The sequence below is a fragment of the Ictalurus punctatus genome, chromosome 13, assembly GCF_001660625.3.
Source record: "Ictalurus punctatus breed USDA103 chromosome 13, Coco_2.0, whole genome shotgun sequence".
Taxonomy (NCBI): domain Eukaryota; kingdom Metazoa; phylum Chordata; class Actinopteri; order Siluriformes; family Ictaluridae; genus Ictalurus; species Ictalurus punctatus.
This window is the reverse complement of record NC_030428.2, coordinates 17,559,936-17,704,114: the sequence shown is the minus strand read 5'-3', so window position 1 is coordinate 17,704,114 and position 144,179 is coordinate 17,559,936. Positions and strand designations below refer to the sequence as shown.

The 144,179-nt window shown below is 39.1% G+C and overlaps 6 protein-coding genes across 14 annotated transcripts in view; 1 reads left to right on the top strand and 5 right to left on the bottom strand.

Moving 5' to 3' along the window:
- Nucleotides 1-34,497: 34,497 nt before the first annotated feature.
- bambia (BMP and activin membrane-bound inhibitor (Xenopus laevis) homolog a) lies at nucleotides 34,498-38,041 on the bottom strand. Its single transcript, XM_017484453.3, has 3 exons — nucleotides 37,516-38,041; nucleotides 35,789-36,067; nucleotides 34,498-35,400 (listed from the first exon to the last, which is right to left on the bottom strand). Exons 1-3 carry the CDS (start codon nucleotides 37,589-37,591, stop codon nucleotides 34,985-34,987), a joined length of 771 nt encoding a protein of 256 aa, XP_017339942.1. The 5' UTR covers nucleotides 37,592-38,041; the 3' UTR covers nucleotides 34,498-34,984.
- A 3,500-nt stretch (nucleotides 38,042-41,541) lies between these two features.
- Nucleotides 41,542-68,739, bottom strand: waca (WW domain containing adaptor with coiled-coil a). Of its 2 annotated transcripts, none has more exons than XM_017484048.2 (13): nucleotides 68,476-68,739; nucleotides 68,240-68,273; nucleotides 67,264-67,456; nucleotides 61,993-62,081; nucleotides 54,995-55,110; nucleotides 53,946-54,070; nucleotides 48,966-49,211; nucleotides 47,727-47,849; nucleotides 46,689-46,837; nucleotides 46,459-46,574; nucleotides 45,742-45,988; nucleotides 43,294-43,421; nucleotides 41,542-43,056 (listed from the first exon to the last, which is right to left on the bottom strand). In XM_017484048.2, the coding sequence occupies exons 1-13, from the start codon at nucleotides 68,514-68,516 to the stop codon at nucleotides 42,987-42,989; spliced, it is 1,677 nt and encodes a 558-aa protein (XP_017339537.1). In that variant the 5' UTR covers nucleotides 68,517-68,739; the 3' UTR covers nucleotides 41,542-42,986. The 2 variants fall into 2 exon arrangements, with proteins under 2 accessions (XP_017339537.1, XP_017339538.1); XM_017484049.3 differs by having other exon boundaries at nucleotides 45,742-45,985; nucleotides 68,476-68,738.
- Nucleotides 68,740-70,430: 1,691 nt separating this feature from the next.
- Nucleotides 70,431-94,865, bottom strand: fasn (fatty acid synthase). Of its 2 annotated transcripts, none has more exons than XM_017483746.3 (42): nucleotides 94,644-94,865; nucleotides 91,011-91,153; nucleotides 90,015-90,167; nucleotides 89,714-89,887; nucleotides 88,808-89,008; nucleotides 88,500-88,622; nucleotides 87,776-87,891; nucleotides 87,559-87,693; nucleotides 84,957-85,419; nucleotides 84,655-84,842; nucleotides 83,875-84,064; nucleotides 83,692-83,786; nucleotides 83,452-83,586; nucleotides 82,715-82,918; nucleotides 82,497-82,612; nucleotides 82,238-82,413; nucleotides 81,934-82,125; nucleotides 81,453-81,533; nucleotides 81,149-81,334; nucleotides 80,854-81,033; nucleotides 80,523-80,726; nucleotides 80,100-80,413; nucleotides 79,511-79,897; nucleotides 79,145-79,309; nucleotides 78,800-78,915; nucleotides 78,465-78,619; nucleotides 78,141-78,344; nucleotides 77,693-77,843; nucleotides 77,401-77,579; nucleotides 77,197-77,316; nucleotides 76,957-77,079; nucleotides 76,131-76,354; nucleotides 75,745-75,943; nucleotides 75,487-75,638; nucleotides 75,282-75,373; nucleotides 74,772-75,169; nucleotides 74,213-74,401; nucleotides 73,876-74,100; nucleotides 73,109-73,320; nucleotides 72,892-72,990; nucleotides 72,083-72,334; nucleotides 70,431-71,976 (listed from the first exon to the last, which is right to left on the bottom strand). In XM_017483746.3, exons 2-42 carry the CDS (start codon nucleotides 91,135-91,137, stop codon nucleotides 71,839-71,841), a joined length of 7,533 nt encoding a protein of 2,510 aa, XP_017339235.1. In that variant the 5' UTR covers nucleotides 91,138-91,153; nucleotides 94,644-94,865; the 3' UTR covers nucleotides 70,431-71,838. The 2 variants fall into 2 exon arrangements, with proteins under 2 accessions (XP_017339235.1, XP_017339234.1); XM_017483745.3 differs by having other exon boundaries at nucleotides 73,876-74,103; nucleotides 94,644-94,864.
- A 1,407-nt stretch (nucleotides 94,866-96,272) lies between these two features.
- On the bottom strand, nucleotides 96,273-118,519 carry ccdc57 (coiled-coil domain containing 57). Of its 4 annotated transcripts, none has more exons than XM_017484252.3 (22): nucleotides 118,035-118,519; nucleotides 117,475-117,539; nucleotides 117,086-117,175; nucleotides 116,216-116,675; nucleotides 115,868-115,976; nucleotides 114,251-114,352; nucleotides 113,987-114,144; nucleotides 113,828-113,902; nucleotides 113,358-113,558; nucleotides 112,674-112,832; nucleotides 110,157-110,319; nucleotides 109,796-109,915; nucleotides 106,138-106,324; nucleotides 104,519-104,710; nucleotides 104,190-104,290; nucleotides 103,817-104,017; nucleotides 103,652-103,708; nucleotides 103,292-103,511; nucleotides 102,580-102,710; nucleotides 102,178-102,297; nucleotides 101,884-102,070; nucleotides 96,273-96,815 (listed from the first exon to the last, which is right to left on the bottom strand). In XM_017484252.3, exons 4-22 carry the CDS (start codon nucleotides 116,611-116,613, stop codon nucleotides 96,640-96,642), a joined length of 3,057 nt encoding a protein of 1,018 aa, XP_017339741.1. In that variant the 5' UTR covers nucleotides 116,614-116,675; nucleotides 117,086-117,175; nucleotides 117,475-117,539; nucleotides 118,035-118,519; the 3' UTR covers nucleotides 96,273-96,639. The 4 variants fall into 4 exon arrangements, with proteins under 4 accessions (XP_017339741.1, XP_017339740.1, XP_017339742.1 ...); XM_017484251.3 differs by having other exon boundaries at nucleotides 118,089-118,519; XM_017484254.3 differs by lacking the exons at nucleotides 96,273-96,815; nucleotides 101,884-102,070 and adding an exon at nucleotides 102,398-102,426 and having other exon boundaries at nucleotides 118,089-118,519.
- A 2,365-nt stretch (nucleotides 118,520-120,884) lies between these two features.
- slc16a3b (solute carrier family 16 member 3b) lies at nucleotides 120,885-131,219 on the top strand. 3 transcript variants are annotated; one of them, XM_017483784.3, is made up of 5 exons: nucleotides 120,885-121,054; nucleotides 127,595-127,842; nucleotides 128,086-128,229; nucleotides 128,378-129,160; nucleotides 129,266-131,219. In XM_017483784.3, the coding sequence occupies exons 2-5, from the start codon at nucleotides 127,620-127,622 to the stop codon at nucleotides 129,676-129,678; spliced, it is 1,563 nt and encodes a 520-aa protein (XP_017339273.1). In that variant the 5' UTR covers nucleotides 120,885-121,054; nucleotides 127,595-127,619; the 3' UTR covers nucleotides 129,679-131,219. The 3 variants fall into 3 exon arrangements, with proteins under 3 accessions (XP_017339273.1, XP_017339271.1, XP_017339272.1); XM_017483782.3 differs by having other exon boundaries at nucleotides 127,592-127,842; XM_017483783.3 differs by lacking the exon at nucleotides 120,885-121,054 and adding an exon at nucleotides 122,413-122,560 and having other exon boundaries at nucleotides 127,592-127,842.
- A 7,314-nt stretch (nucleotides 131,220-138,533) lies between these two features.
- The window catches only part of csnk1db (casein kinase 1, delta b), a 10,092-nt gene continuing 4,446 nt past the window's right edge, over nucleotides 138,534-144,179 (bottom strand). Inside the window, exons 5-11 of one of the 2 annotated variants that reach the window (XR_001814400.3) lie at nucleotides 144,035-144,179; nucleotides 143,453-143,601; nucleotides 143,127-143,295; nucleotides 142,346-142,488; nucleotides 141,542-141,618; nucleotides 140,307-140,377; nucleotides 138,534-140,185 (exon numbers count right to left, since the gene is read on the bottom strand). The exon at nucleotides 144,035-144,179 is cut by the window's right edge and continues 26 nt beyond it. Coding sequence is in view for 1 of the 2 variants with exons in the window: in XM_017483786.2 (XP_017339275.1) it covers nucleotides 140,345-140,377; nucleotides 142,346-142,488; nucleotides 143,127-143,295; nucleotides 143,453-143,601; nucleotides 144,035-144,179 (639 nt within the window). In the remaining variant the exon portion in view is untranslated. The remainder of the gene's footprint in view (nucleotides 140,186-140,306; nucleotides 140,378-141,541; nucleotides 141,619-142,345; nucleotides 142,489-143,126; nucleotides 143,296-143,452; nucleotides 143,602-144,034) is intronic. The other variant, XM_017483786.2, reaches the window with a different exon arrangement.

The window sequence follows — 144,179 nt, the reverse complement described above, 5'->3', positions numbered from 1 at the left end:
TCAGTTTGGCCGGGCGGCCAGCTCTAGGAAGAGTCCTGCTGGTTCCAAAATTCTTCCATTTATGGATGATGGAGGCCACTGTGCTCATTTGGACCTTCAATGCTGCAGAAATGTTTCTGTACCCTTCACCAGATCTGTGCCTCGATACAATCCTGTCTCGGAGGTCTACAGACAATTCCTTGGACTTCATGGCTTGTTTTGTGCTCTGACATGCATTGTTAACTGTGGGACCTTATATAGACAGGTGTGTGCCTTTCCAAATCATGTCCAATCAACTGAATTTATCACAGGTGTACTCCAATCAAGTTGTAGAAACATCTCAAGGATGATCAGTGGAAACAGGATGCACCTGAGCTCAATTGTGAGTGTCATGGCAAAGACTGTGAATACTTATGTACATGTGCTTTTTTTGTTTTTTATTTTTAATAAATTTGCAAAGATTTCAAACAAACTCCTTTCACATTGTCATTATGGGTATTGTTTGTAGAATTTTGAGGAAAATAATGAATTTAATCCATTTTGGAATAAGGCTGTAACATTAAATGTGGAAAAAGTTAAGCACTGTGAATACTTTCCAGATGCACTGTATGTGTGTGTGTGTGTGTGTGTGTGTGTGTGTGTGTGTGTGTGTGTGTGTGTGTGTGTGTGTGTGTGTTTGTTTGTGTGATTTGTAATGAGTTATTAATCAACATTTATTTTTCAGAATATCAAATGCTTTGAATGGCTTCTTCAAGCTTATGAGATTTACTGTTCTTATTTAAAGCATTTCCTTTCATTTTCATCTTCAATCACTAGAGAATAATGACGAATGCTGTCTGAAATTTTTACTCAGAGAAAGTATATCTAATCAGTATGTTTTGGGAAAGCTTCCTGGTCAGAGCTATAGCTTGACCAAATCCAACCTTGAGGAAACTGTGTAGCTGTGTAGCCGTATGTGTGTGTGTGTGTGTGTGTGTGTGTGTGTGTGTGTGTGTGTGTGTGTGTGTGTGTGTGTGTGTGTTTGTGTGTGCACTCTGTTGTCACAGGACGTTTGGAGGTAAACTGATCATCTGACGAGACAACTGGAGCCTAAAATTTCAGAATGATGACCTCAGTGATTTACGTCATGCCTCAATCAGGATGTGACTGACGTCAAAACATTTTCTACATTTATCTATGCCTTAACCAATCAGAATCATTCAACCTGACGTAATGACTAGCTTAGTGATTGTGTGAAAGTATAATTGTTGAAGTAATGAGTGTGTACACAGAGCGGCCTATGAACTCCTTGCTGCGTATTGAAGCTAACTTCTGCTGATGAAACGGCAAACTATTCTTCATTAAAATCTCTTGATTCCTGGACTTCATTCATTATATCTGGTCCTTGGGTCTTTAACTGTAAATTCCCCTACAGTGTATTGACATGGCACTTGCAGCCATCCAATTAAACATCATGGGGATTGAAGGATGCAGAAGAACCCAGGGTACAACATTCTCTGCAATAGCATTTTTCTTCTAAAGAGGGCAGAACACCATCTTACATCCAGCAGTTTAAAAAAAAACTGTGAAAGAGTGATGAGAATTTTGTCATCTTTACATTTGTTGTTGTTCTTGTTGTGCTAACTTAATCCAGATCTGTTATATCCAGGTCTTCCATTTAATGATAATCATTTTTAGAGGGAATGTACTGTGTAGAAGATCTGATATTTCTCTCTTATGTTCCAGTAAAAGTAAAACAATTACAGGAGTTAGTTTAATGATTAAAGCAGCCAAAAATGTTTTTGGATTTTATCTAACATGGATCATCAGGTTTTATACAAGTATGTGGAGGCCATGCCAGCTCAAGCGGTTTCAGTTATTTAAAGCAAAGGGGGACAAACCATATACTAAGTTCAAAATTCAAAACAGAACCATGGTCACTGATGCTCTCAGACTTTTAGACCTCACCATAACACTGAAATGACTGCAGTGTTAAGGTTAGAGATGCATAAAGTCACTAACACACAACATGCCACACTCAAAGACATACCTAATTCACCAGTAAAACACACAGTGATAAAAGTGGCCTGGTAAAAGAACTGCAGTCAGAAGTCTAGTCTCTACCTTCAGTCATTTCCAATTTGATATGAGCAAAGCCAGTAGTCAGACACATACACTAGTCAGTTCTCTGCTCTTTCATCTGACCTTCTGCAGCACAGATCTATACCTATACCTAAATTTCAGCAGCATACCCTCATCACAAACTCAATCAGTGTGATCTATAGCATGTCCTCTCTTCTGGAAAGATGTAGAGAATTGTGGGAGGAAGGAAGAGAGGAAAGAAAGGGGGGGTTGGTGAAAAGGGGGTATTCTTATTCCTTTAATTATGTAATTCTGTCTCCACCACAGCTTATTCTCTTTTTTTCTACCTCAGTTTCCAGTGACATCTTTAAACTGTAGAGTGAGTTCTCTAAATGAGGGGTCAGGCTGCTGCCTGCTTCTGATTTAAAACATAAAGAGCTCAAGAACAGAGAGACCGACTGCTGCTACCACCGAGATGCTAACTGTTACCATCTGTGTGTGCGTGTGTGCTAGTGTGTGCTAGTGTGTGTGTGTGTGTGTGTGTGTGTGTGTCTTTGAATTTTCTTCCCTCCCCTCTCCTGCCTCTCTCTCCATCCGCATCCCGCTGATTCTTACCCTCTCTGAAGGCACCATAAAGCACATGCATGTAAGAGGAAGTGACTTAACAAGGTGTGAGGCCCAGGCTTGACCAATAAGAGGTCACATTTTGTGGGTCCCCTCCCACCCTGTTCACTCTGAGTGGCTGTCTGTGTTGCCCAGATGTTCTGTCTTTAATGATTTTTTAGCCATTAGGTTGATTGTTGTTTATGGCTGTGAAATGCTGGAATGTGGAACTCAGAGGAAGGGGCTGAGAAAGAGAGTGTGGGTGAGAGAGTGAGAGAGAGAAGGGGGGCATATGTGGTGTGGAGTAAGGAAGCTGGTAGCCTTTCCTTTTGCTTTTCCACAATTTAACATTAAAAAGGAGTCTAAACACTCAAACCAAGACACTAACAAGTAACTAAAAGTACATGTTTGACATTTGTATCTACAGTATTGTCCCAAAAGTCTGCATACTTTGGGGAAATTAACTCTTTTTAGCAAAATGTCTTCCAAAAATATGTCTTTTTTTTTCAGATAGACTTTAAGAATGCCTTTGACAAAAGAAGAACATATTGAAATCATTCTCATGGCTGGATCAGGGAGCTGTCACAAGGTTGTGATGGACACTAACAGGAGACACGGCGATCACATCACACACGACATTGCTGATAAACTTATTAACAAATTCAAAAAGACTGGAAGGGTTGCGGACCGACCGAGAGGTGGACATCCACCAACATCCACTGACGAAGACACATCCGACGTGGTGCTGGAAAACATAGTCCCCTATCCAAAGACTTTTGGGACACCCTCTATATGTCTTCCTGGTCATATTGCATATTTACCCTTACATAGCTGAAGGTAGGCACACAAAAAAATCACAGAGCCAAAGAAAATGATTTTTGTAAACTGTATTTTTGAACACAAAATTTAGTAGTGCAGGAGAGCCAGTACAATGACCTAGAAATCACGGCAAGGAAGCAAAAGTGATGATTGTAGACTGAATTCTAGATATTCTCTCAAAACCTGTGACAATCATCGAGATAAACTGAATTAGATTCACTCATTACCTGCGTTCTCATTTCTATGCATGTCTCCTGAATTTTCTCCTTCATTTCTTCTGAAAACAGAGCAGATAGTCATACCATTAAACTCGCACTGAATAATGACAATCTCTACCATTACTGTGCTAAGAAATTAAAAATTGCCTGATTGTCCATTGAGGTAAACATTTTAAACTCATTATGTAAACTATTCTACAAACAATGAGGCAGATACTAATCAGATAACTCTTTCAGTAAATAGGCCATGGTTTACTCACTACACCACTGCAATAATCAGACATAAACTCACATGTCCTTAGAGGATTGGAGAAGCCATTAAAACCTCATCAGCTATTTGGACAATAAGGCATTGATATAGACAAATCCACTGTGGTCTACGCTCCACACAGCAACATCAAGGTTGTGCATTCATTACACAAAAAAGAACAAACATAATCCAATCTTCCTTCATTAATCCGTTTGATAGCTATTATACTATTACTATATGATTAAAAACAATTAAGAGATAGTCTTCTAGATATACGTAGCAGATGTGGAGCTCATAACATTTGAGTTAAAACCATAGTTTGACCATGTAGTTTTAACTATCATGGTGTACACAAAGTTCCCGAAATGATCCCAAGGTAGGTTCTGGATCCATGTGACCAAGGCCAATATAAAGCAGTTACTGTAGATTAAAACAGTTACATGCATTTCAGTACAGAGTTTGATGCTTCTTTTTACTTTAAAAGGCTAACAGTATATGATGCTACAATGAATCTCCCAGGTAAAAGTCCATATACTTATTAATAACTATACATGAATGTTAAACTAAGCATATGAATCTAAGTAGAAATGCCTGTCAATATAGTAACTGTGTTTGCCAGCTTGCCTATTACACTTAACTCTGCACACTGGGCTAGTCACAAACTCTATTACACTAATCGTGTGTGCTGCTTGCTCACAAACACGCTAAACTGAAACCACCTGCTATAGCAATGAAAACCAGCCCTGCCTTTCACAAGCCTGGCTTTACTATACAGAAGCTACTTCACATGCAGACACACGACATGCAGCTTATGAAACTTTGTGCTGTGGGTAGGCCATAATTCTCTAATGAACAAACATCAGGTTAAAAATAAGCTTGTAATTAATTATACAACATATATCACAAATCAGAAATCTTTGTAAATATATTTCTAGGGGATGGCAGGGCTGGCAAAAACAATGTCTCTGTTTAGCACATTGCTGATGCACTACAGAACATCTGCCTGGTTGTATAGAAAGTTAACATTCTCTTCTGTTATCTAGTGTTTTGTATGATGGGATAGTGACACAGAACTGAAAATGATTGCTGATCTTTTTCATGAAGGTCTGTTTTATACAAAACATAGAAATGTAAACACTATCAGACCAGTCGCAATTAGCACAAATACAGTTTTACCAGATGTTAATGAGACAAATATATTTCAGCCACAGTTAAAGCTTTTGATTGTCATTTCAGGTGTATTTAAATCGATGATTAATAATGTCTGGAGTAGCACTGTCATGAACACTCTGAACTAGCTAAAGCTAGACTATGAGAATTCAGAGAGCATATACTGTACTTTTTTTAAGTTCAAATTTGGTAGTTTAATTTCTCACATTTTATCATGCTAAATATCTAACCCTATTAATAGCCACTGTCTACCAGCAGCTAGCAATATCTCTACACTGGCTATAGAGATCAGTTGTGTTTACACTGGTAATACTGCCTTTATTGCTTTATTGATCATTTTCCATGTCTGTATTTACTACCATTAAAACCTTTAAAGACATTTCAATGTTTCTATCACTTAAATGGTGCTGTGTCAATTAATGCGTATTTGGTGGCTATTAGCTGACTAACTTTTTAACCAATTTTTAGTCATCTAATGTAAGCATCCACCTTAAAAGCATATTTGAGGGGGGTTTTTTGGTTTTCAAATGAGTCAACAATCTAATGTAACTTCACAGAAGAAGCTCACAGAGGAATTGTAACTAATGTAAACAAGTCAAATTTTTGTTTCTTAGTTGCTATGGGAAAATCCTACTAATGGTCAGTGTGTTTTATACAATATTTATTCTTCTACATGCATGTTAATGGGAATCCTTGTGTTTGATAGTAACCCATAGCGCTAATAGCGCTGTTAAAGTACTGACCTACTAATGCTTCTGAATGTATACAGAAATGTGATATCCATTACACAAACTAATTCATTTGTCTTGGCAAGGGCTACAGAATTATTTGGTATACGCTTACAGAATACAAAAAAATGTGGTTATCTTTGATGCAAAATGTTCATTTATGAGCAATGCTTCCTATTGTACAGCCAAGTTATTCTCTCAAGCCTGGCTGAAAAGTGTCTTGCTTTTAAATGCTTTTTCATTCAAATAAATTACACATGCATTTACATTACTGCAATTCAGCCCATACCCTTTTCACAGAGAAGATTTTTACTGTCTCTTATTTACCATTAAAAGATCATGTGTGGCCCAGAACATGGAAAGAGGCCAGGAGAGTGATGGGTCTGTCTGTCGTGCTTGTGTGTGGGGGTGTACATGTGTGTGGTTCTGATCCTTTCCTATCCATCTCTGTCTTCCTGTATGTAGTGGAGCTGTATCCTGTGACTGAGGCATTGGCCATCTGGTCTGGCTCAAACTGATCACCCACATTACTGTGCTGCATTTGGCCAGGCACTCACTTATACATATACATCACCATGAACACACATTAGGGCTATAACGTTAAACATTAATTTCTCTTAAACCATTCTAAACAAATGTACATTGTTGCTATTTTACATGCTTGTATTCTTATAAACCAACCATGTGAACATACGTATACTGCTCAATGTATTAATCTGAACACATACACACACATACACACACAAGATTGTCTTACTATCCTTGTGAGGACTTTCCACTGATTTCATCATTAGTGCAGCCAATTATTACTATGCATACACTTAAATTAATCAAAACCACTGAATAACTTCTTTTTCCTGTCTATATCTCCTTATTATTACAATCAAGACTTTCCTTTCTTCCCCACCCTCCATGACTATTCACTTCCTCCCCATCCCTTTCCTCTTCTCCACTGCACTTCACTATCTGTTGCTAGTGTTTATTTACAGGCTAGTCCATGATATACACAACTAATTAATGTTGGAAGCCTAGTTTCCTTCACCATCCTGCCATATGTAGGTGTGATAGATGCCACCGGCGGGCTAAAGGGAAAAATGGCCACCACTGTGGCTAGAGGTGGCTACCTCGCACTCCATAAATTGCTCAACAACTCTGCCGCTAGCATTTAATCAGCACCACCCCTGTGATCTTAAGCAGTATTAGCGCTTTACTGCTAAATGGCAGTTTAAAATAGGTTTTCCAAAGCAGTTCGATTCAGTGTACTGTCAGTGCTCTTCATGTCACACTTCTGCTGTGCCTTAACCTGGGCTAAGTTTAGCTATGACTCATCAGCTCATACCAAGTTGAATATGCATGTTATCGGGTGACATTTCATGGGAAAATCCAGTCAGATTAACCCTTGATATTATTCACAGACTACAGATGCTTTTTCTTTCTGAAACACTATCAGGTGTTTTCACGTTTCACACAATAGTCTTTAAAATTATGTTAAAATCATGCCTCATGTGAGTGACTCAGGTAGGTGTGGGAGTGTCTGGGTGAGAGTGAGACGTAGATGCACTATTCTGTCAGCTAAGTGCGAGTGAGCTCATCAAAACAATGACCAGTAGACACACAGGCGTCAAACCCTTCTCTAGATAAGGTGTTGTAAGCCTACTATTATCTAAACTCTTGGTGCATGGGGAGGTGTGTGGGGAGGTGTTTTCAGGGGAATTCCCTCTAGCACTCTTTCTCTCTCTCTCTCTCTCTCTCTCTCTCTCTCTCTCTCTCTCGCTCTCTTTCTTTCTCACCTAAGAGGTGAATATTACATTCTGTGTGAGGAAGAAGTTCAGTATGTATTTCAAATTATTGTGCAATGAGTAAAATAATCATTATCTGTTGTTGTGACAAGTCAAAGTTTTGTAGATGGCCGTAAAAACCCTACACAGACAACATAGAATACAGTACAGTTCGATCCAAACTGCCTACCAGGTCATTACTGCAGTTTATTTAAGGAGTGTTTCTGTAAAGCTTCTAAAAGTGGCCCACAATATATGCTCTTTCTAGCTGCCTGTATACATGTTAGTCCCTTTCTCTGTCTCGTTCCTTCTGTATCATATGCGCCCCAAACCCTGTAATCTTTTTTAGCCATAATATGGTCCAAATGACACACCCTGCCCTTACTCCATTTTTTTCCTCATTAAATGAGGTACTAGCAGAGCTGCATTTAAGCCTAGTGTGAAGGGAAAATTATAGTTCTCTGCACAGTACACTTTGATATCAAAGGCAGTATCTTATATACACATACTTTCAAATGGTAGTCTATAAAAACTATTATTACTTTGTGTAACTTGAATATGGAAAGAATATTTTTCCATACAGTTTTTTATTGCATTTGTTTGTTATACTATATGAAAATATAAGGACATTGGTCTAATATAATTCTGTGGTCTAAAATATTTTATTTATAGGTGTTGTTTTTTGTAGTTGTTGGTGAGCAGTACATGTTGGCTTGCCCATCTTTATCTCAGATTATTGAAGAATAATCTGTTGGACCTGGAGGAGTACAGTTCAGATGAACAATGCTAGGTCAGTTCAATTACTATATTGCACCCTATACTAAAAGCAAGCGTTTTATGATCATTTGTACGTGAACCACCCTGTGCTTCACTAAAGAGTTGTTCTGAGGGGTGGGGAGACACCCTAACACTGAATGACTTCCCTGGTCTATTGATCATCTAATCCACCTACACACACCTCTTTGTAATCTCAGCTCATCAAAGGTCACTATAAAGGGATTTCAGTATCAGAGTCGTTGCTAAACCCTGCCTGTCATTGTTGTTAGTGTGTTTATGAGCTGTTTCTCCTGTTAATTTCTCTGGGGTCATGTTTGCTTTCTGCCTCACTCTTTAAATTGTGTTTTGAATTCTGCGCTTTTTGTCACCGTGCATGCCCCTGTTTCTGCCATCTTTGGTTCGTAGGAGCTTACTTCCTGGGAACTTCATTCTCATACACACATTCACACACTCATTTACACCTAGCAACAATCCAGGTCATCAAACCACCTACTAATATGCTCTCATGCAAATAGAAAACCCACACAGACAGAAGGAGAAAATGAGAAACTCCACATAAACAGTAACCCAAGTTCAGAATCAAATCAGGGTCCCTGGAGCTGTGACACGGCAGCGATGCCCACTGTGCCACCATGATGCCAACTTTGTTTCAACTGATTATTGTTCTTTTAGACATATTACATACAATATAGTATGAACAGTGTGTGGCAATGAAATGCAAACCCACGAAACACACTTTTTGTCTCGCACTTCTGTTTACATTCTCCACAGCTTGCTAGGACGTTTAGCATCGTAGTAGCCTATATTAACACAGAACTCAAATTTGCAAGCTTTTGTTTGCAGGATTTAGGATATCTGCAGTATAAACTGCCAGTCTTCATTTATTTCCTGAATTGTCCAGCATAAACATCTAACAAGGGGAAAAAAAGTATTGCCTTGTGCTTTCAGCAGCATGCTTATGAAGTATACAGTATCAAAGCATAAGTAGGTCTAAAACTTTAATGTTACGTCTTGTCTTCATCTTTTGTGAGCAGAACTGTACAATGGCATTTAGAAGATCAGTGTAATCAGTAGGAGTTTAATAGCAGGTGGTGTAGGGCTGTTTGGGTCACTTAGAGACAGTTTCCAGCAGGAGTAAATAAAAAGGGCCTGTCATGGCTGCCTGCCGTGCTCTGTCCTGTAATTTAGAGTGTGTCTCTGCAGCCTAATCACTGTCTGACTGCTCACTGTTATTACCTGTGCTCACGAGAGGGAGAGGCTCACTGTGTGTGTGTGTGTGTGTGTGTGTGTGTGTGTGTGTGTGTGTGTGTGTGTGTGTGTGTGTGTGTGTGTGTGTGTGTGTGTGTGTATACTGGTGCCAGTGAGACAGACTGACCTAAGGGCACTCATTATAGACGTGAAGGACACTAACCTACAGCCTGAACAGCTCACATGTTTCACTCTTTAGTGCTCTCTTTACCCAATGAACAAAAACTTTGATCAAAAAACACTGCCCTACTTAACCCTGCTGGCTTTTTTCCCTCCCCAGCTTTTCAGGATTCTTAGGGACATATATTCCACAAGAGCCTTTAGAATGTATTTCACTGTTTGAATACAATTAGAATTTTCCTAATATTTACATATTCAAACATTTACATATTTAAATATTCAAAGGTGAAATATCCGCATTTGATTGTTTAAGAGCCCATGTTGAACTTACCTGTCAAATGTAAGGATATTGAAACAAATTTCCTAAACATTTTTAAATGACCCTTTGTTTCAAATGGCTCTCAAAAATGGGGAATCGGCTCTGAAAAAGTGTGGCGTTCATCTTTTGCATTTTATGTGCATTTTCATGTCACTGAATCTAAAATGGTATTCTGTTGGGCTCACAATTTAGTGCACTGGGTCTGTGATGTCATTATGTTATACACTAGGTCGTGAGTATAAACAATGCTGGAAGCCATTTGGGATTCAGCCTGAGTTGGAGTGTCATTTTAAAAAGCATCTTGTGTGAAGATGGCATGTTTTAACATGAGTCTTAAGAAAGTAACACATTTTCGAATAAATTTAAATACTTAAATACTTAACATTTTAATGCAAAATTTGCTACATTTCAACCCGACTGCAGAACTGTAGAAAAGTTTGTATTTCACATTGGCAATGTCCTAATGACCTCCAAACAGCTGTTAGTCATTTCAGTGACAACATTCCCTACATTTTATATTTACTGTTTTTACCACTTAAATGTTTGACTTTTTATTTTTATTTTTGTCAGTTATTCATCTTAAAGCATTATACTGTTTGTACAATGAACGTAATAGGAAAGGTACAGTATGTAGTTATGAGAGTGAGAAAGGTAGAGTACCGTGCAAAAGTTTTAGGCCCATGCAAAGAAATGCTGTAGAGCAAAGATGCCTTCAAAATAATGAAATTAAATGTTTCTACATGTTTTTGTTTTTTTTAATGCAGTAAAGAGCAGTAAACATTAGTAAATGTAATAAAGTCAATATTTGCTGTAACAAAAAAAAATAATAAAATAAAGCTGTAAGTTTTACCGAGCATCTTGCAGACACAGCCACAGTTCTCATGGAGACTTTCATTTTGACGTTCTTATTATTTTTGCAGCAAAACCCAGCAGACTTCATTGTGTTTTTTGTCTGAAAAGTGGTCTCTTGCATAATATGTTGCTTTCTTTACTGACATACAAACATTTTTTGTAACGTTTAATTTTGTGCTGGAAAACTAATTAATCTAAAATGTTTTTTTTTGTATTGACTCGATAATGTAAAAGTCATAAAATAAAATTTAAAAATTCTATAACAAAGTTTGTACTAAAAAAAAATAGGTTGCCTAAACTTTTGCACAGTACTGTATGTCTGGACCCTAAGACTAGTCTTGGGAGTTTAAAATGTTAATGCAATCTGTTAATGCAAACTGTGATTTTTTTTTAACAATCTGTCATTAAACGTGCTGCATGCTCAGCATGGCCACCTGTGTCCATAGCAGAGAATGTTTCTGCTCTGTCATTTACCTACCAAATTTACCTTTACCCAGACAGCCAGAGACATCAGAGCCCAAAGCAGAAGCCGGCCTATCATTTCAACTGCCACATCAGATGAGTGCAGTGTTTGCACACAGTGTAACAGAAAATATGTCTGTCTTCTGAACAAAGATACAGCATTAAAATGATTCAAAGTAGGACATAACTAGTTGCATAAACATTCAATGGCTCTTTAAGGTCCCTTAGTGTTGGCACTCTTCAGTTCAGTTTGAAACTGAGATTTACATGGTAGAACGTGCTCTGGAATTGAATAATGAGAGGAAGACAGCATGGACTCTTCAGCTTTAGACTGGTCTAGTATAAAACCATCATCACTCTCATTCCTCTGACAGTGAAGTTGGAAACAGAACTTTGGAGAAGAAAAGAATGCCATGCAGTCCATGCATGAAATATTTAGATTTATGTCCCAACAGTGTGTAGCTTGGGCACAAGAAGCTGTCTCCTTCTGACCCTTCTGTACTTTTTTTTTAAATAAAAAACATGAAAGGAGTGCCCAGCTCTTAATGCATTGTTCATTACAACATTACAACCAGATGTTCCAAGCTATAAGTATGTAAGATGAAGGATTTAGCTTTAGTAGGCCTATTTAGTAAAAGAGAGGGGGGAAATGAATTGAATCAGGATATTTCTTTTAAAATGATTCACTGGATGGCTTTCAAAGGCCCTGCCTACATGGGGAAGTTCCAAGAGCTGAGAGTAAAAGAGAGGAAATGATAGTCTTTAAAATACCAAATGGCATGAATGCAATGGTTTGCAGAAAGAGAGATATTACTTATATATTTTTTTCCTCTTTACAATTACATAGTGTGCCTAACAGAGACCATGTAGGACAGAATGACTGTGCAATGATGTAATGAGATGGTTTTATTAGTGGCATAAGACTAAACTGCTTAACAGATCTGTTTCTGATGATATTTTCCTTTTCTTCTTATTTTTTTACATTATTGTTTGAGTTCTTGAATGTCAAAACTTTTTAAAGTATTCCATATTTACTGCTTTTAATAGAATTATGAATAGGAGATTAAATATTTCATGTACTTTGTAATTTGGCTGTAGGAATCAATAGGATACATAGAAATCATTAAAGTATGAAGTTGTCAGAAAAATTATCTATGTGTATGTATGTATGTATGTATGTATGTATGTATGTGTTGTAAATCTAATAGAGGACAGTGTGAAGAATGTAAAAAGACTGGCGATCTTATTAGTATGGTAAGTAACTTATACTTTGTGAGTGTGTTGTTTCATGTGAAATTGTTGTCCCTCAATCTTCCAGTATCTAGACTAAACATTAAGATTAAAAAAATAAATAAATACTACTACTGATTATGCATGACACTGTTTGTTTGGAAACACATGTATACCTCTACTGTACAATCAGAGTGGTGCATTGGTGCATTAAATAATTAAAAGCACTGAATTAATCATGGAGCTGTGCTTTATACATATATGAAATCAAACTCAGGTTAAAGTCAATAGAGCACAATAGCTAAGCAATTTGGAAATATGGATGCTGAGCCTAAGACAGTTATGACTGAGTCAAACAATTAACTAGCTATCACCTACCTGGCCATTCAAGACTGTTATATGGACAGTGTAAAGCCATAGTGAAAGTGGAGACTAGACAATACTATCAGCGATGTCAACATTTCCCCCAGATGTATTGCTATAGTACTAAGATAATATTTTTGAAGATTATACTCTGCAATTACACTTTGCACTAACAACAAACTGAACTTCTGCAGGTTCCATTATATTGAGGAACATCAATGCACAAATTCAAAACTCTAAATTAGCAACATCACAAGAGTGAGCAGATTGTATGGTGTCTTTAGCACAGTTAGCAGATATCCCCATTTAAACATAACAGTCTCTGATGATTAAGAGTCTCATACTTTGTTAACCCACACTTCTCACTCTCTCCAAAAATAGAACAGATGGAGTCCTTCAGACTCGTACTTCCCTCCTCTACCCAACAGTATGCGCAGGTTACAGATAGTGCTGCTTCACAGATAGACATGGCACCAGACAGAGTGATAACTGCACATACTCGTCTGGGATTTAGTTTCCAAGAGATTGGCAAATTGTTGCACAATTGTGCACACACACATGTATGATAAATAACTGGTGGTCTGTTGAAGTTGTCGGTCTGTGTCTGTTATTCAAGGACACAAAGATAAAAGTTCCAGGATAGTTCATTTGGTTTTCTCTCACATACTGTATCTGTTGCTCCTTTTCTACTGACAAGGTGCTGGTTCTCCAACCATTCTGCATGTTTCCACTACAAAAGAACCAGGTCTTTCCTGGTACTAGCCCCAAAATGGTACTTGTCTGGAACCCTGAATTGGTGATGTCATGGGTAACAAAAAAATATATAGATTAATTAGAGCATATAACTAAATGCAACAAACTAACTAAACAGGAGCTAAGTTGCTAAGCTTGAGTAGTTACATACTAAAAGTAGTTGAAGAATGTATCTGTCATCTGGAACTTAACCATTGCCTAAAACCTTCCACAGTTGAAATATATTTCTGCTACATTTTATATTAATATATTAGTACATTTCTTCTATGTTTAATTATGTAATGGGACATAATGGTTTGTTAACCAGTGAAACATGAGTGTGTGTGCATTGTTATGCCTTGTGTTTTGCAGCTTAATATGTCTCCTCAAAAAGATTCCAATAAAATGGAGTAAATCTGACTCAATATGGCTCAAAATAAACAAAATCACATACAAATATTATCTTCACTTGATTAGTGAAACATTATGTACAATGGATATTACAAATGTCATATATGTGGTATTGAGAACAATCCAAAAAGCACCCTATTCACACCATTTTTGCACCAAAACTATGATTTTGACTTCTGATTCATCTCTTCCCATTTGTCAGTCAAACTGTCTTCCTATCTGTCTATCTTCTTCAAACATGCATCTCAGCATCCAATCTCTGGTGACCAACGACAAACACAATGGGTTCATTGAGAAGCAAAAAGCGAGGGATAGATATTTTCTCAGAAGGAGGACAATGGGCACTCTCCTCCATTCGCCTTCCCCCTTTCATCCCTGGAGGTCCACAAGGGAGCCGATTGTTGGGACTCAATGCAATATGTGGAAACTTTTGAGAAGACACATCATGTTTAATTAACTGGTGGTAATGATCTCATTATTGGAACCAGGGTTCACACACATAGTAGAGAGGTGAGACTGAGGTCAGTGGAGCAGAACAGGGCAGAAGAGAGGAGAGGAAAGAAGAGGAGAGGAGAGAACATAGGACTTTTGGACAGCCATCCTAAGTCTAAAATCATTTCCCTGAATTATAAGTCTTCATAATATTTTCTTTAGTAGATAAATGGACCTTAATGGAGAACAGAATGTCATGAATTCCTGTGAAGCCAAAGGCTTTATTCATGTAACCGTTTTTCTTTCAAGAGATGAGAGTTAATCTCTTGATATCACTAAAACAAACATTCTTTTCTCCATTCTGCAAAGTTAACCTTGTCTGGGAGTGTTTTTGTTTGGTCTGCCAGTTACTCAATGGCCTCTTACACTTTTCTCTTCAAGGCAACTACATTTATATACCAGAGGAGGATGTTGCAACATAAACACAAAATGGACTGCATTAACAAGACAGGGATGAGATATAGTCAGACAAAGCATCTTCTGACTGCGGCCCAAATGTGTTTGACAAACTGGAAGGATGAATAAGTGATTAAAGACAAATGAACAAGGACTGCTAATATGGATGTGTTTTACTAAATACTACAATCCACTGATGGAATGCTAACACAGTAAGTGGCAAATGATATAAGGAGACATGAGACATGTAGTAACTGCAAAAGACAAGCTACAGAGGGTCAGAGAACGGGAAAGGGGAAGGGAAAGAAGGGATACAGACAGACACAGACTGAGCTGGAGGAAAATAGTAAGAGGGAAGCGGGGGAATTTCAGAGCTTGTTCTTATCTCCAGATAGGCAGGGCCAGAGTGATAATAGGCTCTGGAGACAATGTCCACTCCCATCCCACACCATGACCTGCCAGCCATGAGCGTGTATATACAGGGTGGAGCACTTGACTTTACAAATAAAGTGCACTGCACATACTGACCAGTAATTCTTCCTAATGACTATAAATATTATATTTATTCATCTAGTTTTATAGTTTTTCACTTTGTGAACTTATTATCAAGAATCCAACATCAAGTTCACTGTGAAGGCATATTAAATAAATGTATTAATGCGCCTTCTTGTAAGACAGCAGGAGCTCTGGTATTTGTCCTTTTGTTATGTCTGGTGTTAAAGTGACTTCTGGCACACTGGCCCATCCAAAATAAACAAACCAGCAGACAGTATGGCATGCTTCAGTCACTCTGAACTCCAACTGCTACCTCAAACTGAAAATGGTTTCAATGGTACATACAACATACATCTGGACTCACATACAAGTGATCACATGAAAGAGTGATAATTAATGATTAGTAAAACGATTCTAACACTGTAATTGTGCTCTTAATACACTTGGACATAGCAGTGCTCTTAAACAACAAAAAAAACTCTAAGTAACAAGACAGTCAACTACATTACAATAAAAATGCCCGACATATTTTGGGTATTGCTTTACCAGCTTGCCAAAAATAAATCTTGAAAAATAAAACAATATATTCGCATATGTATCAGTTTAATATGAGTATTTCTCAATTACCGCTTATGGTAACACTTTTCATTATGCAATAGTAGTTATAACAAGAAGCAGGTAGCACCTACAATGTATGGTTAAAAATATGAATCATAGAAGAATGAATCACTAAGAAGCAGACAATTTTACCCAAAAGTATAACTGTTAAGTATTCATAATATATTATTATTCATTTATTTGAATTCATTTGAATTAATGTCTAGACGCTAATGTGAATTCATTCTAACTAAATTGGGAAGCATTTCCATCACACAGCCCTGAGGTCACATGTTCAAACCTGAGCTTGGGTTACTGTCTGTTTTTGTGCATGTTCTTCCCAAGTCAGCATGGGGTTCCTCCAGGTTCTTCAGTTTCTTCCGTACCAGTACAAAGACTGGCTAAGATAAATTGTCCCTAGGTGTCCCATGCACATGTATGTGCATGGTGCGCTGTGATGGACTGGCATCCCATACAGTGTGTATTCCCACCTAACGACCAAGTGTTTCCGGGATATGCTCCGGATCCACTTCAACCCTGACCAGGATAAGCAGTTACTGAATATGAGTCAGTGAGTGAAGGTAACTTCTCATTTTGGGGGCCTTCAAAGCAGCTCTTAAATTCCTACCATTAAATAATATTAACTATTTTTCATTTATTCAGTGATGTGCCAAGCAGTGATTGTTAAATTTATGGCCCACACATAGAAAACATTATGTTTAACAAATGACTTGGCAGGGGCTCAACTGCTCAATGAGTTTAATTGAATCTCACACCAGACTCTCTATATCAACAGATTATGGTTTAAAGACGAAGGTAACAGAATCAGTCTAGTTCTTCCGAATATTAAGTAAACATGACTGTGTTGGATGTGTAATAAGCATTTAAAAGATTTCAGACAATCGATCATTTATTAGTACTATTTCGTTTTTCATTATACTTTTCACTAGTGGGCTGGAATCTAGCGAGCAGGTAAAGGTGATGTGATCTTGTAGTTTTAAGCGCTTACCAACACACAGAAGACAAATAGAACAGCAGATTTATATTCACAACGTAGTGCACTGATTGATTTAGTCCATACCCTTAATATTCTTTCCAGCATTTGAGGTATTTTGTATTATTTATTGAAATAAATTTCGATGTAGGTAATTGTGCTGATGACCGGCTATGCCCACTCATTAACTGTCAAATGACTGTAAGTGAGTTAACACTCTTACCTTAGTTAAACATCTGATATAGAAGGTGGGTCTTTGAACTTGCATCCTGATATAGCCAGATGCACACTGACGTATACAGATGTACAGTGGATATCTGGCCTTTCCTAACTAATCTTGATGTTGAGGCACAAAGTGTGTATTCTTTTTAATACTTCTTTTTTGCCCATGTTGATCTAAGTCTTTCTTATTGCTGATACAAGCCTCTGCTTCCATTATGCTGTTTGCTTTGGGCAGTTTTTTGGGCTGGGAGCCACAAGGCCTTTTTACAGCTAATATAGGGTGAAATTACTAATTCTTATGTAAACATCATGCACAATAAGCTGGTAAAACAGCAGCTAAAAAGCTCTATATATGCATACATACACACGAAGGCCAGATATTTCATAGCTTATGATGAAAGCTGGGAAAGGGTCGATATAAAGCACCATACTCACAGCAATAAAATACCAAAACAAATATATACTGCACATAAGCACATCACCCTTATAGGAAGCAATATGCTATAAAGTCTGAACCTATGGACGTACCTGTGTGTGTGTGTGTGTGTGTGTGTGTGTGTGTGTGTGTGTGTGTGTGTGTGTGTAGGGGGTAGATGGGTTTGAGGACTTTCTGCTTGCTTGCTAAAGGCTGTCTTTGGTGGTCTCCCTCATCACTCCCTCAGGGATATTCTCTCTGGCCAATGTAAACAGAGATTAAATAATGGCCTCGACCCATGTAACTCCCTATCATCCTCTGTCACTAGTACAAACACACACACACATACACACAAAATCAGGGTGTGTTTTGAGTTTCTAGTAATCTCTGACTAGCCCTTGTTTGTGGATAGTGATTACATGGCAGTGTGCTCTTTGAGACACACACACGCACAAGGTAAGCACCTTCTGACAGTACACTGACTGTGACAGATAAACAAAAAATATTTGCTCTGGATTTGGCTCAGCTACTTCAGTTCAGTTTAGCTCAATTGATAAAATTGTCAAATTACAAGACCTAAATATTTGAGATACCAAAGCAACATTATCATAAGATCACACGAAATGTGCTCTAAGTCACGATTGTTGCCTAATTACTACCTATACCGGTCTGTGACTGTTCTGCTTTGCTGGATTTTATCTGAGTGGCCTGTTTGCAGGTTAAGTCCGATTAGCAAGAGACTAAAAGCAAAATTGATCTTGTATAAAATGTAATTTTAGATTATAGGTGAGATCACTGTAATGAGCGTGAGCCCACTAACAGCAACTTTGAGAGAAACCAAATTACCTGGATCAATAAGCCAAATATTATAATGCAATTTGAAAGCACTATCTGTTAAATTGCCACTTTCTAAGGGTGCATTTGCTAGGGGTTTCATTATCCCAGGCTACTGTTGAAGTTGTGTCTGTGTGGACAGTCTACTTACGCTAGATGAGGAAAAGGTAAGTATGCAATCCTTCAATTCCTGAGTGACAAAACACAGCACACATTTTCTATGTGTAACATCAGCTATTTGAGTGCAGAATTACTGATATGAAAAATCCTTGCAGCAATCATATCTTTGATATATCTTAAATCTCATATTTTTTAATACTATTTCTAAGTATTTATGCAGATATACAAGCTAATAAATATACTATATTCATATTAAGTTAGCTGTCTTTGCTTTATAGGCATAATATATAGGCATAAATGTGAGATTTAAGTTACATTATGGCTTATTCTGAAAATTATTTTCTAGTTGATTTGAAGTTAAATGCCACATCAGACCAATGCAATATTGCAACACTGTTTTTTAAGTCCTGTTTAGGAACCAATAATTTTGCATCGTGGTTAGAACACACAGGTTTCACCTTCCTACAGAATGGGATTCTGGGACCAAAAACACTAAAGTATCACAAACATAACACTTAACTTTTTAATAACCCTAACATTTTTAAGAATAACATTTTTAAAAACACTAGAGTAGCACAAACATAGCACTTAACTTTATATAATTCCTGGGATGGTTGTTATGGCAGAAAGCATCACTGCTAACTAAACTAAGACAAAAAAATACATTTATATATTTGTTAAATCACTCATGTGCTACCATCTTCAATGTCAAACCATGTCAAACTGAACATGGCTGCTGATAAAAACCTGGTTGTGCATTTGTTTGTTTGTTTGTTTGTTTGTCTGTCTGTTTTATATTAGTTGTTATATGTGACATTGTGGAGTTCCTGGCTAGCTTCCTAGGAATGCTAGCTTTAAGTAACACTTATGGGACTTTATATGTACACTATCCTTACAAAAAAATCACATACAATTCATGCATGATCATAAGCTGTTTTGCATGTGATTACGTGAGTAATATGTGACCATGGGAAAATTGTCCATGTAAAAAACCACAACTGAAAAATGTAAACACATGCCCTACATGTGGATCATTATTGAAGTTCATATGAAGTTCATGTGATGGTGTTACAGTCAGGCCAAAGTGGTTCCATGGTGGACCATGCTGGACTCAATCTTAGTGGAACCTATAAGCTGTTTATTCATGAATGACAATCATCACAGCGAGTTTGAAGATTATCTTAATGAGTTTGCTCAGGGTGGGAAGTTATTATGGCTCCGAGCTAATAATTACACATTTGTGAGCTGCTTGCAGCTGCTTCACTTGTGTTCTCTTTTGAAATTGAGAAATGTATTAAATTCACTGTAATTGAAGTCTGTCTGTCTTTCTTTTTGATGTGGGTAACATCAATTTGGATAATGATTTAATAAGATTAAGATGTACTCAAATACAATTTAGGAAAGAACACTCATACTCATGTTCAGTCCGTTCTATCCTTACCTAACCTCAGACTGGCCTTATATAGCCTGTACCAGACAATCACTATCAAAATGCTGTGCTTTGGTTTTGTGCCACTATTTATTACATTTTATCTCTTGGCAGAAAATGCACCTTTGAAAAATATATCAAAAATAGTTTACAAGTTTCCATTAACTATCATTGATTGTGATTTTCCTTAAAATTAACAAACAACATTCAGAATGAATAAACCATTAGAAATGTTAACAAAATAACAGACTGAGTTAACATGTATCGAATAGTAATGTTCAATGCTGATTAGTCAGAAGGTGGTGATTCATTTTCTGTTACAGCATGACTATGAGAGTAGTTCCAGCTTTTCACTTAGGGACTTGTGTGGCAGAAGCTCTACATAAATGGAGATCTTCTGTGAAGAGATGTTTATTTAGCATTTTTTTGGAAGGAGTCTCCAGTATCAGCACTTTGTTACAGCTGTACATCTGACTGTTACAAAGTCTTCAGGACAGAGCGCTTTTCAGTTTCTTGGTAACATGACAAGCTACATTTTTTTTATATAATTACCTGGAGGCTGGTGAGGGAACTATTGTTTATACTGTTATAATATGAGTGATAAGCAGAACTAACTTTTTCATGGATTTTCCAAGATATTAAACATGACTATAAATGAATAAAAAAAATATGATGTGTTATTCTTTCATTCATAGGAAAAATTGAATAATCGGAATAAACTTTGTGGCAGCACCAGTAACTCAGCTTTGTGTCACAGCTGCATTACACTGCCTCATCATTTATTATTTTCCTATAACAGCACACCCCATCATGTTTTATAACTTACCTAAAATCAGTTGAACACCTTCGATCACATATTAGGCTCATTTATGATTTTTCCCAATTAACCACTCGAAATATATCAATTAAGGCACCAGTTCATATTGGTCAATGTGCAAGTATACTTTTTGGTTTATTTAAAAAAAATAATAAAAACAATATAAACATTAATTACTTGGGTAATATTACTTATGGTGTGTTTATGCATAATGTTAGATATAGTACTTTGCTATTGTGAATGAAAGATGTGAGGGGATTGTAATATAAAGCATTACAGGTATATATATATATATATATATATATATATATATATATATATATATATATATATATATATATATATATATATATATATATATATATATGAAGTGACTCAGTGAAAAGGCACTAAACATGTATCATGTCCTATGTGAAGGAGTTTCAACAATTTAGACAAAGGCTCAATAGAAACTCATGGTAGAGAGAAAAAGAGAATAAAAATAGCAGGAGAGTGCCTCACTCACTATAAAACATTCACACTGTGTGGTCTGTCTGCCTGGTTAAGGGCTGCGGTTGTGCTAAGAAAGCAGTTATACTTTTCTCCACCTCGTCTCATCAGCGTGTAACTTTGTGTGAGTCTGGATGGAACTATCGCCCCATGTTGCTGCTGAGTCTGGATGGTGAAGTGGGCGATTAGAAGGCGCTCAGCCTAGCTTATTAAAGTTTGGTTTCTTTGAGGGGGTGGGGGTCTTTTGGAGTGAAAAGGGAGCTAATTTACCTGTCACTCAAAATACATGACGCCAGCTCCCTACTGCTCAGCACTTACGTTGGTGTAATAGTGCAGCATTAAGCTGAAACCACTTCCCAAGTTCATGGCTTGGGTAATGAAACATGCCATTCTGTTCATGCCTGTTGCCTTAATCCATCCACTTAGACATTGTAAACTTATGGATTATGTTGAGGCCTACATGCTCTAGATGACTCAAATATAAACAATGAAAAATAAAATAAGTTCACCAGACACTGAAAATCTAGATTTAACTAAACGTCGTCTTTATCAAGTATAATAAGAGTTATTGCTTACAGTAAATGTGTGATGTTAAAAACTGTACAAGGAGAATGACTACAGACGGAAGTTTGGAAAATGAATGGCAAGTGGAACAGCAGGAGACAAGAGGAAGTGTGAGAAGCACGGGGAGAGACAGGGAGTGAATGACCAGACGCAGAGAGGGAGAAAGAGAAAAGTTTGTTTCTCATGCAGCCTCCCCCACTTGTAACCTGATAGCATAATGAGCTTTGACTCCTGCCAACGACTTCCCTTTCCTTCAATCTCACATTCACACACACACTCTCACATCATACACACATATACATAAACATGCATGCATACTGTACATACACATACACACCCATACATATTCACACAACTACCATTAGTTAAATGTTTGCTGCTTGTTACATGTGTCGCTTTTATTAAACAATATGAAGTAATAGAAATATCACTTGTGGTGTATTTTAATCTTCTTGTTTTTAATAGAGGAAGAAAGGTGGCACCAAGTACCAGAGGAATGACAGCCATTGTGTTGGTGTAATTTAGAAATCACAGCCCAAGGCGGGGCTGGTGGGTGTACAATACAGTGTATGCCAATCAAAGAGAAAGAGAAGAAAGTTTATATGAAAGGCGAGTGATGTCTGTTAAGAAACATTATTATTATCACCCTGAACTTCCGATTTACCTTAACCTAACAGGAAGGCACGCAGGAAGGGAGTGGATGATTGCCTGTAAGTTGAACAATCGTCAAGGACACTGTTTATGTTTGTGTTCTGTTTGTTCAGGTGAGTCTTGCCTGTACATTTTACCTACACGAAGAGAGTGTGTAGCAGCAGTGTGTCGTATTATGCGAAGGAGCACATGGTTTTTTTCTGCTGTAGAAAATTTGAGGCTTGCACAGAAGGAAAGACATTTCTATTTTGAGCAAGTGCATTATTTTGTTCACAAAGATCTGACATCACCAGGGAAGATGCAGAAAAGGGCAAAGATGGAAATGTGAAAACATACAAGTGCCATGAGCAAAGACACACACACACACACACACACACACACACACACACACACACACACACTCTCTCTCTCTCTCTCACACACACACACACACACACACATACATAAAGGTTTGCTTTATTTGGGGAAACCTATTCGATTTCCCATTATTAAAAATATGCCATTGTTTATGATCATCACATTTAATACTTGCCTGGGCTGAAAACTGAGATGGTGTTGGTTAGATGGGGATGGCTTGCCATCGGGAGCAAGTTGGGGTTCCGTGTCTTGCACAAGGACACGTCGGCATGTGGAATCATGTTGTCTAGGAATCTAATTGCCAACCCTACTATTAGTGGACAACCTGCTCTACCACCTGAGTAACAGCCGCCCATTAATTTAGTAATTCAGCTTGAAAGTTTAAAGTTTTTAGTCAGGAACACAAGAGCTAGACTAGAACTAGAAACTAAATGTATATCAACCTTCAGTCTAATGTGCCTAATAAAGTAAAAGTAGCTCTTGTGATCTTAGAATTATGTGAGGAATAAGGACGTTGTTGTATGATGATATAGTGTGATGTGATACCACCCCTGAGTTGATTATTTTGTTATAACAGCCCATGCTGAAGTATTTTCTTCCTCTTATACCACAGTAATTTGCTTACAATGACATTTTCTTATTAATTAAGAATAGCATGTCATACATTTTACATGCCTTTAGCTATGATTAATGTTGTGGAACAGCTGCAAGACAAGTTCCTGTTATCACTTACATTATAGCAGCTATAAACAGTCGTTTCCTCACCAGTCTCTTTTGAAGCCTCTCTTCTCTTCCTTGAAGTTAAAAAGAAAAAAGAAAAAAAAGACAAAATGCAATTGTTACAACAAAAATTAAAGCACAAAGTTCTCTGACCTGAAGACCTCTTGTGGAGAGAAACTTACTGACCACTGCAAAGTGTTGACACCGGAGACTCAAATAAATATATGAATAAAAGTCTTGTAGAAAACTTCCATACTGATTGATATAACTTTTTCTTTGGATTTTTTTTACACACTTGTGGCAGTGACATCAACACTTATTTGGTGTCTGAAGTTTGCTTCTTTAGTTTTGTACTACATCTACACTGTAAAACTGGATAAGTTCATTTAACTCAATGTTAATGTAGTTATTGAGCAATCAAACTGCATGTCTAAATCATCAGAGACATAACTTAAGCCTAGACATGCAGTTTAGCTAACTTTATATATCACTATATAAAAATCTATTTTTTTGTAATTGACTGTGCATAGTTAAAACTGCAGAAGCTGTCTTGAAGTACTTGGTGAAAAAGTTTCCAACTAGGCAATTTAAAATGGACTGGTCACTGAAAATGGAATTTCCGGTTGAAAACTTCAGCAAGGTCGATCTTGTTGTGAAATAAACACGCATGACATAACTGTCAAAATTGAAGCCTAGCATTTCTCTGTTTGGATCAGTTTTACACTTTTACTATGCATATATATATATATATATATATATACGCAGTATCTCACAAAAGTGAGTACACCCCTCACATCTTTGTAAATATTTGATTATATCTTTTCATGTGACAACACTGAAGGAATGACACTTTGCTACAATGTAAAGTAGTGAGTGTACAGCTTGTGTAACAGTGTAAATTTGCCGTCCCCTCAAATTAACTCAACACGCGGCCATTAATGTCTAAACCGCTGGCAACAAAAGTGAGTACACTCCTAAGTGAAAATGTCCAAATTGGGCCCAATTAGCCATTTTCCCTCCCCTGTGTCATGTGACTTGTTAGTGTTACAAGGTCTCAGGTGTGAATGGGGAGCAGGTGTGTTAAATTTGGTGTCATCGCTCTCACACTCCCTCATACTGGTCACTGGAAGTTCAACATGGCACCTCGTGGCAAAGAACTCTCTGAGGATCTGAAAAAAAGAATTGTTGCTCTACATAAAGATGGCCTAGGCTGTAAGAAGATTGCCAAGACCCTGACACTGAGCTGCAGCACGGTGGCCAAGACCATACAGCAGTTTAACAGGACAGTACAGGACAGCACAGATGCCGCACACTGCATCAAATTGGTCTCCATGGCTGTTGTCCCAGAAGGAAGCCTCTTCTAAGATGATGCACAAGAAAGCCTGTATACAGTTTGCTGGAGACAAGCAGACTAAGGACATGGATTACTGCCATGTCCTGTGGTCTGATGAGACCAAGATAAACTTATTTGGTTCAGATGGTGTCAAGCGTGTGTTGCCGCAACCAGGTGAGGAGTACAAAGACAAGTGTGCCTTGTCTACAGTCAAGCATGGTGGTGGGAGTGTCATGGTCTGAGGCTACATGAGTGCTGCCGGCACTGGGGAGCTACAGTTCATTGAGGGAACCATGAATGCCATCATGTACTGTGACATACTGAAGCAGAGCATGATCCTCTCCCTTTGGAGACTTGGCCGCAGGGCAGAATTCCAGCATGATAAAGATCCCAAACACACCTCCAAGACTGAGGGTGAAGGTGATGGACTGGCCAAGCATGTCTCTAGACCTAAACCCTATTGAGCATCTGTGGGGCATCCTCAAACGGAAGGTGGAGGAGCACAAGGTCTCTAACATCCACCAGCTCAGTGATGTCATCATGGAGGAGTGGAAGAGGACTCCAGTGGCAACCTGTGAAGCTCTGGTGAACTCCATGCCCAAAAGGGTTAAGGCAGTGCTGGAAAATAATGGTGGCCACACAAAAGTATTGACATTTTGGGCCCAATTTGGACATTTTCACTTAGGGGTGTACTCACTTTTGTTGCCAGCAGTTTAGACATTAATGGCTGTGTGTTGAGTTATTCTGAGGGGACAGTAAATTTACACTGTTATACAAGTTGTACACTCACTACTTTACATTGTAGCAAAGTGTAATTTCTTCCGTGTTGTCACATGAAAAGATATAATCAAATATTAAATTTATATGGTTAGTCCAAAATAGCATATAAGTGAAGCAGATAATGATCATTATAAGCATGTAAGCCTCTAGCTGTGCATATAAAGGTTAAAATCAACACTGGGATTTGTACTGATAACACTAATTGCTGAACTACCAATGCCTTCTTACTCGTTAAGCAGTCAGATAATGGGTTAAGGCCACATGAGATGCCACGTATAAATATTCAGCAAGCAGAAATGTCCTTTCACTTGAATAACAAATGTTCAGAAAAAGAAAGTATACATCCTACTAATCATTGAGGATGTCATCAGACACAAGATGTGGGAATTAAGTAAACACTTTCCCAAATCAAAATGTCTATTGTAGGAGCACATTCTCTCAGAACTAAAAGAATCTGGTTTCAATTATGAAAATCAGCTGTAGATATAGATTACTTTAAAATGTGACGGAATGTGTGGAAAAGAAAAGGAAGGTCTTTATAGACGATGTGTTCAGTTTTTCACGAAGAGGAACTAGGTACTTGAAGGTAGTGGCTTGATTAACCTAATTACGTACAATGTGCACACTGATCAATTAAATAACGAAATATAATCTTTGTTGTAGTACAACCGTTAATATATCTTAAATAATATTTGATTAGCTGCAAACATGAAAAGGATTTGGGGATGTTGACTGTTAAATGGTGTAATGATTTGGGGCAGTTATACACAAACCTTCCAGACAAACTCAGGTTATTCTCAGACTATAACATGATGAATCACAAAATGTTTCTAAATTATTGTATATGCACAAAATAAATCTCATGCACCGTTTCCCCTTTACAGCTGTGACATCTGTTTTATATTTGAGTAGACAATCTTTATGTTCTTTACACTCTTAATACTGACAAATTTTCTTGAGGAGAGGAAAAGAGAGACATATTCCCTGGTCAGTGGTCTTCAGTCTGAACCTTTTGAGAGAGACATATACCCTGCTCAGCAGTCTTCAATCTGAACCTTTTCAGATGAGTTTGTGTATGAGTGTGTGTGGTGAATGTGTGAGGTATAAGCTGTACGTTTAACAGCAAAGGTTGCTCTGAGAGAACTCATAAACGTGCCACTGAGAGCTTGACCCTGCAGTAAACAGCTCCACTTTCTATAGTCACTCTGACTTCCTCTACATCACTCTCCTGTATGAACTTGCACCATTTATCCCGCCTTACTTTTGCCTGTTCTGTTTTTGGAGGGTATTACACCATTTTCATATTCTGTTAACACTGTTAACACATAGCTGCACACCCTATGGTACATAACGACGTGTGAGGTGTGGTTAGTGTACACTTTTTCTAGTGCCCTTATTTGTATGAAATCAAAGTCCAACTACATTGCTTCACTTGTCCATTTTAATACTTTTTTTTTTTAATGAAATCCATTTTCTTGCTTCTTTTAATGCCTAAATGTCCCAAATTATTATTCAGTTATTCATTATTCTATGAGTTTATTTAGTAACCATATAGTGAAACCAATAAGGATTAAAAGGGTTTGAGGGGTTAAGAGGTTAACTTGGACCTTGGTAATCTGTTGAAAAACTAAAAGAGATGTGCTACTACATGATTCATATTAAACAGCGATCATTATAACTTCATATTGTATAATCTGATAGCAAGTATATTTCTCTCAGCTACTAGAATTTCTGAAAGTAAATTGCACTGGTTCTGCTTGGTTACACTTATTAGGCATAATTATGTGTTATTTGTGTATACTGCTGTTATTCCTGCACAGGTTTTCTTCACTGTCATTTTACCCAGATGAGGACCGGTTCCCTTCTGAGTCTGGTTCCTCTCAAGGTTTCTTCCTCATATCATCTTAGGGAGTTTTTCCTTGACACCGTCGCCACCAGCTTGCTCAATAGGGATTAATCAACACACTTAAAATCTGTATCCTATGTTTATATATTTCTGTAAAGCTGCTTTGAAACAATGCCCATTGTAAAAAGCGCTATACAAATAAAACTGAATTGAATTGAATTGAATACAGTAGTTTACAAATACCAGTTGGCTACATTATTTTGCAATTACATTATCTGCCTGGTGGTGGCCAGTGTCCACTTTACCAACATATTCTCCATCTGGATAGTTTATGAATTCTACTAATATTCCACATTGACTTATTATATAAAGCAAATATGATTAAAAATCCCTGCAATGATATATGTACACAAGTCAATTTTTTGTTATCAGAAAAGGTTTAAATAGTTCACGTCTTCTGACCTACATATTATGCTTCTGTTGTGCAACATTTGTCTCAATTACTCATTCACTATCCCAGTACATCTGTCGCTGTCCTCTTAAAGCTGACACTCGCTCCAAACAATCCTTGTGCTTTAACGTTCACCAGGGAAGCACCGTAAACCATCTGAGGAGATTAATTCCTGTGCATTTAGCCACATGGTTTGGAACAGCAAAGAGCAACTGTCATTATTCACTCCCCCAGCAGCAAATTATACCTCACGTGTGGTGTCAGTGCCAATCCCTGCAATGAACAAACAGATAAATTCACTTCATCAGATGGTTTTATGACAACATTTGATTTTATTAGTGGGAGGATCCTCCTGCGTGCGAAGTAACATTTCAATTAGCCTGATTTCCCACAAAACTAACAGTTAAGACTACCTTTGTGGAAGTTATTGCTGTACTCCTGAGCAGTTCATGTGCTCTTTTCCGATTCTATAAAAAGACACTGTTTTGTGTGAGAACCAGCCTGATCATGCAGAAACTGGCACAAGAGTACAGAAAGTAGTCAGAGAGAATGACTTCAGTGTCTCTCCCATGATAATGATGTGAAAATCTTCTTTATTTTTTTTCAGTTATGTGGCCACTCCAGGCAACCCCATTGTACTAAGGCTCTACTCCACCCTGTACATAATTATTGAGAGAGGTGTGGCCTTTGGCATTCAACAGCAATCACAAGCTCTCCTGAAAGAGCTTTGCATTTACAACCTGCAGTATGCAGCCTCGGTCCCAGCAGAGAGAAACGTGATAAGATACAGACTACAAGGCAAAGTAAACTGAGTGCCTTGTACTTGAGCACTACTGAAAATAACCAGTAGTTGCTATGTCACTTGGCTGGTTTCATGTGATGATTGTCTGCAAAGTGACTGTCGATTTCAACATAGAAATACAAGACAGACTAATCATTTTTAACAAAGGAGGATTAAAAAAGATTGTTTATCTGACCTTAAACAACCCTTCCATGCTTCCTTATAGTTTTCTGAAGAATGACATTTCCATCTACCGTTCTAAGAAAGTGAATCATCACAACATTACTGGCTATTCAAAACTAAACCACAGTCTAACTATACAAATGTTGTGTTAAAAACCAATCCCAGATCTGCACAGGTTGTACAAGTAAGCAAGACTAAGCAGAAGTGGAGGTGATATTTTTTAGAAGTCGGGTAGTAGGGAGAGACACAGGCTTCTCTCCTTTCAATACTGTAATCCAGGGGCTCTGCGCTCACAATGCAAATACATTATATCACGGCAGGAGGCCTGAGGCTACGGCTGCCAAGCCAGGGTGTGTGTCACAGTTTAAAAAGGAGCGAAGAAAAAAAAAAGATAAGAAGCTTCTCAGGCAAGGAGCCAAATCTGCTTCTGTGAAATCCAGTATTAGTCTCAAGCAGTATGCACGCAACCTTTTATAGTTTTCCACTCCTTTTCCCTCTGTCTCTGTCCTGCTTTATCTACTCCTTTGTGTTGATGGTTTGTTTGTACCTAAACTCTTCATAGAAAATTCATTAGAGGGAAATGGATTTTTGACATTTTAACGTTTGTTAACATTCATGACAGTGAAAATTTATTCTCGTTTTGAATCAAATTAACAAGAATGCAAACTTTGGCCCCGAGTCTGTGTAGACGTTTGATACATTAGTATGCTCGAGCTATTTTGGTTCCAGTACTGGGGATTTGCATGTCAATGGTGACCAGATTAAAGTTCAACTTTCAGCTAAAGTCCACCAAAAATGTCATTATAGCTGGAAGAAAGTAAGACTGCCATTTCAGGATAAAAGGCTTATTGGCAGGGGCAGCAGTAAATTCCTGCTGAAGTTCACATCCACGTCTAGGAATATGCTACAAATTCATTAAAAATATTGTCTCCAAATGTTTACCCAGCTAGATAGATTGTATTTAATGTTAGCTAAAAAAAATGTTAAGGTTGATTTGATTGATTTATTTAGGCACGTCAAGGTCAGTTGGCTTCAACCTGAGAGCAAATACCTTCTTGAACATGCATGTTTATCGATCCATCACAGAGCCCTCACTGTAATTCTTACAACCGTATCTGCACTTCCGTACACACTTCAGCAGATCAGTCACACTCAATCACAAGTGCCAGAGGCTCCTGGTCAGGCCTGGCCTTGTTTGGTGGTTTAGATAAACGTGTGTCCATTAGAGCTGTAGAGTGGAATGGGTTTTAGCAACTAGGGGTCAGTGGCTGAAGCCTTGTTCTTAAGAGCCCAACATTGTTCTGCCATCTATGGACGGGTTCCTCAGGGAAGGATCCTGCTGTCTACCACACAGTGAAGGCTTTTAAGTGCTTGTAGCCATGCTGTGTCTACAGATTAGAGTGTCTTTACTTGATGAGTGTATGCTGGAAAGTTTTTTTTTTTAAATTATGGTATTGTTAACACACAATCGCTATGGTTGGCTGAATGTAAAACCCACAATCTCTGAGCATACAAGTTAGGCGGCACTTCTGACTAGCGTTAGAACAGAAATACTGCCACTCCAGAAAGAGTTGGCCACATAAATATTCCCTGACCTTTTCTTCCCCACTTCAGAGCACTCAGCAGCTCAGAAAATGCTACCAAAGTAAACAAAAAATTAAATGCCAATGTAAAGAGGTTGACATTCAGTGTTTAAGAGGTATAGCCAGTCTTTTAAACATTGCAAGCATTATAATTTCTCTGTTGGTGCAGATTTATATCTAAATGTTAGCCTGACATTAGATTAAATGTTTGGAGAGCAGAGGACTATGAGGATGTGTTTCCGGTTAGTGTTTTGCTGTCTTCAAAGCAAGGAGCTTTGCTTGTCCCTTCCTCTCAGGCAAATATTTACATATCCAAGCTATTAAGTGGACACTTGTCAGGAGGCCATCACTTGAGTTTCCAAGGCGAGGTCGTTCAGTGTTTTACTCTGGGCATTACACATAAATAGCTGCTGTGGAATGATGGATTATGTATGTTTGTTGGGAGTGCCTGGGTTTATTTCATTAGCAAGGCTAATAAATAATCATCTGTGACAGGGAAGACATTTTTTCGCAAATTTAAATCGGAAGGCCATCTTCCTGCATCTATCTATCTATCTATCTATCTATCTATCTAACTAACTAACTATCTATAGGGGGTTTCAGCTTCTTGGGGTTGCATCACTGCCAGTTGAAAAATTTTAGTGAAATGTTTATGATTAAAAGTGGTTAATGGACATCAAACATTTTTTTGCACTTTTGACTTAAAACAAACTTGAATCGATGCTAGTCTGGCCTGGCATAAGCTAAGAAAACAGGATAAGATGCTTAAATATTGCCAGTTAGTGTTACTCCACATTTGCTGAGGTAGACTAACACTGCTCATCCTCAAGTTCCACACTGTAGTTCAGTGCCTTATTGATATTCAAACACACTACAAGGTGTAGCATGTGAAGGTAAGAGCACGATTCCTGAAAGTGTTTTTTCTACATTGATGAACGTGATTGATTACTAAGGAAATGATAGGATGCTAAACTGACTGTAGCATACAGTCACTGTTTGAGTGCGAGAACAAAAGACTTTTGAGATCTGTAATGATTACTTTGAAGGACAAAATAAAAATGGAAGGAGTACAAAGGAAGTTTACAAGTAAGAGCACAAGTATTACATTTCCATAACAGTATATAGTAACGTAGTACAATTACTCAAATATTGTCCACGGCTGAAAACAAAGCATAATTTATAATAAACTGTATGTATTTATCTCAAGTTCAGAGCTGCTGATATGCCAAAAAATAATGAGAGGAATGAGCGAGAAGCAGAGATGCAGATTCAGGCCCAATAAAACTAGACTGCTGAATGACAAGGAGAGCAGTTTGAAGTCACATCAAAACAAATTGAGCTTTTGTAGCACTCTCAGTCGGAGCCTCTGTCAAATTTACATCTCAATGCAGGCAGTCTGGTGGGCCAGTGGCATGGTAAATGAGCAATGCAAATAGTACACATACTGTTGTCTCTTTATCCACACACACACAAATGAAGAACATCTAGTGAGAGACCAGCTCAGGACATGTTTGTGTCTAATTAGGATCAGTGGTAGCTCACTGGTTAAGCTGTTGGACTACTGATCAGAAGGTCATGAGTTCAAATTCCAGCACCACCAAGCTGCAACTGCTGAACCCTTGAGTAAGGCCCTTAACCCTCACCAAAAAAAAAAAAACTAGATAAATATAAATCACTCTAGATAATGGTGTCTGCCAAATGCCATAAATGTAATGAAGCTTTATGTGTTTAAGAACAATAGATGGATGTTAGCCAATTGAGCATGTGAAAACACATACCATCATTTCAAACAACAATATGCTTAAGACTTTCCAAATTTCACAAACACTTACCCCAAGTTTTATGTGATTGGCAGAGACAGACTTAATCACCTTCCATGTCTTAACGTGCTAACTTATAGCACAATTATCCCGTAATGGCAATGAACTGGCATGAGATTTGGATCATATAGTTTCAGTATTTTATCAGCCTCCAGAAATATTTATACATTCATTTTCTAACAACATATAAAATAGTCATCCGCTCTTCATGTTAGGTATATTCACTGAGAGCATATTATGTATCATTTCTATCAACATTAATATGAGACCATACTCTGTTACTTTTTCTAATATAGAAGAAATGTGATGAGGAATAACATTTGAAATTAATTTATTAACTTATCAAGATGCATAAGTGAAATCCCTCAAAGGGTTTGTATGTGTTTTTTAAAAACACACATTAGCTGGTAAAGCAGATGATGGCTCAGGCTGGGTTGAATTCAGAACACAATTGGAGCATTAGCTTGTTTAAACTCTCAAGCTTTTGTTATCATTAGGTGAGCACTAATAGTCCTGAGGGAAGCAATCCTCACTAATGTTAACAGCTGTTAAGTGGACGGCTTGCTAATGGCGTCTTGCAGAGGTACCTGACCCACAGAAAGATCACCCGAGATGGCCGATCTGATGCTGACCAAGCACTTAGAGCTGAGGCAGATTAACCATAGAGGGGGGTGAAATTAATTTTAGTCTGGTAAATCAGCATGCAGAATCTTCCAGGATGTGGGTAGGCTTTGGAACTTGCACAGATGAGATTACGATCACTGGCAGCCCAAAGCAATTGAGTTTAAGGGTGTGAGTTTCTTTTTCAGTAAGCTTGCTTATTGCACCCAAGAACAACAATCTATGGAATAATTCAAATCATACAAATGACTTGCATACGGCACCATGAATGAAACTGAAGAAACATTTTGGTTGATTTTTCAGGTAGTTATCAGGTACATTTCAGTGGCTGGCAGAAGAGCTTTGTTTTCAGTGTAACTAGTTAGAAGTCCATGTTATGGTTTCAAAATTGTACAATTATAGGGCTGTGGTTATAAAACAATGACTAGAATTAAACTATGGCCAAAAGAATTAAAAACATAATCTATCACACTATATTTAAATGATTATATTTAAACTAATTTATTTATGTAATATATATATATATATATATATATATATAAAAATAAATAAAATGTTGTGATGAAAGTCTCTGTGGTTTCAACACCAAACATTTCTGCTATGAACACCCATTCACTTTCAAGATCATTTCAAACAAAGGCTTCATAAAAAAAAACATAGATATCAGATAATTCACTGTTCACTGCTGTTGAACAGTTGTTTTTCCACAATAGCAGCACTACACAGTTTACACAGTTTACACAGTGTACCATGTCCTGATCCATTACACACATCTTTCTAGCATCAATCATATTTACAATTGAACTGAAAAGATAGTGTTTTTGCTCATTTCTTCACTTCTGTCTGAGAATATGCGGAGCGCTTTACTACACCATCTCATAGCAAACTAATTCACAGTGGAATGTGAGCCTTAGGTCAAGCTGAGCACTGTGGTTTGCAGATCAGTGTGTGAGTACAGTTACCCGGACACCACTATATTGACTTACTCTGAAAATGTCAAAGTTCTCGGAACAGGTTTGTAGGGAGGTGAAATCTCCAAGCTGGATGAACACAGGAGCGTTACTGTGCCTGCAGAGTGCAAGCTGAGGGCTCAGAGCTTACAGCTTCCTGACATTCCCTCACATGCTAAATAAATACTCACTCAGCCTGCAGCATTAATCCCCAGAGTGCAAGTGTGAGAGAGCGAGAGAAACGTAATGTGTCCCCTCTGGAGGGGCTTCAGAAATGACGCAGCGCAGTGGAAGGCTCTACTTTTGAACAAGGCCCCTGTGTTAACTCCCCTGTGTCTGCTACCACTAAACTTCAGAGAAAACAAGCATCTGTAAAACACACATTAATACACACATCCTTATAAAAAAGAATTATAAGAAAATCATTGCCAGGCATGTTTAAACATTTACAGTCAACACTGAGTCCTTTATTTATAGAACTTGACTGAAAAAAGGTCCTATTTGTACCCTGGTGTCAGTGAATTTTTTTTTTTTTTTTTTTTTTTTTTTTTAAATGCAAAAAAGTATTTTCATCTCGATTTTATACAAATGTGCAAATAAGATGAATCCTTCAGTCTTCAGTGTCAGTCAAGGATCCACAGGACAGGGCTTGAAAGGCTTATTTCAACAACTCTGCCCTCTCAAGCTCTAATTCAAGTAAAGTGCTCCATCAAGGGGAAAAAAAAGCATTTCTCTCTCCATTTACAAAGGAAAACAATAAAATTACAATGCAAATGGAAAATAATAATAATAATAATAATAATAATCATAGTACAGCAACAAAATGCTACTCAGTTCAAGCATGGTGAAGGTCTTCACTCTGGTGCCCAGAGACCAGCGAGCGAGTTCAGTCCCAGCACAGAGGCACGGTGAAATAGTCACTAGTCATACGAACTCAAGTTTCCCGTGGCCTGTGTACATGCCCCAGTGCACGAGTGAGAGGAATCGTTCGCCCCCTTGTGCGCTCAGTTCAGCCTGACGGAGTTTATCGCAACCTGCACAGCAGTTCTCATGGCCAGTCACAGGCACCATGCACTCCAGGTCCAGCTTTGCCATGTGGCCCTTCTTGGCATGGTTATGCCCATGGAAACTGTAGTGCAAGCGTGAGAGCATCTGCTGTCTCTGCACCCGGAGCCGCTTGTTCTCGCTGCGCAGCATGCGGAGTGCCAACATGATGAGCAGCACCAGGATCAGGCCTCCTGCGATGGGTACGGCGATCACAGCCGCCCGGAACCATACCTCCTTCGCTGAGGCTAACTCTTGAACTCGTGTGATCAAGTTCTGGTTTGAGCTTGAACGATCTGAAAAAGCAAAAGAGACAAGCTTCTTTCATTGGTTGTTGTTTCACGTACATGTTTTCCTAAGTGCTGCTTGTATCTATGCATCTAGCATGTGTTCTCTCCGAAGCACATTCCTGCACAGTGAGGTATTACATAATCCACATGCTATCAAAAGCATGTCATTGTACCATACTGCTCAAAGGAAAACTATCTACTGCCTACTAAGCATGCAACTCATTAAATATCTGGGGGGGAAAACAACTAATCAAAACAAGAGCCTTGTAAACTCATGCTCTTGAGATCTGGCCCTCAAGGACAAAACAAATTAAAATTGAACAAACCTCCAGATATCATCCATTATATAAATTGTTTTGTATATCTATTTTTATATAATCACATTAGTTCTCACCTGTGGGGTCACTTCGTGTGTGAACAATACTGGGTAAACCCCGGTAGTTGCACATATCATCATGACAGCACTCAATAGGAGACGGGCCTCCATTTGAAACATCCGAGGTCTGAGTGCACACATCCACAGAGTTTAATAGTGGGTCTAGACATCCATGTGTTAATGGGGAGTTTGTGTTAAATGGGTCCAAAGCCTTGGTAAAACAGGCGTTGAGCTCCGATTTGCACATGTATCCAGTGGCAACACACTGCGGAGCATCACAGTAGCACCTGATCTCTCCTGTAAAACAAAATATATAGAAATAAGTGCCGTTTAGTCGAAATTAACACCCAATTTCCATTATGACAACTATAGATAATGTATCATCAAAATTGCTAGACTCCATGTTCTTATAACTTGAATAGTTATTAAAATAATATGTGCTTAATGAGAACAACAACATTGCTGACTATTCTAATGCCCCATAATTTAAGAGGGAGAATTATTGTATTAAAATGATACTATTACCGTGAGAAATTTGTGTTGCATCGCAGAGAGACCAGTGTAGAGCCAAATCGGGTTACAAATGTGTGTGAAAATTCAGACCAGTGTCCAATATGGTTATCCGGGTCATGGATTTTAAACTGTCCCTTCGGTCCATTATGAAAAATAGCGGTTTATTGGCGTATAATACCGGGCATGTCTGCCACAGACAGTTTCACAGACCCAAATGAAAAGTTGTATAGAAAGAGACGTGAAGAAGTCCATCTGCACATTACATGCAAGGCCTAGTCTGAATATGTTCTTAAGGAGATATTGACAATACAGAGATAAGTTCAACATATTCAAAGCTGTAAATATCAGAAACCACTGGCATATTATATTGTAATGTGTATATATCACCAGGGGGAATTTGTGGAAGTGGTGTCCCATTGACCCGTTTCTTGAGCATTTTTAGACTATATGAAAACTAATTGTCAGTGTGTGTCTACGTACCTGGAACAGAACAAAGCACACACACCGAGACAAACACAAATAAACACAGGTTTTGTACTGGTGTCTGTGGACCTGCAGGACTGAGTTACAGGTCATCACTCTTGTTAGTGTAAACTGCTGACAACACAACTCATAGCACCAGAAAGCAGAGGAATACAAGCTGTGCACTAAAGTGTAGGGCTATAAACAGGCTACTCAATGAAAACGGTAGTTCCATTTAAACGCTTATTGAAATTAGGAATCATTCAGGTTTTGCAAAAAGGTTCCTGGATACACTTTTAAGGATCTTACAAACAGAAGAATCCTGGCAAGATTTTATAAAGACTCTTATAAAGTCTTTATCTTTATCTGCAAAACACCACAAGTAATTTTCCCTAATATTACCTTCTCATTACTTTGTGACCACAATTTTGTGATATTAACTGGCGTATAAAACCACACAAGTTATAATGAATGCAAGTGTAATCCCCATAGCTTCTGTAATCGCAGAGATACAGTTCAGTCTGCCTTCTGGTCCAGAATGTGCTACAAGTTCTGACACCTTGTGGATAAATAAAATGCTGTTTATAAACAACATACCGGGCTGAGTTGCACTGTTCCCCTTAGACATAATGTTTTCAGTGAGGTCGATCTAAGGTGTGTGTAAAGTAGCACCAGGTGCAGAGCTCTTGTTTGGGGCCCAAACAAATAATAACCTATATAAAAGATATACTGATTGATTAGATGAAATTAAATATATAGATCGGACATACCTTTAGTGAGGAGCACGGCCATGGCACAGAGTTCCAGCTGAAGCCAAAGTGAAACGAAACTGGAATGGCGATCCATTTACGACCAGTTCCCAGTCCTCCAAGCCAGCGACAGAGACAACGTCCGATCTGTCCGATCTACACACTTGTTTACATGTAAAGACGTGCTTACGTGTGGTTTATCACAAAGATAAACAAGTGCATTCCCGCAGTTCCTTCGGTTACATCATGATCAAAACCAAACGGAGTTAAAAACTCTCCTGTGCCATGGGTTTAGTGTGAGTGTGTGATGATGAGTCAGAGTCCGCACGAAGAAAAACACCACGCTACTGCAGAGGAACACTCCCTGTGTATAACCTACACACTCACAACGCAAAACAAAGCATCCGAATCACCACGAGTGGCCAAAGAAATAACTGTGGCGATGTGTAATCCAGCTGAACACAGCTTTCGATCAGGATACACGACCGCACGGCCGACTGAATCACACACTCACACACCACCCAGTTATCAGCGCACGGCTTCAGGGGACCTTTCATGGCCACGCCCTCTCTGCTCAATGATTGGCTAGAGGCGGGGGTTTCTTTGCATGCGCAGTGCGATTGGCATTCGTATTGGTTCAGGCGGCGGTCACACAATGAGCCCGCCTTCAGCGCGGATTAAACTGCAATTAAGAAATAAGGAAAGAAACTATTCAAAAAAGTGGACGTTTGATTAAAACAAACAAACAAACAAAAAACAGTCATTGATTTGGAATTTATATATATATATATATATATATATATATATATATATATATATATATATATACACATACATAATGTTTACATAGATGTGTACATACATATGTGTACTATATATATACACATTATATATATATATATATATATATATATATATATATATATATATATATATATATATATGGGGTGTAATTATATATATATAACGTAAATATATATATATATATATTTTATTAACATTGTTTATATGCACTGTTTAAGATATATTTAAGTAAATATATAAGACTGATCACATGATCTTGTTAATCAAGTCTATATAGAGAATCTGTTTTGTAGGTTATTACCGTGGCTACTGATTTGGAAGAAACGATGACTGTTGATATAGAATCTATATGCTATATTATAGATAAACAAGAAAGAGTCTAAATACATTTTCTGTATGTATGATCAGGTTAGGACCAGCATGGCTGCTAAAATGATGACCGTCTGAAGTAATACGTGTGCTCTTCAGACTACTGAAGTCTCGGAAGGAAGGTCGCCTATAGAGAAAAGCGAGAGACTCGGCCTAAGCGGTTAGATAAATTAGCAATCCAAAGAGGCCCATGGCGCCAGAGAGCCGACACAGACAGACAGAGACACTCAATTAGAGCCGAGTCGATCCCATACAACCAACACACACACACACACACACACACCCCGCTCCGATCGATATCTCACCGTGGCCCCTCCAGTCTGTTCATATGTTTATCATTGAGGATAGGCCACTGTTCGAAGGTAAAGCGAATATCTCACTCGCAACAGTCAACCTCCACAGATAAGAAAAGTCGTTATGAAACCGACCCAGGTATCGCATATACAAGTACATACACTTATATCATTTACTTATAAAGCCATCCAGCGTTCAAAATATAATCTGATGATAAGAATAATCGGATGCCTTCAGATCAGGATCACTTTGACTCTTAAACCGTCTTATTTGGCCATCTATAAAGTTACACCAGTTTAAGCAGAGATCTTTGTGGGGAAAATAGAGGTTTGTGGGAGAACAACTAGAAACACACCAACTTGAAATAGCCTCACATTGTTGGGATAAATGTCCTAAACACTAACAAATCTATTTTAAAACAACAAAAAAACAAAACTTGTAAGCTACACTGGTCAATACTAAAAGTGTGTGTCATGCTGCTTTGATGATGTGATCATGCTCTGTGCTGATAGCTCGTCGTGTTTACAGGTAGAACAGCTGCTAAAAAGCCAGAGACAGACAGAGAGACGCTATTAGGGCCGATTGCCCTTTGCCTGCAGATAGAGGGCCATCGATCCAGTGTCATAAGGGGAAGGACTAGTCTGCTTTGAGGGACACACACGCACGCACACACGCACACACACACACACACACACATACAGAGAGACAGAAGTGCACTGACAGCAGTTGGGGTAATTGTTGGGAATTTCAGCAAGGCGCCAGTGTGTTCAGTAGCTCTAGGCGATGTGCCTACACCTTTTACACGTTCTGCAGCTAACAGCAAGGCCAAAGGCAGCAAACCCCACACTTGTGTGAACAGAAGCCTAGAGTATTAACACCAGAGACAATCAATAAAAAGCATAACCATAGCCGGTTCTTTATAATGTAATTTTCTAATCTTCTAACACTAATTAGAACAATAGGGGGGAAAGCCCCCACTAAATATTTTTGACTGAAATCCGCTTTTCCTGACTTTCAGAAAGCTTTCCGACACAACAGGAAGTAGTTCATGTAGTAATACTTAGTCTACAGAGGGGATTTTCCTCCTAGCACCCGAAAGTATTGTCTCATAACCCTAATGTGCCCAAGAACGAGTAAGTGCTGCCCTCTTGTGTATATCATTGCAATTAAATTTAGGTGGGCTTAACACGGTGGTAAATAGTTGAGTAAAAGATGGATATCCATGTTTGTGTGTGTTTGGGGGGTTTTTGTGTGAAGGGAGGGTCAGTATGTTGCTCATTATTGATGAAAAATGCATAAATAAACCAAACTAAATTAACTCTCTCTGTGCTGTGAAATATTGCATTGTAATTTTATCTAACTTTTGTTATAATATGGTGTATATAGACATGATCATGAACTGCATGACTCAAAAATGTGACACCCTACAATTTCTTTAATACTGTCAGCAGAGTCTTAGTCCTATGGCATTACAAACACTCAACTATAACTGTGAAAAGTAACTGAACTCATGTTCAATAAGGAAGACACTTTTAAAAGTTGTTGAGGTACAAAATCCAAAGCAGTCTTGCTGTAAGAGTAATACTTTACTGAATGGATTATGTTGTATGTAGAAAAACCTGTGTGCCTCGTCTGGTATTGATTGCTGATTACTATTAGTGAGCACTTCAATAGAAATAGAATCAAAGTGAGGAGTGAATGGGTGTTGGGATAAGCGAGTTTGGGTAGGGAGGGAAAAGAGATTAAGAGGGGTGTGAAAAGGCCTGCAGCTCTGTTTACACATTTCATGCTGATAGTTCACACTTTTAAAGAGATACAGTAAGAATAAGAGAGCTGTAAGGGAGTGGATCAGGAAAGAGGTGCTCAGAGACAGCCTGGTCTCATCTGTAACAGAGGTTCTCTGTGTGAAGAATTTTCTCTGGACTCCATCTTAAAATGCCTAATTAAGGAACAATATCTCGGAGAAACACACTATGCACAAGCAATTTCTTTCATTAATCAGAAAATAATTAGATTAGCAGTAATATTCAGCATGAGGTGTCAAATTTACAGCCTGCACTATGGACTGGGAAATGCAGCTTCTTTATAATGAATGCAATGATATAATGCAAAGAGTATTATTAAATATTATGAACTCTCAACAATTCCTGGATTTGTGTTCCAGCTAGCTGTGGGAAAAGCAAAGGCATCGAATATCTGTTGTAACAGCAGCTAGTATTCTTACTAATCAATGGCTTTGAGATCAGGAACTGAATACAATGTACTTTGGTCCAATTTTATCTTTAATCATGATATACACACCAGTTTTAATATCCCAAAAAGAATATTGTGATCACTATGTGCAGAAATATAATCAAAGTTGACTTTTTCCCCCTTTACATACAGTCTCCTTCAGATGGGCAACAAAAAGGTTATGGTGAGAGGCAATTTGCTGGTATGGTTTGGGTCCACTTTCCCTTTTTAAGGGAAGAATCACTGCAAAGCAGTTCATTCACATTGACTCTTCACATATCCTACTAATGCACTCAAAAGTTAATGACTGCCCCAGGAATAGGCAAAGATGACAAACAAATCAAGATGTACTTTTTAGCATGTTTATTACAATACATACATTTCACATTTGACCTTCTGACCCCAGGTGACCCTGCCCTGATTCTGATGTGGCGGAGTTGGTAATGTCCAGTCCACGGCCATGACCTTCAACATTTCATTTCCTACTATCCAGTAGCACTAGCGCCACTCTGTCCAATCAGGGTGCAAAGGAAAATGTGTGACAATAATTTATGAATACAACATATGATATACTAGTAATCACTGCAACTTTTAATAAAACTCTTTTTAAACTCCATTATTAATTATCGACTGTACAAAGGAATGAACTCTTGGTTTAATGCAAGCTGCAATAAACTTACTTTAAAAAAAAATAAGAAGAAAAGAAATAAAAATAAACTTGCCGAAATGTCTGGAACCCCAAGAACAACAAAAAAAAAGTTGGTGTCAGCTAGACTTCACCAGTCTCTGGGGAAGCCAATTTGGGAGGCAGGTAGGCGGGCATTTTAGATTGAGCAGCAGGAATGATCATTCAATGAGCAAAATGATCTCTATCTTTCTCAGATTCACTCCTCCATACAAGCAGGCACTGGTGTTGACAGAGGGCACATTAGGGCCATTGGGGCAGAGACCACTGAACCATTGTGGACAGACATGATCTAATCCCTTCAAAAGGCATGGACTGGGGGAGTGAAACTTTTACGTTGCAACCAGAGAAAGCAATCAACGGAAGAAAGTCCATTAACCATTTAGCAACATTACAATTATTCATATGCAGAGAGAGACGGAAACAAACCAGACAGGGTTTAATAGGTGGAAGTGTGTGCAGTCAGAAAACATGGGTGTGTGCGCGCGCGCTGTTGTCATTGTCACTAGTTGCCCCCACTGGATCGTCCACCTACCCTCCCCCCTACCCCATGCACGTATAGTACATGCTCAAGGCAATGGCTCACCAAATGCTTTTCTGATGAGCAGATTTCAGGGTTTTTTTTTTCTTTTCTTTTCATAAGCAAGTTTAAAAATCTGTGGTCAGACTTTTACACATGGACCTCTGAAGACGATGAATGTCCTCAGCTGGACTTGGTGCTGATTAGGATCGTTTTTTTTTTCTTTTTTAACCATTTGGATGACAAAAGCTTTTCTGATAGGCATGGCTTCCAACGGCTTCATCTACAAAACATATTTACAACATGGAAATAACATCTACAAGAAATCTACATATACACGGCCCCTGGCAAGAGCAGGTCCCAAAACATCTGCACCTCAACTGGCCCATAGCTTCCACCCATTATCCCCCTCCCTCGCCATTTAGTCCACAGCTCACCGCAGCTCCTTTTTGTGTAAAGACTGGACCCAGAGCAGAACAACAGAACGTTGGTTCTCGAGGGTTCTGTGCACATAAAATGGATTCCTACTCATCCTCACATCTCTGCTGTCCTTCTATTCAAAACCCACACCAAACAAACCGAGAGTTCTCAAACCATGAAGGAATTCTGATTCTTCAACTTTTCAAGTTCTTTAATTTGTTGTCTCAAAAAGAGTATCCTGTGTGAGAGAGAAAAGCACAAAGGGAAATATAGCAGAAGACTGAAGATGAACTACAAGTCTAGAAATATCCATAATGAGATTTCAAAATAGTACACTATTCTGACATTCACAAGACCCCTTTAAATAACTAAAAAAATTGAAACGTTCCACATTCTGATGAAGGCCAAAATGGTATAAAAAACATTCAATAAAACATTTAGGAGGCATCTACACTAATCTGAAGGCAGTGGTTACCTCTGTTCACGCAGTGTGGCCTGGATTTCACACACGCGCACTAGTGAGCGCAGGTTCTTCAGCTCTGTACAGTTCTCAGACATGTAAATGCTGCCCATGGTGTGAGCCTCTTCACGTAACCGTGACGCCTGAGAGAGAGAAGGAAGAAAAAAAAAAAAAAAAATCAAATTCTCTCTCCAACACTCATACCATGCAAAACATCTTATCCCAAAGAGAGCTCACAATGCCATGCATCAAAAAGCAAATACAATGACTTTTTTTTTTTTTTTTTTTTTTTTTTTAAAGACATGCACTGGAAACAGTGACTACAGAGACTGGAATTGATCTGAAGTGGATCTGATTCAAAGTAGGTGGCTTGTCTCGGAGAAGGCTTGTTCCAGCTGGTTTCATGCTCTACACCAGCACTTTGACCATCACCACAATCGCCACTGTTACCGTTGCCAAAGAAGATGGGATGACGAACGGGGTTTTCGGCACTGCTAGCGCAGTTGACTATGTTGAATGTTGCAATTGTAGTTTCACTCTTGACCAGAAGATGGCAATCCAATAGCACAATCAGACAAGATTGCATTAACCAGTGCAATAACGTTACGCCTGAATTGGTTTCTTGTTCACCATATAGTGCACTATTTGGGCGACATCCATTAGGTAAAGTGGTCTTGGTGAACCCCCAAAAAAACCCTACATATTGCAGTACACAGAACATTATATATAATGAATATAATTATATTTACATCAGTCACTATTTACAGACAATGAACCCTAATAACATACCCACATAGCACTGGAATATGGTTTTACATTTTCCTGTATGAACTAAGGAACGCTAAATATGATTAATAGTATTCATTTTTATATACAAATTATTATTAAATAACATTTAATTAGTTACAGAAGTTGCCAACAGTCTAGAGAGATTTTTGGCAAGTTTCTAAACTGGACTGCAAAAAAAAAAATCTGAATATGAAAAAAAACAGTAAGTCTCCTATCTCATTCATCTGAGAATGGCAAAATCAGTGCCTTTAATGATGCATCACCACAGTTGGGGGAAGTAAGCTCAAGTCTTGCCTGTACAGATGAGCTAAATGTAGCTTAGACCAGGAGTGTCCAGCTCCACCTGTAGAGCCCAGCACAGTCTAGTGATTTCGTTTTGAATTTTTGAATTAATAGTGAATTAAAATCAGGTGTCGTTGAGCAGAGACATCACCAAACTGTCCGACATTCAACCCACAAACAAAACTGCCGTTTTGTACCGGGGCAAAGATTTAATGATTTGTAGAAAGATGAAACATTTGCTGTGTTTACAAAGACCTATAGATCAAACGTTCTACACATGTACATAATAATCTATAGTTAAATATATTGTTGTGTTAGGTGACAAGGCAAAAAAAGGTCACGCTGGACCTTAATGCACAATTTGAATCACTAAATTTAATCTGCTCAGGTTTTGCTAATGAAATGGAGGCATTATATTTACACAACTATTACCATACAAACAGTGACTCCGCATGATACCCTTTTCCGAGTATAAACGTTAACGTATCGGGACGTTAATATTACATCGTCCAGCCATATTCCATGGCTTTACTTTACTATACGCTCATGGAACACTATCAGGAACACTATACTAATACTGGGTATTGCCGCAGTTGCACTTTCATGCTGCTAATCTCTCAGCCTACTACAAAAATGGTGCTCTCTATTTGATTCAGATCTGGTGACTGGAAAGGCCACTGAAGAACACTGCACCCATTGTCACATTCATGAGATCAGCTTGAGACGACAGTTGCTTTGTGACATGGTGTTTTATCATGCTGAAAGTAGCCATAAGAAGATGGATAAATTGCAGCCATGAAGGGATGCATAAAATCACCAACAATAATCAAATGGGCTGTGGCATTCAAGCGATAATTGACTGGTATTAATGGGCCCGAGAGTGTGGCAAGAAAACATTTCCCACACTATCTCCACCAGCATGGACTGTTGACAAGAGTTGGGCACGTCACGAAAAAGGCATTTCTATCCAAAGAACTGCCACCCCCTGTATGTTTTTTCTTTATAGCACCATTCTGACTAAACTGTAGAAACTGTCGAGTGAAAATTCAACGAGATAAAGAGTTATAGAGATAGTCAAACTAGCCCATCTGGCACCAAAAGGTAAAAAATCATCCAATCATCCAAATCCGAGGATTGATGTGAAAATTACCCAAAGCTGCTAGTGTGTATCTGCATGATTGTATGCATTGCACTGCTGCCACACAACTGGCTAATTATATAATTGCATGAATGAGTAGGTGCACCGGTGTTCCTAATAAAACGTCCAATCAGTGTATACGCAATATTAAGACAGATTCTACAATACAGTACATTTAGAGATTCACTGCAAAGTAAAAAAAGTATGCAAAAATCCTGTGAACAAACAGCAGATAAGACAGGACAGCAAAGTACCTGTTTCTCGACGTGCTCTGCAGGCCAGCCTTGCACATGTTTGATGAGGTTCTCGTTAAAGTGTGCTGCCAGCGAGGGTGTGAAGGAGCAGGATTGTCTGGCTGTGGCTGTTCCAGCTGGTACTGAACCTGCAGGCCCTGCTCCAGTCCCCACGCCAGTACTCTGACCACCACCACTGCCATTGTTACTGCTGCTGTTACTGTTTCCAACATGGTTGGGACCAGGAGAGGGACTTCTCTGACTACTGCTGGATGAACAGCACAGGAAAGGTAGTGATGTTAAAATACGATTTAGAACAAGAGCCTTACAATTTACATCCATCTGGAAGTGGGGTAAAATCTCAAATTGAACAGGGACTGAAAAGTTTGAACTCTTCAGAAAGCATATACAATGCTGCACAGTTTCCAATTGCAGTTACATGACTGACCAAAAGATGGCAGCAAAACACAAGCAGAGATGTCTTTCCTCAATGGAAAAACTCTACACTCTTGACTATAAATATTGTGAGACTTGTTCATACATAAGCACAAGCAGCACTGCAGCACTGCTCATGTCTAGCATACAAGATCACACAGGTATACAATGTCACTCCAGCTCCAAAAAGCACAGCAGTTTTTGCACCTGGGAGTTCAGCTTCTTGTCAAAACTGGGACCAGATGGATAGACATATTGTGCATCTACTGTGAGTTTTTCTTGCTTTGAGAAATAGACACGGACCTCTGCCGCTGCAGTGTCCGTGGGGAGTTGCTGTTGTCATGGTGTTTATCTGAAGGGAGGGGCTGCTGAGATGAGGGTGGAGGAAGAGAACTGGCCTTAATCCCCAGAGTATTCACCTAATAAAGAGAAAGAGAAATGCCAAGAGGCAGTAATGAAGATGATGGTGTAAACTATACCACTTGGCACAAACACATCTGTAATTTCAGCCCAAGGCTGAAATGGGTGTTTACCTTGGTCTGAGATGACACAGGTGTGGTGCTCAGGGGGAGTTTCAGGGATGCGGTGTTAGTTTGGGGCGTGCTGATCCTGGGGGACACGTATGACCGTGGAGATGAAGCATCTGACGTCAGGGACATCGGAGACTGGCTGGACTGCTGTGCTACTCCAAGCGAAAGAAAAGAGACGATGTGAAGAAAAAAAATGAAACATTCATATTTATGCCTTTTTTAAGATTTGTAGTCATTTTAATGCATGTATAATTCATTAATAATTACGGATGGTTATTGTGCATCATTGTAGATACTATGAAAACATCAGCTAAACAAGTTTGCTAGCCCAGTCAGACAGAGTTTTGGAACATAGACAAAACGTTAAAATTTGACATCAAATAATGGTAATTCCTCCAATTAATAATCGGCTTTAGACAATGCCTTACAAACCAAGCTAATCATTACATCCATGCCAAAATTCTAAGGACAACTACTCAAAAAATAGCAGCTGGCCCACGACATACACCACTCATCAAAAGTTTAGACACTCACTCTTTATTTTTACCTGCCTCAAACAAAAGTAGTCTTTTCAACAGTGTCAGGTGTTGCATTAAGATTAACAAGTGGACTAAAGCAGCTGTTTAAAAAGATCAGCTGTGTTTTTATGAAGCTGAGAAGTGTGAGCAAACAAATCACGTTCCGATTTTCATCACTGAAGAGAGGGCTGATTGCAATGCTGCAGAGTGCCGTAAAAGCATAACTCATCTCAGACAACGTATTGCATTTAATTTAAAAAAAAAAAAAAAAAAAAAAAAAAAAAAAAAAAAAAAAAAAAAAAAAAAGGCCGTACAGAAGACCTTTTTTGTGAACCGTTTACGCTAATCAAGTTGATGCATAACCTGACAATTAAAAACAACTTTTAATACAATATAGTGAAGTGCAATAAAATATGAAGCAACTTGAGCGTCCGGGACTGAGGCTGTGTGAAGTGAGCAGAGGGACTGAATATTGGAGTGCAAGGGTGTGTGTGTGTGTGTATATATATATGGTGGCTGATACCTTGACTAGAGAGCTGAGCAGCCTGAGAGAGAAGTGTCGTGATGTTGAATGCGGACGGACCAGCAGTCAGGATCTTGTGGAGCATCGACTGCAGTGAAGCCTGTGTTACTGCAGCTGTGAGAACTACACGCAGAAAGCAAAAGAACAGAGCAGAATGAGTCACCAATTATACATTTTAAAATAAAATTATACAGTTATTCAGGGGAAAAAAAAGCTCTGAACAATCATTTCACATTCTAGCTGCAACCTGTCCAATTACTTTCTCATCTCTTAACACTACCCGAGGAGTGGGTAGGAGTTCTTTGGAGGCTGTGAGGTGACAATGATGGGCATAAGAAGTAAACCGTTACTTAGGAGTCACAAAATTCTATTAACAAAATGTGCCAAGCACTGTTTGCCTGCTTCATAGAACACACAAAACTATTGACAAAGCAAAGTTGTTTTTATGGTCACAAGCAAACTAAGGGCTCTGATCATTTAATCTTTGGGAGAATGAGGTGCAAACGTCCTCAGACGACATTTCACTACAACAAACACTCAAAAGACAGTTGCAGTTTCTATGGCCGAATCTCAGATGGCACTGTTATATTCAGCAATTTTTCAAAATTAACGCAAATTTGGGACAAGACGCATCATGTGTCACCACAACATGCACTCAGCCAAAGTCCTCTTTGATTCAAGTGCATCGAAGAGGAGTACAGCTAAAAGGTCTCATATAACAACAATCACTGAACAATCGTGCAACTGCAATTTCACCCACACCATTTGAGAAGAGAAACTTTCAAGATCGCTGTGCCATATATGGGCCTGCGTTATCACAACCCCTCAGTGACTACTTACTTTAACCATTTAAGGGCCTGCCAAATTTCTAACCTGGGCAAGAGGAGCAACCAGATTCAGCATGAATACTTTGATATGGCACAGCTCACTCTACTCTGCTCTGCAGAGGACCAAATAAATAAATAAATAAATAAATAAAAAGTAGGATCATGGCTAAATTACTGTCTGCCAGTCTGGAAGAAAACAGCTTCAGGGAGCCTATTTAAATGTTGCAAAACAGACACTGGGAATCAGCTTTACAAATGCAAAAGTTCCAACCTGAACAATTAGTGCTAAGAACACCAAGCTGTCAACACACCAAGCAAATGGTTGGGGGAGAAATAAAACCTGCCAACGAAGGTGATTTGAATGCATGATATTTTCACTATTCTCTAGTTTCACTCAGTGTGTCAAGGTTACCTTCGTTGATCTTGGCCATATCCACACTGGCATTGTTCAGCTGCAGTGCCGTCTGTAGCGCTGGGAGAAGCTGGCGTAAGAGGGAGGGATCTTGAAGGATAGTAGGTGTAACAGGGGACTGCATCACCGGGGAAACCGTAGAACCTGACGCGGAGCTAGTGGGATTGGTTGCACTTAGCCCAGATACAGCAGCAGAGGAAGAGGACGGGGTTAGGGAGGAAGGCTTGTCTGTGGCAACAGCAGACTCTATAGGATAAAGACAAACACCTCAGTTAAAAAAAGGATTATTATCAACCACATGTTAACATTAAGTATACATCTAACATGTACTGATGCTTCAGAAATGGCCATTAGCATACAAAAACAAAAAAACCCCACAGACACAGTCCCACAAACGGCAAAAGCCAAAACATAAACCCGAGTCACTTCTCCTGATGGTAAAACAGCCTTAATTGCAGCAAACATGAAGGATAACATGGCAATTTATGTTTACATGCTCAAATAATAAAACTGATATAGGACACCAGTTATGCAACAATTTCTGACAATATAATGGTAAATAAACAAAGCACAGATTTTAATGACAACAAAAAAAAACTATTTCTACAAGAGTTTTAATGAAGACCAATAAAATGAACATACTATTCTTAAATTGTCCGTTTCAAGAAAGCCAAGATTTAACACCAAACAACTTGCAACACAACATACTAGCTTTTAGCCTAGTTACCCCGTGCCTAAATGTAGTCTAAAGCGCAGACATTACGAAAAATTATTAAATTGACTTAGAATAGGCCAAATTAAAAAACAGATACTGAACTAGCATTATTAAATGTTCTCTGGAATGTTATTCCAGACTTTAGGGGAAATAGTGTTATGTTATATATATATATATATATATATATATATATATATATATATATAAATAACAGGTCAAAAGCAGTACGCCACAGTAGGTTAGAAATACCCAGATGATACCGGGACTGGCACAGATCAGCTGGAATAAAAATAAATAAATAAATAAATAAATAAATAAATAAATGCCAACAGGCAGCATGTCAGCTCTTTTGAAGTTGTAGGTCACATGACAATGCCAACATGGCAGATGTATGTCTGGATTGTATTCATGCTACACACTTACAGTATCTATTCATCGCTGTATCAACAGGCAAGCAGAAGGTATTGAATAGAACGCGGTCACAATGCGCGATTTGGAATGCAGCCATGTGTCCACAACTGAGTTGCAACTGAACCTCTGGACTTATAGTAGGCCTGCATCAGTGGAATTAAGTGTTCAGTATGAGCTATGCTGCTGCAGGACATTAACAAAATACTCCAAAGCTAATTTTGGATACATTTTCAGATCAATAAGCAGTTTTAAAGATGTTCGTTACATGGGAATCGACTGCTATACTAGTATCTTTTGGTTTTACTGGAAAGCCGAAATCAGCAACCTTGTGTGTAGACTTGGACTCAGTGGGGAGATGCGTCATCAATGCAGATGTAAATGCCAACACTCATAACAACTGTGAGGCTGGATAAGAAGGAAGAATAGTAAGGCACTTGAACTTAATCCTTTTCAACACATTAATATTAATATTTAAGTCAATCTTGAAAGCATTAATCTAAAAACTTTTCATGTCATATGAAACATGTATTTAAAATTTTTTCTACCACATGGTCAAAAGTCTGTGGACACCTGATTACACCTAAATACATATATGTTACTTTTCAGTAACTTTGTTACTGTTCAAAGGTTTGTGTTCCAATCAGAGCCTGCGACATGTTTTTATGAGCTGAGCAAACATTTTACATCATTAAAATCAACTTACTTTGTGTCAATAATCAGTTTGATTGTAGCAAACTTCGAGGCATCATATCCTCACCAAGGGCTTGTCAAGCACAGTCATACTTCACCAGACTAATTTTCCTAATCTTCACGGTACTTTAGATTGCGATGGAAACGCAGATAACCAAAGTGTGAAGGAACCAAATGGTCCCTTGAAAAAAAGTTCCTTGGATTAATTGCTCCTTGGAATTTCGGTGGAAAAGCGGCTAATGGTGCAGGCGTAAAAGTTCCTAAGCACTTTAGTTTAAGTTTTAATTAAAGTCTTTCAAGTGCCGAGTAATGTGGAGGAGATGCATGATGGCATCATCCATGGAGCAATATGAGCGGTATGCAAATTATAGTGGCTACAGGGTGTCAGGTAGTGAAGAGGTGATGAAGTCTCTGACCCGTCTGTCAAAGTACTTCATCACAACAGATGATCGTTGTTGTTGATGAACGACAGTCGTTGAGGCAGGCGGGCTGGGGTTTTGAAAGCTATCCATTTGTAAACAATAGTTCCCACTGCAGAATGGTGAATTTCAAACTGTTTGGAGATCGCCTTATAACCCTTCCCAGATCGATGACCAGCAACAGTTGCTTCTCTGAGGTCATAGCTGATGTCCTTTCTTCTTGGCAAGATACAGACATGCACTTAAGCACTCCAGGACACCACACTGCCAAGAAGGAAGGGGGAACTTGTTTTTTTCCCCCTCACCGGTTTTCTAAATGTTGGTTTACGTTTTTGGGAAAAATGACTGAAATTTGTCAAAATATTGAAACCCATTGAGTTTTATGTTGTCACCTGAGGTAATTTGTTTGTTTATAGAAGTTGGTGAGGCTAACACAATTGTTAGGTCAGCATTGGTGTACTTTCTTTTCCCCGTGTCTATAAAAAAAAAAACAATGTCTTGACAGTCTTGGTCAAAACCTTTGATCAACTACTGCAACACCTTTCGCAAACTCATGTGAGAAGATCTGGGCTGGTAAGAAACTAAACGTAGAGATAATCACTGATAACCACTTCATTAAATATCTGGCAGTTAACAAATCTAAAATTGAATTGTATCTTTCGTTGTGTGGATCTGGGATTCAAACACCACAACAGGTGGAATTCCTCTACTGTATTTAATATAAAATAAATAAATAAATAAATAAATAAATAAATAAATAAATAAATGTACCTGACAATCACTAACTAAAAACTTACTCTGTTGTGAGATAGGCAGTGTTAGAAATAAAACATGTTGAGAAAAATAATTTACTTAGACAGTTATGGTGGAGAAGACGGATCTCGAAAAAAAGTTAGTCACGTTTCATAAATAGTGATTTATGAATGTAGCCATGAACTCTAGATCACCCTTGGAAGTCTCAGTCAAAACATTTGTTTACATATTTTCAAGATTAACTTCTATTCATAGCTTCATTGAACTTAATACCGAGGGTAAAAGTTGGGCCGGACTCTACTGGAAGAAAGTGATGTCAGTTAATTCCATGTCTACTTCAGCCATTGCTTTACCACACACCCAGAAATTTGGTCAGAAAGTCAGAAGTTAACTTAACATCTCTGCAAGGCTGTATGTTACAACTTCCAGGATAAGTAAATAGCAAACTTTACTTGTAACTTGCTGTAATTCAACTTAAATCAACCTCAAATTTGACCAATAAAATTGGTTATGTGCTGCTCAACCACTGAGACGAACCAAAGATGCAAGAATCAACTCAAATAACCCGTTTTACAACATCTATAAATTAACACATTTATTATGACACAGGGCTAAAATTACTTAACAGCCATGTGAAAAGAATATGCCATGATATGCTCAAGATCAGGGTTTTCCTTACCATGGTTAGATCCTGCTATCACTTGTGTTACAGCTGCTATAAGCATATATGCACTGAACTCACTATAAATCTGAAAGCTATTCAAAATTGGACCATCATCAGCTTTGATGCTGTCTGGGTTCCAGGGATTGGTGGGGGTTGAAATTATTTGAAGGAAATTAAGTTATTTTAAGTTTTTCATGTTTTCAAGCATTATTCTTACTATATTGGTGAAAGAAAGCAGTCAACACTTACTGTACCTACAGTGAAAAATCAAGTCATTTCACCAAATAACGTTTGAGATTTAATAAAAATAAATGACTTACGTTCATTCGGCTTAAGGTGCTCCACAACACCACTTGGGTGCTGGGCCTAAGCCTTTCTTAGCTTTCAGAAGGTCCACAACATTGAATCTTAACTATACATGTTTTTTTTTTTATGCTAAAACATGCATAAAATTAAATTAACACCCTTAAGTAATAAAAATATATTTGGTGGATAAGACACTGCCCTTCTGATTGGAAGGTCAGGGTTCAAATCCCAGCACTGCCAAACTGCCACTGCTTGGCCCTTGAGCATAGCCCTCAACTGCTCAGTTGTATTTATTTAAAAAAAAAAAAAAAACACCCACCCCGATAAATTTGAGTTGCTCTGGATAAGAGCGCCGGCCAAATGCCATAAATTTAAATGCAAAATGATTGACATCACACCATTTATCCAATCTTGCTCTACAACAGAAAACCAACACTAGAGCCACAGCAGAGCATAATTCCAGATTAATAGCAGATAAACCATCATATCACCCGCTACTACACGCTAAATGTACAGTAGGCAACTAAACACAACGACAGAAGCTCAATTTAAACCATAAGTGTAGTTTTCGCCACTTCTCCACACAAACCTATGGCATTCAGTGATGAATTTCAAACTTGCTAAACATGGGAAGCTGTTCTGTAGCAAAACAAGCAAGCACTTAACACAATTTTACCATAACTTCCACCTGCTCAGAGCATCACATGTGCTTTAATAGTTTACCTACATCACTGGACTCCACTGAACCCTCAACTTGGCTCATCTATCACGTTACAATTCTTCAGTGAACTGTACCACATGTGCGGGTTTTTGGGAAGTAAAGTACAATCAGAAGAATCACGAATGGCATTGTTAACAACCTAAACACATGAAAATACTTAAAATACAAAGAGCTTCTGCAGCACAACACCAGTGTGTCCATTATCAAGCTCAAGTCACTAATGTAACCAGTAGTTTCTTGAAACCAACAACACTCAGAATAAAGCTTTGTGAACAGAGGTATGACATTGGCTGATACTCACTGGTAGGGGTGAAGCTGGTGGGAGCAGCCTGCATCACTTCACGTCTGTAGTCCCTGTCTTTAGGGAAGCTATTGACCACCGCTGTTGCTGTTGCCATCTTAGTTGCCTCCTTTTGTCTCTGTTCTCTGTAGCACACGAGAGAGGGATAATACATAAGAGGGAGCAAGTGCTTTTTACAGGGAAGTTGGGGGGGGGGGGGGGGGGGGTGTTCATGTAGAGTCCACGTGAATGTCAGGAGGGACAGCCTGACCTTTAACCATGTCTCTCCCTCCCGCACCAGACAGTACAGTAAGAAATCTGTAATTCGACATTGTCATTATCTCCACTGCCAAAAAAAACTCCCTTGCTCTAACCAAGTACCCATGCTGAATTTGACTGGATTTCTTGCCAGGGTACTGAGTATGAATGTATGTGTAGAGCCAGAAATAGTGTGGACCATTATCCTGGCATACACAAACATAACAGAACACTCAGGGGTCATCAGTAATCATTAGAAATGCTGTAATCAGTATTAGAGCATCAATGTGTCTGCCAAAGTTTCTGAGAACATCTCACTCTGGCCAGGACCCACATAAAATCCACCATCTTTAAGGTAGAATCGCTATACATGCTCGCTATATAGTGTATAACCATAATGATGTAGAACATATGTAGTGTTCTATATGCCCAACAGAAGATCATTTGAGATCCAGCCACAGAATAGGAGTGACTGTACATTTGCATTCAACACTTTCTTTTTTTGCACTAAAAATAAAAGTATGGGCACACTTGGCTAAAGTATTGACTCACTGCGCACCTCATGCTCAATAGACATCCTAGGAGTCAGACAAGTATCAGCGCCATGTCATGTATTTGGATAATGAGTACGTAAAACTACCACACTACTTGCACACATCATTAGTCAGCATACCTTCAGCTAGTTACACAGGTAGCTACTTCGGTGATCACTAACTAGCGCAGCAAACAAACCGAAAACAAGAACACAAACGACGACAGCTGACTTCCTGTAGAACATCAAAGAGGTGCTATTTGCAGAAGCACCCGTGTACCTCTCCAGCCACTCTTTGGGCTTCTCCCACTGTGACACTTCTGTTCTGCAATTGTAGTAGTACTTCTTCCCTGAAGAACTGATGTGCTCTGACCAGTCGTCTGCAGGGTCGTATGCCTGAGGAGATAAAGAAAGACATTTTAAAACAAAACCCAAAGGCAACCAAAACAGATTTTAAAAATATGACCAATATTAGTGCTTTGCGAACAGTTACAGATTTCAGGTATTTCTTCGGAAAGCATACATATTTAAATAAATTTAACATCCAACATTGATAAAATACATTGAATTTAAATATTAAAGTGTAAGCTAGTTCTCCATTGAAATGTAGTCATAGCATCGAATACAGAACTTCAAAATCTTTCCAATCTTTGAAAAGATAAACAGTAAACCTCCAGCTTCAACACCATGACAACAATTTTGATTCTTAAGGCAATGCTTCGAAATTTGACCCCCCATCACTGAATCAGCTATGATATGAATTTCAGAAAGCAACAAATCGATATTTGAAGATACCACTGAATCTACTGTGATAAATCAGTAACATCAGAGTAATTAGCACAGTTCAGGAATGCAGTCAGGTCTGAACTGAAAGGAGAAGGCCAGACCCCAAGTCAAGAGTTATGGAAAAAGCATTGCGTATGTACACACAGGAATGGATACAGGGACAATGATGAGCACACGCTCATGAACTAAAAGCAGTGAGTCGTTTCCACTGAAACATACTTTCACAGAAAGTTGTTTTCGCTAAAATGCCCCAGCTGCTAATAACAAGGTCAGCCTGGACAATGCCATCACCTGCTTTTGCCCCTGCTCTGGTCCAGACTCTCAACCTGCCGCATTCTAGCATTCTCCCCCCAACCCGAGCTGAACATGACATGGAGATCAAATTGTCCAACGGCATTTTAAATCATGAGTACTGTGGGTGGGTCAGGTTGTTATGGTTACAGTGTGCTGTGAGCATTTTTTTATATGAACAAAAAACATGCTACATAAGGGCTTTTTCATGCAAAAACACGATAACCTCTATTGGTTCTTTCTACCCAGTCAACATGGGTGATTATCCATGTGTCAATCATCCACAATAGAGGTTGACCAATAGTGGATTTGACCAATACCGATAACTAAGTTTGGCAGTATCTGCCGTTAAACGATTGATCAACCAATACTTTTTAAAACTGTTACTGAATGAAAACACTCAAAGCAAAAAATATTGCTGAACCTCATTACAAACAAACAGTAATGTCCTGTACTTAACTGAAATATCAAAATATTTACTATTAATAAATATTAAAGTAAATAAAAGATACATCCAAACTAATCCAAAAATTAACACTCCAAATAAATGCAAATAGAGACAATTAAAATGAATGAAAAAAACTTCAGATAACAACAAAATTTGTCAGCAAGTTTTTATTTCGCCTCTAGAAGCCACTCTGATTCAGTCTGATGACAGCAGACCCTTCTCAGCTGCAACCAGGAAAAGCTATCGGCGTGGATTTTTGCCGATAACTGCTAGTTCCAGCAATAGGTTATCGATGCTGATTAATCGCCAAAACTGATAAATTGGTCTCTAATCGTCAAGGTCTATTTGTTACCATGTAATTTTTATTTCTATGGCAACAAAGCGATACCACTGATTTGATTTAACATACTCCGATCAACAAGTGAACAATGTTGTTGGGAATCTGCAGCAGTCCCACAGTTAATTCACAAATGATTACAACCTAGAGAAGGACTACTTCTAAAAGTATCGGAGTTAAAAGGAAAATCACTTTGCAAGCCTCTTCACACATCAGTTAAATAAAAGATTTTAATTTTTTTTATATTTAACAGTTGTCTGTCCTTTTTTGATGTTGAAATTATAAGCAATTTATGACACCCCTAATGAAGTGTGTTGTGTTAACTGCTGTAATTCACATTCTTGTTTTTTGGCTTAATCACAAAACAGTTCACATGGGGGAAAAAAACAAATCAAAAGGCAGACAAGTGGTAGAAATAGATTCAGCCAACATTACAGAAACAGACAGAGGCAATCAAGAGGAGCTGGTAAGAAACACTGAGATGAGTGAGGAATGAGGGGGAGGGGAAGTTCAAGGGAGCAAAACAAAAAGCACATGAGGGAACAAAGTCGTATCCTGATGCAAGCGTTTGTAATATTGGGTAAGGCAGATTCTGGTGCATCACCCCTGCAGAATCTTTTACCCGACAGCACAGCCAGTATTTAACCGCGCTACAAACCAAATACAAAATCAATGCTCTACACATGATGGCGAAAATATCTGTAAAAGAAAGCTTTTCAAGCTCACAGAACATGACCATCCAATATTCCAAACACAGCATTTTCAGTGAGAGTTATTACATCAACTAGACAGATGTTTAAAGATACATAGTGGTGTGCACTGTGCATGCAAACTCTTCAATAGCAAAACTGCAAAGAAGTTTGCGTCTCACATGGTTTGAGTAATAAATAAATAAGTGTCCTGCAAAAAAAAAAAAAACCCCGGAAAACCGCTTGAAGCTTAGCTTTTCCAAGACCCTTTTGGTCTACTGACCTGATTATACTTCCACTTTTCACTATTAATATCAGACCACACAAGATGTGATCACTCATTACTAGCGATGATGAAACATCTATGAAATCTAGCACACTACATATCTTGCTGCTAGAACTTCATCACTTGTCCTAAAAGTTGGCAACCTTTGCATTCACCTTTCTTAAAAAAAAAAAAAAAGAAAAAGAAAGAAAAGAAAAAAAAAGAGAAAGAAAAGTGTGAACTACAAATAAAGCATTACAACCAACGAGTCAAATATAAACAGGAACAACCATCTGGCAGTTTTATCCCTACAATTCCAAATGAAAGAAACCAACCATCAAATGCACGCAGAGGCAAAACACTGGCAAAACAAGATGGCCTGAAGAGCAGGAAGAGCTTTTTTCTCCAGTTCAGAGACAAAATAACTCAAGATGGGGCATTTGAGTACCTAAATATAGCAATGTCTCAATTTTATTTCAGAACTCATATTAGAAAGAATGACGCACTGTCACAAGTTTATCAAATCCTGCAGAGTACCCACCCCCCCCCCAAAAAAAAAAAAAAGTTACACAGACCAGACAACTTGACCATACACGGAAATGCTTTAATATACGTGCTGTAAAGATGTGTGCAATATTAGTGCAATAACACTACATAAAAGTAACAAGAATTTATTGTCTTTCGGATTTGCATCCTTTAGAACACAACTCAAGAAGGCAATTCGTCATGCAACATTTGCTTTTTTCTTTCGAATAAGCAAATGCCACAACTTTAATCATGCTGAGGTTAGGACTACAGAGTAGCTGATTTTGGAAGGCGAACTTACCAGAATTCCATATTAACATGCATTGCATAACTAGTCATCATAATGTTGCTTGTGTAATACTTTGTAAGCCAGCACTAAAGCATCAGTTATTCATAAATTCAATGCAGTGCATATAATTATCTGTACAAGGGGAAAAGGCTGGGTGTTGGGCAGAAGCCTTAAACACGAAGCTGTAATTATTTAGACATTAGAAATGGTTAACCGTAGTACATGTATGGTACAGTGTAATTTAGACCATGTTCACATTTCCAGGTTGAAGTGAAACAAATCAGCCATCAGATTTTTTTTCAGGACCACATGCACAAATCTTTTCAAATCAGACCTGAGCCACTTTAGCATGTGGTCTTGAGATCGAATACATATCTGATACGTGGTCATGCAACATGAATAAAAGAAAAAGGTCAGATCGGAATTCATGTGGCTTTTTCTCCAATATGTATGCACATATCAATGCATTATGAGTCAGCGTCAGCAGTGTGGAAAAACAACAATGGAGGACATCAACAGCAGGAACTACATGCGCTGGAAGGGTGGAGATATTGGTGATTTACTTGACATTTGGGGAATCGATTCAAGCAAACCTGGGAGAAACCAAAACTGAGTAGTGTTTGAAACTACTGCCCAAGAAATCCATGTGCACACGCAGGCTGTATCTGGGGACAGGTGGCTTCAAATTAAAAGAGACGTATATGGGTCACCTGCAGTTATGAATGTTAAACTCAATATGGAGTGATCTGATGTGAGCAAAACATTGAAAGCTTGTAATGTAAACATGGCCTTAATGTACTACTATTGTATCTTCCCACTCAAAGAGTGCAGAGATTACCAACAAAAAAGGACAGATGGTCAGAACACAGGTGGAGGTTGAAACAACAACAGACAGGGACTGGACTCTCAAAACATCATAGCAAATGTATGCAAAATGCTGCAGTCACTATGACTTTCCACACAACTGTGCTTCCACATCTACACTTTCTTCAGTTTGGTCCATTTTGACATAAGTGAATACACCACTTGTACCTGTGTGCGCAATACTACTGAACCCTAGTACACCAGAAATCGAGGGTTTATTACAGGTGAGAACACAGTTTGGTCCTCACAGGGTTGTCAAAAGTACTGGTACTTCAGTACCAAGTCAGTACTAAAAAAGAAAAAAGTTGACGGCACCAGATTTTCATAAGTACCAGTCGTGCATCAAGAAGACATGGCGGAGCTGCTGCGGCTCCAAATCCACAAAAGCTTGTGGACAAGACGGGTGCAAAGAGCCACGTCTGAAAATACTTTGGATTTGAGGCAGATCACAAAGGGGACATCAATAACCAAAAACTGGTGTAATCAAAGTTTTGTGACAAGAGGAAGAAACACATCTAACCTATTAAAGCACCTTAAAGACTGATACCTAGATTTATCCAAAGAGTTCAAGCAGGTGAGTTCCACATTATGCTAGCAGGGTTTATTGGGGTCAAATAAATGGGAGGACATGGGGTTTACTAATTTTACACAACAAAGGCTTTTTAATGACCTACATATCCAAAATTTATGTTGGAAAATAATGTGTGGCTAGCACTATTTGTCTTTAATATCAGTCAGAAAAACATTTCTTCTCTTGGCTTGATAACTCTAGCAGCTTTAATAATATACATGCCGTTGTTTTAAATATTAAAATTAAGTAACTTTATAAATACAGGGCTCTACAGTAAGAGTTTGATGGTTGTAGCAGAGTTTTTTAAAGTTTTTTTTTTAAGAGATGGTATCGTTAATGTGCCACAACATGACGCCCACGCAGGAATGAGAAATCTTGAGCTCATCAATTCTGACAGAATTTAGGAACACAGTGTGAACCATGACCAATGAATTTTCCTTCCGATAAACTAAATATTTTCATTTAATTTTACAGGCTGTATGCAAAAAACAGTTGCACAAAGTACTTTTGCAAATGCGACTAATTGTCGCACTGTAGAGTCCTGAAATAAGAAGTGTGTTGTTCAATTATGGAATCTGTGTTTTGCAAGCTTGTAATTTTTATACTTTGAATTACTTGTGTCATATACTGTCGTATATATTAATTGCCTGACGTATACAGAATAGCATTTTTAAAATACATTTTATATTGATATTTAACTTTATTAATAAAACAGTGTGTTGTTCAATTAGCATGTTTTTGTGTTTTGCTTTGGTACCGAAATTTACAGGAGTACCGTGGAATTTTACTGGTATTGGTAACGACTACTGAAATTTTGGTACCGTGACAACCTTAGTCCTCATAAAATGACAGGAAAGGTAACCCTGGTAAAGTTAGTGTAATTTTCGACATAACGCCTTTCCTGCTCTAATAAAATATGAACATTACTGTGGAACCTGTTGCTGCAGCTGCATCTCCCTTGCATGCCTTTTTTTCCTAGAAAGTGCATAGAGAAATGCACATGCACTGGTTTTCATTTATGGTGCTTAAACATGTTTAGAAATATTTCATCATCTCATTAAAGAGGAAAATGGGACTAAAAACTCCAGAAGTACAAAGAGAAACATCAAAATCCTGTTACTGACCTTCAATCACAGGTACTGGCATTTTGTGGCTTGAAAACTGTATTTTGACATCTCAAAGAAACGTGCAACAGAACTACTACACCATGTTTAAATTACTGCAATTCCCACTTTATCATTTCTAGTAAAACTTTAAATAGGCACCAACTTACTCAAAATTTGGCTGCTACAGTCCTCAACCATAGGAAATTCAGCACACATTAGACCCACACGCCAACAGTTACACTGATTCCAAATCTCAAAGAATTAAATACAAACTTCTCACTTACAAAGAAATACATGGCTTTGCCCCACCTCATCTCGCTGAGCTCCTACAGCCTTAAATGGACTCTCAGATCCATCAAGACTGTACTGGTGGTATTTAAGGCCAAACTGACTTCAATGGGTACAGATCTTTTTTTGGACCAGCAAACAAAAGAAAATAAATGCTGCATGTAATACGCAAAATAAAGGTAGGTTACATATTACCCTTTTTTTTTTTGGGGGGGGGGGGGGGGGGGGGGGGACAGGCGACGACACATTAATCTACTATATCTTAAAGTATTAAGATAAAGTAGGTTAATGTGTCGTCATCTGTGTTGCAATAATAAGCAAAATTGTTCACTTGAGAAACTAACTGCAAAGGTTTTCGTTTACCATTAACCACAGCATAATCAGAACCAGTACTAAATTTGAGGTTTTATTTTTAAGAGAGTAAAATGTTAAGTTGTGTCCCCTCATCTCATGGTTTCCTCAGGCGCACGTGTGCGACAGCTTGCGTGTGTTAAGAGCACAACAATCTCAACATTCCTCTCCAGTGGAATCACTAACAGCACTTGGAGATCAATATGTTATTGTGTTACATGTGACGATTTGGCAACTTTGCATAACAATAGACACCACCCATTTACTGCCTCTTCAGTTATATTGGATTATACAGTAATGGAGGGGGGGGACACTGACTGGGCATGATGGTTCAAAAACTACTATCTAAACAGTATGTTTAAGCTTCAAAGCCATTATTAATATAAAATATGAGATATAGTTTGATTTGTTTTTAATTAATCGATCAGAAACGCATCAGCAGTGCAACACAGACAATGAGGTACTTACTGTGTCCGATTTGTTGGGGTTCGAGTGAGAGTTGGAGCTGTGCAGAGAACTGTGGTTGTGTGAATTCTCTTGAGGGGAAATACTGGTGCCTGAAAATGAATAAAGAACAATTAAAAATGCCATTAAGAACAAAACGGCAACAAATTAGTCACCTGACCTAGGCTCTGCTATAGTCAACTGAATAATTGGGTTTAATTTTTTTTTTTAAAGTCACTATTGACTATACAGGAACGGAAAGTGCTGGTGCTACAGTTTGAGATCCTTTGGCACCAGTTAAATTAAATATGTGGGCTTCACATTAGACACGGGGCAGACCTGTGGACAACAGAGTTTCGCTAATGTGTACAGTAACCCGAGCAGACAAACCTACTGGACAAGCTACAGATTCTCTGCATGATATGTACATCAATTACACCACAGCATTGCTGAATTCTCTGATCTGACTGGTCAGGTGTTGCTTAATGTTCTAAAACAGCAGCTTTGACAGTAGTTCTGGTTGTAATGTACAGGATATGTTTATACTAATGCACTTTATTGTTTCTATAGTAGTAGGGTTAGCTTAAAATGTGCCATTATCTCACAAAGAAAACACCACATCAGAGAGGATCATGTTTCTACAACACATCCTGCTATTTTCCCCCCGGTCATGTTTTATACCGCAGCACTGCTGAATATTTAAGTCTGATTGGTCACTTGTTTAATTTTCTATAACAGTATGGATTGGACACCACTAGTGAGCTGTAAGCAATAAAAGCAGGCTCGGAGAGTAAAATATGTCCTGTGCGTGAGACGACAGCACTGCCGCTAGTGAAAATTAATCAACACCTGACCAAATCAGATTCGAGATTTCAACGTCGCTGTGGTATAAGAACAGAACAGCACATGACAGGTTCTGATTAATCTTCTATAACAGCATGACACTGACATGCACAACACAGCATGAATCTTGTATTTTATTAGTGTTTCCAGCTAGAAACCACAGGCCTCAAGAAGCAAAAACAGACGCGGAGAGTCATGATTGACTACAGCAGCACTGCATGCGGAAAAGGCTACAGTGGCGTTGTCGCCACATCTGCTGTAAAAATAATTCTAGAAACAAACACAACTGCAAGAAATAACTTTCAGAAATACCTACAAAACTAGGAAACCAAATACTAATGTTCAGAGTACCATAACAGAAGTGTACACTAGTGTACATACACACATACATGCATATTATACACACTAAAGTTAATATTTCTACAAATATATAATCTGTAACTCAATTCTGCATATTTAGGGAGACAAGGAAGCAAAAACTGAGTCCGATACACAGGCCAGAACTTTCTCCCAAGATACCTAATCTGACATCAACCACCATACATCTTGAAACTCTTATGTTACATTATATTACCCTAAAAGCAAACACTACGGTAGTACGATTACTGTTCAAACATGATCATGGTGTCTGATCTTATCTGCAAAGCCCCAATGTGGCTGCAAGTTTTTCACTCAAACCATCTTTGGGTGCACCATGTTGCCTTCGAGCCTCTAACGTGACTTGAAGACACGCATCAAGACTTTTCTCTGTGCTGGCACCCAGGTGGCAGAATGAACTTCCTCTATGGCAGAGGAACAGCTGAGTCACGGCCTTCAAATGAACACTAAAGTCCCACCTCCTCAACACGTAACAATTTAAAAAAGAAAACCTTCGGTTGTGTGTCATTTATCGCTCTCACTGTACTAAGAACACTCTAACAGGGGTTTTAGCTTGATAAATCATGGACCTTGATCCATTTGCACTAGCATGAGGATGTGAGTCTTTGATGGAGACTTCTGTTGCTCTGATTAAATGTCTCTATAGTACAAAGCTACTAAAGAAACCACAATTTTGTGTGCTCGTGACAAACATTGCACATCGATAATAAACATCAAAATATTTTCAAACAGAACTCTTATAGGCCCATGTTCAATTCAGGAGCGTTGACTTCATTTTAAAACGGTGCAGTTACAGTTGGGGGGAAAAAAAAGTACCTCGAACTAAAGCAGCACGACAGGATTGAAAAGCCATGCTGAAGCACCACACATGCCCAAACACAATTATAAACACTATCAGGGTTTTACCCATTTAACTCTGGACTTCCAAAAAACAATCAAAATAGAATATAGTCCTTGAGTGACATAATACAGAAAACAATTGATTTGTCGGCAATTTCCACTGACCAGCCTAAAGCCCAGCTCACATTATACATGTTCAAAGCACCTTTTTTCCAAGTGTGCCTGCATAAAATGCATTTAAAATCACAGCAACTGCATCCGAGACGTGCGTCATGGCACATAAAGCACAACTGTGTGTGTTGCGCTGCCATAGTTTAGCATGATGTCTCTTCTGAAATCTCAGAACTCCACTGAAATCACATATGGCTATTTAGGCACCGAACTTTATTTAAAATCATATTCTACAAAAATATCACGACTGTGCAGCTGTAGATTCAGAGAGACGTGGTTGCACAGTAATGACACTCCTGGATACCGAAAAGGTCAAACATGCTGCCCTGCTTCATGTCATTTACTGAGTCGTACTGTATTTACAGCTGGCACAACTTGTTCAATTAACAAAGCTGAACATGTGTGTAGTTTTCTTTATAAAAATTAAAATTGTCGTCTTGCCGATAGCACACATGTTCTGATGCTTGTGTGGTGTGTCTGGTACAAATTCAGCAAAATATACACATATATATGCGCATCAGTAAAATCAAAAAATGCTACAAGTGCCTGGTTACATCCTGCTCATTGTCTACTGCAGGTGTGCACCTAAGCAAATATGTCACTACATTTATTTTTTACCTCCAGTAATCCTTTACTATAAATCAGAGGTTCTCAACCTTTTGTAATTAAAGCTCCGCAAGTTTCCACTATCATAGTGTCACACCCCCCTCCATATTGGTTATCTATATATAACTTAATCGACAATCTGTTTTTATAGATAGCTTTTGTACTTTAATTACTTTTATGATTTTTTCAAAATAACTTCCGACTTTAATAAAACTATATAACGGACAGGTATGGAACATGAATGATCAAAGATGTTTCTGAACACTATAACTACTCTGAACAAGAGAACTAGGCTGTAATAACGTGTAATATTTTACACGTAAAACATGTTGCTTTCTATTCATGTTGCGTTCTAAAAACATTTGTATATGAATGATGTACACTGGGACGAAGGACGCGTCTCGTTATCCATGACATTGATAAATCTCTGGCTCTCAGATACTCACTGAACAGAGCAGACGCAGAGAAAGGTTGTGAGTGTAGCGGGAAAGAAACACCTTACGCTTGCAGGACAGTACTGGCCACATTTGGAAAGTCGCTAAAGTTTGTCCAAAAAGTCGCTAGATTTGTCGCTAGGCGCTTTTTTGCAAAAAAAAAAAAAAAAAAAACACTAAAGGGGTCTGAGAAGTCACTACGTTAGCAACACTGGTCTGCACTGACAGCTAGATAAAAGGCAAGCTAAGCTCTGCTTCTCCCCAGGAAAGAGAAAATACGGAGTGAGAGGGAACGCAAAGTTTTTAATTTATGCACATTCTATCTGAAAAGCAATAAAATACACAGAGTACTCAAATTATGCCATGTTTTTTCTTTCTTTTAAACGATTTGCGCCCCCCTTCCATTCTCTCCGCGCTCCCTGTGTTCAGGACCTCTGCTATAAACAGTTGTAAATAACTGGAACGTTGGGCATTGAATCATTACATTCTAGACCATTCAAAATCAAAGACTACAGTGATTAAGAGACAGTCCAAAGAAAACACTGAACATTTAGTAGAGGACTGATCACTTTGAACAAGTTTTATGGACATTAATCAATATGAGAGTAAATTGTAAGTACATATGAAGAAGGTTGATGATTTGGCAATGTCTACATGATGGCTGTGAGTTTACAGACCCAGTAAGCACGAGCGCATAGAGCAGACAAACTGATTTCCATGGTTTTTTTGCCTCCTAATGTTTGTTTTACTCTTTAATTTAATACTGTGATTGAGTATTACGCTACCCCATGACTATTTTAGTGAAGTTAAAAAGATGCATCATATTTTACAGATGAAACTGAATAGTGGTTAAACTCCATCGAGACTTCTAGTTTGAGAAACAAAAATAACTGCCCCCTTCCTGAAACAATTTTGAACCATCGCTTTTGAAGGAACGAAACATTACTGGAAATGGTGTCAAAACATTTCTTGAGTTCTTCAGAGAACTCAACTCTTAACTGCTCTTCAGATGCAGCTGGAAACCACTGGTTGGTCATTTTTGTACAGACTACAACTTAACACGCTGTTAACCCTTTACTCGTAATTCTGATGATTACGAGTGCGTCGTCATTCCTGTTACACATCTACTTCAATCGTTTCCACTGCTATTGGTTTCGGTCCATTTGTTCTTGTCAGATACTAAATTTACACTCACTAAATATGTATTAATACAAATTTCTTACACGCACCATCTAGTCCTGCACTATATTGTTCAGTGTATTGCTGAGCTGTACTGAAACTCAAATTACCACCAATGCTGCTGTGTGCCAGTAAAAGCATCTTGGATCCCAAACCATGAAGTGAGCACTGGCCAGTTAAGCCACTTTTCCACTGCACGGTACAGCTCAACTCGCTTTACTTTTCTGAGCTTCTACTTTTCCACTGCAGTTTAGTGCAGCGTCAACGTGGGAGCCATCTTCCACTCGGCTTCACGCAGGAATAATGTATTATCGAAGCCCTGTAGAAATACACGGTCAGGCTGTATTCCAAACGCCGTTCCTGTTCCCTGAACAAGGACGTAGTGCTCAATATGACTAAGTTAGATTCAGCCACGACAGGAGCGACTTCGATAAATGCCGGTTTGGAAATCAGAAACAAGCTAAATGTAAAAATCGAAGAGAAACCTTTGGTAATATTCTATTTATTGAATATTATGCATTATTTGTCATTACGGATAAAATTACAACAAACGCAAACTTTGGTATGACATTTATTCAGGCACAATACAGAACCACTAGATAAAGAGAATTCCCTACTACCTCTGTGCGTGGCTTACGTTTAGTATTGGCTCGGCTCACTTGGAACCTTGACCGAGATGGTACTTTAAAAAAATAACTTAAAAAAAAAGTACCAGGTACCATTCCCAGTGGAAAGCCCCCAAAAAGCGAGCAGAGTCGAGTCATATCGTGCAGTGGAAAATGCCATTATTTACAGACAGACTGGTCTGTTTGGTGGGCACGGGATAAGCCGCGTGTGATCGTACCTCCGTCCCTGTCTCTGGCCCGGTGGAGATGCGTGGATTTTGCTCTGCCGTGTGCACTGCTCTCAGTGTGCTTGCTGTCAGGACTGTCTGATCTGCGCAGCATCTTACACGGCGGAGTGCCATCGCTGCTCTCCCGCATCTTCTCATGTCGGTGATCACCACCCGGCTGACTCTTCGACGAGAATTTAAAAGTCTGTAAAGGGAAAGACATAATACATTCCCGCCTTCAGCACATGTACACACGTATGCAGCCGTAGACCTTTACCCAATATCTGATCAACTTCCATCGGGCTTTACATTCATAAACACTCAAGCAGCCCTTAACATAAGGTCGAGTCATGACTTCACTAGCATGTAGAGATGACATTTAACACAAGCTAAATATATGGGAATATTACAGCTGTATCTGATAATACACCGGCTCACACTTCTAACAGCTATTAAACTTAATAACCATGTGTGAAATTAATCAATGTATAATTATTACAATATATTTCTGACATCTCATTACTAACGGTGAACGCCGGGTCAGGCTGTTGTTTATAACCAGCTCCCTGCTAAAATATATGCAAGGAAACAGGTCATTGCTTACGAAGAATCCAAATTGAATGACTTGTTAGTTTTTCATTAATTAGGGCCTTTCTTTAAATTATACCAACGTTAAAAATTGAGACATTCGGGCCTTTTCTTATCCAGCTAACTTCACAGCTCGCCGCTAGCATTAGCTTATGAAACTCGTTAACGTTACACCGCAAAGCTAGCATTAGCTAAAAGGAAATTCGACGGTCAGTCAGCTAACAGGATAACTTAAGAAGAATAAATGTCGCGGGGTAAATGTTGTGTTTGTTTTCGACAGAAATCACGCACGATTCGAGAATTTTGTGTCTGTTTTGCGCACAGAGGCCTGTAATGCTCCAGAAGCCTGCGCCAGAGTGGCCCTTTTAATCAGATTTGTTTGAGCCTAGCTTAGCGCTACCTGGTAGGGCTGAGAGTCTCTTCGGTCGTTGCACCTACAAATAGAGAGAAAACAGGTTAGAGACACGAAAAGTCATGCACGTTTATAGTTAAACATTTCAACAACCCGCAACAGCCGCATAAGCTTCATTAGTTAAGTTTCTACTTATTTTGGTTTGACTAAAAATGGCGGACTGTCAAAGAGGAGAAGGAAAAGGAGGAAAAAAAAATCGTAGTGCAAAAAATATAGGTCTTTACCCATCGCCGAGTCTCGGTTGTTTCCTTGTATACATTACCATCAATGCCGTGTTAGTGTGTGCGTGAAGTAGATGTGAAAGATGGGTTGCTAATATGGGTTTTTGTTTTAGCCTATCGAAGACCCGATCTCATCTATTATTTCAAGAGTTCTAGCTATGCGAGTCGCTCTTGGCCTCTGCTAGTCGGAAGAGCGCCCTCGGTCCATGTCCCTCTCCCACACCAAACTCTCAGCCTCGACATTGCACCGCCCCTTCTCGCTTACATCCGGGCGATTCGCCCCCTACATCGCCCCGCCCCATTTCCACTTTCATCTTCATCCGGGGTCTTTATCGCAACTTCGGCTAAACTCGGCTGCAATCGACTGTTTTCGTCGAGTTGCCAAAAGGAATGGCGTTTGCGCCTCTGCGTGGTTTAAAGGGGTTGGGTCGCATACTGGCATAAAGTTGGCTTCACATTGGCTGTTCGATATTCGCAGATATGCAGAAATTAAGTTACCATCTCTAAAGTTACATACGACATTGTTAAACACCTTTCTAACTTCAATAGCATTTGAAGGGAATGACTTACAGTCACAAATCTGAAAGGTGTGCGTCATACCTGACTCCTAGTCGAACACTTTACAGTTGGTTTTGTGACAGTACGTCATCCCCTTCAAACCTTATGCCAGTGGGTCGCATTACCCCAAAGTTTACTTTGCTTTACTTTATAATTAATACATTATAGTTGTCGCCATAACGACAATACTGTAGTATATAAGTTTAGAGACACTCGACTGAAATGTCTCTCATGATCTTAAAAACCTTTTGATCTGAAGGTGTATGAGTAAAATCGCTGTAGACAAAAATATAATTGTGCCAACATATTCATTTCTTTCATTAGAAAACTAACGTTTTATTTGCAAATATATATATATATATATATATATATATATATATATATATATATATATATATATATATATATATATATATATATATATATATTTTTATTTTTTTTTTTTTTTTAATGGATGACTTGGTGCGATATAAAAAGCAGCCAATAAGCGTCGAGCATAGGTGGGAACTCCTTTAATATCGTTTAAAAAGCATCTCAAGGAGATTCCTCAGGAAATCGTTGAGAAAATGCCAAGAATACAGTTCTGGAAATTCTAGTGATCCTGATCAGGATAGGGTGGTTATAATGAAGATGAATGAATGCACTGAACACCAACATGCTATATGGGGAGAAATATACAATAAAATAGTTCAGTTTAATTATATCTTTGCATGGTTAATATGTATATATATAGTATTTGGGCATATGGAAAATAGGCAAAGAAGTTTTATGCTCACAAGCAGATGCAAATACCTTGGTCCCATTTCTTATTCATATTGTTGCAGGAATATGAAAATAATTGTTTTATGCATACTTTACAATTAATTACTATACATACAGTAACACAAGAACTCATGATACAGACCAATGTCTTCACTGTCTATATAACCATGTTTATTAAGGAACTAATAGTTCAAACTCTCATTTAAAAAAAAAATCTCTCTATAAAAAGGTTTAATATTAACATCTCTGGATTCACGTTTATGACCAGATTTCCTTTTGAACTGTCACTATTTAGTGAAATTGTTGGTGAAAGTAATTTATTGCACCTTAATGGAGGTGAACATAGGTTTGTGGTTAAAATGTGTCACAGGGTGCTCATTCCACCCCATCTGGTTTACATAAAATTTCACTGGCATTCCATAAGCCTGCCAGAAACATTTGCATTGCATACGATAAAGATTTTCCCCAAAACAAGGCATTTATAGATCATAAAATGTTAATGGCTCATGGTTATATTTTAAAACATGTACACATGTGCTGTATGAATAATTTGAATGTCATCTGTTGACAGCCATTTTTTTAGACATCTAAATTTTATCTACTTTTTCCCCCAGAATAAAAAGACCCAAGCAAAGATCTATTAGTGATGGTTCTTTATTTGGACTGCTAAATAAATACATGAAAAATTACACAAACAAAAATCACAATAAAAGTATACATGCATATATAAACAAAGCTACATTGGTCATCTGTGCACTAAGCACAACATCAGAGAAGGCATTCAGTTCGTCATAGACTTGAAGAGAAGTCTCAGATAATCTCCAGAGAGTTACCTCTCTGACTGTGTTGCCTTTCTTCATTCCAACTGAAGCAGGGAAACCATCAGGGCTCATTCGCATGGCCAGTATTTCAGTCCAATACTGAATAAAACCCTTCATTCAAACACCATATGGATAAAAGAAACTCTGAGTTTTGGGAAAACTGTGGACCAAGCCACAAAAACAGCATACATATTGCACTATAACTATTCATCTACAAATGCTGGCACACTTCGCTGATTAAATGCTGAGCATTTCGGAATCAAGAGACATCATAGAAACACATACATCTTGTAACTGTATCTAAGGAAAGAAGGAATGTTGGTATAATCCATTGGAAGGTAAACACGCAACGCAGCAAGATTTCACTTGTTTGCCTGTCGTTATACAGATAAGCACAGAAGCAGCATTCAATTTTAGAAAATACAGTAACATTAGTAAAGATGATCTTAAATGAAGAAAAATTGTGTTCCATATCAGTGTCAGGTAGGCCTTTGCTTCTTTTCAGGAAGCCTTATACTAACCTTCACATTCAAAATGTAAAAATCATATTCTTTCCCCAAGTGGTTTTTGTATAATCATGACTCCGGCTCTGATGTGAAATACATTTTACGCCCTTAAAACAACTGTTGCACCAAGACATTAACACCAGGATTAATTAAGATAACAGGCAAAACAAAGAAGAAAAAGAAAAAAAGGTGTTAATACTGGTAACTGGAACTTTAGTAACTTGGTTTGGAATCATTCTGTAATATTGAATGTATGTACTGTACATGTCTGCATCATTAGGTTTATGGAGAGATTTGGTTACAGGGTAATTATGAACTGGTATGAGTTGATCAGTAGGGTTTATAAAGCACCTGTACCCTTTAGCAGACCATTAAAGTTGATCAGCATTAGCACTAATATCTAGGCACTACTGAACGTCACGATATTTCATAAGCCTTTTAAGATAACGTGACAAAAATGATTTTTGATAAAATAAAGGATGCGTTCCTAGCACAAAAAAAAAAAAAAAAAAAAAAAAAAAAAAAAAAAAAAGGAGGGGGATCAGAAAAAATATATATTTATGTTTCGGAGGCCACATTCTTTCTTCTTTCTCTCATGCAGGATAAGATTAGATTAGGGCAGAGTGTATTATGGTGGTCAAGGAGAAAAAAAAAAAGGAAGGAAGGAAGGAAGGAAGGAAGGAAACAGAAAATGACAGCTCAAAATAAGGGGATTGAGTTTAACCCTCTCTGATGCTGACACGCGGCTCTGCCAGCGAGCTGTGCATGATGCTTGTGATGGACTCCACTCCCGCTCCCTGCAGGAAGGTACGATGGTCGCCATCGATCACGTGAACAGAAACCTTCCCATCACACACCTGCACGCAAGTCGTATTCGATTTTTAAATACATGTTGCATAGTACATTGTTCCGATGTTTATTATGACGCAAATGATTGTATACAAAGGCTTAGCATATACATACCTCATGCAGTTTGTAGTCAGCTCCTAGTCCGTCTCCGTAGTCACTGCTGGCTTTGGCCCTCAGCAGGGTGATGTTGCCGTGGTATTTGGTAGATGGGATGTAGCAGTCAGCAGCCTTTAATTTGTAGTAGAATGAGGAGGCAGCGAAGTGGAGGGAGTCACGGTTAATGCCCTTATGGCTTGATGCGATCAGATCTACTGCATGGTTCACTCGAGCCTCCAGATCTTTCAAAGGCAGCAACGTTTCTAAGAGCTACAAATGTGAACGAAGAATATATAGGTGGAGAGTTGTGTAAATTATAATTTTTTAAATTATGTGTATTTAAAAAAATAAATAAAAAAAAAAAAAAAAAAAAAAAAAAAAAAAAAAAAAAGGCTGCAACATTCAAATAAGCACGCCAACACACCACAGTTTTTGTTAGTGCTTTTAAGCATTTAAGTGGACATCTAAAAGACATAGCAATGTGGAGCACTATATTAAATAAAAAATTATATTTTTGTCTATATCATGCAGCCCAAATATACCATCTTCTATTCAATGGATTGAATCAATGGATTTAATTCAAGCTATAATTAATTACTTTGTAAACAATTTTCTAGCAGGTTCTAACAGGAAGCCTCGGCTTTAGAAAGTCTCTTTCATCTAATTGTGAAAGTGTCATTTCGGATTTAGAGCCGCTTTGTGAGACAATTCAGCCTAAACAGAGGAGAAGCAGATCTTGGATGAAGCCACATTTATTGTTTTGTACATAAAAACCACAGAGATGAAGGCAGGAAAAGCCTGAAGGCAAACTTCCTGTTGCGGTTTACCTTGTTGTACTCAATGCTGGTGAACTGCTGGATGAAAGCACACAGCGCCTCAGTCTCGGCCTCAGACTCATTACCGGGGGTCAGCTTGGCCCTGTAGCTCTATTGGTGAGAAAGAAAAAAAGAAAAGAGAAAAAAAAAAAAAAAAAAGACACAGCAAATAAAAAACAATGCATCATGCATGTTTGAGGAAGAATATCGATCGAAGAGTTGCTCCCACCTGCGTATATGCAGCCACATAAGAATGGGAGCCATCAAACAGGAAGAGGTATTCCACAGGGCACTGCGCTGCCTGCAGCTGAGAGCACATCTCGAAAGCTACACAGGCACCAAAGGAGTAGCCAGCAATGCGGTAAGGCCCCTCTGGCTGGGTTTGCCTCACACACTGAACGTAGTATGTAGCCAGGTTCTGAATACTGTCCAATGGTGCAGCTACACACACACACACACACACACACACACACACACACACAATAGAGAAAAGTTCATTATTGTAGCATAAATTACTGTACAACAGCACTGACACTTAAGTATTGATTATCTGAGTAATGACGATGTTGAAATGGTCAGGTTTTATTTGTTTCATTAGAATCTGGTTATTTAGTTCATTTCATCTCCACCCCTTCACAGAAATAAATAAATAAATAAATAAATACATAAATAAATAAACCCAAACACACGTAAGGGATGGAGGATGTAGGAAGACCTTCCTGAAAGCAATCTTCAAGCACCACTGGAACTCAAAGTGTGTCTACATGCACATAAGAAATTAAAGGAGATTTTATTTGTACTTCATGGAGGAGTGTCCTAAGCTACCTCTTAGAAAACTGTTCAAATAAAACTATACAGTGTCCCTATGTACAGTATACAGACATTAGATGCTTTGCATACTTTGCTCATTTTAAGAACGGTGCCAATAATATTGGAATTGACTCAATTCTGAGGGACATTTATGGGCTCAGCGACTATCTGCTATGGTGTCAGTACCTTTGGTGCACTGCAGGCCATAGCATGGCACACTGAGTTTGGCGGTGAGGGTGCGGAAGGCAGCCGTAGAGCCCTCAATAGGGTGAATGAGGAACAGCGGCTTTTCTGCACTCTTCACCTCGTTCAAAAGTGTCACTGTGGGACCATCCGGGTTTACCAGCATCCCGTTGGGATCAGAATCTAGCAAAGCCTGAGCTCCAGGATGCTTCCCCTCAGATGGCTTAGCTACTGAAAATAAATGGGAAAGAGAAAAACAGCATGCTTGCTTTCCACATCTCTCTTCAAATGATAAATTATAAAAGACACACTGGACGACATGCAGCATGTGCATGCTTACCCTCAGAGACTCCAGATTTGCTGGACATCTCACGCAGTTTGTTGATGGTGAGCTGTCGGATATCTCTCATCTGCATGACAATATCGTAGTCTCTCTCTAGTGTCTGCCTCACCTCTACACCCATCAGTGAGTCCAGACCCAGGTCAGCCAATGAGGCGTCAGGATTCAGGTTGCTTATGTCACGCACGCCTACATTGTAAGGCAAGCACATGTTGTCAAGTTGTCTCCCCCCCCAATTTTATTTCTTTAAGATAATATAGCAAAAATCATCCATGTAACTAACACATTATTATGGGGCATTGGTAACACAATGGCTAAGATTATCTTCTAGTGACCAGGAAGTTGAGGACCAATTTTAAAATCCAGAGAGCTACTACTGGGCTCTTGATCACTTAACCACTGTGCATTATACCTTATTAAATTCTACCCCTTATATGAAAGCATCTGCTAAATGAATAAATGTGAAATTGATGTTTCTGATAAAACTCCAAAATGACACAAAACAAGGAAATTGTTATTAAAATTATTATTTTTATTTATTTATTTTAAACGAACTTACCTAGAATGTGAGCCACTGTTTCCACCAGGTCCCTCTGCCCACTGCCTTCCCCCTTTGCCACCTGCACCCTTTCTGCCAGCACAAAGCTGGACATGACAGCTTGCTCTTGGGACAGGAAACGGTCCAGCACCTCCAAGCAGGAGGCCATACGCTGGGGCAGTGTGCCGCCAATCACAGCATCGTTCCCGCCCATGGTCTCCAAGACTACACCTACATCACCGATAGCACCCCACTGGACAGCCAGACCTGGCAGATTGTCATGACGACGCTGCTCACACACTCGTTCCATGGTGGAGTTGGCGAAACCGTAGTTGCTCTGACCAGCATTGCCACGGCCACAGCTGACCGAGGAGAAAACCACAAAGTGCTGCAGCTCAGGACACTTCTTCCTTGTCACTCTGTGGATGCGATCCAAATCGATAATTAATTATTCACTGAAACTGATGGCAAGTTTTAGGATTTCAAATCCAAAAGGAATAATAAGTAAATCATTAGCCACAACAAGCCTACCTGTCCAAATGGAGGGTTCCGTCATATTTAGGCTTGTTGACCTCAATAAACTGCTTAGGTGTCAGATTCTCAAGCATGCCATCTTGCAAAACCTATAGACACAGGATATGGATATAAATAGTAAGCCGAACATCAGGAGAAAAAAAAAAAATTCCTTGTAAATCAAAACTGAAAAGAAGTACACACTAAAAATATGGACGGTTACCATTGCAAGGTGGAAGATGCCTCCAACAGGGCCTAACTGGCACGCTTCAGTGATGAGACGCTCGGTCCCTTCCAGAGTACTAACGTCACTCGTGGACACTAGCACCTGGACACCCATAGCTTGCCACTCTCGCACACGCTTGGCCTGGTAACCTGTTTAAAAGGTTATCAACAGGTTATGGCATGTCTATAAAAAGTTAAAAATTTATAGTAGCATGACATTTTTAAACCTATGCGGAGTAATATTCATGAGCGTTACCGTTGCGAATGCCAGAGCGAGATGTGAGCACCAGTTTGCGAGCTCCTCTCTCAGTGAGCCAGTGAGCCAGCTCCAGTCCAAAGCCTCCCAGACCTCCTGTGATGATGTAAGAGCTTGAAGCAGGACAAAAAGTCCGACATATAGCAGGGAGTGCGAGAGGAGCAGCTGTACTCACACCACTATCCTCTTCCACACGCACCTGACGAAGACACACACACACACACACACACGACACCTTTGAACCTGAGAATGTGAGCCAAAGGCAAACAAAAAGTAACAAGCATGAAGCGAGATCATAATGTAGGATAATAGGAAGCTGGAACGCCAGCTAGTCCAATACACAGATGGACATCTTTGTGCGCATTTCAGGCTGATGTAGTGCTCACCTGCAGCAGCACTTTGCCAATGTGTTTTCCCTGAGCCATGTAGCGGAATGCGTCCTCCACCTGATTCCTTTCAAAAATAGTAGTGCGCAAAGGCTGCACCACTCCCTCCACAATGCCCCTCTTTAGCAACGAGGACACCTCTTCCCACTCACGGTTACCCTCATCAAACAGAGCGTCCAGCAGGATACCATGGAAGGCCACGTTCTTGAGGAAAAGAGCCATGCCTGAGGCAGGAGCACAAGTCAGGGTCAGAAAACTTACCAGGTACTGTTTGCTCAGTGAAATAAATGATGGACAGTGACTGAGCATAGGTATAAAGGATGGATACTGGAGCACAATCATGGATAGCCAGTGGGTCAGACTTTTGTTTTTTTTTAAATAATGAGGCAGCTGCAGAGATCAACTACTCTCAAAAGATAGTTATTACACATCTAATTGAGTCAGCTGAATCAAATAGGTTTAATCAAAAGCTGAAAATGTACATAGTATGTAAAATAAATAAATAAGTTTGTATCACATTAACAGCACTTTCCCTTGTTTTGTTAAAACTGCAGCTATATTCACATTGACGATATTTCTAAGCGGTTTCTAACACAATGTAACTTGGGTTTTGTGAGTGAAAAGGTCAGATATTAAAAGCCTAAATGGCTCCAAAAATGAAATATGATCAATCATATTTGCTTAACATTGAAATCTTTTAATTTGGGCTCTGATCAGTGGAAAAAGTTTAAGAACCCCGTTTTACTCTAGGCAAGCTGAATGGACATGTTGAATGTAGCTGCTACTTCTGTCCCAGTAATGTGTTTTGGTGGATTGTAGAACTCACCCAGAGGGGTGTTGTTTGAGAGGTCATATTTGCCGATCTCAAGGAAGCGTCCATGTCTGGCCAAACAGCGTAAGCTGGCCTGTAGTTTCTCTTCAGCCAAGGAGTTCAGAACCAAATCAACTCCTGTGTCAAAACAAGCGATTAGAACATACTATACAGAATAATATTCACACATAAAATTGTTACGCAAATATGGCAGAATGCATCTCGAATGCATCATTTCTTTAAACAAGTTCTGACCTTTGCCCTGTGTGTGCTTCAGCACATGTTGTTCAAAAGAGGCATCTCTTGAGTTAGCAAATGATTCTGCAGTGAGCTGTGGGAATCGTTCCTGCAGGTAGGCCCTCTTCTCTTTGGAACCTGCAAATCTCAGATGTCAGAACCAGTTTGTTTCCACAGTGCAAGTTTTCGCTTTCCACTGCGGGTTTGTTATGAAGCACTCACCCACAGTAGTGAAGACTCTGCAGTTCATGCTGAGTGCGATTGCAATAGCAGCCTGGCCCACTCCTCCAGAGCCTGAGTGGATGAGTACACTCTCACCAGGCCTCAGACGCCCACGCACCACCATGGAGTAATAAGCTGTAGCGTAGACCACAGGTACTGAAGCAGCCTGCTCCAGTGTCCTACACACACGCACGCACACACACAGTTAGAGTTACACTACTCTCATGTTTTGGGGTTATAGTATATCGCTCTGTATTATCTGAGCACTTCTTACAGTAAGTGAGTGTCTTACCAGCTAGACGGGACATCCCAAAGGAAACGTCTATCTGCATCCACACAGGTGGCCAGACCTTTAGCAGGCAGGAGGCCCATCACACGACGGCCACTAGGGTCCCGGCCTGAGAATTCCATTCCCAGCATGCACTGCTGGAGCGCTATGTCTCCTGCACAAGGATAGAATGTGCCATGTCACTTTGCTTTATGTACTTAACAAAAGAAATATATTAAAAGTGTAGATAATTGATTATAGATAAAAGTTAGACAAAAACTTTAGTTAGAAAAAAGTTAGTAGATAAAAGTATATGATATGACAATCATGGTTTTACAATATTATCATGAGACATCATCAGAGAGAGTCATTTTTTAAAACTCATAAATGATCAATAAAAAGATTATGCACAAATAACCTTACTTCAGGTTTACTATAGTTCTTATGATCATGAGGAAGTGGAGTTATCTACCTGGGATAGCATCTGGGGGCAGTTTGCCTGTAGCCAGCATGATGTCTCGGAAGTTGAGTGAGGCATAGTAGACAGTGCAAAGCTGCACGTCAGGGTTGGACGGAACAAAGTGGCGCAGAGGGGACGCGATCCAGCGTAGTGAGGACAGATCACCGCGAGTCAGGACATTCACGTAGGCCTGCTCAGTCAGCTCCTCGTTCAAATCTACAACACAGGTAGGATTCATGCACAAAAACAGAAAAACACATGATCGCGAGTGACGGAATTTTGTTATGGCAGATGTGTTTTGGGTAAAACTTTAGGGAGAATGAAGACATGGCATACCTTGTGTGAGTAGCTGGTGCCTGAACATCCCCCACTGTCCATCCCGGTACACGTTCATGCTCAGGTCCCTCTGCAGCACTGCCTGCATGTCCTTATGGGACAGCTGGAGAGAAGGAGTTGCTGAGGACTTCTTCAGGTTAGACACAAACGCACACCTTGTGAGAAGAGACAAAAACCAGACATATGATGAACACTGATATTTAAAGCCAATCATCATCATCATCATCATCATCATCATCGTCGTCTTCATCTTTCAACCAAAAGCATAATGCACTGAATACACCCATGCTTTAGAAGACAGAAGAAGAAGTGCAATAGAGAGAAATAAAACTAACCGGATGCGGTTGCCTCCAGGCTCCTGTCTCAGGCAGTTGACCATCCCCACCACTCCATTATGGCCTTGAGTGGCTGTCAGCCATATTGGATTATCTGAAATCTCAGCCAGCAGGCTCTGACGGAAGGAAGAATAAGATCAAGAATTTTAGATAGCAGGATTAAAGGAATCATGTCCAAAAGATGCAACATTTGTTACTTATAATATCTCCGTTTTCCGGTCCAAGAAAGTACATATTGTGAGCTATTGACTTTCCTAGAACGGTGAATTTTCATCAAAACAACCTAAATCACTTTGTGAATTAGGCAGAAAAATGTATTTATACGGTGAGACAAACCAGACTCACCTTCAGAGTCTCTACCCATTTGTAATCAGTGGAGTCTACAGACAGTGTAATAGGTTGTTTCTCAGGAGTTTTCCTTCTGCCAAGGAAGAGAACTGAGCCGTAGAAAGATTTCTTCACCATGACCATGTTAAGAGAGGCCTTTTTGAACTGCTTCTCCCATTCCACCTGTGTACACACACACACACACACACACACACACACACACACACACACACACACACACACACACACACACACACACACACACACACACACAAAGAGAATGACTGAGAACCAAAATTGAGCCAGATGACATGGAATGATTCAGGTTTTTCACTAGGGTTTTCAGATGGTTATATGAACATTACATTGTGTACACACACACACCTGAGTGAGGAGGCTGGTCCGAGTCTCCATAGAGGTGAGGAAGGCCACAGTCTCACCCAGCGTGTCTCCCTTTAGCAGGGTGTGTAGCAGAACAAAGCCGTCCTCTCTGGCAGCTGACGTCAGGTTTTCCAGCAGAGCTGATGGGTTTGAAATAGGCCCTGGGACACAGTTACACACCACCAGGTCAGCACCCCCAAGGCTGCCTGTGGCTGTGCTGTGCTGAGGATCCCACTGAGCAGCTGAGATACCATGCTCCTCCAGAGAGCTCTGCTGGGCTGAGAGCAGCTCTATGCTCACATCAGAGGCTGTGTAGTCCAGACGCAACATTGGCTGAATGTTGAGGAGGCTGACGGCCCGGGAAAACACACGGCCATCGCTGGAGAGGGCCTGAAGTACAGGAGTACAGAGTGAAATTATGGGAAGCATATTGCTGTAATAGAAATTTATTTATAAGCAAAAATTTAGCCTAACACATTAAGAAAAAATGAAAGATCTTTTTCACTATTACAATTAAAGTATAAATTTAGAAAAGGTGTTGTTCTGAGCAGGACAGATTATGGGGTAAAGTAAAGTAAACATTTCACTGTACCTCCAGAACTTTGAGTTTGCCAGGAGTGGAGTTCTCCAGCGCGGTGTCGAGACAGTGGCGCAGTGCATGAGAGTCTAGCAAGCCATTAAGGAGAGGATCCTGCAGCAGACATTCCCTCTCCTTCTGCACCGTCTGCTCCAGCTCAGAGCGCAGATTCCCATTAAGTTCCAAACCACAGAGTACAGACAGCAGGCGTAACAGGCCACTCTCTGTCTCTGCATCGATCAGCTGGTCCTCTTGTAGACCCTCCAAACCAGGGAAGGAAATCTTCACTCCCTGCGTGGCCAACTTCCTCTGGAGATGGTTAATCAGACCTGTAGAAAAGATTCATGCATGTCAAGATATTAAGGTCTGACAGTTGAGCTGTACTTTGCATGCATAGTTTTAAACACATACTAGAAAAACAAGAGGAAGGGAACTTGCCTTTGCTGCGTCTGAGCTGCTCTGCTAGTTTCTCACTGGATACCAGGCACTCTGTGTCCACCAGGGGCACAAAGGCAAACTCCTCCAGAATGGGCGGGGTCTGTTGCTGCTGGCGACGGGGTGCCACTGTGGCATGGAGGCCACAGATCTGAACTCCGCCTGCTGTAATATTATCCAGGCAGCGGTTCACAAGGACATCAACGGCTGAAGAAAATCAGAAACAGGATACGCTGTACTTTAGTTTATTCATGGCCGTCACACACGTAATATAGTTTTACATGCAGATATGTTACAGATATATACAAAACAAAAAGCTCTTAAATGCATTTACCTTTCCTATCCTCAGAGTAATCCTGAACTCTTTTCTCATGTAACGTCGGATCTATACACACGGAACGAATACGTGTTGGGAGGCGCAGGCTACGTCCAGGCAGGCCCACCACAATCATCTGCAGCATGGTGTCCAGAAATGTCACCCAGTTTCCTGTCCACTGCAGCTTCCCATAGTCACCTGCAAACCCAGACCAGGAAAAATAAATAAATAAACCAGATCGGAGAAGTACTCATATATTCATGACACACAACGCTGGTTTTAAACTATCAAAAATCAGTCTGTTTGTGTTTACCAGCATTGTTGGACTCCAAAATGCCTTGGAAGGTTTTGCCATAGTCGTAACCACGCAGACGCAGTTCTTTATAGAGGGCTCCAGCTTTCAGATGCAGTTGCGGTTCCTCTGGCTCTGTGGTAACAGGCTCAGCCATCTGAGAGTAGAAAGAATCCAAAGCTGCCTCCTCCAACAGGCTCACCTTGCCTGAGACATTCAGAGATATTAGAAAGGTAGATGCAAACTTAGCAGCGTTATACATTGTGTAAGGGTATTTAAACAGAGCTAATCCATATGATATTTGGCTAACTGGGTTATAACTTACCACTAACTGCCAGGTTGCCATTCTCAGACACCTCAAAGCGGTTGGTGGCGGGCATGAGACGAACCTCCAATTGGACCGATCCTATGGTGTGATGGAGAATAACATAACTGATTTTCATAGACTGCATTTTCATTCTTTGAGAGTTTTCTATTTACATGCAAAACAGACACAGTTTAAACCTGGATAACAAGTAACCATGACTCAGACCAAGATAAAGCAGTTAGTTTGTTGTGAAAATGGAGTGAATTTAATCTAATGTAATTTATAATTGAGCAAAGATGGATTATAGTACAAGCTGAGCAGTTAAGCAGGCCCCCCCCCAACTTTTTAATTTTTCTCAATAGTCCAAAATTATTTATCTGACAGCTCAGAGATTTCAACAGATATCCTTCTCATCATTATCTCAGGTCGTTAACCACTGAGCTACCTCTGCCCCATGTCCAGGAAACTGGCCTTTACTGTACCAGTGAAAACCACTCACCAGCCTTGGGTAGAATAGTGGCTCTGTGGATGGTGACATCCTCAAAAGTAACTGGGGTGTGTTCCATGACGGTCCCTAAGCTCCTCATCAGTGTCCTCCATGCCAGCACCAGGTAACCCGTGGCTGGATACAAGACCCGCCCATCAATACAGTGGCCAATCATGTAGTAGTCTGGAGATTCAGGGTTAATATCTGCAAGGATGGAGGAGGAAAAAAAAAAAAGGAAGAAGGAAAAGGTCAGTTGGATAATGGTTAATATCCTTAAGAACTACCTTCACTGATTATATGTTTATATTATATTCACCAATGTTGTACACAGTGGCTGAGGTGGAGCCTCCAGATCCTGCTGGGAAATCCTCCACCTTAGGCACATCCCAGCTCTGAGAATGGTCCCACTGGATAAGAGGAGAGATGAGGGGGGTCCCCACTGGAACAGGGTACTTGACAGCTGGATACAGCTGCTTACTGTCAATATTAATACTACAAAACAAACAAGAAAAAAATATATATGAGACTATAATAGCTTTTATAATGTTTTGCAATATAACCAAGTCAGTACTCACCCATTCATGTAGATCTTGCCTATGTGAGAAAGAAAGAACTCCAAGTTGTTGGCATGTCCTCTCTTCAACAAGGGCAAAATGGAACAAGTGGGCTTGAGGCTGCGCTTCAGAATGGCCTGGAGAGGAAGTCAGAGTAATCCAATTTGAGTGCTGCTCAAAAAAAAAAAAAATTTGTCTCCTGTTGGACTTAAGAACTCATTACAATCTTTATCACTCACCTGCAGTAAAGCGTGTGGAGCTATCTCCACCACCACAGCATTGTCAGGAATGAGGCTCAGGCCCTCCTGGAAGAGTACAGGGCTCACCAGGTTGTTTACATGGTATTCAGCTGAGGAATAGAGAGCCAGAGTGCTCCCCCATTCTGTCTGGGGGATGGATGTGCTGATCCAACGAGGAGAGCGAGGGCGTGGGCTTTTTATCACCTGAGAAAGTGCATACAGAAAAATAACCGCTGGTCAGTGTACACTACAGTACTTGTCTTAGCTGTTGTTAAAGTAATCCTGAGTACCTCAAACACATTTTCAAATGGTTAACTGACATTTATGCCTAAAAGTGGTAAAAGGCTGACATTTTTTGACAGAAAAATATTAAACAGGCCAACAATAAAGTGCCAAATATAATGCTTTACAAATAATCTAACAGCATACTGTATTAGTGAACCTTGCATTTTAGTGAGTAAGGGGTGAGAGGTGTTCTAAAAGAGGTGTTCTAAAAGAGGTTTAGTAGTTTATTGGTTTCCTTTGCAATTAAGCTTTGAGCTTTAAACAATTTATTATTTGTACGTATATTATTTTGTTGAGATTTAAAGTTATACACTTAGGGGTACTGCAAGGGCACATGAAACTTAAATAAATAAAATCTCAAATTTTGGTCAGAAAAATGCTACAGCGCTTCTTTAAACCAAACCAGCAGATGGTGCTGAGGTGCTAGAGAAGAAGTTAAAACCCCAGCATACCTTCTGCAGAGCAGCCAGCAGAGCAGGAGCAATGGATGCCATGTAATAGGAATGGAACGCGACACCGGCACTGCGCACTTCTTTGGCAAACACACCATCCTCCTTAAGCTTAGCAACAAATTTGCTGACTGTCTCCTACAAATCCACACAAGACATACAATGCTTAATTAACCTTTAAATCAGGTGAACTCAACAAAAGTGCACAAACATGAAAACGCATAGTGAGAGGTGTTAGCGTACCTGTGGCCCTGAGATAGTGACCGTATCCTCTGCGTTGTGGCAGGCTGGGACCACCCCCTGTGGACACTGAGCCTTGCACTCTTCCCAGGTCAAACCTGAAAACAAGTTTAAATTCAATACTGGAAACAAGCAGGATATTAAATTCCACTTCACAACCGAATTCTCCGGAACAGGTCGTCTTACCCACTGCTGCCATTCCTCCAGGTGGCAGGTTGGCTTCTTTGATGCACTTTCCTCTCCAGTAGGCAGCCTGAAGGGCCTCACTGTGGCTGAGGGAGCCATCAGCATAACCACATGCCAGCTCTCCGACAGAATGACCCACAATGCCATCTGGCTGGAGGCCCATCTTCAGCAGCATGTCTATCTGTGCAATCTGGGGAATTATGCATAATTATCATATCAAGTTTTCATGTCAATCTGTACATACGTTTCATGCACACTGTATACACTGGAATAAAATGACAAATCGGCAGGATCACGGTTCAACAGACAATAATGCATCATAAAGGACTAAATAAAATGGAAATGCAATGCAATGGCAATGCAAGACAAGATTAAACGCTATAAGCAAGCAATAAGCAATGCAAATCAGTGCATATTAGACCTTTTACATAACAGATGAATTGTGCAGATGAACTAGGTAGCAAATTGTGCAAGAGCTGAGCATAACTGTCAACATTTAATAGAGTAGACATTAAGAGCAGAATATAAAATGGTGTAAATTCAGAGAACTACCAGAGTATGAATTGTAAACATGTAGTCTTTTTGGACAAAAATAACCCATGAAATGAATTACTCAACATTCAGTCAGTTATTCAGCATGGATTACAACATTTTATGATGAAATAACCAGATAAAGAATGATTCCCGACATCAAATTCCATAGTGGCGATTGCAACACCGTGCTTAATAGATAAGCACAAGTCCAGGAATTGTGTATGTGAATCATCGGGGAAGCCTGACCTGAATGGCTGCAAGGCCAACAAATGCATGGACTGTGTCCTCAAATGTGTTTTCATCAGCCTCCATGAGCAGGCGTGACACACACAGCCCTGTGTCTTTCAAAGCCATGTCTGAACGCCGGATGGACTCCTTGAACTCCTGTAGTTGCATTAGGCTACGACCCATACCGGCCCACTGTGTACCCATACCTGAAGGAGTCACACAAAAACATATTAAAGTGGTGTGTAGAATTAGATCAAAAATGGCAGAATCCACAAAGAGGAATTCTTGTTTTGGGATATTCTTGGCCATTGCCGACTTACCAGAGCAGATATACCAGAGGGGTCTGGAGGAAGGTGCAGCCTGCTGCACCTCTCTAACTTCACCTTGTGCTCCCAGCAGTGTGTATCCCCTGTAGGGCATGCTCGAGGTGGGAACAGCACACACCTCACTGAGCAGGTCCAGGAAGGCTGAATCATGCCCATATTCCTGGGCTTTATTCAGGAGAAAGGTAGTAGCCTCTTCAGTCCGCCCACATGCCTGCACTATCCTGGGCACAGATACTGGTGAAACTGGAACAGTTGTTTTGGGCCCTGGTGGGCGCAGGATAATATGGACATTCGAGCCTCCAAAGCCAAACGAGTTGATGCCTACAATGCCCCCACGCACGGGAATGGGCTCAGACACCACATGCACACGACCATCTAAGAGCGCTGGGATGTCTGGGTTGGGGTTGTGGAAGTGGATGTTGGGAGCCCACATACCATGTTCTAGTGACAAGAGCACCTAAGTGTACAGAGGAAAGATTTATCCATGTATATACACATGAAAAAATAAGTATCTAGTGTCATCATGCCAAGATCTAAAGAGTTCTACAAGGCCTTCAGAGGGGAGAGCGGGGGGAAAAAAAAGAAAAAAAAAAAAATAAGGTTGTGGATACCTACGAGTCTGGCAAAGGATTTAAAAAGATCTCGAAATACATCATTCCACTGTGAGGAAGATAATCTACAAATGACGCAGATTTCAAACGACTGCCAATTTGTCCAGGACTGGCTGTCCCAGCAAATTCAGTACAAGAGCAGACCGTCTGATGCAAAAAGAAGACTCTAAGAACCCCAAAATTTCATCACAGGATCTGCTAGTAGGTTTTGCAACTGTTGGTGTCAAAGTACATGCTTCTACAATCAGAAAGAGATTGCACAAATCTGACCTGCATGGAAGGAATGCCAGGAAAAAGCCTTTGCAAGACTACAGTTTGCCAATGAGCATATAGGCAAAGACCAGGCCTTTTGGATATCAAAGAGTGCCTGAAGATAAAGTGAAGCCATCTGTCCAAAAGTTGAAGTTGAACTGAAAGTGGACCTTTCAACAGGATAACGATCCTAAGCACACTAGCAAATCCACCAAGGAATGGCTCAAAAATCAGAAATGGAGGGTTATAGAAAGGTGTAGTCAAAGCCCTAGATTTGAGTCCTATTGAAATGTTGTGAGGGGATTTGAAGCAGGCAGTACATGCAAGAAAACCCTCAAACATCTTACACATGAAGAATTATTGCATCGTGGACAAAAATTTCAGCAAGCTGAGGTCAAAGACTGGAGGACAATTATGCAAAACACCTTTCTGCTAAAAGGGGCAATACTAGCTTCTAAGGCCAAAGGGGTACTCAGTTTTTCCACAGAAGAATCTCACATCTACTGATATTTCAGTTGAATAAATGATTGAAAAAGTTCTTTTTTTTTTCAGCTGTTTGCAATGAACAAAATCAAACAAAAGCAATTGAAATAGTTTTACACAACAAATGCTTCAACTGGTTTCCCCAAATTCAACTGAAAACTTAATGAATCCTCCAGACTCAAAATTATCCAACCCCTTCATGGCAAGCATCTTTAGTACTTAGTAGAGCACTCTTTCCCAGTCATGACCTGCTGCAAAATGAGATGCATAGCTTCTGGCAGTGCTCCTGATGAATCTTAACCCATTCTTCATGAGTAGTAAGCTCCAGTTCAGTAATATTCTTGGGTTTGTGTGCTGCAACTGCCTTCTTCAAATCCCATCAGAGATTTTCTATGGAATCCCAAAATTTCTGTGACTTATTTTATATGATCTTGAGCCGAATTTTCTTGTGCTTTTGGGTCAGTAGTGATGTACGTCTTGGAGTTCTGTTAAGGAAACCTTCTGTGTTTAGTACAGGCCTTACTGTGCTCACTGAAACCTCAGTGCCTATTGCCACCAAGTCTTGCTGCAGGTCTTCTGCAGTCACTCGAGGGTTTTTCACAATATGCCTTCTCAGAAATCTGGTTACAGTCATTGACAGATTCTTTTTTTTCCAGCCCTGTTCAGGCATTTCATTTATTTTCTACCCCTAGCCAGTTCAGGTATTTCATGTGTTCCAGCTCAAGCACACCTGGGGCTATTAATAAAGCCCTTGATTAGTTGCATCAGGTGAGCTTGAGACAACACCTGTTTTGCATATTTGTGCCATTGTGAGGGATTCTATTCTGGGGGTTGAATAATTTTGAGACTGGAGAAGTCATTAGAACCCTATCCAATTTCAGTTGAATTTGGGGAAACCACTTGAAGCATTCGTTGTGTTGAACCATTTCATTTGCTTTTGTTTGATTTGTTCATTGCAAAGAGGTGAAAGTCTGCAAATTTTGACAATAAACCTGATTTACAATGTGGGTTGAATAATTTTGATTGCAACTGTATCAACTTTATTAATAGGCACTATTTCAAAGACGATCAAATGTTTGCTTGTTCAAATAGGTCTAAAAAGGAAACACTTTCTATGGGGTGAACTTTCCATTTTTTCACATGACTGTAGAGTCTTGATAATTTATATATACACTCTACATGTATAACAAAAAAAACAAAACAAACAAACAAAAAAAAAAAGTTATGGAAGGACATGCTTGTAGACTCACTTTTGCAAGGGCAGCAAGTCCCGAGGCAGGCTCGGGATGGCCCATGTTGGATTTGGTGGATCCTATAAGCAAAGGTTCACGCTTTGACTGACAGAACACACTGACAATGCCATTCACTTCTTGTGGGTCCCCAACCTAAGGGAAAAATTAAGCCAGTATTAAAACTCATTTTAACACAGGTGTGTGTGTCTGTATGTGTCTCCGGATCCTGACTCACCTTGGTGCCAGTGCCATGGGCCTCAACATATTCAACCTGCTCAGGGGAGATGTTGGCCTCTTGGTAGAGGGAGCGGACAAGTCGCTGCTGCATGTCCCCTGAAGGAAATGTCACACCTGGACAGAGTGTAAGAACACCATCAAATAGCTCTCAGCATCAAACGCCTTTTGAAGTTCAGGTATCTCCATTATGTCCATGGTAACGGAGTCAGAAAGTTGAGGATGTTTTTCTTTGTTTTTCTCCTCACTGCTAACCCAGTAAGGAGATACTTTCTACATTGCATGGGTGTATTAAAAGGTGCTGTGTGTAATTTGAGTGTTTCTAGACATAATGATATTTCTCTATGTGCATCTTTAAAATGATTGTGATTAAATTATTGCCCTGGATCAATATGATCTCAAGTTTCTTAATTCAGGTTCCTGTTTTAATTTTACAGGCCTTAAATTAGCTCCACCCCCTGCCAGAACAACATTCCTCAGCTCTGCCACATTTCCTTAAAAGCTTTCTCTAATGAAAACACCAGCCATATTCTGCTTGCTATGTCATTTCACCCGCTCTGTTTCAGCATTACATTTAGAAACACTGGCGAGACGCAAGTGTGCCACCAGGCACTGGGGGAAAGGAGATGGCCTAAGGTAGCCAGAAGAATGGGGTCACCAGTCTCCATTAGAATAATCTGATGCTTGTCTTCTTAGAATAAAACTGATTGCACTCCGTGCAGTACCTTGTTCTTTGTATCCATCCGTGTTGTTGCCAGCATTGAGCACAGTAGCATAGACTCTCTTGGCCATGGATTTCTTAGTGAGGAGTACAGCCACAGCAGCTTCTGAGCGACAGTAACCATTTCCTGGGAGAGATGATACAATAGGTTTTAAACTTCATAAATCTGCTGCCATATACATAATATATTATTATATAAATATTAGTGTAAATATTCAGATTTCTGGTATAATAGAAATACAATTAGTAATACCAACATTTAAAAAAGAAAAAAAAGAAAAAGAAAAAGAGTATAAATAATAGCAAAATCACCTGATACGTCAAAAGACTTGCAGGCTCCATCAGGACTGAGCATGCCCAGTTTCATGAACTGCACTGAGGTGTTGGGTTTGAGCAACAAGTTAACTCCCCCAACAAGAGCTGCATCACACTGACCATGCCGAATAGCATTAAAGGCGTTCTCCATAGCCAGGAGACTGGAAGAACACGCTGTGTCAATGGCTGTGCTGGGCCCTTTTTAAAAAAATAAATAAAACACACACACACACACACACACACACACACACACACACACACACCACCGATTCTGAGTCACTTAGTTAGCTCCACTTAAAGCATCACACCATACAAGGAATGACTCACAGTCAGGCATCACTGACAATGTGGTGGCAGGACTTTAAAATAATCATGATCATCAAGATCATTTTGATCAAGATCAAGTGTTAATAATGATTTATCACAATCAATCAGCCAATTTGTTAAATGTTGTATAATATAAGCCTGAATTACATGGATTAATATCTAAATAAAAACAAGACTGTTCCATGGTTATGGTTAAAATCAATAAACGTCGACACAATATACACCCAAATTAACTGTTTAAAAATGTATATTATTTTATAATGTATAAATTGTAATGTGCTGGTCATTAAAACAATGTCAATAGTTAACAACTAAATATATAACTAAATCTAAATTTACCTATGCAGTCTGACAGTTTACAAATAAAAATTGATGACAAACAAATCATGACTGAATTACTATTAATTCTCCAGCCCAACAGGTTGTTTTGAGTAAGTTCAAATGAGTTCTAATTGTTATGAAAAATCATTTAAAAAAAAAAAAGCTGCATCTAAAAGAATCTCTTGATAACATGCTTTAGAGCTCCATATTACAGACTGAGGGACATGAATTATAGAAAACTGAAACCTTGCATACCATTGAAGTCAAAAAAGTAAGAGAGACGATTGGCGAACATGGCGCGCTGGCAGCCGGTCATGCTGTACCCCAGAAGCTCTTCTGGATCTTTACTGAAGGCCTCGCCTGCCTCAGAACCACTCACACCAATGTAAACACCAGTTTTAGTGCCACGCATAGAGGTGGGGTTTATGCCTGCCAAGCACAAAGAACACAAACATCATAAATAAACAGTACTAAGATGAAGCTAATTAACGAATACGGATGTACCCAATTAAACATGAGAGTTGCTGCACAGAAGATGGGGTGCTGGGACACTGACCTCCATCAACGATGGCCTCGTATGATATCTCTAGCATAAGCCGCAGTTGTGGGTCCATGGTGTGTGCCTGTTTGGGATGCACGCCAAAGAAGGCTGCATCGAATCTGTCTATTTCTTTTAGCTTTCCATTTCTGCGAGGAAGACCATACAGACCTGAGGAGAGGTAAAGATATGCAAAGAGGTTAGCTATGAAGACAGTAAAAATAAATAAATTATACAAATCACATTTTCTGTTATAACAAAAAGAACTATCTTAGTCCTCAGCACACTAAGACTGCTGACACTTTAGCACATGAATGTGAACCTTAGTTGGTTGCCAAGGAGAGAAAGCAGAGAGGCAAGTGAAGAGAGGGATCTATTGAGAAGATGACAAGCATGCCAAGGCCAGCACAGGGAGAGCAGCCAGGTAGGAAGAGAGGCCAACAGTGCAAAGAAACCAGAGACCACAGGGGGAGTCACTACAAATTTAATGTGTAATTAGTTAAATCAACTCTGCTTTACACATAGCAATTGTTCAGATGTAAACTACATTTTGAAATGAACAAATCTATTTTACATGCTGTAACAAAATATAATATAACAATAATGGTGACTATTACTTCAATTCATACTGAACAATGAGATGTTTAATATAATTTTATTGTTAAAAAAAAAAGCATTTTTAGTTCTAGTACTGCTTACTGTATAGAACATACAAAAGAAAAAAAAATTTACTTTTAAATTCCTTTGTTCTCTTTATCTCCAAAAAAAAAAAGTTCCTGTAAGGAAATCCTTTTCAAGTGTGTTTTCCCTTTATAATTTTGCCCTTGTGTGTTTTACTGTAATGTTAGTGGTGGATCCAGAGCCTATCCATGACTCTGACCAGGATGACATGGTCACTAAAGATAACTGAATCAAAATTGTACTGTTAAATACAGTTGTTACACTGTATAATCATTCAAACACTTTAGTGTTTTTGACCAGTATATACTTTAGATATCTGATTCTGCAGGATACCTGGCTTCCACCTCCGGTCATCCTCTGTGACCATGTCGACTCCATTGAAAAGGTTCTGCCAGAATTCGTCCAAATTGTTCGACTCTGGAAGACGACCCGAAATCCCCGCTATGACGATTTCCTCCATGTTACCGTGAGAGTTTCTGTGGGATCAGACAAAAAAGAAACAAAAGGCAGTTAGAGAACCAACATCCAATTAACAATTACAGTCTGTCAGATTGCAAGTCAACCATTTTATCTGACCTACTTCCAACCACACGTTTATCCAGGCTGAGAGAGACACAGTGCTCAGAAGGGGGTTGCCTAGAGGAGTGTAGGCTTTGTTTATGGACCACAAATTCACTAATTCTGTCCATACAATGGCCATCAACAAAGCAGTAGCAGGGGCCGGATAACTGGCTAGTGCACAGTGCAAATCAAGCTGAATGTGGAGGACAAAGTGTCCCTCTGTTCTGATTCCATCAAAGCCAGTGCAGGACTCACAGGATGGGAATTCAATCACAAGCCTACAAATTAAGTAAGACTTCTCCATATACACATTTTAGGTTTCCCTGTTCCCTACATGCTTGATTCCATTCATAATTTCATTAATAAATCCATCCTGGGGCTTAAACCACCAAGACTGTAAAACACTGACCTACAAAACTGTCATAGCTACTCCCTGGTCTATTTATTTAACTGACTTCAGCTAAATAATTCACGAGAGGATTGAACAAAATAAGAATTTCATTGTACCAAGTACATATGACAAAGATCTTGAAACCTAAAATGTATGTGACTGGATAAACAGCAATAGAGGATCTTCTACAGAAGCAATACTGGTTCATGTTTCGGAAATTAGAGTCGCTGAACCAAGGCTATTTTTCAAATACAGTGTGTTGATCTGCTTGGCTTGGTTCTTGGTTCAGTCCTCTAGTAATTAGTTCGGATTGCCATAGTTTAGCAGTTAACCAATTATGCTGGCTACAAAGTACACAACATCAGCTCATGTAGTCAAGTAGAGCTCTGCAGGAACATTTAGATTATAGGGAGAAAATGGCAATTTTACATGAACACAGCCAGCTGACGTAATAGAGCAAAACATGGGAACCTCTAAAAATAATATCAAATTCATCTGTCTAAGGGTAACCTCTAAGAACAGACAAATCTACTTAAATCAATAAATAAATAAATGCATACAAAACCCCCAGTAATTTGTGGTTTGCTAAAACAAATAATTCTATACATAAAATCATTAAAAATATGATGCACTTCCTGAACACAGGAGAAAGACTCAAACACTCCAAAGATGTTTTTAATTATAAAGGAGAAGGCTGTTGACTGGTCAGGGAAACCTGCTACTGATTGCTACTGATGAACATTAGTCACCCACTAAATTAGTTTTTCACTGAAGAATGAACAATCACCATAATCATAAAGAGAAATGCTTATCTGACTGATTCATGGATTTGTTTAATGCTCCATTGTTCAAAATCTGCGATTTCATCATCCCGTGGAAGAATGGTGTTTGCCAGTACTATTCCTGACGGTTGCTAGAAGATGTATTCACAAGCAGGTGCTGACATGCAACAGTTTGCCATTGTGTGTATGCGCGTGTTTACGTGTTATGGTGATATTTAAGAGGCTTTCTGATGAGTCATCACAAAAGTATTCACACGATTTTTAAAGCATTATTTAAGAATGAGCCATGTTTCAATCTTCTGAGAGAGCTGTAGTGCATGACTTGTTTCTTGCAAAATTATGATACTTTATTATTTCAGCACAAGCAGATGCCGGAGCACTTAGACCAGAGCAGATTGAGCGAGCAGCTAAACGGCTTTCCTGGAACCGGGAGTGTAATCTACCTGACCCAGATCTAATGAAGCCTTTGCACGTATGCAGTAATGAGAGAGTCACCCAATGATTCAAATACATACATAAGCATCAGCTCCTCTTATGGCATAATTATAGGATGACCAGACATCCCATGGTCTAGTACAGGACAAATGGGTTGTGGGAGGTGGGGGTGATACAAATTAATATATTAGCTAAGCACCGCTGAACTTACACCATCATGAATCAGAAACAATGGGTTAAAATTGAAATGAAGCCTCTCTCTCTCACAAAATATGAAAAGTCCCTTTTATCAGATTTGTGCTTCTGTCTGTTAACATTAAAATAAATATAAAATGTTTCTAAGGCTTTAGACAAATTTCATCTAGATATTTCTCTTCAGTAACCCCACACTGCAAATGGTTGAACTAATTGGGGATTTACTACATGATGCTCAGTGCATATTTGGTGAAAGAATCCAGTGATAAAAAGAAACTTCAGAACTTAAATAATGGACAAATAAGCCATTTTGTGAACAAGCAAGACCACATGAAATAAAACTGAAATATGGCAATGTCCCAGAAAACACAGGCCATCTGGACATCTTGAATAGCTTGATTCAGGGCCTGTGTTCTAGTTCTCAGGTTGCCAATTGGTTCCCAGAGTATGGTGCTACCATGTTATGTTCTGGTGTTACAAAGCAGGGGGGTGTCCTAGACATTTGAGTCTTTCCTCTATTCTACACAACCACTCGATCTCAGGAATTAGATGAATGAAATCAGATGTGTTACAGCAAGGAATACACTAAAATGTGCAGGACAATCTGTGTTCGAGTTCAGTGGCAGCATGCCACAGGTTGGGCACACAATCATGATATGACAGCACACAATTACACACATGAGCCACACAGCCAGGCTATAAACATGTGCCGATAAGAAACAGAAGCTGAGTTGATAAAGCTCTTGTCACTTGATGATGATGATCATATAAAATGGTTTCGGCAGCACAGGACAATGGGAAGTGTTAAACTGCTGTCTGACACAGTGGCAAATCCCACACTATAGCTACAAGACAACCTATTCAGAAACAACTTCCTTTCCTGAAACATCTCAAAAAGTCTGATCTCTCACCACACTGTTCAGGATGAAATTAATGAGAAGTTAATGAGAATTAAGAATTAATCTGCAACACAAACATATCCTCTCTCACACACCTAGGCTATAATAAAGGCTGCATTAGGCCAAGCAGGCCTTGTGTAAAGATCACAGGCCTAAATGTGTAACAAATCCGTTAATGTTTCACTCAAAACTGTTACATTTTCTCTAAAACAGTGCACTTGCGGACATGGAGCGAGAAGTGGACTGATTCGGTGGTTATACACAGAGTTTATAGTTCATAGCTGCTTCAGAGCTTCAGAGTATTCACAATCAGGGCTGAATGTAAAATGGCTTCCTACTCCCTGTTCAAGTGCACTGCAAAGGGTGTGAAATAACAGCTCGTGTGCTCTACGCACTGCACACTAACTCGCAAGTCATTTGGGATTCAATCTATAGGCGCTAAAAGATGCGCGTTTCCATTTTTATCTTTATTTACCTGATTTCTATACAAAGTCAAGCTCGTATAGATGTTATAGCTAGTAAAAGTGGTCGTGACACTAATATATATATATATTTAAATGAGGACATAAATAGTTCCTGAGTGTAAAAAGCTCGAATGTGCTAAAAGAGTACATTGCGACATAAGAATATCTGCGTAGACTAGCACTTCCTCTTATCATTTCTATAAGGAAACACTGTCATAAGGTGCATATTCAATACTCACCAGCTGCAATAGTTGTACAAGGGCTTGAAAGATACTTCTGGAATGGATGAGCATCCGAGGTCAATGGCGCCTGGGCTGAGCTGTAATTCCTGAGTGACTGGAATGGTGGATCTGGCCCAATAACCCTGGTTAAATCGCCTTGTCTTGCCCTGAAAATGACTCTCACACTGCTTTGGTTGCGTTGCACTGATGTCTGTTTCATTTAAATGTTTGCCATGTTGTATAGCCACGCCACATGGGCTGACGGTTGCTCGGTATTCTGGTCCAATGAGAAGGAAGGCAGGTCTCCGGTAACCAACCACTGAGCACATTTCCCAACGTTAATTCCGCCTGAAACACGGGTTACTCGAGTTCAGTCATGAGAAAGCAAATCTATGCGCAATATCACGCTGAGGTTTACAGCACACCGCATGTTATCTCTGCAACCCAGACATGCTATATTACTTTATGAAACCGGGTCAGAATTGTTGCCAAAGACTCATCAGATGTAGACAGCATCGATAACGCTTTTTTTTTTTTTTTTACTAGGCTACAGTCGGTTTCTCTTCCTGTTGCACGTATCTTAAAATGAGATGTTGCATCTGTAGGAAGATGTATTTGTAGGGAAAATATATTGAGGAATAGGTTATTTAAAAATATATATATTTTTTTGTCAATAACCGCATTTCTTTTATTGTTATTATTACGTGGACTTCTATCACAAAATCATTAGAGGAACAAATGTATAGGACGTAGTTATTTTTCGGTTGTTGTGGGGGGTTTTTTTGTTGTTGTTTTTTGCACCCGGTGATCTGGGATGCTGCACTTTAGGCAGCTTGTCGTACTGTGCAGTGAATTGACGTTTACTTTTGGCCAATCAGGATGAATAAAGGGCGTGGCTACGGCATAGGGTGAGGTGATGACGGAAGGATGGGAGGAGTCCTGCTTCAGACAAGAGTAGACTGTGAGGTAATCAAGAAGGCGTGTCTTATAACAGGGTTAATTCAGTTCAAACCATAGAAGATATTTTATACTGTTTATTTATGTTTAAAGCACAAAAGCTTCTTGTTTCACATACATTCATTTGTGGGTTTTTCCATACAGGTGTGCAAATCTACCCTATCTATGAATGGAACCATCTTAGTGTGGTTAGAGTAGCATCCTTACAGTAGCATCTTAGTGTATGTGGTGCTGGTAGATCCGTATAAGGCTCAACAGCTTTGCTGAGAAATTATAACGCCTCAATGTCATTGCTGGTTGAGAAACAAAAATATCCAACCAACATCAGTGCTGTGGTTAGAAACTGAGACAGATAAAAGGAAAGAACCCTTTAAGCGTGTACACCTAACGGTATGTGTCTAATAAAGCAGCTAGTGAGAAACAACAGTGTGCTACACTCACTACCATGTCGGTATCACTCCTGTGCACTACATATATAATATCTAGTTAATAGTGGCCATTTTCCAAGAGACAGGTGCTGACAAACTGCATATATACTTACTGCTGAGCAACAGTCAGTCACCGTATACAAGCTCACCTACTATATAGCATAGGTTGACCTGATAAAAGGGCTAATGAATGTTGGTGTAAGAAAGGTAAAGACATAAGTAGGTGTATATTGTGCAGATAAAATACAATGACAGGACACAGTTATTGAGTATAAAAATATTTTATTATTACCAAAATATTTAATTTTCAATGACTTCACATTGCTTAGCCAAAACAATCTTATCTGAAAACTTACAGCTGTTCTTGTTCAATTTCCATGGTTTCCCCCAGTGCAGTATTTATGTAATAATGGTGATCTTATGTACCATTTACAGTATGTGCAGTGTGTAACCCTCATTTAGAGTTAAGGAAAGGCTACTGATCTCACATTTCAACATCTATGTGATATCTGCTTTATATGAAGTTGTAATTTAACATGGTCCATGTGATGGCAAATCATTAAAATCGGGTTTGTTAAATATTAATTTCAAAATGTCGTTGAGATGGCACATTTTGTACCTGCTTAGTTTCAGTCTTTAATGTTGTAATTTCGAATATTGATTGCTTTACCAGCAGGCCTTGCCTTTTTACCAGGTTCAGATGTAGTTCTGGCTTGTTTCTTTCTTTCCTGGATCGCTGCTTTCGAGCCCTGAACCCTAACTGGTAATCCGGGACGTGGCGTGTTTCTGTGCTCTTCGGCTCTGGCTGAAACAGGAACAGTATCCGTAAATTATTCAGAGGAAACCCACACAAGGCATCATGACATAAGGTCACAAAAAATGTTGTGCGGCTGTGTAGCTCTGCATATAAAGTTATCATACTGAATATGAGCTGCATTTTATGACTCCATATGCTATACAATGTGTTTGTCTTTTGAAATATGATCTTGGTATTGAAAACAGGTTCAGAAGGGTACTGAGAACTGTGAAGTCAATAGGATTCATGATGTTTTGACTGTTTATTGTCTTACAATTTCTAGCCCAATATAGTGTAATTATAGACTGCCTCTCAGCAGATTCCACCCTGAACTGGTTAGGATAAGCTTGTTCCCCAAAAAGGCAGAATTATCAAAGGGACAATTGATCTGGGTCTCAGCAATGTGTGTATAATACCACCTAAAGTGACATTCACACAGTTATAGCATGGGAGCGGCAGTGGGACATCAAGAACCATCCCTGAATAAAGGGCTACGTGAACATAATTAGTATTCAGAAAGACATCTGTCTCGATAATCCCATCACCTCACCATTTGGGGTCACACCTGTAACAACATCCTTACTGTGAGAACAGAAAGTGATCACATCAAATGCTATCCTTCATTTACACTCAAACCAGGTTTTCTTTATGTAAACAGTATAAAATGTGTGTGTTGATATCATTCGGGGTTCACTTTGACTCCGACGACCCCGAAGTGCTTCATGTACTTTGTCACTGCCACGCTGTAATAAAGTTATTCTTCTTTGAGATCTTTGACATACTCTTCATTTTTCTTAGATTAACCAGTTTCAGTGTTTAAAGTCTTCTACGTGCCATACATTTTCTTCCATGATATGTCGTCCTCAGTCTATTTAAGAGCACTGATCACTGCCATTTTCCTTCTTAGTTAGGGGCAGTTTAAATTTGTATTCATCAGTAAACCACTTAGGAACCCATGAAACCTAAAAGTTGACAGGGTGCAATGTTGGCACATGCTGGTAACATAACTGCCTAGATGCACATTTGACTGAGCTCCTAGCCAACTGCAGGGACTTTTTGGGTGAATCCTAAATATATAGGCAGAAGAGTACACACAACAGTCAGCACACCTGCATCCACACTACCCAGCTCAGTGCTAAGCCAGTATAAAGCCTCTGATCACGCTGTACAGTCGTGTAACTGATAATGACTGTGTTGTAATAGAGGGCATTAAGATTACACTCAGTAGGTAACAAATAAATAATAAAGATATGCAAAACTTCATGGTCTTAAGTTGCATACATTTCTCCTGGAGGAAAGTCAATTTTTATAATTCATACTAATTCATAGAATGGCATGATGTGATGAAAACGGTGCGCTCTGGCCTGTTGAGTGCAATGCCACAGATTGGGCAAGCTCTGTCAATTGTCCTTGAGGTTTGGGACAGTATGATTTTTTTGTTCCACAGAAATACTGGACATTTGCCTAGATACACTGAATGATGCAAATTTTGTTCTTGTCTTTGTTCATTGTGAGAAATTTATAGACCAAATTACCTAATGCTATTGACCAATTCTGTCTGTGATCAGTGGTCTGATCATTTTAGTCCCATACAGACAGACCCTTATGGTTTTGCAGGCAGATGCTGCAGATTCTTGCACTTGTTTTTTTGAATGCTGCTACTTGCTATATTTACTTATCTAGCACACGTACCCCTATTAAAAACGTCCTGAATCAAGAAATCAGAAAAACGTGTTCTCTCCGGCTGATTAAATGTGTTATAATAATGATGACTACATGTATAAAGCCACTGATACTCACATGTCAGAATATCATTGAACTTTTTCTAGAAATTATGTATGATATGATGAGGGATATGAACTTAATGTTCGCTATAAGGTCAAAAGTTTTTGGACACCGCACCATCACACCCATACAGTGAGGGAAAAAAGTATTTGATCCCCTGCTGATTTTGTACGTTTGCCCACTGACAAAGAAATGATCATTCCATAATTTTAATGGTAGTTGTATTTGAACAGTGAGAGACAGAATAACAACAAAAAAAATCCAGAAAAACGCATGTCAAAAATGTTATAAATTGATTTGCATTTTAATGAGGGAAATAAGTATTTGACCCCTCTGCAAAACATGACTTAGTACTTGGTTTAAAAACCCTTGTTGGCAATCACAGAGGTCAGACGTTTCTTGTAGTTGGCCACCAGGTTTGCACACATCTCAGGAGGGATTTTGTCCCACTCCTCTTTGCAGATCTTCTCCAATCATTAAGGTTTCGAGGCTGACGTTTGGCAACTCGAACCTTCAGCTCTCTCCACAGATTTTCTATGGGATTAAGGTCTGGAGACTGCCTAGGTCACTCCAGGACCTTAATGTGCTTCTTCTTGAGCCACTCCTTTGTTGCCTTGGCCGTGTGTTTTGGGTCATTGTCATGCTGGAATACCCATCCATGACCCATTTTCAATGCCCTGTCTGAGGGAAGGAGGTTTTCACCCAAGATTTGACAGTACATGGCCCCGTCCATCGTCCCTTTGATGCGGTGAAGTTGTCCTGTCCCCTTAGCAGAAAAAAAACCCCAAAGCATAATGTTTCCACCTCCATGTTTGATGGTGGGGATGGTGTTCCAGGGGTCATAGGCAGCATTCCTCCTCCTCCAAACACGGCGAGTTGAGTTGATGCCAAAGAGCTCCATTTTGGTCTCATCTGACCTCAACACTTTCACCCAGTTGTCCTCTGAATCATTCAGATGTTCATTGGCAAACTTCAGACGGGCATGTATATGTGCTTTCTTGAGCAGCGGACCTTGCGCGCGCTGCAGGATTTCAGTCCTTCACGGCGTAGTGTGTTACCAATTGTTTTCTTGGTGACTATGGTCCCAGCTGCCTTGAGATCATTGACAAGATCCTCCCGTGTAGTTCTGGGCTGATTCCTCACTGTTCTCATGATCAATGCAACTCCACGAGGTGAGATCTTGCATGGAGCCCCAGGCCGAGGGAGACTGACAGTTCTTTTGTGCTTCTTCCATTTGCGAATAATCGCACCAACTGTTGTCCCCTTCTCACCAAGCTGCTTGGCAATGGTCTTGTAGCCCATTCCAGACTTGTGTAGGTCTACAGTCTTGTCCCTGACATCCTTGGAGAGCTCTTTGGTCTTGGCCATGGTGGAGAGTTTGGAATCTGATTGATTGATTGCTTCTGTGGACAGGTGTCTTTTATACAGGTAACAAACTGATATTAGGAGCACTCCCTTTAACAGTGTGCTCCTAATCTCAGCTCGTTACCTGTATAAAAGACACCTGGGAGCCAGAAATCTTTCTGATTGAGAGGGGGTCAAATACTTTTTTCCCTCATTAAAATGCAAATTAATTTATAAAATTTTTGACATGCGTTTTTCTGGATTTTTTTGTTGTTATTCTGTCTCTCACTGTTCAAATACAACTAGCATTAAAATTATAGACTGATCATTTCTTTGTCAGTGGGCAAACGTACAAAATCAGCAGGGGATCAAATACTTTTTTCCCTCACTGTATGTAGACCTTCCATAAACTGTTGCCACAAAGTTGGACGCACATAACTGTATAGGATGTCATTGTAAGCTGTACAATTTTCCTTCACTGGAACTAAGAGGTCCAAACCAGTTCCAGCATGACAATGCCCATGTGCACAAAGCAAGGTCCAGGAAGACATGATTTTCTAACGCTGGAGTGGAAGAACTCGAGTGGCCTGAACAGAGCCCTGACTTCATCCCCACTGAACACCTTTAGGTTGAACTGCAATGCTGACTGCGCTGAATGAGCAAATCCCCACAGCCATGTTCCAAATATAGTGGAAAGCCTTCCCAGAAAAGTGTTAATATAACAGCAAAGGGGGACTAAATCTGGAATGGGACATTCAAAAAGCTCATATGGGTGTGACTGGTGAGGTGTCCACAAACCTTTGGCCATATATTGTATAAAAGGTCAGTCTGGATTTCATTACCTTCAAAGATAAGTCATACTGACTTACAGTCCCCTTCGAAACTATTGGAATGGCAAGGCTAATTATTTTGATTTTGCTATACACTTAAGGCATTTGGGTTTGAGATCAAAAGATGAATATGAAACGATAGATCAGAATTTCAGCATTAATTTCCTTAGAACTTAGACTTCGAAAATAGCACCTTTAGTTTGAACTCACCCATTTTTCAAGTACTCAAAAATATTACTAAATATTACGTGTGCCCTGTTAAATTGATTGGGTAAACAATTAAAAGCTCTGAATATCTATTCTTGGTTTGAGCCATGGGTTTTGCATGTGAAGAATGAATTTGTTGTTAAAAAAACGATAAAACAACATGAGGAGAGAGATGTCTATGAGGAAAAAAGCAAGCAATTTTGAAGCTGAGAAAAGGAAGATAGATCAGATTTTCAATATAGCCAATACAATAATTTGGAATGTCCTGAAAAAGAAAGAAACCATTGTTGTTCTCACAACCAGATATCACACAGGTCGGCCGAGGAAAACACTAGCAGTCGATGAAAGAAATGTTGTGAGAGCTGTAAAGAAAAAACAAAAAAAACAACAGCCAGTGACATCACCAACAACCTCCACAGGGCAGAGGTGAAGGTATCAGAATGCACCGTTAAGAGAAGACATTGAGAGTAGAAATATAGAGGTCATACCACAAGATGCAAACCACTCATCAGCAGTAAGAATCAAAATGCCAGATTGGAATTTGCAAAGAAATACAGCGATGAGCCACAAAAGTTCTGGAACCAAGATTAACCTCTACCAAAGTGAGGGAACTGCCAAAGTGTAGGAAAATAAAGCATCTGCCCATGATCCAAAACATATGACCTCATCAGTCAAGCATGCTGGAGGTAGTGTCATGGACTGGGCTTGCATGGCTGCTTCTGGAATGGGTTCACTAATCTTTATCAATGATGTAACTCATGATGGTAGCAGCAGAATTAATTCGGAAGTCTAGAGATACATTCTGTCTGAATTTACAGAGAAATGCAAAAACAAAAGAACTCTCCTTGCCATTCCAATACTTTCGGAGGGGGCTGTATATGGCTACTGGCAGGGTTAGTACAGAAATTCACCTTGGTCCTCACTGTTACTAGGAGTGAGCATTGTGGGACTCAAGCCATGCTCCAGCATCTTCCACACATCCTGCAGTGACTCATCAGTACCCACGGAGGACAGCAGGGTTTGAGGAGAGTTGGCCTGATGAACTGGGCCCTTGGACTGAGAATGAACAGGGGGAGTGTTCTCTTTACTGAATCCATGCTAGAAGAGAGAAAATAGAAAATATGCTTAGCCAGTAAAGGCCTCATGTGAAAAGCATCAGCTTTGTAAGGCCATTTATGATGGTGAAAATCAGCATCTTTAGTTACCTGGACTCTAACTCTTGTTGGCAGGTCCCATGGGTTGGTGTCACTGGCACCACTCCCAGACAGGGGACGAACTGTAACGGGATTTTTCTTACTCTGATCTCTCTGAGCATACTGCAGTTCCTGGATGGAGGGAAACTAAATTATAACCAATAGTGTATTTACTGGATTGCATTAGATTGAAATTTTTGCAATAATACATCTGATAGAAGAGTTCAATCACCTCTTTTCTGGCACTCTCTAGTGGCCTCACTGATAACAGCATTGCATAAGAAATATGACTAAATCAGTCATGTTGTATGGAAATATGCACTGTATGTGCACAGTAAGCTTAGTAAGCACGTATAATGTTTTTTGAACTAAAGTTTATACAGCTAAGCTTTTGTGTCCTACTGTCTAGTGCACCTGATTGGTAAGCTTGTACTGAAGTTGTTCCAGGGCAGATAAACGACCATGTGGTTGGGCATCAGATTCATCTTTAGAGGTTTCTTTCTCACAAAGGCTAGGTTTGGACCTTGTTTCAGAATGCTGCAAATCTGACAGAAAAAAAAAAAATTAACTATTAACATACTAGGTCACAGTCTTATTTTATTTATTGAATACACAGTAGCTGAAACATTATTGAATTGCCTATTGGTGAAACACTAGTTTAAACTGCATGTAATTAATGTAATATGATATTAAGATGTGGGTTAGCATTATATAGATACGCATTTATTTTGTTAAGTTGTGTTATGTTAACAGAGAGTATGGGGATTATTGTGAGACATGAAGTCAAGTCAAGCTAAGCGGGCAGGTTTTTATTGCCATTCTTCTATATAGCTTGTATACATTGGAAGGAAATATCATTTCTCCAGGACCATGGCACAACACAGAACAGTGTGCAAGACAACATGAAGTACAAGACACAAAAGTGTAAGACGAGTGCAGGGCAATAAATACACATAACAGAACAAAATAAAGACGACCTGGCTGAATGTTATAATTACTGAATATAATGGATAATTTCTTTAGAAAATATTTAGAGTATTTAGATGACTTTACCTATTTAGATGACTTACAATATAATACCTGTTACATATAATTAGAAACTTCATGTGGTTCAAACAAAACTCACCATCCAACCCTGACTCTATCAGCTGAGCCCTGAGTCTGTTGCCCATCTCTATGAGCTGCTGTTTGTCCTGGCTGAGGCGAGATATCAAACGAGCTGCCTGCTTAAGTTTGGTTTGGAGCTGACGGGGATTGCCAAGATCATGTCCTCTGCCAGTATCCTGTAACAGCAGCTGCTGTCTCAAGCTGAGATTCTCCTCCTGAAGCTGCTTCACCATCTCGCTCTAGAAAAGGAATGAGCGAGATTAAAACATGCACCACAGGCATAACAATGCTTATCATAAAGGTGTATGAAAATGACAAATGACAATTAATTCAGTGTTTTTATTTTGTTATATTCTCCAAAGAAAAGAAATGTTTTTACCTGTGTATGTATGATGGGCTCTCTCCTGCTTGCAATGTCCAGTTTCAGTGCAGACACCTGCACAAAGGCACTGCATTTAAATCATTTCTCCCATCAATATTTGTAAGGATTCTGAGCTTTTATTAAAAATATGTTAACATGCACACTTCTGGACATCATGCCCACCTGGTTGCCCAGTGCAACTGTCTGCAGATTATGAAGAACGCTGCCTTTTTGGTACTCTTCTGCCTCTCTTTTCACCTCCTCTAGCTGCATCTCTGCAGCAGTCAACCTCTGCTTCAAGCTTGCCTCTTCAGCTGCTGCTCCTCTTTTTTGATTTGCCAGTTCTAATCGTAGCACTTCGTTCTCCATTTGTCTTGAGTGACACTAGAAGATGATAGAACACAGACATGACTATACAAAATATTGGTCTTTCCACTCAATAAAGGCCTGGTCATTTAGAATAAATTAGACAACTTACAATCTATTAATGTGGTTGGTAGCAGTTGGAAAGGGACACAGTTCAAACAGAGTGAAAATTATAGCCTGGTTTTAGTACCTGCTGTGTGACTTGAGTCACAATTGATTCCAAGTGGGCCAGCCTCACTTCCTGTTTCTTCAAAGCAGCAGCGCTGGCTACTTTTTCAGCTCGCAGTCCACCTGCCCCCACATAACATAACATAACATAACATAACATAACATAAATAAATAAACAGCTTGTTTACAGCATGTTTATGCCCAAACAGTTCTGCTCAGCATTGTTCTCAGATGATTTCATGAGTTGTTGTTTTTTTTAAACTTTATATTTACAGAACTAGTTATAGTCTTTGAAATAAATACAAATTCAGTTAACGGACAATAATGAACGAATGAACTAGTCAAATTCACCTATAGTTTCATTAAGGGATCTGATGTGGTTTTGAAGGTAGGCATTATCAGGGGAAACAGGAAGCACACTTGTAGAAGTGGGAATGCGATTTGTTGTCTTAGACGTTTCTTCTAATTGATCTTCAAGACGTCTACATTTAGCCTTCAGGTTTTGTAGTTCCTCTTCTAGTGCCTGGTTGTATTCTGTAATTCCTGTCATAACAAATGAACAGTTTCAAATAACAGAATGAGGCTAATGACTATAAAGTATACACAACTCGCACAACAACCTCTAAATCAGTGGTTGTCGATTCTTGGTCTAGGAAACACAGGCTCTCATAGTGTCTTTGCTCTGTTCTAACTCACTTTTAAAAGTCTATTTATTTGCTAATTTAGTTAAGTGTGATGAGACCTTGACACTGCAAGCCAACTGTCAGTTACTACTAGTTACTACTTCCTATTTGACTGATTAAGCATGACAAAATGGCATCCAATACCTGTAAGAGAAAGAATTATTTGATTGGCTGTTCAGCCTACCAAATCATTGCTCGAGAAGAGAAATAGATGTGGGCAAAACAAGCATCTCATTTCCAACTGCTGTTCATCCGCCCTTTATATCTCATAAGCTTCTAATCTGCTGTGGTCAGTACTATTTTTGCAACAAAATGACTAAGCAGACAATGAAAATGGTAGCTAGAAGCTAGACTACCGCACTAAATATAAATGACTACGTTTACATAGACAGCAATAATCTTATTAATTAACTTATTCTGAATAAGATAATATTGTGATTAAGGTGTTTACATGAGTCGCTTTTAGAATATTCCTTTTATGTTTTACATGTTATAGAAGATAGATCGATTAACGTCACACGTCATTACGTCACCGCGCCACGTAATCCGAAGTTCCCTCCAGAATTTCATGTATTAACATACAGTTCTTCTTCCTAATGGTACCGTATACAGTTTTGGGTGTTTTTATTTTGCGAAAGCTTCAAGTGCAGTTAATTATTTGTCATGCTATATGTGCAAATAGACGACTGCTTGAAGCCGTGGGCTGCGTCCCAAACCGGTGTACGTACCTACTATATAGTAGCCGAAAAACACATGTATCTCGCCTACCATAGACATGTATTCCGCCTACTATATAGCAGGTAAGTACGTGGTTTCTGACGCAGCCGTGCTCTCTTGTTTGCCGTCAGACAGTTGAGCGCTGCCGTGTGTGTACGTGTCCTGTAGCAAAACGCGGTGAAAACTCCCACACGATGTTAATAGTGTGATTAAGGTGTTTACATGTCTGTAATGCACGTTGATAACAGGAGTACACAGGAGTACTCCACATGTCTTAATTCGATTAGTGTTTATTTGAGTATGACTTTAATCGGATTAAGGTAATAAAAAAAAAAATTGCTGTTTCCATGGTAGTTTCTTAATCAGAGTATTGTCTTAATCGGGTTAATACTGGATTATTGTTGTCCATGTAAACATACTGACTGTTACAATATAGTTACTACACTGGCTGACATTCTTTGACATAGGCCTGTTGCGTCACAGACCTTTGAACAATGTAATCACAAAAATGTGCAAAGCATGGAGTCTTTTGAGATGCACTGCCATAAATGACAGTGCTATAATTAGTACCTGCAGTGGAGGAGGGTATAGGGTCACTGTGCTGAGTTGTCATTGGATTCTGAGGTAGGGCTACTTCTGTGCTGAGAGTCTCCATTTGTCTCCTCATCTCAGTTACCACCTCCCGCAGGCTACTGTTCTGCTGCTGGAGCCGCCGGATCTCCTCTGAAGGAAAACTGCTGCTTTCCACTCCAATTACCTAAGGGGAAAAAGAAACATCACAGACTATTCAACAGAGTAGCAAAACAGAGTGGATTTTGCAGGTAATGTCCCCAAACAGTACTGCTAGTGCAAATAGATAAAAAAAAAAATCTATTTTGATTACCACAGCCAGTAACAGCTAGAAGCTGACCGACCATAACTTAAAGGCCCCATATCCTTCATTGTTTACATAATCCTTTTCCCTCAAGTCCATAATAAATTTTTACATTTAGGTAGTTAGTTACATTTATATTGTGCTTTTCTAGACACTCAAAGCGCTTTACATGGTATTGGGGTGGCGGTCCTCATCAACCACCACCAATGTGTAGCATCCACCTAGATGGTGCAACGGCAGCCATAGTGCGCTGGAATGCCCACCACACACCAGCTATTAGTGGAGAGAAGAGAGTGATGTAGCCAATTCAGGGATGGGGATCATTAGGGGTCATGATAGAGAAGGGCCAATGGGGGAATTTCACCAGGACATCAGGAAATAATCCTACTCTTCTACTATACGTGTTCTAGGATTTTTAATGACCATAGAGAGTCAGGACCTATTCAATATCTCAATTGAAAGACGGCACTGTTTTTACAGTATAGTGTCCCAGTCACAAAACTGGGGCATTAGGCCCCACACAGACCGCAGGGTGAGCACCCCCTGCTGGCCCCACTAATACCACTTCCAGCAGCAACCTTAGTTTTCCCAAGGAAAACTGGTCTCCCATCCAGGTACTGGCCAGGCTCAACACTGCTCAGCTTCAGAAGCTAACTAGCTGTGTTCATACCAAATAATCATAAGTCAGAAAAAAAAAACTTCAGGCACTCCTTTTGAATGTTTAGGTCCTTTGGAAGTTTTTTATGTAGAGACATGTTTGTTACCTGACAGTCAAGAACAGCACAATGGCTTCCTATCTTTTATTGTAATAACTGCTAGAGACAGAATAGGTGAGGTTAACTGGATATAATGTGAATGGGTAAGGCTAATCTGCTGTAAAGAGAATGGGTGGGGCTGACCTGCTTGTTGTTCTGAGCTTGAAAATATATTGCTCTTATGGACTGGGGCATAAGTGATACATTTGGAAACTTTAAGAATGTTTACAACCTATATTAATCTCCTTTATTATAATAAACCAATTACAATAAAGGTTTCCATGATAGGGGCCTCAATGAGTGGCAAGGATAGTGACACTAAGCCTAGTAGAAGAAGGCTGTGTGTCAGCTGAGATATATAATTCAGCTGCTCTACAGATAACTGCACATGCTGCAGAGGAAATACATACATTCACCCTCCAAGAATGGGAACTTTCATGCAATGCAAAAAACATACAATGATGGTTAAAAGAAGTTACGACTAACATTGGCAGAAAGTTTGATAAAAAGAAACTGATGCTATTAAATGATAAGCTTATAAGCAAAAAGTGAGTAAAGCAAAACTTTCTGTAGACAAAATATTAACCGTACACATCCAACTGATGTAAAAACCCTAATGATGCTAAGTGCTTAGCTGCCACTAGATGGAGACACCTAAATCTCTTTAGGATCGTCCTACTTGTATAGGTGCATCTAAAAAAAAAAAAAAAAATTAATATGGTGGATATTTTTCTTTTTTTCATAATTTAATTCAAAAGGTGGAACTTTCATATATTTCATTTAGATCATTACACATAAAGTGAAATATTTCAAGCCTTTTTTTTTTTGCTTTAATCTTGATTATGGCTTACAGCTCATGGAAATGAGATATTGGAAAAATACAGTATCTCAAAAATATTAGAATAAAGAATTTATAATACAGCAATGTCGACCTGAGAAGAGCTCTAATCAGCTAATTTATTTCATTTGGAAATCAAGGTCCCAGAGTCTGGAGGAAGAGTGGAGAGGCACAGAATCCAAGTTGCTTGAAGTCCAGTGTGACGTTTCCTCAGACAGTGATGATTTGGGGTAATGATTTGTCATTTGCTGGTGTTGGTCCACTGTGTTTTCTTAAGTCGACAGTCAATGCAGAATCTACCAAGAGATTTTAGAGCACTTCATGCTTTCATCTGGTGACAAGCTTTATGAAGGTGCTGATTTCCTTTTCCAGTTGGACTTGGCACCTGCCCACAGTGCCAAAACTACTAGTAACTGGTTTTCTGAGCATGGTATTACTGTGCTTGATTGGCCAGCCAACTCGCCTGACCTGAACCCCATAGAGAATCTGAGAGACACCAGACCCAACAATACAGACGAGCTTCCATAACACCTCAGCAGTGCCACAGGCTGACTGCCTACATGCCACGCCACATTGATGCAGTAATTCATGCAAAAGGATTAAAGCCCTGACAAGATATTGAGTGCATAAATTATCGTTCTTTTCAGAAGGTCAACATTTTTGTATTATAAATTCTTTATTCTAATATTTTGAGACACTGGATTTTTGATTTCCATGAGCTGTAAGCCATAATCAAGATTAAAACAAAAAAAGGCTTTAAATATTTCACTTTATGTGTAATGAACCTAGAATATATGAAAGTTCCACTTTTTTAATTAAATTGCAGAAAAAAAGAACTTTTCCACGATATTATAATGCACCTGTATACTTTTTCAGCCTTAAATTTGAATACTCTCTTGTGAACATTGACATTTTCAGCCCTTTTCTATTCAGTATCATTCTGTTGGCAGTAATTATTTTTAACCATGGTATGTATATAAATAATAATCTTAAGAGCAAATGTTCATGCAATCAGGAAGTGTCCCTAATGAATGCTCATAACTATGGAATTAAAAAAAAGATGTCCACACATTAAGACAGCATTCACCTTTGGTTACCTCAAGATACTTCTATGACTTTTTCATGGTCTGTTAGCTGGCAGGGAACTGTGTAAAATTATATGCAATACAAAAGTGCACCACAGTACACCAAGATCCCATTCGGGTCACAGTTGGGTCATTTGTGCAGTTGGATAATATATGTGACAAATGTATTTGAGTCTCAGTTGAATGTTGTCAGATTCAGCTGTTCAAAATGAATGGACACATGAAGCCTTTCCTAAAATACTCCCACAAGAGGCACCTTGAACTTTGAGTGAAGCATTCTGATACTGTCACAGCATCCTTTGCTGACATGCTACTTAAAGGTCTTTAAATGTTACATGATAAAATGACCTACAAAGCAAATCAGAGAGAAGATACATAACTCAGGGATCTCAACGTCTCTGCTGAATGTGCTGGCATCACCATGATTAGTTATGATCTCACCCCGTCCTGTGGCCAGGGTTATGTATTCTAGTGATGAAAGATCTACTTCTCTGAGTGTGAAGTGAGGTTTTACTGAATGAATGGAAATCAAACACTTGTAGTACTTTAGAGAAAAAAATAATAATAACAACAACAATAATAATAATAATAATAATAATAATATATATATATATATATATATATATATATATATTAATTATTTATCAATCAATTTGTGCAATTTCTGCGGTCTAACCTGAGAAGCTGTGTTTGAGGTAAGTCCACGCAGAGCCTGGTCTCTCTCTATGGTCACGCTCCTTAGCAAAGCAACTGTTTCCTGCAGCTCTTGCTCCTTCTCCATCAATTCAGCATTTACCTGAGGACATATAGTTCAAATCATTAATACTATCATAAAATCAGTCACAGATTACTTTTTTTCAGATTTTTTATTTACATGATCCTTTTCATGTTTCTGGAACCCTCTGCTGAAATGTGACATGCAATTATCTTTATATGTACTTGGTCAAGCTCACTGACTATCTCTAATGCCTCTCATGACTTGGTTGATTTCTGGAGTGATATTTTAGCTTGTCTGTATTTAAGTGTAAGTAACGCACCTTTTCTCTGGACTGGGTCAGCCCGTGGATAAGCTCCTCACTCCTGAGGTAGTGTTCAGCACGTACATCCTCACAGCGCCGCTCCCAGTCCAGCTCCAACTGCACACGCTTCTGCTCCAGAGCCTGTTCCCTCTGAACAGCATTGGCCAACTGCTGCTTATACCTGAGTCCAACACACAGGGTTTATTCATACACTATTCACAGCAAAAAGACTTTGACATGCTTTTAATCACTACGTTATCTATATTAAAGCTCTATAGTGGCAGTTGTATCTCAGTGGTTAAGATGGTGGACTTCTGACTGGAAGGTCGTGAGTTCAAATCCCAGCACCCCCAAGCGGCCACTGCTGGGCATTATCAACCTAGCAGCATCATCAACCTACACATTCACAAAAAAATTCTGCAATATGACCATTTATTTATTTATTATTATTTGTTGCTCACACTCTAATGTCAACTGTGCAATAATCCATTTATCCACTTATTTATATAAACAAGGTGTTACTCATCTGTATATATTCATATATGTATTCATCTGTACATACATTAAGATGTTCATAGTGTATATATTACCAATATTATTATTTTTTTTACTGTTTTTATTCTTATATTTCTATTCCTATTGTATATATCTTCTTATACATTTTTTTTCAATTCTATTCCTATTTATTGTGTATTGTTTCCTATCTGTTTTTTGTGTAATTGAGCTGCTGTAACAAGGGAATTTCCCCAGTGTGGGATCAATAACGTTTATCTTATCTTATCTTATTAAAGTCAACTCTTTACAACCCCTTACTGACTGACACTCACAAAAAACAAAACATTCCAAAAGTAATTATTATTACTTCATCACGTTTACTGAAATATTAGACGTTTAAAGGATTGTTACAATTCAATTAGTTTAAATCTTGCATTTACAACAGAAACAACATACTAAGGAAACTGAACAAAGTTCAGATTTCGAGGAAGTTTTTATACTTAAGTCCAAAATAATCTGGAAAGAACTACAACTGTGTCGGTCTTGTGTTCAAGTCTCATTTACATCAGAACATTAATCGGTAAAATAAAGGTTAAATAAATAAATTTAGATAGAAATATGAGCAAAGAAGGCTGTGAAAAACTGTCCTTACTGTTTAACCTTTTGATCTTTTCTTCAAAGAATTCACAAAAATACTCTGCTCTTATGGATATTAAACAACTGAAAACACAACACACAAAAAAAATCCAAAAAAATATATGTTTGTTAAATATAGGTGCGCCACAATTATTGGCACCATTTTATTCAATACTTTGTGCTACCTCCCTTTGCCAACAGCTCAGAGGCTTCTCCTATAATGCCTGATGAGGTTGGAGAATACATAGCAAGGGATCTCAGACCATTCCTCCATACACAATCTCTCCAGATCCTTCACATTTTGAGGTCCACGCTGGTGGACTCTCCTCTTCAGTTCACCCCACAGGTTTTCTATGGGTTTCATGTCAGGGGACTGGGATGGCCATGGCTGGACCTTGATTTTGTTGTTAATAAACCATTTTTGTGTTGATTTTGATGCATGTTTTGGATCATTGTCCTGCTGGAAGATCCAACAACCACGGCCCATTTTGAGCTTTCTGGCAGAGGCAGTCAGGTTTTCATTTAATATCTGTGTCCGTGAAGCCATGTATCCTAACAAAATGTCCAGGTCCTCTGGCAGAAAAACAGCCCCAAAACAAAAGCCACCCCCATATTTAACCATGGGCATGGGGTACTTTTCCCATATGTCCTCCTCTCTGTGCGCCAAAACCACCTCTGGTGTTTATTGCCAAAAAGCTCTATTTTGGTTTCATCTGACCATAAAACCTGATCCCATTCGAAGTTCCAGTAGTGTCTGTCAAACTGAACACACTGGAGTTTGTTTTTGGATGAGCGTAGAGGTTTTTTTCATGAAACCCTTCGAATCAACTTGGGGTAATGTAGGTGACTTCGGATTGTGGTGTTGGAGACTTTCTGACCCGAAGATGCAACTAACTTCTGCAATTCTCCAGCTGTGATCCTTGGCCACTCGAACCATCCTCTTCACAGTGCATTGAGACAATATAGACACGCATCCACTTCCAGGTTGATTCATAACATTTCCAGTTGACTGGACCTTCTTAACTATTAAACTGATGGTGGAAATGGGCATTTTCAATGCTTGTGCTATTTTCTTATACCCACTTCCCATTTTGTGAAGCTCAACAACCTTTTGCCATACATCACAGCTACATTCCTTGGTCTAACCCACTGTTATGAATGACTGAGGGAATTTTGCCTATGTGTGACCTCATATTTATACCCCTGTGAAACAGGAAGTCATGGCTGAACAATTTCCTGTTCCTATTCACTCAGGTGTACTATTTTTTTTTTTTTAAATCAATGGGAATATACTTCAAATATATTTTTCTCATATGAATTCATATGGGTGCAACATGCAGTAACTTAGCAACAGGTTAAAGTAAATATAAACTCTTATCACTGAGATTACTGGCAAGCACCTACCTCTCTGAATCCTCTTTACATTTCTCCAGCTCTGCTCTGATTTTGGCCTGTCTGTCCAACGCAGACAGCAGCTCCGTGTCCTTGGCAACTGTTTCTTTAGAGACCTGTGTGATGTAAGCATCCCAGCTGGCCTGTGTTTTCTCTAGCTGCGCATGGAGCCTTTGGGTCAACAAGAGATCTATTATTATGATAATGTGACAGATTAATATTCCCTCTCATGTTACTGCTGCAAGTAGAACTCCCATAGGTTAAATTAAAATGATGGTCTATATTTATGGTCCATAATTAAATTATGGTCTGAATTAAAGAAAATAATAATGGACAGAGTTAATTATTAATAGTGACTGAGCAATAACTGTATCTAAAATAATCATTATACATCTAACCAAATAACAGTTTTGTTACAAGTTTAATTAAACAAGTCATGTTTGAGCAACCAATATCAGAGATACAGAAAGGCTTTCTATGCTCACAGAAAAGAGCATGTGACTTTCCCTGAGAGAACAAAAACACAATTTATTAGTCCTAAACATATCTTGCTACAGTGGTTATATATGATCTGTGTGTGTTTTGCATCACTTCTGGGCCAGTTCATGTTTTGTGTTCTTACATTAGCAGAAGTAATCAACATGCACGCGTGTGTGTGTGTGTGTGTGTGTGCGCGCGTGCGCGTGTGTGTTTTACTCCTGGATCTGCTGCTCTCTGTGTGACATCTCATCTGCATGTTTTTTATCTCTCCTCTCCTGTTCCAGGACCAGGCTGTCCAGCTGCATCTGGAGATGCGTGGCTTTCTTTTTCTCCTCCTGCAGGTCAGAGAAGTGAGCCTCCTTCATGGCCTCCAGAGCCATTTCTCTCTCTCGGGCCCTGCGCTCCAACTCTGCATGCCTGGAATGAGCAGCCACACAACAACATAGCACTAGTCACTTCACAGCAGCCAAATAACCCTAGCCTGAAGTGCACCAGTTATTTATAGTCCATATATCACGGTAAAGTTCACAACCTCTGTATGTGTGCTGATTAAATTGGGAGGTTGTGTAAGCTATATCCTGTATATTTCATGCATTTTTTAAAAAAACATTTATTGTTAACATCTTTTTTATGTATTTAATTATAAATGAAATCCATTAACAAGTTATTCAGCACTAAATTGTTACTTCCTGTTGCTGACTTCTTCTGCTTTTTTATGTTTAGCCTTCATTTGGGTCATTTTTTCCTCAAGCCCTTGTATCCTAAAAAAAAAAGACACGTAATGTCAGTGAGTGAAAACTTAGTTAAATGAGAAATAAGACAGATATGCTGCATGGAATAAGCACTTTGAGTCTTTGACTGCAGATGTGTTCCTGTGATCCCAGTCTCTTTGAAGGATCTCTTTCTGTGCTTGTTGACAGAGGTGCTCAGACAGCTGCAGTGCCTCGACAGCCTCGTTACGGCCTTTGGCATGAACATCCAACTCTTTATTCAGAAGCTGCACCTGTTAAATAAGCAATCCACTTACAGTCATCTAAACACAATAAACTTACAGAAAACACAGCTTTAGACCGTTTTTGACTTGTGATTCATGTTTCATTAGATTTCACCTTGAGCTCATGAGACAGCACAACGTTACGCATCTCATCCAGTCTCAGGTTGAACTCATGTTCCCGTTTTCGCATCTCGCTGTCGAAGTCTGCTAACATTTCCTGTAATTAAGTACAAAAGGACACGAGCTGTCATGCACTTGCACAACTTACTATAACGTCACTCAGGGCTGTCCACTTGCAGCACATCTGTTTCGAACAAACAGGAAAAAGCGGCTCACACACATATGCCAGAGGCAGTTACAAAACATCTTATATAATGTATGTGGAATTCATTTAGATCTGGTATATTAGATTTCCCTCTTTTAAAATGTCTAAGTCAACTGACGTGTGTAGAAGCTTATATAAAGAAGGTTTCGAAATTATTTATAAGTAAATAAAACAACTCAAGACTATGTTGAGTGCTATGCATGATACACTACAAAAAATAATCAGTAGACCAAGCAGACACATTCAATTGCAAACTTCATCAAGGACCGGTTTATTATTTTAGTGTTAGTATGCCATTCTGTTCATTAGCCACTCAGTATCTAAATGAACTACTGTGGCAACAGACACTACTGACATGTTAAAAATGCAGCTGGTGAGTACAACTCAGCTGATCCCAGCTCAACAAGCAAATGTCAAAGGCGACTGCATTGAAATGAATAACACAACACCTATTCTCGGTATGAATAACACAGGGTATGGCCTTTTACTCAACAAAACCATCTAATGTTTAGTTCATCATCAGCTTCTCATGTTAGGTTGCAACGTGAGAATCCTCTAGGGATAAAACCCACTGAGACCCAGAAATAGGGTCAGACGAGGTACCTCCAGGTCAAACGTGTTAGTTTAAATACCACACAATGGCAAGCAGATTTATGGGAGGGGGCTAAATGTAGACTAAATAATAAAGCTACAGACTTTATTATTGTTTCTCTTAAATCAAATCAATAGCTTTGTTGACGTGTTGACAAGTGAATAAGCCTACAAAAACATCACCATCTAGGCTAAATGCTGTAAGAAATTACAGACTGCCTCTAAACAGATTCCACCCCAAGGTAGTTGTTGGAAGAAGCTCATCCCTGAAAAAGGCTGACTTATCAATTTACCTCAGTCTCATCAATATGTGTATAATACCACCTAAATTGACATTCACTCAGTTATAGCATGGGAACGGCAGTGCGACATCAAGAACCATCCCTGAACAAAGGGTTACGTGACCGTAATTATCATTCAGAAGGACAGTCTCGATAATCCTATCACCTCACCATTTGGGAGTCACACCTGTAACGACATCAGTATTGTGAGAACAGAAAGAGATCACATTGAACGCTATCCGTAATTTACATTTAGAGTGAAACTTCATTTACATTACGTACAGAAAACCTGGTTTGAAATACAGTATAAAATGTCTGTGCTGATATTGTTCGGGGTTCACTTTGACGCCGAGGAACCTGAAGTGCTTCGTGTACTGTGTCACTGCCACGCTGCAATAATTATTCTTCATTGAGATCTTTGACAACCTCAGAATTTTTTCTTACAATAATTCAATTCAAATGCACCACAGTAAGACACTTTGTATACTGTGCTTCTTTGTAACAGATAGGATTTCTGACAGATTGGACAGGGTACCTGTTTTTGTAGTGCCAACTCCCCATCTGATGCCTGGATTCGCCGTTGGAGGTCACGTCTCAGTGTCTCGTTCTCTTCTCTGAGTGTCTGAATCTCACCCTCCTTCAGACTGCAAAACAAAATTGTTATTGAAGCGGGGATTCTCGATGTAATATCCCTGATTCAGATGTAGACTATCTAGCACTTTGGATAACTAGGAATGCTGATAATTTCCACAGTGACATATCAATTACTATAAATGAATTAGTGAAAATGCACTCCTTAGCGGTTTGCAAAATTCAGTTGTATTGAACTGCAGCCCTTTATCAAAATTTAAATCATGATGTTTCCTGATAAACACTCTTTAACCTGTACACTCTCTCCATCTGTATCCGGTGCTCTACTCCCCTCTTCTGATACTGAGCCTGCAAATCTTCGTATTGCTTTTTTCCTTCTCCCAGGGCATCCTGCAGTTTGGCTAGCTGGATGCTCAGCTCACTGAGCTCCGTCTGCCGGGCACTGTCTTCAGTCTGGACACGGACAGCCATCGCATCGTAGCGCTCCAGCTCTCGGTCCCGCTCCTCCAGCACACGCAGGTTGTACTGGAAATCATCCCGCAAACGCAGGAAGTGCTCTCTCTGGGTGGAAAGTTCACTGGTGGCCTCAGACAGTGCAGTCTCCAGCTGCTGAATACGCAAGGCCTGAAGCTCTTTCCATTCCCTCTCCTTAGAAGCTAACTGGGCCTCAAGATCCTCACTGTCCTGCATGGCTTTTAAAGGCTGAACATCAGGACATGGTTCAAACTGCCCTCAATGTAGAAACCTGAAATCTGTAAATATATGAGCAGTGTGAGGCAATGACGCAATCGACAAAAGCATTAAAGGAACAAATAATTCATATACCGTGGGTTTAAAGGCACTGAATAATTCAAAAGCAATCGCTTTAATGGTATCATATCTGTGATTTTTGTAACAATGGCATAGCCACAGACAATTTCTTGTATCATACAGCTTCTAGTAGCCACGTTTTCCCTCATGAGCACAGCAACGTGCCAATAATTCATTACTTTGCTTAAGTGCTTTTACATCGAAGGCAAAGCAAATCTGATTAGGTTTTTAAATCATGCAACAGCAGATGAACAGATGTTTAAAAAACAACAACATATATCTAATTAGAATTCTAAATTGTGAATTTTGATAAATTGGTTACATGTAACCAAAGTAGAAAACAACCACTCACACACAAATGACCATAAAATGACATTTATAGGCTTTTAGAGTACTTCGGTCTCTCTGTTGATGAACTGAACATCCAACAGCATTCTGTGCACTAGGAAAGAAGCACATTTCTATTAGATTTCCTACTTGAAACTGATTGTTGTTGAAAAGCTTAAAGGGTTTTAAAGCTTTCAAATGTACAGTCATGTTTAAAAAGTGTATATATATATATATATATATATATATATATATATATATATATATATATATATATACACACACACACACACTTTTATCAAAAATAGAGACAATATATATCCAGTGGTTGTCTGAGTTGCTGAATGGGGTTAATAGAAGTATTTGTACACAATGACATACAGTTTTAAAGTGCTTCAACGTTTATCGTCATACCTTTGAGCCTTTAGCACTTTCTTTCTGGGTGAACTCAAACTGTGTGTTTACTTTTCACAAGTCATCTACAAGAGAAAGCAGTTGTCTTAAGCAAACCATAAGAGACATACTATTCTTGTTCCAACTTTAACAAGGACCTAGTATTTTGGTTCATTTTTAACAGGAACCTATGTTCCTGTTCAAACCTATGTACCAGGAACCTATATACCATGATATTGTACTGATATTGGCATTAGTTAGCTAAGTGTATGTGGTTGGAGTTAGCTAACCTGCTTGAACCAGGACACCTGATAGCAACTACACTTCATACGACTCTAATTCATAGTTAACGCTAGCAGCCGCATTATTGCTAAACATTGAGGTATTTATAAGAGTTACTCGTAAACATTACTGAGTGAACAATATTTAAATTATTTACATTTAATATTAACACATGTTGATGTTCGCTAACGGACTATTTGCCATCCTTCTAGCCGAGCTCATGTTACACAACACCGCGTGAGCCAGATAAACCGAGAAATTCCTGTATTGTATATTGTGCACAAAAATGGGAAATTTACCACAAACCACAAAGACTGCCGAAGGTAGCTGGGGAAAGAAAAAGACACAATTACCATTTATTCTACAACAGCTTTGTGTGCACTCCGTCAGTTTTGTTCCTATGAGAACAGCAGCCCTAGAGGTTCGCCGGAAGGAAATTCCGTATGAAACTTCTAGTCGAGATAAGGAGTTCCGCGTTTGTACAACCGGGATTGTGTCTTGTTTGTTTTTCTGTGAACCGACATATTAACGTGTGCCTATGGATGGTACTACTTACAATTGTATGAATAATTGCACAACCTTCAAGAACAGAAGGATTAGAAACCACGACCTGTGCACCAGGTCTCTAATAAGATGTCCAATAGTTATTGAAATGGAAATAGCCGTATCATAATGAGTCAGATTTTAGTCAGTGATAAAAATCATTGCATTATCACATTGCAGGTTTATCCTCAGCTGACCCAGCATGACTCAAACATTCCTGTTCCTGTGTTCACAGTGACGTTCCCTGGCAGGCTGTAGCACAGTGACGCCTATTTCCCGAGCAAAACAAAAGGCACGTGACGAAACAGAAAACTGAAAACCAGCGGTCTTTGTTCCGAATCTTTCCAGTGAGTCAGTTCATTTGGTTCACAAATAAGAGTCGACTCTCTGTGCTCTCAAACAGCTCACTGCCACTTTCTAAACATTTTCTTTTCTCATTCTCGGGCCAGCTATGGCTATTTCATGAAAACGTATTTTTGTAGTTAACATTACTTTGAATTGCATTAAAAAGATGTATATAAATATATTTTTCTGCCTGATTAAAAAAAATTATTAACTTAATTATTTTGCATACAGATGCCTGCAGATGACTACATCAGGGAGCTATTATCTGGAAAACACAATGGGACCACAACATGAGCCCTTACCTAGTCCAAATTCAAATTTGATAATAATACCACAGAAAAGTAATATTTTACATACGTTTTCTAAGGGTATGTCCAGACATTTTCCAAAATCACCTTTTGGAGACTCCAAAGGACCCTTGGTAACCATGGACACATACCTAGGATGTGGAAAAGGCTACTACTCTTGAATGCTTTAACATACAGTCATAATTTTGGGTACTAATGAAAGGTGACACTTAGAGATAACATATACCATATTCACATTTACTATTAGTATTGCTGACAGAGTAACTGAAGCATAAACACATTAGAGTAGCTTTTCCCTTCTTGAAACTAAACTTAGTGCATATAAAAGAGTCAAAACAAGTGATATGGTGGAAAGCTAGACAAAACTTTTCTGTCTTTTCTGTATTCTACATCTTTACAGCTCACCACCACATCTCAGCAGTTCACACAATGAAACACAGAACAAACCTCCCCCACAATGGAACACACAAACCTCCCCCAGAGGCCAGCAGTAACACCTCAACACAAACACACACACACATTATATGCTTATATATTTTTTCTTTTTTTTATGTGTAAATCCATCCATCCATTTTCTATACCGCTTATCCTACTGGGTCGTGGGGAACCTGGAGCTTATCCCAAGGAGCATGGGGTGCCAGTCCATCGCAGGGCACAATCACAAACATTCACACACCCATTTATACACTATGGGCACTTTGGACATGCCAATCAGCCTACCACGCTTGTCTTTGGACTGGGGGAGGAAACCAGTGTACCTGGAGGAAACCCGAGCTGCACGGGGCAAATATGCAAACTCCGCACACACGCACAGGGTAGCGGTGGGAATTGAACCCCCAATCCTGGAGATGTGAGGTGAACCACTAAGCCACTGTATGCCCAATATATATGTATATTTACTGTAAAACACACACACACACACACACACACACACACACACACACACACACACACCAAACACCTGAAATTGTAACGGCCCCTGTGGGTCTCTTCTTGTAATTTCTTTCTTTCTATTGGTGTGTCTAGTGGATACCATTAAGGACTAATAATGGTAATGTTTTTAATGGTTTGCTGATTACTTGTAATGTTATTTGTATTGGAAACCATTCGAATTTTTGTGATGATTTCTATCATGTGGGTTTTTTTCAGCATGGTAACGAAATCAGCAAGACAGTGCAAATGTGCTTTGAAAATACAGTAAGCATCCCTGCATTAATATTATTGGCCTGCTTCATTAAAAAGATTATTTTACATTTATCCTGATACCTGATCACCATCCATGCACTGAAAGCAGGCCTTCCCTTCTCTGTCATACTGCCTTATACACACGCAACTTGGGTGTCAAACACACCTCGCAAGGTTCACACTAACGAACAGCACAGATGTTGAAAAGAGCATTTTGATTAAGCTATACTGAAAGAGTATATGCATCAAAAAAGAAAAAAGGGAAGAAAGAAGAGAAAACCATCAACGACTCATATATGCGAGTCGGCTCTCAAAAATCACCTTAAAGAGTCGGATCAAAGAGCCGAATTGTTCATGAACAACACATCACATCACTATAGTCTCTACCTGCCTGATATCACGTAGCCCTGGGTGCTCTGCTGTCGCATAGGGAACATATAGCAAATCCCAACGTGATGAATGGTTCCTTCTTGATGAAACATTTGACAATGATTATAGATTAACAGATCATTTAAAAAAACAACAACAACAAAAAAAAAACAATTCACTCGGAAGTAATTGCTTAAACATGTCAGACAATACACATTAAAAAATAATAAATGGGTCAGTGAATAATTGATTGATGCACAGATGCAGACGACCATTTTATTCACAAGCACGAGTTGTTCCAAGTCCTCTTCAATTAAAAGGAGAGCGAGTGAGAAAGGGGAAGTAGGAGGAGGAAGGAGAGGGGAAGGAGGAGAGAGGTGAGAGAGAGAGGAGGAGGAGGAGGAGGAGGAGGAGGATGCACATGCACGTAGCAGCGTTAGTAAAGCGCAGCAACTAAGCACGTCCGCATTCTCCTCACTCAGGTGTCTGTAGAACCTCGCCGAGCCTCAGCACATGGGAAAAGAGCTATGCTTCTGAAAGGAAACATTTATCAGCTGAAAATCGACAAGGTAGGCTATATGCGTATACTTTTAGAATTTCCTAGCGTTTGCCTGTGTACATGTCCAGGCTGAGCATGTTCCATGGCATTTCACTGTACGCGTAACAGGTCAAGCAGGATGAATGAATCACAAGTCATCACTATTGGCATATTTATTATTCTACCACACTGTTTATAAGCTGCTATGTATTTCTGAGTGTTTCTTCAACGGTCAGCAATTAAGAATCTTTGAGCTATTTCGTATCTGAAACATCGCAATTGGTTGGTTTCTTGTAGCCTAATATTTACAAGCTGTTCCGAATAGCCCCAATTAAAACAGCTCTAATTATATAGGCCTAAGCTATTTTTATTCACCCTGCCGTTTGATGTCGATTGATTTTGATAAGCCTGTAAATGAACTGAGTAGCAGGTTGTAACAAACAGCGCATTTGTAACTGTGTTTCAAAAATGATGCGCAGTCATTTCTAGGTTTCCTAGAATAACTTTACTAGAGGAGAAGTAGTACCCCAATCTAGTCACGTACACTATGACGTGCTGTGGTCTTCATCCTACCCAGAGTTATTCCATTACATGCTTGTACATTTGACATCAACCAAAAGAGGGATTTTTTTTCTTTCTTCTTTTTGCTAGATGTAAGTTAGATGGGAGTTTCAGTTAAGTAATTAGTTGATCCAAATCTAGCAGACCTACACAAAATGTACGTTTTGTCAACTTTAACATGTTCAATGAAGACCCATATGCCTTGTTTGTCTGTTTGTTTCAATTTATGTAAACTAATAGTCATGCTTTTTAATGTTTATTTTGGGATCCAAGCTTGCTACTTGAAAGATTAGGCAATTTTTTTTTTTAATGTCATACCTCTCTGCTAAATGGAAAATGAGGTAGATAAAAGGTTTGTTGTAATTAACATGGTTTTTCTCAAACGCAAGAAAGGTGAATGTTTGTTTGAAGGGAAAAATCTAAATATAGGTATCGTGACTCTATGTCTAATTGTAGACTTATAAACAAGATTACTAAACTGTGCCATGACTTGTTGCTGAGGTGGTACCCACAAGGGCTCTTTTAGACAGTTTGTCTGTATCTTTTCTGTAGAATGGTGCATGCAGTACAGCTTTACTCAAAAATGTAATCATGGTCCAATTATTATGGTACTGTAAGTCTCTTTTTTTAATATAGTGCAACTGGAAAGGAATGACTGCTTTACATGTGTTTCTGTGCTCATCATTATCCACAAATTGAGAACACCCACCTTTCAAGTGTTCGTTAACATTGACCTACTCAGCCAACAGTTGTCTCTGTGTGTGCGTTCATTCTGCATTCCCAAAGTCACTGATGTCTAATTATGGAGCTAGTGCCAAATAATATCACAGTTCTAATTTAGGCTGAGTAAAGTCTTTGAGTGCTGGGGGAAGGTTAAATAGTGTTTATCCATACTCCCACCCACAAAAGCCCCACAAGATATGCAGCCATGGACGCCGTAACACTCACATGTGGAAAGACTCCAGGGAGCAGCTGGGTAGGTTCTTAATGCATGTTAACTGCTTGCTTTATATACTGCTTGTGTGTGTTAATCATTGGAAATCCTCTTGTATTTGTAGTCATTAGCCATAAGTATGTAGCCATATGTAAAGTCATAGTAAGTAACAATACAGTGCCCTCCATTAATATTGGCACCCTTGTTAAATATGAGCAAAGAAGGCTGTGAAAAATTGTCTTTTTTATTGAAACTTTTGTTCAAAAAAAGGTACAAAAATATTCTGCTCTCATGGATATCAAAAAACTGCAAACAGAGCACAGGTTTATCATAAAAAAATCTTTGTTAAATATAGGTGTGCAACAATTCTTGGCACTGTTTTTAGTTAATACAGAGGTAGCCATATGGAAAAGTACCTCATGCGCATGGTTAAATATGATAGTGGTTCTTTAATGTTTTGGGGCTGTTTTTCTGCCAGAGGACTTGGACATTTTGTTCGGTACATGGCATCATGGACACAGATATTAAATGCAAACCTGACTGCCTCTGCCAGAAAGCTTAAAATGGGCCGTGGTTGTTGGATCTTCCAGCAGGACAATGATCCAAAACATGCATCAAAATCAACACAAAAATGTTTTACTGACCACAAAATCAAGGTCCTACCATGGCCATTGCAGTCCCCTGACTTGAAACCCATAGAGAACCTGTGGGGTGAACTGAAGAGGAGAGTCCATCATTGTTGACCTGGAAATTTGAAGGACCTGGAGAGATTCTGTATGGAGGAATGGTCTCATATCCCTCGCCATGTATTCTCCAACCTCATCAGGCATTATAGGAGAAGACTCTGAGTTGTTATCTTGGCAAAGGGAGGTAGCACAAAGTATTGACGATATATATATTTATGTATTTTTTGATAAACCTGTTTTGTTTGCAATTGTTTGATATCCATGAGAGTAGATTATTTTTATTTATTTATTTTTAACAAAAGATCAGAAGGTTAAACAATAGACAATTTCTCACACTTCTTTGCTCATGTTTACCAAGGGTGCCAATATTAGTGAAAAGCACTGTATACCCACACACAATCAATATAGTTTACTCAAGAGTGTTGAAGGGAAATTTCACATGGGTTGTTCCAATGACAGGATGTTTGTCATAGATCATGTTCCCCACACTGAGCTAATGCGTAATAGTGGACTAACTTGGAGTGTTAAAACTGGAATATTTTGTAACAGAAAAGGGACCGTTTCAAATTAAGCATCTCTGTTTTTACCATAAATGTTTAACGTGCATGTGTGTTTTACATTTGGGACATTTATTTAATTAATATGAAAATGCTTCATTATTCACTTACCCTGGTGAAAGTTTCAAAATGTAGCTGTAGTTGGGACATGTAGTGCTCTCGCTCCTTAGTAATTGAACAGATCTTGAGGTGCCACATGCTTTCCTGATGTACAGTGCCCTCCACTAAAATTGGCACCCTTGGTAAATATGAGCAAAGAAGGTTGTGAAAATTTCTTTATTGTTTAACCTTTTGATCTTTTTGTTAAAAAAAAAATCACAAAAATACTCTGCTCTCATGGATATCAATCACAAACACAACACGGGTTTATCAAAAAAAACTTTAAATATAAGTGTGCCACAATTATTGACACCACTATGAATTCATATGAGAAATTTGAAGTATATTCCCATTGATTATATGATATTATATATATATATATATATATATATATATATATATATATATATATATATATATATATATATATATATATATATATATATATATATATATATATATATATATATATTAGTTATTAGTTATTAGTTATTCATAACAATGGGTAAGATCAAGGAATATATGATGTGTGGCAAAAGGTCATTGAGCTTTGCAAAATGGGAAGTGGCTATAAGAAAATAGCACAAGCATTGAAAATGCCCATTTCCACCATCAGTTTAATAGTTAATAAGTTCCAGTCAACTGGAAGTGTTATGAATCAACCTGGAATTGGACGTGTGTCTGTATTGTCTCAGCACACTGTGAAGAGGATGGTTCGAGTGGCCAGAAAATCTCCAAGGATCACAGCTGGAGAATTGCAGAAGTTAGTTGCATCTTGGGGTCAGAAAGTCTCCAACACCACGAAGGGTTTCATGAAAAAAAAACCTATACGGTCATCCAAAAACAAACTCCAGTGTGTTCAGTTTGCCAGACACTACTGGAACTTCGAATGGGATCAGGTTTTATGGTCAGATGAAACCAAAATAGAGCTTTTTGGCAATAAACACCAGAGGTGGTTTTGGCACACAGAGAGGAGGACATATGGGAAAAGTACCCCATGCCCATGGTTAAATATGGGGGTGGCTTTTGTTTTGGGGCTGTTTTTCTGCCAGAGGACCTAGACATTTTGTTAGGATACGTGGCTTCACGGACACAGATATTAAATGAAAACCTGACTGCCTCTGCAAGAAAGCTCAAAATGGGCCGTGGTTGTTGGATCTTCCAGCAGGACAAATGTGAAGGATCTGGAGAGATTGTGTATGGAGGAATGGTCTGAGATCCCTTGCTATGTATTCTCCAACCTCATCAGGCATTATAGGAGAAGCCTCTGAGCTGTTGGCAAAGGGAGGTAGCACAAAGTATTGAATAAAATTGTGCCAATAATTGTGGCACACATATTTAACAAAGATATACATTTTTTGATAAACCTGTGGGGGGTTTTTTGTTTGTTTGTTTGTTTTGCAGTTGTTTATCCTTGAGAGCAGAGTTTGTTTTTCTTTTTTTAATTTAACAAAAGATCAAAAGTTTAAACAATGGACAACTTTTCATAGCCTTCTTTGCTCATATTTACCAAGGGTGCCAATATTAGTGGAGGGCACTGTACACTGTGTTCCTTAAGAAAAAAAAAAGTATTTATATTCTCACTATTGTGGGAAGTTGCCTAATGTTGTTTTTAACCTAGGGGGGGGAAAGATATCACAGAGGTGGTTGAATTTTTAATAGAGGGAGTTGAAGGAAACAATGATTGATGAGCAAAGTCCAATTAACTGTAATTATATGGGATTAGTATGGATATGTTCTGTGACGGACCATGCTGAACAAAAAGTAAATGCAGACAGAGCTGATATGCAATATAATTGGGGGGAAATAACTGGGGTATGATGGGCAGAACTGTCCCTTCATTATTTTATTTGATCTTGGTCAGGGTTGCAGTGGATCCAGAGCCTATTGCAGGAAAACTTGGATGCACTGTCAGCATGGTCTTTAAATTCTGGCTGTAACAATTCAACTAGACACCTAATTCGAACTGCTGTTACCCTAACCTGGCAGTTACTAATGACCAATAAATGAATGCTGTAAAATGAATAGCACAACACCGAACATGGTCTTTGTTTGTCCTGCAAGCTTTGTATCTGACTACACCCATGCACCTATAGTGAAGTAAAAAAAAAACAATTTGCTAGTGCAAGAAAAGTGAACAGTGCACATCCAAATAATGTCTTTGTATTTGGGTACATAATTACTGGGCATAACATTCATGAGTAAGTAATAAGAAAGTGGAATGTTTTCAAGACAGAAACCCTAAACTATAAGTACAGGGTATTTAAAGAGGTCATATGATGCTTTTGAATGCTTTCCTTTTGTGTGTAATGTATCTGTTTCTGCCTGTGTAAGATCTGCAAAGTTACAAAGCTCATAGTCTCCCACAAAAGGATTTATTCTAAAAGAGAGCACTGCTCCAGACCTGCCTAAAACACCTCGATTGAAGTCCAGATATTATTTCTGCAAAGATCTACTTCACAATTTGAAATATCAGCATAATTCTGCCATAATTAAAAAAATATAAAAATTAAAAAAAAAATTTTTTTTTATATATATATACATTTTTAACTGTGTCTTATTCTGTCGCTTCAGGACATAAAGTTGTTACTGTGAAGAAGACAAATTAAACCATTATAACATCGTATCTGAAGGTTAAGAGAATTACAAAATAAAAACTTACCACTGTGAAAGGTTCTGCTCAAGTTGTGCTTGCCAAGTTGGGTCGGACTGATCTGCTTGATCATCCACATTTTCAGAGTCTGACTCTGACTCGATCTGATACGGTAAAACCGACGACGACATTAACTGTGTTTGATTGCTTTAAAAGCTGAAGCTTGCGATTATGGTAAGGGGCGTTACATATCCAACACACACTTTTTGTCCAATCACAACATAATGGGTCAGCTGGCCAATCAGAGCACTCTGGGCTTTTTGGAAGGAGAGGCTTAGGAGAAACCTGAACTCAGAGTGTTTCAGACAGACTGGGAATTGAGGTACTTCAAAAATGTACAGTATGTGAAATATTTTTTAGTTTATTTCAAAACATTAAAGCATGTTAACCTATTCTATTACACCCAATAAACAGAATAATTAACTTTTAAAATCATCATATCACCCCTTTAAAACAACAAAATATAAACCACACAGGAGGACTAAAAAATACAATGATCATTGATGGTAGTTTGCTAATGATATATTGATCTGAATCTTTTAATGAGTTGTTCAGCTCCTGGGGCACATCAGAAAGGAATGGACAGCTAAGCCTCTCTGAGCCACATCTCACATAAGCCATGAACTGGCTAATCACGTGTCTGTGTGGTCATATGGCATAATTAAGCAACAGTAATATAAAGCACTTAATGTTCTCTGTTAAATTCTGTAAGGCTCTTAGCAATGCTGAGTGGCCAACTGTTCACTGATGGTAGATAGTGTGTTAGGAAATCTGTTGGGAACTGTTAGCGTTGAGAAGCACCAGTGTACATTAAGTATGTCGGAGATCTGTTTTTATTGGCATTTTAAACTTTCATTCCGCTAATAATTTTGCTCTGACAGTTTTTCTTATGCACTTTCCATTTGGCCACCAAACTGGGACTGTTTTGCTCACATATAACTTCACTCCGTATGTCCATTTATAGCTGTAATAAGTTGATGAGACCCAAGGAGAGTATACTTTTCCTGTTTGTCTATGTTTAACCCTGGCTTCTCTCTCTCTCTTTTTTTTTTTTTCTTTTTCTCTTTTTTCTCCATAGTAGCTTCAAGTGACTTGAACAGAACATCATGGGGGGAGTGGTGGTGGATGATGGACCCAGTGGCGTAAAGGCCCCAGATGGAGGATGGGGCTGGGCCGTGCTCTTTGGCTGCTTCGTCATCACTGGATTCTCCTACGCTTTTCCTAAAGCTGTCAGCGTCTTCTTTAAGGAGTTGATCCGGGAGTTCGGCGTGGGCTACAGTGACACTGCCTGGATCTCCTCTATTCTGCTGGCAATGCTCTATGGCTCAGGTTGGCACACTGTAGAAGTGTAAAGGATGAATGAGCTGTAATATGGTTTAATTTTTAGAGCTAAACAATATTAGAGTTCTTGAGGAAAAAGTCAAACCGAATGTTTTTTTGTTTTTTTTTAAACATGCGAAACAGCCAAGAAAGACTGTATTGCCTGCATATAACTAAGATAACCTGCCTTTTGTATGAATTGAAATGAATAGCTGGAGAATTAAGATTTGATTCATTCATTATTATTCACAGGTCCCTTGTGTAGTATTTTAGTAAATCGCTTCGGGTGTCGGCCTGTGATGATGGTGGGTGGTCTCTTTGCTTCTTTGGGGATGATCTTGGCATCCTTCGCAAACAACATTATTCAGATCTATCTCTGCACTGGAGTAATCACAGGTGAGTTGTTCATATCAATACTTTATTTTCTTTTCAAACTGTTGAACCAAATAACGGTCAGTGTGTAAACAGACTCTTGATTGCAACTAAGGTTGGGACAGGCACCCTTAAGCTAATACTTTCTAATAAAATGTCGGGTCTATTGCAGGTTTGGGTCTGGCCTTGAACTTCCAGCCTTCACTCATCATGCTGAATAGATACTTCAGTGAGAAAAGACCCTTGGCCAATGGACTGGCTGCAGCTGGGAGTCCTGTAGCACTGTGCTGTTTATCTCCCCTGGGCCAAATTCTTCAGTACAAGTACGGCTGGCGTGGTGGTTTCCTCATCCTGGGAGGCCTACTGCTTAACTGCTGTGCATGTGGAGCCCTCATGAGGCCATTGATGGCACCAAAGAAGATTGAGGAAGACCAGGATGCAGCAAAAGAAATCGAGAAAAAGCCAAAACCAAAATGCAAGTTGCTGGACTTAAGTGTCTTTAAAGACCGAGGGTTTGTCATCTACACCATTGCAGCAGCTATTATGGTGTTGGGTCTGTTTGTGCCTCCAGTGTTTGTCGTTAGCTATGCAAAAGAGCTGGGCAATGAAGACACCAAGTCTGCTCTTCTGCTCACCATTCTTGGTTTTATCGATATCTTTGCTAGGCCAACGTGTGGCATTATTGCTGGACTGAAGTGGGTGCGCCCGCGGTGTGTTTACTTCTTCAGCTTTGCTATGATCTTTAATGGGACCACCGATCTTATAGGCTCCATGGCAAAGGACTACACAGCACTTGTAATTTTCTGTATTTTCTTTGGTATCTCCTATGGAATGGTGGGAGCCTTGCAGTTTGAGGTTTTAATGTCTATTGTGGGAACAGAGAAGTTCTCCAGTGCAATCGGGCTGGTACTCCTGGTTGAGGCCGCTGCTGTGCTAGTGGGACCACCCGGTGCAGGTCAGTTCACATTATTATTCGCTCTCCTATCTTAGCATGATATTAAAAGGTAAAAACTCTTTAAAACAGCATTTAAAAAAAAAAAATGTTTTTATTGGATCACAGGTTTGCTCCTGGATGCCACCAAGGTCTACATGTATGTTTTCCTGCTAGCAGGCTGTGAGGTGGTCCTCTCAGCTATTGTACTTTGCATCTGCAACATGCTTTTTATCAAGAAGACACCTCAGCAGCCTGAGCCATCTGCCAGGATGGAGATGGCTATGACCGAAACTGAGATGGAGCAGCTCAACAAAGTTTCTCAAGATGACCAAGAGAACCATGGTGAAGGGAATGAGTTAGAGCCTAAGTCAGGAGAACAGAGTACAAAGGTGGAAGAGCCGAAAGACACCACAGAGGACCCAGACAAGCCAGAAGCGGCAAGTCAAGATGAAGGTCAGGTGGACTCTGTAGAGCTTGAGCTTTCTAAAGGAGCGACCAAAGCAAATGGTGGGGTAGTAGAACCCGAATCTTCTCTGTGATGTCAGTACCGTGATAGAAATAGACTTCGACTGTTTTAAAGTCGTCAGAAAGAACTTTTGTGTTCACGTTTGATGTTTTGATGTGTGCTTTCTGTACTGCACTGAGATATCTCGTGGTTACAGGTACATTGGTGGTTGAATTTCAATGGCATTTAGAACACTTTATCCGATTACATGACGGCATGAAAATAGATTTTTATGCACTCCAACAAAAACTAGGTACCACAAATTTAAAGTAAGCTATGTGTACAAGGATATGTAAGCAGGCAAACTATTATTAAAGTATTGGATTAAAAATTACTCTCTTAATGGTTATTCTGTTAAACTTGCACTAGAGCGAAACAGCAACTCGGTCATTAAGTACTCAGTATCTAAGAAGGGATTAGGTGGTTCAGCAGTACTATTTAAAGGACTTGCCCAGATTACTAAATGTGCACCAGAGAGATTATTTGTATTTTAGATTAATTACCAAACCAACAGCCAGTAACCGTTCATAACCATTATTGTCAACATACTTGATCTCCATTGCACACAATGTTGGCTACTGTGTAACAGGTTCATTGTCTATCAAGCTTACGGTAAAGGATTATTTGTGGCATATGTCAGCATACATTATGCAAATTGTTGTTTGGGTATAAAATTATCTGCTGCAAGTGACCGTCAAATGCATAACAAATAAATGTCCATATGTCTGTATTGGAGACCCATTGGTTCTACTTGGGGTGACTGTTTTTTTTGTTTTCATTGTGTTACAAAAGTGAAGTTTTAAAATGGGCTCCTATGTAAAGTTTGTATCAGTGTTTCCAAGTGACTGTGCAGTGCAACTTCAGTCATCTACTGGTTGAAGCACATTTTAGTAGGTCCACCCCCCCCCCCCCCCCCCCCAAGTCACACCAGATTTTACTCACATGCTCATTAACAAGCCATTTGTGAGCTAAATTAGGTGTGTTCTAGCAAAAGCAAACATTAGTACTGAAGTGGCAGGAAACAACTGAACAAATACAAAGCAGTGGAGCTTGAATTAATTTTGGGATTAATAAGGAGGTGAAATCACCAGTGACACTGCTGTCATGTAAAGGTTATAGCATTACTGTTAGAAGCTGCGTTACAGTATTTTTCATTATTTATCACTGTTTTTTAGTTATTGTTACTAGATATTGCTATTGTTTAGTGACTTTTTAAATTTATATTATAAAATATAGATTCTGATGTTTTGTTTGGAGTAAAAACAAAATGTCCAGCAGTTTAAGGATCTACTATTCATGACTACCTATCCAGCATCTTGTTTTGTTCAGTAATGAGACATGTCTGATGCAAGATTCTTTTGTGAACCAGCCGAGTATATGTGGTGCTTTTAGTTGATGATTTTAAAATACTTGAGAGTTGGCTGTGCCTTAAATCTGGAATGAAGTTACAGCAAACATCAAGAGGAATATTTTAAAAATGGTAGTCCTTACATGTGTTTTTTTTTTTTTACTCGATGCTGTGTATGTGTCTATATTTCTGTATGATGCTGAATAAAATTCTTAACTGAAAGACAATGCTAAATGATGCATGCTCATTCTAAGTGTGGAATAAAGCAGGTAAAGGCATGCTGTTATAGAAAAATAATCAATGGTAGGGTGGTGTGATATCTGACACAAAGGCCATTAGCACCACAAAGTTAATTGTTCCTATAAGAGCATGTCTTATAGGAGCATAAGAGCATGTCAAAAGTGTTTTATTCCTCCTATACAGTTCTGCCATCCATTTTTATTCTCTCTTGTAGACAAACATGCAGCTGGACATTACTGAAAAAAAGCTGAATGTGCAAAGTCCTCTGTCCTGAAGGCTTTCCCTTTATAATGAGAGGAACATAAACCTATTAGCACTTCATTTGTGCTGTATTAGCAGGATTAGAAATACATTAGCTTTCACCTCACCTATTCATTATTACTGACATTAGGGGCATACTATACTTGCATAATATAATAGTGTCTGGTGATTTGTTACTGATAATAGTATTACTAAGGTAGTGTATGGTTTTGGATGTAGTTAATTGTCTGACCAGGCCTGCTAGTTGCCATGGTTGCAGACTGTAATAGTTGCTGTGACCAGGCAAGCTACTGGACATGACAAAGACACACACTTGAGACAGTATGCGGGAAATGCAGTTGTTTTATTATGGCTGACTGGAGACAGTGTTTTTGCCAGTAAGTGCAGTGTACTTGAAATCTCAGGGGCAGCGTACAAGATAAACTGAAGCAACCATGTCATGCTGAGTAACTAAAGGAAAAAAACATGGTCCAAATATACAGAAGATGCAAAATGAGGATTAAAAAAAGCATACTGGTAAAAGAAAATCTATTGCTACGAAAATAACAAATTCAGACAAATTACAAATGAATCGCACATAGTGTTATTGTTCCTAATTGAAGTGGCTGTTGGGCAGCACAGTACCTTAGTGGTTAACATGTTTGTCTCACAACTTTGGAGTTGGGGTTTTGAATCCTGCCTTTGGTGCATACAGCTTGCATGCTTGCCCTGTGCTTCAAACAATGGCCTTGAATTTCCTCCATTTGTACACAATCTATCTGAGTGTGGAAAATGTGGACTCTTTAGAGATGGTTTTGTAACATTTTCCAGCCCGATGAGCATCATCAACTCTTTTTATGAGGTCTGCAGAAATCATTGTTCATGCCGTAATGCACTTTCACAAACATATGTCGTGAAGATCTGATAAATCCCTGTTCTTTAAATAAAACTGGGCGCTCACTCACGCCTGATTGTCATCCCATTGTTGGAAATCATCCGACTCCTAATTTCACCTTCAAATTAACTGCCAATCCTAAAGTTTCACATACTTTTGCTATGCACATATATGTAATATTGGATCATTTTAATAAATAAATGACCAAGTATAATATTTTGTCTCATTTGTTAATTGGGTTCTCTTTGTCTACTTTTTGTACTTGTGTGAAAATCTGATGTTTTAGGTTATATTTATGCAGATACAGTATCTCACAAAAGTGAGTAAACCTCACATTTTTGTAAATATTTTATTATATCTTTTCATGTGACAACACTGAAGAAATGACACTTTGATACATTGTAAAGAAGTGAGTGTACAGCTTGTGTAACAGTGTAAATTTGCTGTCCCCTCAAAATAACACACAGCCATCACACTCAAAAGTGAGTACATCCCTAAGTGAAAATGTCCAAATTGGGCCCAAAGTGTCAATATTTTGTGTGGCCACCATTATTTTCCAGCACTGCCTTAACCCTCATGGGCATGGAGTTCACCAGAGCTTCACAGGTTGCCACTGGAGTCCTCTTCCACTCCTCCATGACGACATCATGGAGCTGGTGGATGTTAGAGACCTTGTGCTCCTCCACCTTCCGTTTGAGGATGCCCCACAGATGCTCAATAGGGTTTAGGTCTGGAGACATGCTTGGCCAGTCCATCACCTTCACCCTCAGCTTCTTTAGCAAGGCAGTGGTTGTCTTGGAGGTGTGTTTGGGGTCGTTATCATGCTGGAATACTGCCCTGTGGCCCAGTCTCCAAAGGGAGAGGATCATGCTCTGCTTCAGTATGTCACAGTACATGATGGCATTCATGGTTCCCTCAATGAACTGTAGCTCCCCAGTGCCGGCAGCATTCATGTAGCCTCAGACCATGACACTCCCACCACCATGCTTGACTGTAGGCAAGACACACTTGACTTTGTACTCCTCACCTGGTTGCTGCCACACACGCTTGACACCATCTGAACCAAATAAGTTTATCTTGGTCTCATCAGACCACAGGACATGGTTCCAGTAATCCATGTCCTTAGTCTGCTTGTCTTCAGCAAACTGTTTGCAGGCTTTCTTATGCATCATCTTTAGAAGAGGCTTCCTACTGGGACGACAGCCATGCAGACCAATTTGATGCAGTGTGCGGCGTATGGTGTGAGCACTGACAGGCTGACCCCCCACCCCTTCAACCTCTGCAGCAATGCTGGCAGCACTCATACGTCTATTTCCCAAACACAACCTCTGGATATGACGCTGAGTATGTGCACTCAACTTCTTTGGTCGACGATGGCGAGGCCTGTTCTGAGTGGAACCTGTCCTGTTAAACCGCTGAATGGTCTTGTCCACCGTGCTGCAGCTCAGTGTCAGGGTCTTGGCAATCTTCTTATATCCTAGGCCATCTTTATGTAGAGCAACAATTATTTTTTTCAGATCCTCAGAGAATTCTTTGCCATGAAGTGCCATGTTGAACTTCCAGTGACCAGTATGAGGGAGTGTGAGACCGATGACACCAAATTTAACACACCTGCTCCCCATTCACACCTGAGACCTTGTAACACTAAGAAGTCACATGACACCGGGGAAGGAAAATGGCTAATTGGGCCCAATTTGGACATTTTCACTTAGGGGTGTACTCACTTTTGTTGCCAGCGATTTAGACATTATTGGCTGTGTGTTGAGTTATTTTGAGGGGACAGCAAATTTACACAAGCTGTTACACAAGCTGTACACTCACTACTTTACATTTGAGCAAAGTGTCATTTCTTCAGTGTTGTCACATGAAAAGATATAATCAAATATTTACAAAAATGTGAGGGGTGTACTCACTTTTGTGAGATATTGTATATAGAAAATTCTAAAGGGTTCATAAATGTTCAAGCACCACTACATTTTAGCACCTTCTGTTTCCTTTAGGGCAGCTGACTGAACATGATACCATTGCCAAGCCATCTGTAAGCTGAAATCATGGGTGTTGTTATTGCATTCACTGGAAAAAATACTTACAATGTGGTATATCTGGAAACAATCATTACTGAAGGGTTAAGATTAGAAAACACTGACCTAAACAAGTACAGTGTAGATGAGCTTGACTTATTTGCAGAAGGTGTTCAAATGCCCTCATGGATGGAATGAAATTTGTAGATGCCTCACATCACATCATAACCACTGAACACTCTCAATGAACTCTGACCGTACTGCTATGTCTCAGCTATCTTGTGCCACTGCACACAGTCTTTGATTTAATCTCTCGTGGTAAATCTGCTGCCAATTTTGCAGGACCAAAAATAAAGCCAACAATCTGTTGACGGTCCTGCAATCTGATCTGACATGTTCTAAGAACAGGTACAAGTCTGTGAATCAGAGGTGCCAACCTCCAGTAAAGGTGAGCTAGTATCTAGAAGTTTGGTGGTTTTAGTGCTCACCAAACTGGCAGGTTTGGTATAGATGTAAGAACAGGAAATACTATTACATTGTGCTGGATTTGAAACCTGCAGGACTGGAATTTGTCAGATGTGCTCGAATTGTAAGCTTGAACTTTAAACTGCCAACATTCTTTGGCCATTTCTAGTGACTTTAGAGGACAAAGAACTCTATTATTCCTGCTTGTTTGACTGACACAACAACATTGCTTATTTGAAAAGAACAATTGTGGAAAAAAGTGTGAAACTAATAGTGTTATGAAAACTGACATTGTAAATTAACATCTGTTTGAGTATATGGTGTAAAATTTCATTTGGTCACATCATTAATTTTTCATAATTTACATTACAATAATTATATCATATGTTCTCTTGAAACTATAGTAATAAAATTTCAAAAATATAAAATAAAATCAACAGTAAGCTCTGCCCATTTTGCACAATCACATCGTGTCATACAGTCCCCTCTGGAAGTATTGGCTAATTCTATTGCTTTCACTATACATTGAAAACATTTGCGTTTGAGATCAAAAGATGAATATGAGGCAATAGATAAGAATTTCATCTTTCATTTCCTGATATTTACATATAGAGGTGTTAAACAACTTATAACATGGCAGCTTTTGCTTGAACCCAACCATTTTTTCAAGTGATCAAAAATATTGGAACATGTTACTGATAGGTGTTTCTTGCTGTTAAATGTATAGTTTAAATAATTATTAGCTCTGAATGTCTACTCTTGGTTTGAGTCCTAGGTTTCACTTGTGAAGATGGCATTTTTTTGTTAAAAAGGATAAACCAACAAAAAGACCAGAGAGCTGTCTATAGGAGAAAAACAAGCCATTTTGAAGCTGAGAAAAGAGGAAAAATTGATCAGAGCATATATAAATTTTTCAGAGCACAAGCATTAGGCATAGTCAATTGGGCATAGCCAAAAGAAAGAAACCACTGGTGCACTAACAACCAAACGGAACAGGTCAGCCAAAAAAAACAACAGCAGTTGATGACAAACATTGTGAGATCCATGAAGAAAACCCCCAAAACAGCAGTCAGTGACATCACCAGCAACCTCCACAGAGCAGGAGTGAAGGTATCACAATCCACCATTCAATGAAGACTTCAAGTGCAGAAATATAGAGGTCATACCACAAGATACAAACCACTCATCAGCAGTAAGAATCAAGAAAACAGATTGGAATTTGCAAAGAAATACAGAGATGAGTCACAAAAGTTCTGGAACCAAGATTAATCTCTACCAAAGTGATGGAAAGGCCAAAGTGTGGGAAAAGAAAGGATCTGCCCATGATCCAAAACATACAAGCTCATCAGTCAAGCATGCTGGAGGTAGTGTCATGGACTGGGCTTGCATGGCTGCTTCTGGAATGGATCACTAATCTTTATTGATGATGTAACTCATGATGGTAGCAGCAGAATGAATTCAGAAGTTTACAGAAACAAACTATCTTCCAATTTACAGATAAATGTATAGATCTGCAACTCACTGCTTCAGGTCTCCCAGCCAGCTCCATCAAACCCCTTCAGATGATTCAGAATGATGCAGCGCGCCTTGTCTTCAACCATCCCAAGAGAACCCATGTCATACCTCTCTTCATCTCCCTCCACTGGCTTCCTGTAGCTGCCCACATCAAGTTCAAGGCCTTGATGCTCACCTACAAGACCTTGTCAGGAACAGCACCCTCCTACCTCAACTCTCTCCTGAAGGCCTATATTCCCTCTCGCAATCTGCGATCGATTAGCGACCGACGTTTAGTAGTTCCCACTCAGCGTGGTGCTAGGTCCCTTTCCAGAACCTTCACGCTAACTGTTCCTCAGTGATGGAATGCACTTCCAATCTCAATCCGGACCGCAGAATCTCTCACCATCTTCAAAAAACAGCTAAAGACCCACCTCTTCTGTGAACACCTAACCAACTCATAATAATAATAATAATAATAATAATAATAATAATAAAATATTGCACTTACACCTCTACTCTGCACACTTTGCTTCTTCTGGAACTCAATTAATGGATCTTGTATGGTGGCACAACTTGTATTGTTCTCTGCTTGAAATATCACTTTGCTTGTATTTTTCTCATTTGTAAGTCGCTTTGGATAAAAATGTCTGCTAAGTGAATAAATGTAAATGTAATGTAAATAAATGCATCCAATCTAATTGGGAGGAACTTCACCATGCAGCAAGACAATGTTCCTGTTGAAAGGTCCCTATTCGGTTCAACTTCTGGACAGATGGCCTTACATTATCTTCAAGCACTCTTTGAAATGATGCAGAATTCATAGTTGTATCAATGAATGCAAGTTGTCCAGTCCCTGAGGTAGTGAAGCAACCCCAAACCATAACATTTCCACCACCATGTGTTACATTTAGTACGGGGTGCCTGAAAAGCTGTTTTTGGTCTGTGCCAAACATGTTTGCTGTTACTGTGGCCAAAAAACTCTTTGATTCATCTGTTCCAAGCACATTATTCCAAAAGGCCTGGTCTTTGCCTATATGCTCATTAGCATACTGTAATCTTGGAAAGGCTTTTTCCTGACACCGCCCATGCAGGTCAAAATCTCTTTCTGACAGCAGATGCATGCACATGGACATCAACAGTTGCAAGACTTTTTGGAGATGTTTTTAAATCCCTTGCCAGACTCCTAGGGCATCCACAACCTTTTTCTGAAGGCCTTATAGAATTCCTCAGCTCTTGGCATGATTACACCACACCCCTCAATAGCAGTTCCACCTGCACTCCCTAAGCAGGTTCTGATCACTGGCACCCAACCCTGATTTGAATTATATGGATTTGAAGGTGTGTACTTACTTTTTCCATATGCCTGATCTGTTTTTTATTTTTTGTTAAATTGAGATTGTGTTTCCTGATTTAGATAAATTTGTCATTATGATGTACATATCAATTTCCTTTACAAATCAAAATAGTTGTAGGAACACATTGTATTTTTAAAACAATAAAAAAAAAACAATAAAAAAAAAAACACAGGCCCTTCTACATTCAGAAACTAGAAAAAAGTTACCAGCTGACCTGCATTCATTAAATTGTATATGCTCATTCCTATCCCAATTCAGAACCATATTACAGAAGAATTTCCTTAAAATGTTTAATATTGTTGGATCTAGGCCATTACATTTTATATTCAAAATGGCTGTGCATGATATTTTCGAATAAATGATAAAGAAATGATATTCCAACAAACTTTTCTGTAGAAGCCTTTCTTTGGAGAATGTGTACTTTATTTAAAAACTCCAAAAGTCTAGATTTTTTGTTTGCAAATTTAGGAATATTCAATTAAGTGTAGCATCATTTGCATGAATAAAAGTAAGAATATCAGCAAATACTGATCATGATATCTTGTTTAAAAAAAGAAGAAGAAGAAAAAAAAAATATCACAGTTTGGCAAATTTAATATTGATTAAAATTTTCTGCTGTTCTTGTTGTTGACATTACAGATTTTCACCAGAAGAGGGCAGTTATCAGATGTGTGCACTCCTCCAGTAATAGCAAAAGAAAAAAGTTTATCTTTATAAGCAGAACAGTGTGCAAACTTTGGGATGAGGTGTGGACCTTCTTGCCTCAGAATTATCAATTTGTTTTACAAACAATACCAAAAATAAATACACTCAATAAACAAAGGAATATGCAGTTAAAATAATACAAGTAACTCATTTATTTACACATGTACAAAAAAATGTGGTGCACAAATACAGTGATACAAACTGTAGTGGGGCTCATAGATTGGCATGACAAGACCAAAAATGTGAAGCCCAAATGTAAGTGGGCTTTAGGAAACCAGGGACGCCATCCCCTTATTCAGGTCTCAAACACACACACCCTCTCTCAAACAGAATAGGTACATTATAACTAGTACACGATCATCTATCAGACACATCAAAGAAAATAGCATGGTATTCTTGACACAGCTTTCTCCAGTCCTTCATCAGGAGACGAAGAAAGCAGCTCAGAACAACATGCTTTCTGTAAAAAATATAATACACCAGAGTTTAGGTTAACCTGTAGAGCCAAATCAGTGCTGGAGCATTCATTAGAGAGGACTCCGTATTCAACCTTGACAGATGGGCTGCTGTGGAACACATCTCACTGACCACAACCTTAACTTGGAGGAGTCAGTTCGTTTTAAACATTTAAAACGTTCATCAATCATGCCTCAACATGTTTAAACAACTTACTTGCATGATGTGCAACAGTCAACAGCTGAGCCCAAGAGACAGCTGAGTTGTAATCGGTAACCTCTCATGTCCAGCGCTTCATTTTATTGGCTTGGTGTAGAATTAAGAAGGTGGGACAGAAGAATGTAAACCCGTAATGTTTCTGGACTCAATGTAATTTGCATCTCTTTCATAATCTCTGTTAGGTGAAAAATGGAAACATTCACACAGATATATTACAATGTTCACAGCTTAGAAACAGAACAGAGCTCCAACAAGGTAAGGGGCAGTAATAGACATTAGAAAATGTCAGAAGGAAGAATGGGAAGAAAAAACGAAACAAAAATTCATTTAACAAAACAGGTGAGTTCCACAGGACGCTGTTAAATGCATGGTTTAGGGTTCCAAGATCAGTAAATAATCCAATATGGTTTATCACAAGTTAGAAATGCTGACAATTTGGCCCCTTTGCTCTTCAAACTAAAACACAAACATGCAACAGTAACCCATCTTGCACCACATACAAATAGAATTATCAAAACATAATAAAAATTATAATGGGCAAAATAAAAGCATGGCAACACTTCTAAATATGGAGCCTTGCAAAGGCAGTTTTAGGACATGAGAAGGATTTATATATAAAAACAAAAACAAACAACAACAAAAAAAAACCAGTATACCAAATGGAACCAAGTAAACTGTTAAATACATAAATCTTATCAGAAAAAAACATAAATGATGGGTTATGCAGCAGTGTGGATGTACAAAGAAAGTACTAGTATGAAGAGAGACACCAGTGTAAAGGACACTGGAATTTAGCTGGTTGAGTCTTTGTTAGTTGAGTCCCAAAGTCTCCTTAGACAAAGTATGATCATAAAACTCTGTGTGCACATATACCAGAGTGGAAAAAAAGGAGAGTAAGAGAAAGTAGAAGACAAAGTAAGAGCAAGAGAGAGACCCTTAAAGAGGTCAAGTTGATTCGGAACCATTTTGGTTTCATCGGTTAAAGAGACATGGTCTGCTCTGCTTTGTCGTGGTACAAGAAGAGCCATGAGTCTGCCATGTGGGTCATCCTCTGCACTCCATGGTCTAGAGTGGGGGCTTCTGAGAAATTTATTCGGAATCTAAAGCAAGAGTACAATATTTTAATATTAATATTAAATGACAAACACAGAGGTGACAAAAACAATTATTTAATGCAGGTTTTATACATATATATACAAAAATAAGCTAACTCAAACTCACCAGATGTTGCCGCCTTCACACTAGAACGTGATGAGCAGCTATTTGCCGTGATGATCGAAGGGAATGCTATTCTGAGGTGAAGATAGAGAACATTATAGCACCCTTTTCATTCCTTCAACTAATATGTTTGAGAAGTACTGCTATTTCTTCAAACAAAATCTCTGCAACAATTTAATTATTCATTTAAATTATTTAATAATAAAATAAAGTTGTAATCGTTATTCACAACAGTGATTAATTACTCCATGAAAACATGCAATGTTAGTCAGAGGCATGGTAAATGTGAAAATGATTAGATGCTGCAAAACAAAGATATTTCTCCCACAAGTGAAAATTTTAAAAGAGGTCGTAACATGATTTTATGTGTTTCTTCAGTTTGGGTGTGTAATGTATCGGTTTGTGCATGTATAAGGTCTGCAAAGTCCCAAAAATCACATTTTCCCCTCCTCCAGACCTGGCTGAAACGCCTCGTTCTAAGTCCAGATATTACTTCTGTAATTTGTCACAGTCACAGCGTGCACTATGAGCATAATCCCACCCAAAGGCAGCGAGAAAGAAAGATGAGGCTTCAGTGAATTCAGGTGCCATGTTGTGGAGACGCTGTGTTTCGGTGTGAAAGGAAAACATTTGTTTAGCCTCACGAAAATGGACGAAATCAGTGGTTACCGTTTATTTATAACTTTGTTTCTGAGCAGTACAACCCGAACACATTTGCTTGTGCACAGCACATTTTACGGAGGACAGCTTCCTGAACCTGGGCAAGTACATGGCAGGCTACACATGAAGGCTACTCCTGAAAAGTGAGGAGATTCCCACTTTGCTTGGACAATCTTGCTCTTTTGAATCAGAACCTGTTGTGTTTGGTTATTTTATGAAAGTATCTGCTACTGACTATTCAAATGCCGAGTTTGGTGTTGTGGCTCAGTTGTAGACCTCTATTAACTTGCTACCTAAAGTTTGCCAGGTTTTTTTTTTTTTTTTTTTTTTTTTTTTTTTTAAAGTGTATGTTGATGACAGAGACATTGATTGTAGCTGCTGCTGTGATTGTATCTTGAAACGGTTTATATCAATCGAATCACAAGAATAATAAAAAAAAAAATCATAGCTTTCCATAGCTATATCGCATGAGTACCTGTGTACACAAAGGGGCTATATACAGCATAGTTAGTCCTGCCAACAGGGTCAGAGTTTACATTGTACCTGAAAGGTGAGAGTGTTACAAAATAAAAACTTACTACTGTGAAACGTTCTGCTCAAGTCGTGTTTGCAAACTTGCTTCGGCTTGATCCACCTTTTCAGAATCGGCCTTGAACTGATGCAGTAAAACGGATAACATGTTTGATTCTTCGCGAACAACGCAGCAAACTTTTTTTTTTTTTTTTTTTTATAAATAGACTCGATGCCGAAACTCCTGCTTCACTGCTGCTCACATCCAGTGTGAAAGCACTCATTCGTTAACATGCACGCCAGGAAAAAACCCCACACTGCTTATGCTCTGCTGCTATTGCTTTAGAAGCCTAGGAGGCTAAAGCTGAGGATAAGGATAATGCTAAGGGACGTTACTTTTCTGACACACGCCAGGCCTTTGGCCAATCACAACGCAACGGGTCAGTTGACCAATCAGAGCACTCTGGACTTTTCAGGATGAGGGGCTTTGGTAATATTGGAGTGTTTTAGGCAGCCTTAGAACAGAGGTACTTCAATAATGTACAGTATTTGCCAAAGAATGCATTTTTTGAACATTAAAGTAAGTTAACACATTCTTACAACCAATAAACAACATAAGTAACATTTAAAAATCCTGATCTGACCCCTTTAAATAGTATTTTTGCCCTAAAATGCCCATTGGAGATGCCCTTTTTTCATGTAGTTTGTGTCTAAAATGCTTTTCCTGTGTAGCTGTTAAGTCTATGGCACTCAGGAAACAGCAAGCTGCCTCAGCACACTAAAAAGTATCATCTTAATATAAAGTCATATATTAGGTTGACGCTAGAGCTTCTAACAGACGGATTTGTTATGCTAAATCTGCTAATCTGTACCTGTGAAGTGGACATGCGCGAGGTGTCTTGCCGTCCTGTCAAATCTGATGAAGAGACATTAACAGGAGCGCCACGATGAAGCCTCATGCTCACCTTCCGTTCCCGATCTATGCCGGTTACAGGACGTGGTGAGGATGTGTTTGCTGTGAAACCAGGGAACGGAATTTATAAACAGGCAAAGTGTCACATATTTAATATAAAGTATCACAGCATGGAGACTATATTAAAGAGTTAACAGGAACACACAGGGGGGGAAAAAAATAAAAAAAAACACTAGGTGTACATGCTAACCTACAGAGCCCCCCAAGTGCCAGGTTTAAAAAAACAAAAACAAAACAAAACAAAAAAAAACATGCGTAATCCGTGCCCTCGGTTTTGTAAACCGGACCCTCGGCTTTGCAATCCGTGCCAAAGAAAAATCTTATACAGTTGCCCAGGTCATGCACTTTTTAGACGGTCCCTTACTGACTCCATTACTATAAGGCGCTGATGACTTGCATTTGCCAAACGCAAACGGGTGAAAATTTAAAAATATATTCAGTTGTGTTGGTTCTATGTCTACTCAATACACATTAATAAGACAATACACATTATGTCCTTTTTGTGTGTTTATTTCTTGAGAAATAGAAGAGAGAAGCTCAAATGCACAGCGAATGTTCAATATAAACCCAACATTAACACGGTGTGCGTGGTTTGCAAAACCGAGGGTACGGATTACACACGGCTGTTTTTTTTTTTTTTTTTTTTTTTAAACCTGGCACTAGGGGGGCTCCGTACTAACCTGTGTGCGAGGTGGGGGTGAGGGGCGTAGGTGGGGTGACATCTTGTGTTCCGCGGGGTCTCCCAGAGGCTGATGGGATGCCACTAGCGGCAGGATTCCTGCTGTGTCTCAGCCTCTCCTCACGGTCTCTCCTCTCTCTCTCTGCCTCCTCTGCTGCACGGTTAGCACCCTATGGGACAGAAAAATTAAGAAACAAAGACCGTTCAAGTGCTTGAACAATTACCCAGAAAATACATAATCCAAAAACATGCATATGTATATTCCAAAGCAGGGTCAAATTGATTAAAAGAGCAGTATTAAAAAAAAAAAAAGTACGTAGTACTTACAAATTTGAGCATGTTCCAATCAAAGACATAATCATATGAGAAGCCCTGTCTGTGGAAGAGGTTCCTGAAAAGCTGCCTGAGGTAGGAGTAGTCAGGCTTATCATCAAAACGTAGTGAGCGGCAAAAGTTGAGGTATGTGGCAAATTCAGCTGAAAGGAGGCAAACAGACATTGTTTTATTATTGTTTGCGTGAGGTACATCCACGTACACGGACTACAGCATAACTGTGGCTAAACAATTCTCTGCCTGCACCCAATCATTACTTCAACAACCAAAAGCAAATCTTCAGGTTGTTCAAATATTTTTGATAAAACTGCAAATAGCTATAATATGAGATCCAGGCTAATGAGCCAAAAAAAGGTCATATATTCCTAGATATACAGCTCAGTACCTAGGCTGGTACGGGGTCCAACACCCTGCTCATTGGTGCACAATTATTTAACAATCGTTGATGCATTCCTGTTCCTGAAACACCTTTGAAACCCCTTTGCGTAGCTTTTCTTACTATAATATCTGTTAACCCTGAGAATGAGCAAATCTCAGCAGATCAAAGAAAATCAGTGAAGTCGCACAGATACATACAAGGGTAGCCCTTGCAGAGAACTTCAATAGGCGTGGACATTTTCTTCTCGCTGATGCGCTCGTATTTCTGCCTCTTGGTGGCAGCCTTTAGGCCCTGCCACGGCAGTGAACCCAGGTTAAAATACATCAACACGTATCCCAAAGA

What these genes read in the sequence shown, in the direction of transcription:
- bambia (XM_017484453.3), bottom strand. Translation starts at nt 37,591, where the DNA reads ATGGATCGCCATTCCAGTTTCGTTTCACTTTGGCTTCAGCTGGAACTC. An exon ending in GGCCGTGCTCCTCACTAAAG is followed by an intron (nt 36,068 to 37,515) that starts GTATGTCCGATC and finishes TTTGTTTTACAG; the next exon opens with GAGAGATCAGGTGCTACTGT. An exon ending in CACACGAAGTGACCCCACAG is followed by an intron (nt 35,401 to 35,788) that starts GTGAGAACTAAT and finishes TTGCTTTTTCAG; the next exon opens with ATCGTTCAAGCTCAAACCAG.
- waca (XM_017484048.2), bottom strand. Translation starts at nt 68,516, where the DNA reads ATGGTAATGTATACAAGGAAACAACCGAGACTCGGCGATGG. An exon ending in TATGGCCAAGATCAACGAAG is followed by an intron (nt 47,850 to 48,965) that starts GTAACCTTGACA and finishes TTCTGCGTGTAG; the next exon opens with TTCTCACAGCTGCAGTAACA. An exon ending in GCCACACTGCGTGAACAGAG is followed by an intron (nt 43,057 to 43,293) that starts GTAACCACTGCC and finishes TCTCTCACACAG; the next exon opens with GATACTCTTTTTGAGACAAC.
- fasn (XM_017483745.3), bottom strand. Translation starts at nt 91,137, where the DNA reads ATGGAGGAAATCGTCATAGCGGGGATTTCGGGTCGTCTTCCAGAGTCG. An exon ending in GGACCAGCCTCCTCACTCAG is followed by an intron (nt 79,310 to 79,510) that starts GTGTGTGTGTGT and finishes GTGTGTACACAG; the next exon opens with GTGGAATGGGAGAAGCAGTT. An exon ending in AACAGTGGCTCACATTCTAG is followed by an intron (nt 74,402 to 74,771) that starts GTAAGTTCGTTT and finishes CTTACAATGTAG; the next exon opens with GCGTGCGTGACATAAGCAAC.
- ccdc57 (XM_017484252.3), bottom strand. Translation starts at nt 116,613, where the DNA reads ATGCAGGACAGTGAGGATCTTGAGGCCCAGTTAGCTTCTAAGGAGAGG. An exon ending in CAGTTGCACTGGGCAACCAG is followed by an intron (nt 103,709 to 103,816) that starts GTGGGCATGATG and finishes GCCTTTGTGCAG; the next exon opens with GTGTCTGCACTGAAACTGGA. An exon ending in AGCCCATCATACATACACAG is followed by an intron (nt 103,512 to 103,651) that starts GTAAAAACATTT and finishes TTCCTTTTCTAG; the next exon opens with AGCGAGATGGTGAAGCAGCT.
- slc16a3b (XM_017483784.3), top strand. Translation starts at nt 127,620, where the DNA reads ATGGGGGGAGTGGTGGTGGATGATGGACCCAGTGGCGTAAAGGCCCCA. An exon ending in CTGCACTGGAGTAATCACAG is followed by an intron (nt 128,230 to 128,377) that starts GTGAGTTGTTCA and finishes GGTCTATTGCAG; the next exon opens with GTTTGGGTCTGGCCTTGAAC. An exon ending in AGTGGGACCACCCGGTGCAG is followed by an intron (nt 129,161 to 129,265) that starts GTCAGTTCACAT and finishes ATTGGATCACAG; the next exon opens with GTTTGCTCCTGGATGCCACC.